The following is a 116,099-nucleotide window of genomic DNA, read 5'->3' on the forward strand; positions in this document are numbered from 1 at the left end:
CCGTCCACAGACATGCATGTTAGGTTAATTGGTCACTCTAAATTCTCCCTAGGACTGAGTGTGTCTCTCTGTGTTGGCCCTGCGATGGACTGGTGGCCTGTCCAGGGTGTATCCTGCCTCTGATCTGCTAATTCTGGGATTGCGTCCAGCTGTGATACAGTGATACAGATAAGGAATGAATTTTAACACTCACCGGGAAGTTTTTCATTGCTCAGCTATTTCGTTTGAAAATTAAACTTAGCTTACCGCAGGTCAGTGTCTGTATTTAAAGACTTTATGTAATTTGTAGAGCCCACTTTATGTCCCATTGCCACACTGTCTTGTTCTCAGTAGATTCAAACTCATAGTTGGAACAATCATTCATTAGGTGCACAAGAGAAGACTTTTAGTATTAGTTTTGGTGCAGCTAAATAAAGCTAAACAGTGTATTTCTATATCGTTTTTCAAATAAATAACACTTTATAAATAGAAAACAACATATAGAATGAATGAAAAATAAATTAAAAAAAAAGTTTTTCTGAATTTAAGCATTGGTCTAAAGCAGGGGTCAGCAGCTACATGGGGCATCGCTGTGCCTCTGCATCGGTCTGTCACGGTGAAGGAGCTATTTACCGGTCGACCTACTATGGGCTCAATATTAATTCATAAATATTTTCCAGTTGTAAATGAATGTTTGCAAATAGTTTTGCATCTGTAAATCAAGCTTGTGACCCTGTAAAAACAATCTACTTGAAAAATTCACATTTGCAAATGTGAAGAAAAGGGTTTGCATGATTGTTAAAAAAGATTTTTATTTGTGGAAAAAAAAGTTCTTTTGCAAAAATCCTATTCACAGATGCAAAGCACAAAACTGCGTGTGACTCTGAAGTTGCGGTTGTGATTTATGTCCATATCTTTACGCTTCTATCTGATTGTGTGACAAATCAAACTATCCAAACAGAGAGCAGACAGCGTCCCGTCCTTCCGCACCGCTGCAGACTAACTGAAATTTCAGCCATTTTTCAGATCCTTAAGAATTCAGTTTTCCCCCTATTTATGACCCCTGGCCTCTCTTACACAGCAGCGTTACTAAATCATTTTCAACTTGTGCATATTCATAGACTGAGTTTCTATCAAACTTGGTTAAATCTGTTGCATAAGAAACATAAACAGATGCAGCTCTATTTAAAGTTTCAATAGAAACAGTTTCAGTGGCCAGAGATAAAAAAAAAGAAGATAAAGATTCAATGAATCTCCAGCAAAGTGAAAGGAAATAGCTCCACATTACGTTAACCGTTAACCAGCATTCCTGCATATTCTCTCAGCTTCGAGACGTTAGATGAAAAAATTCCTTCCAATACCGATGATAAAGACAATGTTATTGCAGGACTCACAGCATTATGTTACTTGATGTTTGTCTCCCTGGAAAGGAGCCCATTAGAGAGGCAGCAGGTTTAGCCGCTGAGGCCAGATCAGAAACAGGTGAGGGCTCCCTGTAAGCTCTACTGTTTCGCTAACTTTTGTTCTTCAAAGTTCGACGAAAATTAAACTCCAACAGCAATTGTACTCAATATGGTGAAAACACTGAAACAGCATTTAGACCATCATTGGGCTCTAAGCACCACAGTGATCCAGATTAATCTAATTTACTAACTCTAAGCAGCTTTTAAGTCGAGATGACAGTGACAGAGTGCTGACTTCATGCGACTGTGGTAAGAAACTGAGTTTCACCCAAGAGCCATCGATCTCCATCTATGAGACTTAGTTTAAAAAGCTTACTTGAAAGCTGGTCTGGACTTGATTGGGAGTCGAGTGGAGAGGCAGCCAATTTGTCATCATTTAGGTGGCAACTTGTGTGACTGACACGCTCTCTCGCTGACCTCTTTTTGTGCTTTGAACTGATAACAAAACTGGATGTGTGTAACTGTGTGTGAGGAGGTGAAAAAAGAGAAAAAAATGACAACCAGGAGGGAACAGGAGACGTTAAAGAGAAAAGCAGGGGCTCTGGGTTCAATTGTACGATTCCAAACTTTTCCAGACCTTCACGTCATAAATTCTTTGGGGGATTTTGATATTTTAAAAGGTCTGTGTTGATTGCTGTGACTTGCTAGACTCACAAAAACAAAGAAAAATATTGATAAAATTTGGGTTGAGTCAGTATCTTCCAGCAAAACAATATTTTACAACAAAGTTTTTAGTTTTCAGTCTTTTTGTGCTGAACTTTTTAACCAATTTAGAAAGAGATTTTAGATCTGGAAAAAACATATGCCCTATTTCAGATCATTCTGTACATTAATCATATCCCTCTGTTGTAAAAATTTAAAAGCTAGTACATACATTATAATGTACAATACTGAGCAGACAGAAAGCATGAACACCAATATACATTTTATAGGGATAGACCAAACTAAAGGAAAGAGAAAAGCAAAGAAAAGCAAGCTTTATGTTCTCATGCAAATATATATATATATATATATATATATATATATATACTTTATAGAAAAAATCTTTCCGGGGCTGAAGACTTTCAATAACTCCAACTGTAATTTATCAACTAAAAAAACAAAACAAAACAACAAGAGATGAAGTCTAAACCTTTAACTTTATGGAGACTGCGAACCTTACCATACTTTTGTCTTTCATTAGACGGATGCAGATGCTGCAACAACAGAAGTCAAGCAATGACATTATTTAATATACAATACATGGTGTGGGGAACCAGAGGGATGACTCGTGCACAAGTGGAGAAGGAGATGATTATTGAGAGTTCCACTGAGAGACAAATCCAAGTAATGACTTTGAGTCTCTTACAGAATCCAGGTGGGTGTCCTAGCAGGTGAGGTAGCTGGCTGAGGTCCTGAGCATGCAATGGAGGGAGCTGGAAGGTAGGTACGACAGGAAGGTTTGTCATCTTCTATAGGAAACAGTTGGAGGACCAAAATGCTGAACTAACAGGCAGGAGAGAGGCAGGCGCACAAACACTGAGACTTTTAAAATAAACATAAACAAGAGCTTGCTGCCAAGGCAGGTAATTTCAGAAACTAACACAGAACAGACGGGTTGACCGAAACTGATAACCACAGTGACAAACAAACACTAAGCAAAGGAAAACCTGGAGCATAAATACTAAGGGACTAATGAAGAATGAAAACCAGGTATGAGAGGGGTGTAGGAAGATGAACCCACACATCTATACAGGAAAGGACTTTGGAGAAGACACATGAAGATCTGACCTTTGAAACATTTGAATTATTTATACATGCATGAGCCACTTTATTTTGTACTGTTTTCTAATAGTACGAGTAGGAGATGATTTAAACTTTGTGACATGGTGCATGATCCTGCTTGAAGTAACCATCAGAAAATGCTACACTGTGGTCATAAAGGGATGGACATGGTCAGCAACAATACTCAGGTAGGCTGTGGTGGTTAAATGATGCTCAATTGGTACTAAGGAGTCAAAGTGTGCCAAGAAAATTTCCCCCACACCATTACACCACCAGCAGCCTGAACTGTTGATCCAAACATGTTTTCATGGTGTTTCTAACAAATTCTGACCCTACCATATCAATATTGGAGCTGAAATGGAGACCCATCAGACCAGGCAACATTTTTCTATTGTCCAGTTTTGATAAGTCTGTGTGAATTGTTGCCTCAGTTTACTGTTCTCATGCTGCTACTCAGACCAGCCCGTTTGGCACCAACCATGCATTGTTCAAAGTCACTTAAATCTCCTTTCCTCCTCATTCTGATGCTCAATTTGAACTTCAGCAAGCCATCTTGACCATGTCTACATGACTAGATGCACTGAGTTCCTGCCATGTGCTTGGCTGATTAGCTATTTGTGTTAACAAGCAATTGCTTAGTTGAGTGAATGTTTAATTGTAATCAACAGCCATCAATACACCGACCAGTACTTAAACATGATGAAAGTTCAGTAGCTTTGGGTAAAGTTGGATTTTCTTTTCAGTGCAATCCTTTCTGATCACTCAGTGTGTGTGTGTGTGTGTGTATGTCGTAGGTGACAGTAACTGTGATCAGAGTATATAGAGACATTTACAGTACTTTCATGTCCAGTTACTCTCAATTTGTGCCCTTATAATAATGGTTGCTTTGACACGATTTCTTCTCTGCAACAGCATTTTACTGTCAGTAGTAAAACAAACACATTAGTCAACTTTGACACTACTCACACAATAATATTTCTGCAACGTCAACATCTAAATCAGAACTAAACGAAACCTGGTTTTCATAATGCTGAGAAAATTACAGCCTGCGATAAAAACAAATCTGAAGTTGATTATGCCTTTTTTCCTTTTTTTTTTTCTTTGTTTTTGAATTTTACAGGGAATTGGTAGCTGTGCAGGGAGACAGCCAGGTACGCAGGCGGGGAAAGAGGTCTGCATTGTGAAAACCCAAAAATTTCATGGGCAGAAATGTGTTTTTGGCTAAAAGCGTGGAATGGAAGATTAGCCTCCCCCCCCCAGAGGGAGGATTTAAAGGATCCAAATTCTCTCACAGTGCTGGCTTTAGGACAACTGCTGAGGCAGACAAGATGTGAGAAAAGTCTCCCTCTCCAGAGTTCAACATTTCTTTTGTTTTTTTTTTCTTTTCTTTTTTTTGTCTTTAAATTAATTAATAAATTAAAAAGAAAAGGCAAACAAGCATCGTGAGTGCAGCAACAGCTTAACGAATTTCTTCCCTTCAAGCAATATGATGTGATAAGAGCTGTGCTTGTTGTGGGATTAGGACACAGAATATGGGATAAAGGTGCATGCACCTGATGTTATTCAGATATGGATCGAGAAGTATCTGTTAAACTGTCAGGGGAGGGCCCTAGAATTACTGTAATTGGGGAATTCGGAGAGCTTAAGCTCATCCATGACCTGGTCCTGTACAGTGACCACTTCCAGGTGCATTTTAAATGAAATAAGGAATAATTCAACAACTTCTTGTGGAGAATCACACAGACTTCATTACAATGCAGATGATACTCCGATATATTCATCCATGAAGCCTTATGAAACTAATCAGTTTGTTAGATTACAAAGATATCTTGAGGACAAAAAGACCTGGATGACTCAGTTTCAAATAAGACTGAGGTTGATTTCTTTTGACATGAAAAACTCAGGACAAGACTGTCTAGCTATGTAATTAACCTGGATGGCATTAATTTGACTTCCAGTACTACAGCGAGAAACCTTGGAGTTATTTTTGACTAGGGTTTGTCCTTTGGCTTGCCTAAAACACAAGTTTCTAGAGCCGCCTTCTTCCTCCTTCTATATTTTCTCAACAGAGCACTTCACTCTCAGACTTGACAAAAGTTGAGTTGTCTGTTGGTCTCTCTTTCTTGTCCTCTCCAACCCTACAGGTCGAGGCAGACAGCCGTCCCTTCCTGAGCCAGGTTCTGCCAGAAATTTTTCATTCCTGTTAAAAGGTAGTTTTTTTCCTTTCAGCTCTCACCCTGTGCATGCTCAGGATGGGGATTGAATCAACGTCAAGATTCTAGGCTTGACTAGGCTTTTATTTATTATGAATTGGCTTGTTTGAATACTGATTGGCTTGTATTGATTTGTCTGTAAACTGCCCTTATATGACATTGTTGTGAACTGATGCTATGCAAATAAATTTGAATTGAACTGAAGTGAAATCACTGGACAGTCATTAACCGGTACAATGTCGGTGAATTTCTCTGAGGTGAGTCATTTGTTGAGATCTGCCAGATTTTGATTAGCTAGCTTGCTAGATTAGATTATGAAATCTTTTTACTCTAGCAAGCTAGCTAGGTAGGTAGGTAGGTAGGTAGACAGACAGGCAGACAGACAGACAGACAGACAGACAGATAAATGTAGAGTCAAAGTGTTTTGCTCTGGTTTTGACGGACTGGTGACCTGTCATGGAAAGTGATATATGGAAAATGATAGAGCTGAAAAAGAAGCATTAACCCCTTAACAACTGAATTAATTTACAATAATATAAACACAAAATAAATACAGGAAAAAAATCAGGAATAAATAACAAGAAAATAACTAGAACTAAAAAATAAAATACAATTGAATATTAAATAAACAAATTGCAATTAATAAATAAAGATAAATAAAAAAATTAATAATACAAAAATACATTTTGAATGAATGACACATATGAAATAAATTAGTGGTATAAAAAGAAAAAATAAATTAGGGTCAGAAGTGTTTTGCTGCAGGCATCAAGGGATTTGAATCACAACATTTAACAAAATGATCAAATGCAGCACATAGATGTGACTAGTGCTCCAGAATGTAATTCTAGTTTAACAACCCAAATGTGAACAATAATAAAAATATTAAATAAACCAAGAAAAATAAATTAATAAAGGTTTCCAGCCCAAGCCAAGATACAAGGGTCACATTAAGATAAAAATACAAGCAGTTAAAAGTCAGATGAAGAAGAAAATGCATGTTCTGCATCTGGACTCAAAAACAACAGCTTTCCTACACAGTTTGTTATGGTAGCATGTTGAACAGTGGTTCTTTGTTAGCAGACAGAAACATTCGCCTTGTGTGATCACAGCAGGATGCAAGTTTCATAGAAAACATACACACACATACAAGCTGAGGGAGCCTACACATCAGAGTAGTCGCCCTCCTATGAATGTTTAATAACCAAGAGAGGGGCCAGTCAAAATTCACACACATACAAACTTAATGAAGGGTGTCTCACACATAGTGCTGCCACTTATGCCAGAAGAGGTGGGAGGGGAATGTGAGAGTGTGTTTGTGTGGTAGTGGTGTTTAAAGGTGTGAATCAAACACTTAACTAAGCTGCTCCACTCATGCTTGCCAAAGATTTGCACAAACACATTAAGCTGCCTGTTGTATGTTGTATTGTAGCACAGTTGATCAAAACAAAGTTTTTACATGTGTTTGCTAACTACATTTGGAATTATACTCAACCAGTTCTGAGCTAACCCTTCTTCATGTCATTGGCAAGATAAAGCTGATTACATTGGTCCTCAAAATAGGGCCCTGGCTTGGCTTACGTATGACGGGAGACATAGATTACGTATAAGAAGTCAGTCTAACCACTGTGAGGTGACGTCGCCTCATTAAACTGATTTGTGGACTCTGGCTTTGAAGCACAGAGTGCAGTTGTTGTTTGGCGTCACCATCTTGTCTGTTTGCAGCCAAAGGAGAACATATTTGGACAACAGTTAAAGAGGGATACCTAAAACATTTCACCTAAATGTTTTTTTCTGAAGCCTATGCAGCTAACAATGTTAGCTAACAGAGGTATTACATTTTAGGACAATTTCGTACTCTCTTCTTGTCTTAGCCTGGAGGATAGGTCCATTATATATATTATATACTAACCAGCTGCTTTATTAGGTACATCTCTTTTTTACTGGGTTGGACCAACTTTTTCTCTTCAGAACTGCTTTAAATCTTCATGACATAGATTCAAGAAGGTGTTGGAAACTTTCCTCAGAGATTTTGCTCCATATTGACATGACAGCATCAAACAGTTGCTGCAGATTTGTTGGCTGCCCCTCCTTTAATGTTGTTTCCACCAAATTCTGGCCCTACCATCTGAATGTTGCTGCTGAAATTAAGGCTCATAAGACCAGACAACATTTTTCCAAACTTTCAGTTTGAGTCTGAGTGAATTGTAGTTTCCTGTTTTTAGCTAACAGGAGTGGGAACTAGTGCGGTCTTCTGCTACTTCAAGGTTAGATGTTTTGTGTGTTTAACACCATTCTGATCTGACATCAACTAGACATTTTGGTCCAGACAACTGCTGCTCACTGGATAATTTTCTCTTCTTCAGACCATTCTCTGTAAACCCTAGAGATGGTTGTGTTTAAAAAATCCCAGTTGATCTACAGTTTCTGAAATACTCTGACCAGTACTATTTGGCACCAACAACAATGCCATGTTCAAAGTCATTTAAGTCCCCACATAAGTTAAAGTTCAAAGTCCCCTGTCTTCCTCATTTGGATGTTCAGTTTGAACTTTACCAAGTACACTTGGCCATGTCTTCATGACTAATTGCACTGAGTTTCTTCCATGTGATTGGCTGATAAACTATTTGTGTTAACAATGAATTGAACAGGTGTACCTAATAACATGTAAAGTGAATGTTGTTGAACATAATAAAGTGGTCTATGAGTGTATTTAATGCCTATAGCATTAATGGCAACTTAAACTATACATAAAATTCTGGAGAAGTTTAATACTGGTCAATAAAAAATTAAAAACTCAATAGCAGATGGTGTCTTTGTCATAAATAATTAGAAAAATCCAAATTTTCTCCTTCAAATGGGTAAAACAGCTAGGCACATTTTCTTAGCAATGATAAACAAACCTGGTTTTCCGTCACAAAAACATCTGATAGAAGGAGACCAAATCTGCAAAGCTGATCTTAGCCATTTTATTGTGTTAGCCATTTTAGTTTAGTGTGCTAACATGCAACAGTTTCTTATTACCATCCATTAATGGCAGCCAACTAGGGGAGGCCACAGTGTTTACTGTTATGCCATGTTCCCACCACAGCTTTGATTTCCATTTCTTAAAAAATAAACCAAAGTACAGGATAAATTTAACATCTACCCTCATGAAATTAAAGAAAAGTTACAGTTGTACAGAACATCATTTCCTCTTGTAAATGTTAAAGCATTATTACTCCAAAACAAAATCAGATTGTCAAATTAGTGTGTGTTCTGTCAACAAATGTAAACTTTCCCATTTTCTAGAGACAGTTTCATTTTGTGGTGATGTCTAGGTTTTGCTAATTTTTGTCTTTTTGCTTTTTAACCTTACAATACCTGCTTGATTAGTGTTGGCCTGCTATATACACTGTAGTGAATAATGCCATTATTTTAAAGGCTGAACATCAGGACATCATTCTACCTTCATTAGAATATAAATGATGTAATAAATTTTACACAGAAGGCTTAAGGCTTACATTGCAATTTGCAAAGGGGACAGATTTCATGGGAACTCTGGTGTCAAAAAAAAAAAAAAGACACGTTCATGACGGTGAAGTTTAATTTTAATAATCTTTTTTTCATTCCATATCATTGTCACTGCATGTATGACGATAACCCTGCACGGTTTCATGTGACACTGCTTTGCTGTGATCAGTTTAATCCGTCTTGAGCCATTTACTCTTTTCATGTCAGTTACTGGAGTATTTGCTTCTCCCTCGGGCCTGAGCTGTCTCTGCAGCACTCAGGATGTGTTTGTTGTTTCTTGAGCTTGGCGTGCCAATTAAGGTTAATGTGATAGACATGATTTCAGCACATAAAAGCATCTGAGTTTCCCTGGCAAAATACTTTGGGGTAGAGTTACTCCAAATAAGTATGTGTGCACATGCATGATGGGACACATAGGGACTGAAGCAAGCCCCGAGGTTGTAAAATGTGAAAGGTATCTAAAGAAAACTACTTAATTGAAGTAAACCTATTGCACCTGGTATTTATATCATGTACAATGAAACCTGCCTGACTTACCCAGATTTATCTATCTCTATAAGTTTACTTTTCATCTTTTCGTGCCGTCCCATGAAGCAATCAGGTGCAGAAACATAAAAATCAGAACATTAAACATGTTAAAACAGCAGACGTAAAACCAGCTTTCCCTCTTTAGTAAGGTTTTTTGTATTTAAGGAAATCATTGCTGCAAGCAACTATCTGATTTAAATTCTCAAACATTGAAGAAATTTTACAGGAAACTGTCATTAGAAAGTATGCTAACTTTTGCTAACTTTACCCTTAATAAGCTACATAAGTCATTCTCATGAAATAATAGCAGAATGGGTCTGCTGGGGTCAGGACCCAGTAACGAGAGGCCATGGGGCCCTGTAGGCTGGAGGATATGAGCCAACTGTTATTATTTCTTGCTTGAAAGGCAATCCAGAATGCACAAAAACGACCATTACAGGTGCAAGCGAGTCCTGTGAACTCTGAAGAGATAGTGAACAAACCAATATAAAAAGAAGCAAAAATATACTCAAAATAAAATGTGCACATATACTTAGCAGAAAATTAAGGACATTTGTTTTTGGTTGATTAATTATACCCTTTAATAATAGCCCTGGTGCTGTATTATGCATCGTTGGAAAATTTGGTCATGTCTGCAGCGAAGTATGTCTTGTAACAATCATGCATTTGTGGAATGAGCAACACAGCTAAACATGTGGGTTGTGCCTTAAAAATGTGCTAAAGTCCCCTGCAATATTCTCCTGTTGGTATTCATGCTTGTTTTGAGTTGCTTGGATCCATTCAGGAAAATATCACAAAGGTTTTGGTACAATTTTGAGGGGGCTCAGCTCAATGTGTGGGTACTGCCCAGTGTTATTGGGTTTTCTAGTGATGGATAATAGAGCACTAGCTGTGTTAAAGAGGAGAAATACTTTATCAAACAGATTTCGTCACTTTTTGTAACTAAGTTATTTAGCAAAATGTATTTGTTGGGATTTTTGACACAATGGTTTCAATCAATTCATAATGGATTTTCTATCTAAATCTAATTGTTTAATAAAAGTGTCTTTCTCAGAGTAATATAAACTATATTTTAAACTATATCTCTATATTTTAGAGAAGTTGAACAAATAGGCAACACAAAAATGCAATAAAATAACATTTTTGACCTCTTAGATATATTTATTGAAGATTATATAAACCCCTCTTCTTAATAACTGTGATGAAATTGCTATCATGGATCTAATCTGACAGCAGCCCATATAAGTGCTCCTCCTCCATTCAATTGGCGCCTGGCATAAAGTGGTGCCTTGCGTCCATTATCAGAGCAGTAAAAGCCCATCCTGGCTCATAGTGAGTCACTCTCATTTCATGTGTTCATAAAATCTGTCTTAAGGTATTTTGTAGCTCAGTCTTGATTCTGTACCATGTGAATCTTATTCAGGGGTGAAATAAGACTCTTTGCATGGATTTCTGGGGTCATGCAGGTCATATATGCAGGTTATATATGCCAGAATATAAAATAATTTGCCCCAGACACCTTTAAGTCTTGTCCTTAAGTTTTCCTTAAAAAGCATTCAAGGTTTTCTCCTTACTTTGATGTTATATATTCAGAGATTTCCTAGAACTGGTTGCACAAAAGACGTCAAAAACCCACTTAAGTAAAGAAGTTATGTCTAATTTTGTCTCAATCACAATATACTGTAAGTTGTAGTTGTAGAATATGATGAAATCATGGCTTCTTGATAGTATGATAGCTGACTTTCTTTTTATTCTCAGCATGCTTTTTCTCACCTTCTTGACTATCCATCCATCCATCCATCCATCCATCCATCCATCCATCCATCCATCCATCCATCCATCCATCCATCCATCCATCCATCCACCCATCTTCTGCTGCTTATCCGGAGTCGGGTTGCGGGGGCAGCTGCCTAAGTAGGGAAACCCAGACTGTCCTCTCCCCGGCCACATTCACCAGCTCATCCAGGGGAATCCCGAAGCGTTCCCAGGACAGCCGCAAGATGTAGTCCATTCAGCATGTCCTGGGTCTTCCCCAGGGCCTCTTTCCGGTGGGACGTGCCTGGAACCCCTCACCAGGGAGGCATCAGGAGGCATCCTAAACAGATGCCAGAGCCACCTCATCTGGCTCCTCTTGATGCGGAGGAGCAGTGAATCTACCCTATCTCTAAGGGAGAGCCCGGCCACCCTGCAGAGAAAACTCAATTCGGGCGCTTGTATTCGCGATCTTGCTCTTTCGGTCACTACCCACAGCTCTTGACCATAGGTGAGGGTAGGAACGTAAATCGAGAGCTTTGCCTTTTGGCTCAGCTCCCTCTTCACCATGATAGACCGATGCAGAGTCTGCACACTGCAGATGCGCCACCGATGCGCCTGTCGATCTCCCTCTCCATCCTCATTGCCGACCCGGAGAAGTCACTCCACCCATTTTCGGCTCAGGACCATGGTCTCGGATTTGGAGGTGCTCGTACAAGGGGGTCCAGCACTCCATACTCCCGGAGTACCCCCCACAGGAGTCCCCCGGGGACACGGTCGAACGCCTTCTCCAAGTCCACAAAGCACATGTAGCAAACCAGTCTTTTTCTCACCTTCTTGACTATTTGTTCCTAATTGTCTAATTCACCTGTGGTTGCATTTATTGGTTTTGTTACTGCCTAAATAAAACTTTTGTTAACTTAGTTAAATCCAGTTTAATTTGTTTTGCCAAAGGTAACAAATCTGTGTAATATGGCAACTCCTTATCATAAAATTAATTATTTATGCTGCACCCATCATTACACAAATACATATCACCAAAGCTAATAAGCATTCAAGTTTAGATTGTTTAGAGGTTGATAATTAGACCTGCATTTACAGTGGGGGAAGCAAATAACCTTAAGGACATTAAAAACAGGTTCTCATTCATAAAATGTCTACTTATTTCCTAATTTTACAAGAAGGTTTGACATTTTGTGCTATTTAATCAGCATGAATATATTTTTGGCCACTAGGGGGCATTCTAATAAGAAGTACAATACTTATTACATTAAAGTGATGCATATGTAGTTATACTTGAAAGTTAATAGTGCAAGAGTTTCTCTGTTGACATCCTTGTTGTACATTCTGATCTTTAAAAAAAATGTAAGTCTACATTTATTTGCTTTGCTATGGTTATCTGTCATCAAACTCTGGTCCTCCTGTCTACATGACAGCTTGTGTAACTAATTGGTCTCTGAGCTGCCCCTGCTCCCAGTGTGATCTCATGTTGAGTAGACCCACCATGCATCCATGGCAGCGGTGGTCCTCTGCATGATGATCTGCAGCACCCTCTGGGAAAGTGTGCACTACAGTGTGTGGAGGAGATTCAAGACTAATCCAAGTTCTCACCCATTAAAACGAACCAGATCACCAACTTAAAGAGAGGGCAAAATCCCCACTAATAGCTATAAAGACCTGTCGCAGACCCGCACACACACTCTCTCATACACACAGAAAAGACAGACAGTGATGGATTGTACTGGGAAAATCCCTGCTGTATGGATCATTCAAAGGCAAAAACCTGCAAAGCTCTTCAAGGCAGATCCTCACAGCACTCAGACAGAGCTCTTTTTCCTCCAGTGAAGAGAATTAGGCCGAATGAAAGAACTGGAAAGTCATTCAAACACTTTATTAAGATCTCAAGTCATAAAGCCACTGAAAAGCCATCGGATCCACGGCCATTTGGGCACCATCTCCTGTGGACAGCAGTCAAAAAGCTTGATGCGTAACGTACATCTGGGATAGTACTTTGGAGCTGAATCTCCTAAACTGGGCTCCATTTGGTAAACACTTGCAGAGGTGAGTTGCAAGCAGCAGTGAACATCCCAAAAAAACACTACAACAGCATGGAAACTGCAAACCTTTCCATAGTGCGTAACTGAACACAAGGGAATAATGAACGCAAATGGTTTTAATTTAGAATTACACCAAAGAACTGCCTCTAATATCACCAGAAACAGTCATAAAGTATCAGCATACACCATCAAGTCCCAGTTTAAATACATCAGTCAACCAACAGAGGCCGTGCTGGTAAATTTGAAGCACTGGTCATTTAAAATTGCAGCTGTTTGACTTGAGATTACTGTGATTTCATTTATTTATTCTGGTTTTGAGGCTGCTTTTTTGCCAAACAATGCAACACTATGGTTTTCCTTAGAGAATTATCTTTTAAATATGACTCCAATAAGATATTGAGGGGTTCAACATAACTTGGGGGGTTCTTTGAGTGCATGAATCCACTTATATAAGTACAAACACTTATTTAAAATTACAGTAATTAGCATACATCAAATCTGTGACTTACCACCACTGACATTAAGCAGATTTTTATGGTTTCATTTAAGTGTGCTCTGCAGCCTGTTGATGTGTGGTATTTTGTGATTACATACTCAGGCAGGCCGCAACTGATGCTGGCTCTAACACAGGTGCATTCACACACACCTGGACAGAACCACACAGCTTTTACAGCTGTTTAACTCGATAGTCGCGTAGGAGCAGTGATATTTTTACAAGCTGCACACTGAGATCCTTCACTTTACTGGCAATTATCAGAGCTCTGAAAGCAATGTTTGATTTGTAGATTTTTTAAGGTACATATATGACATTTATCTTTCCAGTCAGTAAACAAGTCATGTTTTTTTTTGTTCTTCTTCTTCAAAATGCAGAACAAGGACAGAGAGAATGGCTGCTGTCAACATGCCTCAGTAGCATCCTTTAACACTTCCTTCTACTCTTTTGGGTTGCACAGCTGCCTCATAAAGCCATCCTCTTCCTATCTCTATATAATGTGTCTTTTCACCATGTGCTTTGCCTGTGTGTTTGGGCCAAATAAAGCTTTACTTTTACCAGATGCTTTCTGCCTTGTTAACTTCAGCCCATTTGTCCCGTTGTACCTCACCTCCTTTAATACGATTTGCATGGCTGAACACGAAGTCAACAAATCAAGGAGTTACCCATGGCTATGTGTGGTGAGTTCAACACCCTGGAAACTTTGACCCAGCACAACTCTTGCCTCTGCAGCTATATACAAAATGTCTCACTGCATGCTACATACTAACTCACTACGCACCATTTTGCACAGTGATTTCCAAAGTATTTGTCATGACACAAACACAGCCCATGATCATGACAGTACTGTGCATTGTTAAACAAATAAAATTAACTTGATCTGCTGAATGCTACAGGAAGCCAAGCTGGTGATACACTATGTCTCTTTAATCTAAATACAAACATGACACACAGATTACATCTAGCCTATGACTGGTACAGATGCATGCATGTTTTAAGGTGGAGTCATGTTTTTTTTTGTTTTTTTTTCCCAATATTGTGAATGCCGACAGTCAAGGTAAGGCTGGTCTGATGCTTAAACCAGTCCAATAACCAGGTAATTTGGCATATGGAAGGTTTAGAGGTTCTTTTAGCATACTATATATGAACCATACATTCAGCAACGACTTCTGATACTGTCTGTGTTTTTGAATGCTGTCCATTTTTAAATATGAGAGTGAGTTAATCACGATATTTACCTGTGGTATTTTCATAACTTGTGTGGATGTCAGAAAAATGACACTTTGCTGTTTTGACTTAGGTATATGCAGCATTTTGTTAAGTATAAATGCTACCTCCTGTCACTGAATGTGACAGCCTCATTTCCACCAACAGGTCCAGTTCCGTACAGTAAGGGTCGATAACATTTCTTTTCCATTTCCACAAGCAAAAACTGGGAAAGTTATCCAACCCAAACCATCCCACTTTTTTGGGGCTGCTTCCTTTGGGGGTCCCAGTCTTACCAATCTGACACAAAAGGGTGGAGCTTGATATGCTGCAGTCTGTTGATTGGTCAAAAGAGTCATCACTCAGTACTATACCATTGATCTTTCTGTTTCTTAAAACAATCTCAAGAAGAAAACATACAATCCGTCATTGTCATCCTTCATTTCTGTGTCACATTCACACCGCAGGCATCACACCGACATGACATCACACCGACATGACATCATGCTATCTCACACAGTAACTGACACATCTGTCACTATCTGGTTGATACACTATCTTGTCCTGTTGCATTTCCATTTCCAGTGGAAATGCTACAGAGAAAAATAAAGTGTGAATCAGGCTTCTCAGGCTTATACTGAGGTAAGTAATCTACTCCAAGAGGAAGCTAAACATGTTTGCTAGTTTTCAGTAAAGTGGATATTTTCAAAGAAAAACCAAAGTATCTAATTTAAGTTTTAAATCTCTGAGTGCCCCTACTACACGGAGCTAGTTTAAATAAGTAGGGAATATTCTGACAACATGATGGTAATCCTTATTTATTACATGAGTTAGCTGGTGCAGATAATGTAAAATTGTGTGGAGTGGGAAAATCAAGTTTAGGTTCAACAACAGGTTTGAGTTTCAGTTGATTAGCTTACATTAACAACTTGTATGTCCTGAAGTGTTACTGTGATTTGTTTTCTAACCACAAGAGCAACAGTGTTCGGAAATACTAATATTAGCTTGTTTAGGCTAATGCAGCACAACACTGCATTACAACCTTCGCTAACAAACTTGGTTTCCATTGGATTCCACTTTGATTTTTTTTTTTCAAACAAAATCCTAATTTAAATTATGAAAAGCTGCAAAACAAGGAATGTTTCTATGACCCGTTTGAAGCTAATAAATGGCAATCACAATTTTATTTATATAGCACATTTCATTACATGTAAACACAATGTGCTTTACATAAAAAGAACAAGAAATATAAATACACAAGTATGTACATATCCTTTAACGTACAATAAACTAGGTTTTGTTGTTTGTTTTTGCTGCCAGAGTAGAGGAAGTAGATCTCCTAGCTAGAGATAATCTTCCGTAATGAAAAGACAACAAAGTCTGTGGTAATAAATTAATGAGAAGTATTGGTATTTGTAAAACTTCTGTGGTGACATCCATGATCATGTACACATATTACAACAAAAGGAAAAAAAATAGAAAAAGCTTTGTTTTTCTATGATGTATTTTTTGTCTGTACAGAGTAGCATAAAGTTATGTACATAAACTGATCACTCTGCTCTCCTTTCAAATCTTCTTTCCCATCTTATTTCATATGAGCAAGCAAAGAGCAGCAGACCTCCTCTGGTGTTAGCCTGATATTTACCAGGCTATTTTCTTTCCCTTCATCTCAGACTTGGTTCAGACAGAGCTGCTACATGAGTATAAAGGCATCCTGTCTGCATAAAATGTGTCTCTGATACATAAAATATGTCAGTCGAGGATATGAAAGGTTTTCATGCATTTAGTGGAGCCTAACAGTATACAGGCGTCGTCTCACAGAACGAAATGCTCTAACTGCATCTCCAGTTACTGGTATGCATTCGATTTGTGCATTTCTTATGAGTCCTTTGTGCCTTAGAGAAGAACTTAGGAATTAATGGGAAAATAAAATTTGATATTGAAATACTAAACATATGTGAAAGATCACATCAACAATGTTTTATATCCATCTTTGTTTAGATCTGAAACTGCTTTTCCCTTCTTTTTTCTGCTTTTTGAAAATGACTCATCCTGTAAATGCAGCTGTTTTACTGCTTTAGATATTGGCTTACTTTATTAAATCTGCACTCCATTAATGCAAAGGGGGAACATTTTGTCTAATAGCATGTTACAATAAGGTGACTGGTTTTATAGTAGTAGACTTTATTAATCCCTTGGGATGACTCCCTAGTATCATTTTAATATATATATATACATATATATATATATGTATATATATATGGATTTCCTAATTCAGATCCTAATCCCATAATTTGATTTATTATCAGAGGACGCTGAAGCTAAGCCGTATAGGTTTTCTATTTCCATAAACAAAACAGTATTTAATGTTAGCATTAGCCATAGGGTCCAATACTTTCATGTTCGGAGTAGTTCAGAAGTCAAGAAGTTTGATAAACAAAGATATAACTGGTTTCTATTTCTATTTCTGTTATGTGTTGAATATATGACAGAGCCAGGCTGACAGCAATATAACAAATATTTTGACCATTGGTTGCTCAGCATGGTAATTATGTTTGAGAGATGTATGTATAAATGATTTAAAGATGACTGATCATGCAAATAAGAAAATTAACTGGAGAATTTAATGGCGCAAAGATTTAAGAATCAACAAAAAACTTAAATATTTTTCCCCAACATTTTTTCCCTTTGTGGAAATACAGACTTATTGCTTTACTGACATTACTTGAAATGAATGATCAAACATGTTGACAGACTAATTAAGGCAGTTAATTATTTGGAAAAGCAAAGTAGAAATAACCTCATATTTTGCAATTTAGCATGCAAAAAGGATTGCTCCAGGGTAAGAGTTTCCAGATATATGGATGGGTACGTTTAACAAAAATCCAATCACACCTTTGCGATGTGTACCTATCAATCTGATTTCATTAAGGGGAATTGAGGGAAAGGGGTGTTTGAACCCGTTACATTCCTTATTTCTTCATGGCCACTGTAGCTGTTGTCTCTGTCTTTCCTGACCCCTGGGGGCCGCCTGGCTGGCGAGAAGGAAAGGAGGTTGCTGTCCTTCTTGTTAGCATTTGGACCATTTAAAGCTGATTATAGGGAGCTGGCTGTGCCATAAAGCTTCCCTTCATGAGCGATCACCCAGACAAACTGCACGTCCGACTGTCAATATGACGGCTGTTGCCAGGCCGGCCAAGCACAGTTTGCTGGAATGCGGAGTGTTTAATCAGAAGACAAATGCCATATTTTGTGCAGTTTGTTTTTACGACCCAGCGGGGGGGAGGGATGTGAGTCTGTGTGAAATATATGTCCCTTTGAATTTGTGGTGAGGTTATATAAACACGCATGAAACACATTTTCTCTTGTTCTTATGTGCTTACTTTCTCCCAAAGCGGTGTGTGTGTGTGTGTGTGTTTGCTGAGGTGAGAAAAGGTTAATTGAAGTGTGTGCAAATATCAGCATGCAGTAGTTATTTGCACATACATTTGCTGCAGAATATGTGTTTAAGGGAAATGCTTAATTGTGTATTTACCACAGCAACTTTTACATATATGTGCATGTTTGTTTGCGCAGGGCTGAAGGGCCAGTGTGGCCACCCATGATGATTGTGGGGCCTCGTAGTAACACAGCTTGAATCAACAGAGAAACAAAAACATCTGAACCCCACTGAGTTTCTCTGTAAGTAACCAGTTGATGGTCCTGCCTAGAAAATACAAACAGCACACAAACGCGCCGTAGCAACACTGAGTAAGACTGACTTCATGCATCAACTCTGTTTTGACATGTCTGTGTTCAGTTTGGCAGAATGTTGTTAACAATAAGATTGTACTGAGATGGACCTTACAATAATTGTTCTCTGTTAGAAAGATTGATCTAACATTGAAGTCATGCATTCACCAGCCAGTTTTTTAGGTACAACTTGCCAGTACTAAGTTGGACCCCTTTCGCCTTCAGAACTGCTTTAATTCTTCATTGCATAGATTCAACAAGGTGTTAGAAACACTTCTCAGAGATTTTGCCTAATATTGACATGCAGCATCATACAGTTACTGCACATCCACCATGAGAATCTCCCGTTCCACCACATCCCAAAGCTGCTCTACTGGATTGAGATCTGGTGGCTGTGGAAGCCGCTGGAGTCCAGTAAACTCATTGGCATGTTCTAGAAAGTAGTTGGAGATGATTTGAGCTTTGTGACATGGTGCATTATCCTGCTGGAAGTAGCCATCAGAAGATGCTACACTGTGGTCATAAAGGGATGGACATGGTCAGCAACAATACTCAGGTAGATTTTATTGCTTAAATAATAATCAGTTGGTACAAAAGGGCCCCAAATGTGCTAAGAAAATATCCCCCACACCATTGCACTACCAGCCTGAACTATAGATAAAGATAGAATGAATCTTTGCTTTCATGTTGTTTCCATCATATCCTGAAGCTACTATCTGAATGTGGTCCTGAAAAGGAGACTTTTTTCAACATTTTTCCATCTTGTACTGTCCAGTGTTGGTGAGTGTGTGTGAACTGTAGCCTCAGTTTCCTCTTCTTAGCTGACAGGAGGCACCCGGTGTGGTCTTCTGCTGCTGTAGCCCGACTGCTTCAAGGCTGGATGTGTTGTGCGTTCAGAGATGCTATCCTGCATACCGTAGTTGGAACCAGTCGTTCAAGATTCTGTTGACTTTCTATCATCTTGTACCAGCTTGCTCATTCTTTTCTGACATGTGCCATGTGATTAGCTGTTTGGCCATTTGCTTTAACAAGTGACTGAACAGGAGTATCTAATAACATGGAAAGTAAGTGTATAATTACATGAATTTTAAAACTTATAGAAAACCAAATCCAGTATTAGGAGTAATATTTTCATTAGCCATTGCTTCTATAGCTAGTAATCCAACCAATTACATTTTTCAAACCAAATCATTACATTAAAATTGTAAAATTACATGGGAAATCATTTCCAAACAAGACTTATCACTTTGTATAAAGCTATATCATTTTACCAACGAAGGCCTTTTATTTACTAGAGGAAGAGATAAAACTTACTTTAGAGAGCTCTCTTTTACAAGAGATCTCTGTGTTTGTGCATCCTAAAGAGATTTCCTTACAGTTAAAGCACCAAAGAAGAGCTTGAAAGCAAGAAATAAGAGGATCACATTGACTATTAGAACCTGTCAGCATTAGTTATTCTTATGACAGGGAATTTCACTGCTTCCAAAATATTTGATGCCTCGTTTATATTTTTATCTATCTTATAAGATCAGATCAGATGAGACAAGACATATTTTATTAATCCCCATAGTAAAATTCAGTCATCCAGCACCTGACGTGTGAATCTTCCCAAAGGAAGTTCTGGGAAACCAGGAATGTGAAGTATAAACTTTAAATACAGTAGTAAGGCATTTCAAATCTAACCTGCCAGCTAACATGTGACCAAAGTCTGTTGTTATTAGTATTTTCTACTACCTACTGCATGTTAGCTCTTACTTTTTCCTCCATAGAAAGAGCATACTTGTACTGGTAAAACCTAACAGTAAACACTTAAGAGTTATAGGGAGGTCTAGAACTGTTTGATATATATATTTAAGTGCACTGTAATTAAATACACAATACAACACAACAAGCAAAAAGAGATCCCAAACCAAGCTTGTTTAAAGAAAATCAAAACAAGTTAATCAATCACAATCCAGCCAAAACACACTGCAACACCAAGTCCTAAGACTGCAAATGGCAAGCTGTGTGGCTGATCACAGCTGTCCTGAATGATTGTCAGCTCCAGTTGGCCATCAGGCGATTGGACCAATCACAGGCAGGAGTGGACCAGTCGCGGATGGGTGATGGCATAGCCAAGTATGTGCTAAGGATCCAGCCAAGCAATGACAGTGACAGCCTGGCAGTGGCTGGAAAAAAATGCAGACAGTCAGCCAATCACCTGGTTGCAAACAAATATAGAAATATACATACAAATTCAAGGCCAAGACCCGTAACAGCAACACACAAAAAATGTAATTTGATGCAAAAAACAAATTTTAAATCTTAACAATGTCTCTGTTCTGTAGCATCAACAAAGACAGGCGTTAAAAAAGCTCATAAATTTTTTTATTATGTATATTGTCTATTTCCACCACTTTTTTTTTCTTCTTCATATGACTTAAACCTTGGTATGTAGCATTTGCATGCAATGATAAAATAGAACTTTCACAACTCATGCTCCCACTTTATATTTAACATATGTTTGCATAACAGTCATTAGGGACTTGTCTCTGCATCTACTTTTAAGACATTAAGGAAAATTAAAACTTTCTGTCTGGAAGAGAGCGAAATACAAAGTCAGGATTTTATATGGGTACGATTACCTTTTAAACAAGGGACATCTGGCCATAACAAAATGTGGAGGAACATTCAGAGTGAAATCCTTACTAAACAAATAATGAATAATGCAGATTTGCAGTGGATTAAACTCATTCACCAGCTCTGCAAATACCAAACACGAGCAGGGCTTTTGGCAGACTGTTATGTTATTTTGTTCCAGTTCCTATGAATGATGCAGGATAAATAAATATATGACAGTGTCCAGGGCAGGTTTTCCTTACACACATTGCAAACCTGTGGTGGTTGTGTTGCCAGGTAGCTTTAATTAGCTTCTGTAGATTAGAAGCAGTTGTATCCTTTACACTCCTTATTTTAGCATATGGCTGCATGTTGCTCTGTAGCTGATTGACGATTAGTTCATCATAAAAACAAATGAAACTGAATGTAAACTAGAATTTCAACAGCTATATCTATCATTGTCAGGTTGTCCTCTGTTGCCCTTAAAACTCTGCAGTTGATCTTTTCCCTTCACTCTGCCTGAGGGAAGACTTTAACATCTTTGTTGGAAATGATCCAGGTCAGAGAGTCTTTGTATGGGAAGCGAGCCAATCATTCTCCCAAACTGCCTCAATTTTTCTGAGGTTCAGGGAAAATTGATAGAAATGTATGTTGTCCAAGTCATTAAGTTCATACCATTCACCAGGATGCTCTTATCCACATCCCAATGGACCTCAGGAATCTTTGCGTGTGAATGTGCATGAATCAAAAAACCATAAAAGTTCAGCCAAATACACAATACTAATCATAAATATTGAGAGGAAGACACACCCCACAACACTTGAAATGTGTTGTTCCTCTTGAATGTCTTGATAAATGTGTGCACGCAATTTTTTGTATTATTTCTCTAAATTTTCTGATAACATAGTTATGAGTTTGTGTCTTGTTTTGATTGTTCTCTGCTGTAGGATGTGTAAAAGCAAACTGTTTCTTCACTAGACTGAGCTGTGTTTTATTAACAGTTATGTGAGGCATTATGCTCCTTTTGCTGCCTTGATATCCACAGGAAGGAAAAGATGATCCCTCAAAAACTAGTTTATGGACTATGGCACATTATCCAAAATAAGCCTGCAAATGTTATCATGTCATTTTAACATCTTATACATTCAGATGTTGTGGAGAGATTTTACAACTGCAGGGTATTCACATTATAAAACTCTTTATTTATTTTACTTTCTAATTCTTATTCAGCATCTGTCTTGCATCCTGTCTCTTCTCTGAACTCTCTCCAGCCAGTAAAAGTCAACCCGATGTTGACTCTTGCTCTGTCACTTTTGTGTTAACATAATAAAACCTCAAAAATTCTGCTCAGTCATCAGAATATACTGTACCTTATTGTTTATATGTTGAAACCTGTAGGTCAAGATTACTCGATTTGGTTCTACGAGACCCACTCTTTTGCAGGTTTTCAATGTTTTCCTGCCCCAACAGACCTGACTCAAATTAAATGGATCCAACAGTTCGTGAAATTTTTCACAATGACTCATTTATTTTGGTCAGGTGTGTTAGAGCAGGGAGACATTGAAAACTAAATTGAGAAGCCCTGCCAAAGGTTATAATGGAGCCTGACAACTAAGCCATCTTCAGGAGCAAATCTTCAAGATGTTAATGTTTACCTCCGCATAGAAAATTCTGCCCATTTTGGTACTGGTTAAACTGGTGTGAACATGGGACAGTTCTCTGGAAAGCACCAAGATTGTGAGGCATGAGAACATAGACGGTGACAGAACCAGAACCGTGTATGTGTGAAAGCACCTACAGAGCGCTTTGACTAACAAATGACTATGTGTTCTGGCTCCAGTGTAGTTATCGGCACTGCCCCCTTTTGGACATTTTAGCTAGTGTTCTATTTCTTTAAATTTCAGTGCTTTTAGTTGAACCCGGGCCTGTCTGCAGTGAACATGGCTAAACAGTTCTCTCCTCTCATTCTAGCCTTAGATTTCTACATATGGAAATATTATTGAAATGATTGATAATTGATTTGTTTTGAGAAAGTAAACTGTTATTTTACCTCTCTCTGTATTTAGTGCTGCACAAGCTATTATTTAGTTGATTACCAGTTAAACCTGTTAACAGTAATAATTTGTTTTCCTTTGACCAGTGTGCACATAGCAGGGTAAATCTTGTATTGCTTATTTTAATTATTTGTAATATTGAGCTTCAGCTGTTTTCAATGCATTTAAATTGTAATTACAAAGAGAGAGAAAGCCAGTCACGTAAAATGTGTTTAATTTAATCTGTTATGTTGAATAGGTGAATATTTACATATTTATTTTTAGTACCAGCAATTTATCCCCTTTTAAACAGAATGTTGATGTCCTTTGTTGTATTTTTCAGTTTTACAGAAACAACCATCAGTAAAGCCAAATCTTGTCTAAGAACTCGGTTTGCTGTAGTTTTGTTAGCAATCTGTCTGGCCTTGCTCAGACAAGCAGTCATGAGGACAGAATAATGTCTTCATGCTTTGGCAATTTTTAAATAAATTTTTGAAAATAAGTAAAATAATAAAGAATACAAATTTAGAAAAATTTTTTTTTTATCTAATACAAAACAAGCCACTGATGTGTCTGCATGACCAATATTGACACTCTGTTGCAACTTTAGCATTTCTAGCTATTTAGTTTTTACAGAAAAATGAGGGATTTTTGTTGTAAAAGATTACCGGTTACAGATTACAGTTTTTTTAAAACTCTTAGTTAATGTGCTTTAGTCTTTGTTTATAATTCTGGTACTGAGCAGCTCTACTTTCATTCAGACTTAAATGCTAACATCTTGCAAACATGCACGCTTGTGTTAGCAATGCTAACCTAAATGGTAACAAAAGAAAACATGTGATCTTTAGTAACTTATCCATGAGAGGTTGGTTGACAAATGGACTGACAAAGAGATGCTAAGAATTATGATGACAGCATGGTTAAAAGGACATAAGAAGCTAGGTTTAATTATCATTATATACTCCATATTGGATTTATACCAGAGCAGTTACTGAATCAAAGGTTTGCCATATAAGTGAATGAAAAATGTGGATATTCAACACTAAATAAAGTAATCTAACTCAGATAACCATGGATAACTACCTAAGCAATACCCCTTGATTCATGTTTCATTTTATTACATAAAATAACTGAAAAATGACTTTTGACAACCTAAAAATCAAAAGATTTTCCTATTATAGCTGGAATTTTTACATGATTAATTTCATATGTAAAGACAATGCAGCCTATAGCCTTTGACCAGAGTACCACTAGGGGGTTTGAATGTTAGTCAAAAGAGATCATTCACTTAGGAAAAATGTTGTTGGAAATCACAAGAAAATCATTGGCCTCCTCTCATTTTTCTTTGGACAGGCAAAATTATGTTTGAGAGTTGTGATTTAATGAAATCATGGCAAAGGTACACATGCAGTCAAATGGAGGCTTGGGACCTAGAGGGGGCATGGATAGAATAACCATTGCCATGAGGAAGGATGACACATTTTACTCTGTGAAATGTTAGCCTTCACCAGCTGTCTCAGCTGTGTGTCCTGGGGCGTTTGTCTTTGGCACCGAAACACATACACATACTGAAGCTGGAGGAGCTACAACTCAGTCGTCAAATGTTGAGGATGGAATCTTAGCTAGTGATATAATGAAGTTATGGTTACACTGAGGTAATGACAGCTAGACGGGCCAATGTCACACACGTCCTAAAACACACCAGCACGTACCATGACCAACTATTCGCTTGTTCACTGACACACCACAAAAGTTAAAACTGTAATGACATATTGTACACACACCCTTACACACACTTAAGCTCACATCTACTAAATGCTGGTGAGGGTTTGGGAGAGCTCTGCGGTCTCCAACAGGACGCATGCTGATCCTCTCTCCACCACTGTCATTACTCTAAACTTGATTTGTGTTGTCACTGGAAGAATTTAAAGCTGACAGCTCTTAAGGTCATTTAATTTTAATTATTACTCAATAGAGTTTAGGTTGGTTTGGTGCAAAAACATTAGTAGAAGGAGGACCCGAATGCAGGCAAAATCATTAGAGTTTGAATATGACATCATTTTATTGATTCAGTGGATAACTTTATGTTTGCCAATATCACAAATTCAGCCACAAAATCATTTAATTTGATTTAGGAACCAGTGACTGATATGAAAAAATATCACATGATGAATCTCACTTTTTTCCTGAGCTCATTCAGATATATGCATGAAAAACAGTTGATTCTTCTAACAGAAATGGCGCCACATTCTGTATAATGATCTTTAAAATTGAAAGATTAAATTTCTATTAGTTTACATCTAAGCAGCATATGGGATGAGCACCTCCAAATCTAAGATCATGTTCCCAGCTAGAAAAGGGTGGAGTGTCCTCTTGCGGTCAGGAAAGAGCTCCTGCCTCAAGTCGAGCCCCAAGATCTTGATTTACTGGTTGATCTACGTTCCTACCCAAACCTGTGGTCACAAGCTGTGGGTAGCCAAAACGAGTTTCCTGTGCACGGGGTATGGGCTGTCCCTTACCTCAGAGTAGAGTCACTGCTTTAAATCACTACATACATGTAAAAAACATGCTGTACTATCTCATATGCAAGTGAGAAGCTGTTTAGATATTTTAGTGTATTAATTCTAAGAGACAGGTGCTTTGAAAAATCAAAACTTTACTACAGATTAAGGTTGATGCCCACAAAGCTGTAATGCTTGTAAAGCTTTATGTTAAGCATTTTGACTAGTCTTGTACATGAAATGTGCTATACAAAAAAAACTTGCCTTGCCATATCAGTCATCAATCCAAAACTGAGCAGAAAGGGCCACTGGATTTTGCAAACAATGTGGGCTGCCTCTTGTTTCCTGCTTTCCATGAATCACCAGTGTTAATGTAATTTACACTTTTCCTAAACAGCTGAAAGAACATCCTCCAGGAATGGTGATTCCATTTTCTGCAGGCTTCCTCTTCATGTGTTTATTTTCATCTGAAGTGAAGACATATTGGTTTACAGTCAGTGAAATAGACCTTCTTAAACCCTGATTTCATTGTTGGCTACACAATCAAAAGAGTGTACAAAATTGTTATGATGACATACATGCATACGTGATTGCACATGCACATATTTACATGCTGACTGCACAGGAATGCACAGCAATAAAACACAGATTTTAACAATCTGATGGTCTGTCTGTGCTGGTAATAGAGACTGATAGAGGTGGCATTTATCTTTAATGATGGGCACACACACATACATGCATAGAGCCCAAACTAAAAGGAAATAAAACAGATAATGATTAGAAGAAACCCAGTACAGAACAGGCAACATTTTTCCACTGTCCGTATAAAAATATGTGGTTAAGTCAGAGTTTGGAATTACTTTTACTTCTTTCCGGACATTATGTATCATGATCATGTGCAGTTAGCATAAATAATTATAGTATATCAGTCATGAATCCTGAAGGAACTGCATTTAATGACTTGGTTCATACGCCAATCTTAGAGATACTGGAAGGGTTGGGTGGAGGTAATGGGAGTGAAGAGGGTTATCTCAGTGACATAGTTGAAGCCCTGCACTGCCATCTTCTGGATATGCACAAACTCAGATAACAAAAAAGATCTCAAGACACATTATCACAAAAAAAAACAAAAAAAACATACAGATTAGGTCTGTATACTCTGTTAGATTCAAGATGGGAGGTGCTAGGTGAAGTCATGGTGACTAAAACCGTCATTTTCTTCAATGCATTATTTGACTTGCAGAGCAATATCAATTTACGAGCACATTTTAATGTTGAATCAACCAAGAAATAAGAATATTTATGTTTTTTTTAATCAAACATATAATGTAAATCAGCAGTTTTAAGAGTGCAATCAAACAGAATGGGACATTTTTGTTTTCCACAAAGTTCGTATTTGAATTTTAATACCACTCAAGCCTATTCAGTGTCTTAGTTTGTCTAGTTTGGTGCAGAGCAGTTTATTTTGAGAAATTAGCTGCCTACTGTTTCTGAAAATGGTGTAAAGAGATGCCTTTTATACAAGCTGCATCACCTTTTAACTCAATTTCACGAACAGTTAATCTGTTAATCTTTTTACGCCTTTTGTAACAGACAAACGTTAGGAGGACAATTATTTTCTATGTCTTCACTAACTGATAGAAGCAAAGTTTGAATTTGACACCAGACTAAAACCTAAGTTGGGACACAGGCACATTATCATTGTGTTTCATCACCCTCCCTTTAATTACACATTTTAATAGTCTGAGGAACTGAGGATACTAACTGTTAAAATTTTTCTAAGGAATTTGTGGCTATTCTTCTGAAATTAAAGCTTTTTGAAAAGCCTGTGGTTACTGTTGTCTGATTCTTCTCTTCATGATGCTCCATGAATTTTCATTAGGAGACAGATCAGGGCTGCAAGCAGGCTACTGTATCCCTAAAAAACATGACTGCACCTCTTGGCAATGATATGAAATATTGATTTGATGGTAGTTACTAATGCCATGGTCATTGATCCCCTATAGTATCATAGATGCTATCATAGATCCAAATTCTGCTAAAACATGGACTCATCTGACCACACATGTCCATTGTCTTTCTGTTCATCTGAGATGAGCTCATACTCAGAGAACTCTGGTGCATCTATGCAGATTTGAACGACGGCGTCCTCCTTGTGTGATGTAGTTTTAGGTTTAATTTCAGAATGCAACAGTGGACTGTTAGAGAAATGACCCAACTGACTATTTTGATCATGGTGGTTTCTTATGCAGTGCGGTCTGAGGGTACAAATTACATGATTATCCAAAATTTCCCCAGACTCACTGAATTCTTTTGCATTATTTATTAAAAGATCAAAGTTCTTTGGAATTTGCATTGAGAAATTAACTTTTTGCAAATTTGTCTGACCAAATTTGACATAAAATAGAAAGCCATGATTTTGTGCAAGAATGAAAAGACTAGTATTTTTTGGATGCCTCTTTTATACCCAATTATGACACCCTTACCTGTGACTAACTAAATGATTGTAGAAAAGTCCAGAATGGTGTTTTACTCTATGAAATTTCTGTCATTTTTTGGACACCTTCCAACCTTTTTTTTTAAAGTTTGTTCCAGGTATCAAGTAATATATGTATTTATATTTTTTTAATACACTGAAGTTGATCAGTTAAAACGGTAAAAACTATTTCCTTTGGACTTGTGTCTGTTAAATAAAGGTTCAAACAAATGAACAATTTACAGATTCAAGAACCTCCTCCAAGTACCTCCTTATCCAGAAAGCAAATTTTCTTCCATATAAACCTGATTTATGGTAAAACCATATTGTATTTGCTAAACTTCTCAAGTTTCAATTTCAAACCAACCACTGGCAGCCTTTTGTCTATGCATTTCCTAATTTTACTCCTTGATTATGATTTTATGTAAAATGTTCCACAATGTAATGTCAGCTCCATGTCAGGGGTGAGTTTAAATCCAAAATCAAGAATCTTAAATAACTCACAAGCCGAGAAGATTCTTTGTCACCTTCAACCGACCAAGAGTAAATACGAGGCAAAATAACAGGTGGAGACTATTTGACTTTGCAGTCGTCTTTCTACTGTTGCACGCACCCATCCCTCATTCAAACCCTCGTCCACCTTGCAACAATCAATGGCTCAAATTATCTGCATCCAGGAGTGATTGAAACAAGATGGGCAGGAGGACGATTTATAAAATACACGGCAACAAACTCGTTTTAGGGAATCCTTGCTAAAAAACAACATCTACAGGAGGAGAGGAGCCTGAGTTTTTACTGGGACAAAGAAGACTTTTATTGGATGTGATGGACAGATGAAGGGCTGGGATTTATGCGCAATGGCATGACCGGCTCATCCACAGGGAGGCATTAAGGAGGAGAAAGGGGGAGAAAGAAGAGGAGGAAGCGTAGTTGAGGGAAGAGGAGGAAGAGGGAAAGAATGTCCAAAAGGGAAATAAAGTTAAGGAAACAGAAGACAGGGAGAGAAAAAAAGCACTGTGGGGATTGTTGAATTCCTTTCATTCACTACCATTATCTTAAAGTCAAGCACAAAGAAAACCAAGGGCAGAGAGGAGAGGTCACAACAAATTCCTCTGCAAAGATCTAGGACTCAAACCAGAGGAGAAAAACTACCTATGTCTTAAAATACTCTTGAACGCTTGCCATTGACTTTAATAGAGCTGGCATTAAAACCCACATATTTATTTTATTTCCAAAGCCTAAAGTTGGCTTTTAATAACACTATAATCAAAATGAATCAAGATATCCATCTGTTTTAATAGGAACCTGGAAGCAAATTAGACTTTTTTATGCATGTTTGCTCTAAAAGCATGACTGAGCTTATTGGGGAGCAATTAATGGCTGAAACCAGAGAACTAAGCTGAAAGTTTTTCACTTATGTTTTACCACCAACTGAGAAAGAAATCCTGGAAGAATTACATGTCTGCTCACTCTTATTTCTCCATGTTGTCACTTCTATAAGTAATTATTTATTATACCGCACAATTAACAGAATTTTTAAAGTAAGACAGTAAAAGGAGAAGGTGATCTTACAGAACGAAAATGAGGATGTAAGAGGGTTTTGAAGATGTTGGGAATGTTGATGGTATTTCCTCTTTTCTGGCAGGGATTTTTTTATGCGAATTAAACAGTCCTGAAAATCAGCAAACACAATGAAATACCACTTGTTGTATTATTATTATTATTATTATTATTATTATTATTATTATTATTATTATTATTATTATTATTATTATTATTATATGTGGTTGGTTAATAACGAACCAGAAGATCCTGAATCAGTCATCAGTCTTTTAATCCTTGATATGTTCTTTAGGTGATAATAGGCTGACTTCACATCCGCCTTAATATAACTGCTAAAATTCAGGTTTGCGTCCAGGACAACTCCCAGATTTCTGGCTTGCTTGTTAGTTTTGAACTTAGCTGTTTGAAGCTGAGTACTGACTTTTAATCTTTCTTCCTTGGCTCCAAAAAACTAATGATTCAGTCTTCATTTGACTGAAGGAAGTTCTGGCACTGTTAACCAAAAGCAATACAGACACACACCATCTCATTGCTTGCAGCCAGGTGACATATTGTGTTGCTCATAACTGTCCCACATTACTGTGTGTACAACAATAGATCAGAGTAGAACAATTAATACTTGAAAAAAGAACTGAAACGTGATGTTTTAGATTGTAATCACCAAGTTCGACTCAGTGAAAACAGGACAAGAAAATGATACAGCTGTGTTTTAATATATATGTTATATAAATATGACAATAGATTATTTTATAGATATTTTTATAAAATTAATAAAAATAAATTAACTTAGAAAAAAAAATTAAATAAATGATAAATACCCCTGTACATGGCCCTGCACTGGACTATGACCTGTCCAGGGTGTACCCTGCTTCTCACCTGCTAAACGCTGGCTTAGGCTTTAACTTCCCCACGACCCTTAATGGAGGAAGCAGTATGGACAATGGACGGATGGGTCACTGGACAGGTCTGTAGAAGTAAAATATTGTATGTGAAAAAAAAAAATGTGGCACTTTTTTTTAATTATTCATGCATCTGAAGGGTATACATGCAGATATAACAACAGAACAATATAGAACAAGTAAAGATAAGTTAGATAAGTATTACCCAAATAAAAAAAAACAATGGGACCATATCACATTATAACTATATCAAAGTAGCCTGTTTTGGATATATTAGGGCAAAATACATTTTATGGAAAATATTTTCATCAAGCAGAAACATTTAAGTTTTTTTTGTCAATGATTAATTGTGCTGCTCTGTTATTGTTGTACACACAGAAATGTGGGACAGTTATGAGCCACACGGTACGTCACCTGCCTGTACGCAGTTAGACAGTTTGTGTGTGTGTGTCTGTGTTGCCGTAGAGTGTGTGTGCTGCTTTTGGTTATTATCATGTAATTGTGATTACGTATATGGCTGTCTTCTGAAAATATGCACCGCTGGGACTGGGAGGAATAAGTTGTCAACACAAAGATGTGGTCCTGTCTGCTTTAAGGGTGCAATGTCAACAATATCAGCGTGTCCTCCAAGCTTCACCAAATTTCTCCAATGAAGTACAACTTCATCCCATTTGGTAAATTGGCCAGAGAAATAACAGGCACAGTTTCCCCATAGAACGACAAATATGGTTTATAGTCCACATTTTCAGTTTTACGTTTTTACAATAAACTATCACGTTATAATGTGATAATGTGATAACATCCTAATTCTTTTTATGTGGGTGACAGCTCTACGCTTCCGTACAGATGGAATCAGACTATAGCCTAAACTAAACTTCACCTGGAGTCAGACAGGGTTCTGCAGGTTCTTCATAAACACAATATGAGAGCTTTCTGTCTGGTACGACTCTCAGATGAAACTTAACCATAACACTGATATGCATCATGCCATTAATATTAAGATAAATGTAAATAAAAATTTTTAGAATGGCTAACACTGGGCAAATTCAGCCCTTTTCACTAAATTATCAACATTTGAATAAAAATTTACTTATTTTCTATTTTTTCTATTTCTATTTTTTAATAAATCCAGCGAATAGTTTGATTCATGGCCTGTTAAAAGAGTACCCTGGCTCTTCCCTCATAGTCGCTGTGATCAGTGTATGAATATGAATGTACGATCCAAACATAACCTAGATTCATGTCACTTGCAATATTTAAATATTAACCCAGAGGAAATCATAACCTGTAGCCCATTTTTTATTCAGTTCCACCCAAAAAACAAATTCAGTCAGTAACAGTCATACAAAGGCCAAACTGAACAAAGTCATCCATAAGCCAGCAATGCTTGGATACTTGGATTGATAGTTGGAACAGAAATTGAAAAAAGCCCAAGAAAATGCTCAAATCATTTCAATCACCATAGGTGGTCTTCTCATCCTGAGTTCAAGCTGCTTGGACAAATGGATGCAATTTTTTAAAAATTTATTTTGACTACAAATGAAACCAGATTTTGAACAACATGGTGGAAAAGATTAAAGGGGATCTTTGATTTTAAGATTGAATGTGTGTGCAAACTAAATGCTCGACAACAGTGGTTCCCAACCTTTTTTCCTCTTCATGCAAATGAAAGGGCAAAAACCGGGCTGAAACTTTGCTGGTTTTGTGCTTTCAAAAGTAACATTCTCACTTTAAAAAAAAAGGGGTTCTAGCTGAGTCCTGTCCTTCAATAAAGCCAAAATTTAATAAACAACATTTTGCCTTACTTTTTTTCCTTAAAATAGGGACAATGTGTGGACATTAGTCACAATGGCTCTGAATGTTCAAAGCCTCAGGGACCCCCTGTGCTCTTTAAGGGACCCCGTTGGAGTGTGTTTATTATCTAGTCACTTAAGTTCCTTCTTCCCTGGGAAAGATTTTAAACTTACTAAAATCAAAACGTGGCTGATCAGGTCAGTCCCTCCAAACAAAAAATCTTTTCTTCGTTTGAAACCTCAAGCTGTGAGTGCTAATGAGGCCTAGGGGAGTTTTCTGAGGGAGGACACAGGACCTTTAGGGGGAAAGGGGCAGGCTGATTGAGCGTAGGGCTTGTAAAACTTGTCTGGGGGTAGAGCCGGTGTCGTTGTGTTTCATGGAGGCTGATGTTAACTGCTGCAGTGAGGTGGAGGGCCTGTTTATCCTGGACAGGAAGGTAGCTGAGGCCCTAACAGAAAGAGATGAGCCTGGATGACTCAGGCTCAGACTGCTGATGGGTGGGCTTTACACTACACATGAGAGTTTTCACTGCTTAGGTTTAACCACATTTGTTCAAGTGGTGAAGCTCATGCCACCCTGCTGAGAGGATAAATGTTAACTTCACTGTTTGCTACGTGAGGGTCTTTTACAGAAGACATAACTCCACTCATGCACAGTAAAATCATTTATAATGGCTTTCACTTCACTTATAAACACATTCATCTATTGCATCTGTCTCAGCTGGACACAAACCTGAGGCTGTGTTCTGTCCACAGTTTTCACATAAAGTCTGAATAAATAGAGAGTGCTGCACTGTGTAATAGTTTGTAAACTGCTTTGTCTGAATTCTCCCACTATGCAGTGAAAGTGTAGCTCATATAGCAAACTTTTTTCTGCTGTAAAACAACAGCCCTCACACTGATTCATTTTCCTGTCTCCTTTTTCTCATCCATGTGTATGTGCTGTACTACATCAGGATTCAAACCATAAAGCTGCAATGGACCGTGTGCCTTTCAACAGCACATTTGCTCTGTTAACACAGTGAGTTCGATCCCAAGCCGGTGCTGAGATATCTGACTTCCTGGGAAGACTCAACTCTCTCATCCCGTAGTTTTTCCAAGAGAGGACCAACTCTTGGAGGCTGTGTAAGGTTTGATGGTGCTGAAAAGTTCACAGACATAAATCACTTTTTTTTTTTGTTAGCGTAAATCAAAAAGTATAGGACATGTAGATAAAAATGGAGTTGTTTTCTGTGATTTTTAGGTGATAGTTTTCAAAAGTCACCCTGTTTCTAGCTGGTGTCTGTCAGTTTTTCATGTTGAAATTATAAATGTTGCTTAAAGATTTATAAGAACAGCCTACCAGTTGTCTCAGAGATATATGACACACCCACCTAACTCTAGTTACCCCTAAATTAATCGTATGTTAACTCAATTCTAGCAAAACCATTACTCAACCTGAACTTAAAAGAAAAAAATAGGATTTGGTCTTTTTATAAGATAGAAAACATCAAGCACACCAAAGTCTTAAAATCTTTGATTTAAGATGCCTAAATTGCATATGTAGGAAACAACATGTTCTGAAATGTTTTTAAACAACCAACCAGCCTCTACAAGCATGGGAAGAATGTGCCTTTATAAGCATTTCCACGTTTAAAAAGATATTGTCAAGTCTATTATTTAACAAAAAATGTCTACATGACAATGAAAGATGAGTAGTTGGGTGGGACAACTAAAAGTTGTCATTTCAACCATGAGAGAACGAAATCAACGTATGTTACATTAGTGGCACAAAAACAGTTTTTTCGCTTTCTGTTTGGCTTTAGACTTTTGGTAAAAAAAAAAAAGAACATTTGTTAAATAAGATAAATATGCATTTAGGCTAAAATCCATTTTAAAAACAGTACAGTTGCCATTATGCTAAATGACATTTTAGAGGTTGCTATGGTTACATGTAAACGCATTACATAACAATTAAATTTAGTCATTTCCTGGTTTGTATTAGGGTGTAAAATGACTTGGTTATAGTTATAAAGGAAAACTACTCGCGTTAGAAAATGTTCATGGTTTCGGCTAAAATACATTCTTTTTACAAGGCAACCAACACCGTTGTGGATGAAAATTTTATCCTTCAGATGCAGTTGCTCTCACTGCTACTAGAGGCTGCATTTCTTTGAATGTATTTATAGTGCATATCCGCCTATATACATGCATGTATACACAGATGCATGTTCTGGGGAGGAGGACAGTCTCCAGAACTAAGAATGAAAAAATGTTTGACAGCGTGGGAAAATGGAAGTGGTAAAGAATTAAAAAGGAAAAGCCCTGATGTCAGAAAATTTCTCTTTTTGAAGATATAAAAAATAACTTAATTAATAATATGTCACATTATTGTATACATTATAAAAGCTTCCTAGAAAACATTAATTGTCTGTAACAGAACTGTAACTTATTTACACTTAAAACCCTGCAAGATCGCTGGCTCCTCCCAAATCATATTTCTTATATTGTCCATAATTTTTTCAGTAACAGTAGTGTGATACTCTGTGGGGTAAATTCTGATCGATAGCTTACCCTATTGGTAATCTACGGATGTTTTCCAGGTTTTTACAAGCCATTCAGGAGGTTTACAATCCAGCCACAAAATGTAATGTTTATTCAGAGACTCTATATGGTAAATCCATAATGAGTGATCCATGATAATACCATTATTTATCACATTTTCATGATAAGATAAGGAATTATGATGAAACCATTACCTGTCAAACTTCTGACCAGTTAGATAGCGTATATTGATAATGATGTCCAATTAGTAGCAGGCAACAAGTTCAATGTCTGCCTGAAAATACCAGAAAGTATAGAAATTGAATCTTTTCAGGTGAATATTTTGATATGATAGCAATGGCAAATAGGTGGAATAGTGACATTTATTTGTATGAAGGTTAAATCATGTTATTACCTTTAAATTCCCATGTTAATTATCTGAAACTGTGGTAAATTCCTGTGTAGTTCAACTTTTTGGCTACACTAGGCCCCTTCGCCTTATGTAAGCCTCATTAAGGCATCTGGAAAAATGAGTTAATTTGTCACACAGTACCTCATCCTTCTGGTCTTATCATCACCGTAATGGGATTCAGGCAAATTAAAGTCCGATTACTCTTTTGTCCACGTCCTTTATACGCACACTATTCCTCCATCATTAAGTTCTCAACCAGAGTTTTGGCCTTGAATTGTCCAGAACATCAGGCTCTGGACTTACCTCTGCAGCTTCTTTCACTTTGGCAGTTTGATCTTTTTGCACAGATGGTTTTCTCCTGGATATTGGTGCTGAGTGAGAACTGAAAAGCCTGGTTTATTGCATCTGAAGAACCCAGGGATACTGACTGGGCAGGCTGTTCCTTCAAAAAACACCTTTGGCTAATAACTGAATGAACAAACCAAAAGGCTCTGTCTGAACACAGGAGTAATTGTAGGTATTTTGACGGAGAGGCTTGAGTTAAAATAGCATCTCAAGGGAATTTTGTACAATTCACAAGCCTATAATTGCAAGAATTGAAGAAAACTACACATAGAATTATACAGTGATCCTATATTGTGCCTGTTCCTCAGCCAAACAGCTTTTAAATTTCAAAGATAACAATCTTTGTCCCCCAACAGAGATTTGTCTGCCTGATTAACTGCAATTCTCCCAGATGTAAATGGGTGTAACCAAGTGTGAAATTGACTTTGCTGATAAAGAACTTAGCCACATATTACCACCACCTTTCCTAAGACAGTTGGGTATTGTCAATGTTTCTACAAGATTTATTGACTGAACAGAATATTTCTTTTCAAGATAACTAGAAAACTGTGACTCTGTAAAGTAACCTTTAAGGCTTTTTGCATTAATCAGATCTCTTATCAGTCTCTGAGTTGCATTTGAAAATGTTTGAAGACTGTATGTTTTTCCTCTTACTTTTGACGCATGATGTATTGGATTCCTGTCGTTAAAATGAATAAACCTCTCATCATCGTTTCCGCCTCATGGACGGCGACAACCACAGCTCCGGCTCCAGTGCTGCGGCCCTCTGGTTGGGTTGTTTTGCTTACTTGAAGCGATGGAGATATATGATGAGGATTTCCGTTGAAAGTGCTGTTAAATTTCTCCCTTGTGTTTTAGGCAGCCTCCCCCCTCGGGCAACCTCCTGCACTCAACTGTGTTGACACAATAGGAGCGAGTTGAGTAACTCTACTTATTCCTTTGATTCCCTCATTTCCCCCAAAAGCCTGTATGTGCACATATGAACACACACCCGTTTACTCCTTCACCATATATTCATCAGTTTGACATATTGAACTTTTATTCCCTTTTGAACGCTTCCTTTTCACTGACACGCTCTCAATTACCTTTTTGTCTCCTTTGTCTATTCGGCTCCCCCAGTAACGTGAAATTCTTTGGTCAACACTTCCATTAAAATGTGCAATTATCAGTGTCGTGATTTCTAAATATTGACCCATTTCAGTCAGGATATTATTACAATTAGGATATCCTTTTTCACTCGCCAGTAATAAGTCATCTGATGAGTTCCCACCCTCTCGTTTCAACCAGCGCTGGAGGGCTTTTTCCAAACCTAGAGTTTGTGTCAGTGAATTATTAGAACTGCAGCCATGGTGATGGATTTGAAGCTCATCTGAAAAACAACACAGCATACCTTTTAATCTCTGCAGTCCACTTCACACATTAACACATTCAGTTTAATCAGGGAGTAGTTGAACGAGGGGTGGCATTAAAGTCGGAGGTAAAACAGCCCAGTGCATGCAATCTCAGAATGTACTTCAGTCTCCAGATGGGGCCGTGCGTCACAGTGGCTGCAGTGGAAAATCTGAAATGTGCCCATTCCCTGGTAATGTAGCGACGTCTTTCAGGCCTGCCAAACTGCATTGCTGAGAGCATTTTTCTGGCTGGTGTTACTTTGGAGGGCATGGAGCTCCACCATGAGACAATTACGTATAAATTATTGTTACAATGTCAAAAATCAGCTACTGTGTTTTTTGTCATATGAGTCAAAATCTATTTGTTTACTAAAACAAAAGAGAACTTCAGACCAGACCATTGCTTTGATTTAAAAAATAAAAATACAACCCTAATTCCCAAAAAGCTGGTATGCTCATAAAACCAATCTCATAAAACCATATTTTATTCCCAAAATATGGGTAGGACATAAACATATTAGATGTTGAAATTGAGACATCTACTCTTTATGATTTAGCTTGTATGAATAATGAATGGATGACAATGAATTGGCTAGAATGGATTTGTCTGTAAAGTGCCCCAAGATAATGTTGTGAACTGCCGTTATACAAATAAAGCTGAATTGAATTAAATCTTATTTGTTGATCTGAAAAAAAACAAAAAAAAAAACAAACAGACCTGCACAATCTGAATCTTTGACAAAACAGACACACAAAGCAACAATGGAGGGAAATTTCCCAAAGAAACGAGCTGACAGTTGCTACGTTGAGATGAGTTTAGTTAGTCTATATTTTGACAGACATGTTCATCATAGCTCAGAAAGGAATGGAAGGATTTTGATTAAATTTTCAGGACAGAACTGATTAGATTTGGGGGTGATCCGGATCACCAACTGGATCCAGCAGTCTTTTAAAGGATTCTTTACTTCTGCAGGATAGAGATAACTTTGCCATTACAGCTTCCAACTTATTAGATAACTCCCAGAATCATAGTAAAAAAAACAATAAATAAAAATAATTACAAGATTACATTATGTGTTAAGCCCACACCAGACCCTTCCACGGACATGCCCACTCCTGCCACTCATCGCAATGATGGGAAAGGAAGTGATAATTACATTTTTATAGACACCAGCCTCTGTAGTATCCTTACCCACTAAATCTAGGCCTTTTAAATTGATGTGATCTCGGGGACACATATCACTCCAAGTTGAACTTATACAGATTAATACTATTCAGTTCTATTCTACAGTCATTTAGCTGACGCTTTCATCCGCTTTTATCTGCTTTTATCCAAAGCAACTTACATTTGAGAGTAAGAACAACACAAGCATGAATTCAAATAAGATGGGACATCATAAGTGATACAATAATACTGTACATAACAAAACAGGATGCAATAATCTTAAGAACAAGGGGAACCCCTGTTGTTTGAACATCAACACAAAAACCTGAACCTTGCAGACAGATGAAAATCACTATCCCAAAACGTAGCATCAGTGATACACAGCTCCACATTTTCTCCCTCTGAATAGTGGTTTGAACCTGCCTGTAGCATCAAAGGACTCCAAGAGTGAGTCTTGTCCTTGCAGCACCTATCGCGCTAATTTCCTCCACTTCCTCATCATAATTTATTTATATGCTGTGTTATGGTTGACTCTCAAATGTATAAGGTTTGTGGTGCTGCTAAAACACCTCTATGTCTTCCCACACACATGATACATCAGGCTGTTGCTGTTCAGCTCCCCTGGCATGGACTCTAGTCTACTTTCCACTGTGTTACGCCAAATCAGTAAAATATTGATATTCTAACATGAAAATTAATTCCAGAACATAAAAACCTGGTATCAGTAGTAACGATATTATAGTATCAATCACTACAAAACAGTGACTGCCTGCTGTTCTGTACAGTCAGCTGCATCAAGTCCCTCACATGAAGCTAATACTTCACAATATTAGTGAAACTTTGTTAAATATTGCAGTGAGATATCTGCATTATTGAGGACTGCATTCTACTTGGACTTTCTGGAGCGGTCCTTAACTGGTTCAGGTCCTATTTAGAAGGCCGGAGTTATTTTGTTTCGATCGGCAGCTATGAATCCGAGCGAGTGGCCATGACTTGTGGAGTCCCCCAGAGGTCAGTCCTTGGACCTCTTCTGTTCAACTTATGCTCCCTTTGGAAAAATATTACAGAACTATAGCATTAATTATCAAAGTTATGCAGATGATACACAACTTTATGTGTCTCTGTCACCAGATGACTGCAGTCCAATAGACTTAATGTGTCAGTGTCTGGAGCAAATAAACACCTGGACGAGGGAGAATTTCTTACAATTAAATGAAGACAAAACTGAGATTATTCTGTTTGGTAGCAAAGAGAAGAGGGTCAGCTTGGGCAAACACCTGGAGACTCAGGCTCTTAAAATCACAGACCAAGTTCGTAACCTGGGAGTGTTGATAGACTCAGACCTGACTTTCAGCAGCCACATCAAAGCTGTCACTAAGAAGCTTTTTACCAGCTCAGAAACATCAACAGAATTAAAAGTTTAGTTTCCCAGAAAGACCAAGAGAAACTCATCCATGCATTCATCTCCAGTAGACTGGACTGTAATGGTCTTTTAACAGGACTTCCTAAAAAGAGCATTAAACATCTGCAGATCATCCAGAACGCTGCTGCTAGAGTTTTAACCAGGACTAAGAGATCTGAACACATCACACCAGTTTTGAAATCTTTACACTGGCTTCCAGTCAGTCACAGAATAGATTTTAAAACCCTTCTGCTTGTTTACAAATCCCAGAATGGTTTAGGCCCAGAATACATCTGTGATATGTTCAGAGAATATAAACCTAGCAGAGCTCTTAGATCCAAAGACTCTGGTCAACTAGTCCAGACCAGAGTCCAGACTAAACATAGAGAAGCAGCATTTAGCTGTTATGCTGCAAACAAATGGAACAAACTGCCAGTGGAGATTAAACTTTTTCCAAATGTAGACATTTTTAAATCCAGTTAAAAACATTTATTTTCTCATGCGCCTATGCAGGAAATCTGCACGGTAACTTTTTTAACTTATCTTGCTTTTAATCATTTTAATGTAATTTATTATTTTATTGTGATTATGTGTTGATGCCTTTTACTATTCTAAATATCTGTAATGTCTTTGTTTTATGTAAAGCACTTTGAATTGTCCTGTACATGAAATGTGCTATACAAATAAACTGCCTTGCCTTGCCCTTACTTTTGCACCAGTGAAAGGGTAAGACTCTTGCTTAAACTACAGATGAATGAGCATGTTTATGTGACAGCCACACAGCTCTTTGTTGCTGAAAGCATCTGTGTTGAATACATTTTAAACTGTTTGAGCTTAACTTTTGGAAGTGGAAACAATCACAGCTTTTAAGCCAAATGTTGAAGAGAATCATCCACACCCTTATAATCATACCCATAATGTAACATGATCCATTGTCAGTTTGACTCTAAAGAAAATATCCATATCAAATATGTTGATTTTGTTGAGTGTGATTTTATTTTTAAGGTCAATTTTGAGCATATTCCTCAATTCATTGGAAGTCATTTTAACAAAAACCCATCTCTGCTGCATCCTTCGCTCATCATCACCTTCACTGACTTGAGCAGAAGCTGAATGGGTTGGGACTAAGCTGTCCATCTCTGTTTCTCTGCTCATGAATACATAGAAACCAGTACATGGGTGTGCGTGTCTGTTGGGGTGACTACACGCACACAGTCACACATACTTACATACATGCTCACACAGCCTCGTGCCGACTCCACTGGCATAATTAGAAACATTTGGGATCATTTGCAAAGGGAACACAAGTTCTGATGGGATCCAGATGCACCGCTGAGTTTCACCGAGAATACAGGAACCCTTATTTACGAGGGGCCATTGCTGGCTCCTCACCCAGGGAGGTGAGTGTATATATATGCATGTATGTGTGCGTGAGTGTGGGCACTGTGTAGTTTGTCCACACACTAAATGGCTCTGTGGGAACAGATCATCCATATTCAGGTCAGACTCAATTTAATGGCTCTGAGAAAATGAGAGCTTGTGTACATAATGTGAGCCTAGTTATAGGAAGTAGACAATGAAGTTACCAGAAAAGAGTTTTTATTTATATTACACTTTTTAATAATAATAATAAAAAAAGTCCTTTCAGAGTTTACTTCTTTCATCTTCTTCTCATGGTGTCAACTTCTTTGGATACTTCTTGTGGATTTCCTGTAGAAAGAGAAAAATAGTCACATAGTAAGATTATTTCTTCTTTAACACAGATAATGGCAGAACTACTGGACACTGATGGAGATGCAAAGACAGTGTTGCCTCATGTTGGGAAATGCTGCCACCTTGTGGACAATATAAGTATTGTTCTTTCTGTAAATAATTTCTATTGTGATTTGACCATTTCTGCTGTTGAAAACACAAAATCCATAAAGTTGTGAGCCTTTGTTTCTGAAATAATTCTATATAGAACTTGTTCCCAACTGTGCCATCAATTGAAAACTATAGTGTCCACAACTGTGACCAAATATAAACAATATGGAGTTACTCACCTATAATATGGTTTTCTCGCCCTAGTTCATCCCCATATTCTCTCCTCTGAATTCTCTTCTTTGTATTTTCAGTTTACTAAGAACACAGATAAGTCAGAGTTTCATTTATAGACTTGAAAGGTTGCAAATAAGAGGACTGAAGTAACAGCAACAGCATTGCTTTGCAGCCTAATTAACACTTGTTTGAAAATATTAATTAGCTGTGCACTGTTATGTCAAAGTGAATGATGTCTAACAGCATCTGCTATACACTGTGTCAAAGGTTTACCAGTCTGAACACTCTACAGTGTTATCAGTTATGACAGGATTCTTCAACACGTTTTCATTACCAGCCCATGAAAAACTTGCTTGGTCAAGAGCCACTCTTCAGTTTTCAAGACATAGATGACCCCTTTATTGAATCTTTTCATCGCTGCTCCAGCATCTGGGCCAAACGCCAGAACAGACAGGAAAAAGTTGTTCAGTAGTGCTAGACGGATATCTTAGATTACATTGGGAGGTCTGAGGGGAAGAATAAACAACAAATTCCCAAGTGTGGGACTCATGTTCAAGTCCAAACTGTGGACTACAACCTGTAGTTTACATATCTGTCCACATAATGATGCTGAGACACTAAACGCAAAAGTTTTATTGAGTTTTGGCCTCTTGTTTACACTGTAACAGACTTTTGGGTGGACAAAAGAGCAAAGCTTTGAAAACAGGCTCCAGAGTGAAACCTTCTTTAAAGGTCCCATATTATGCAAAATTCACTTTTTAATGGTTTTGGAACAGTCATACTGGTCCCCCCGCATGTGTAGGAGACCCGTAAGTGTGAAACTCTTTCAGGCGCTCTCTCTCCCCCCTGCTCCACCTCTAGGGAAGTAAGCGCTGAAATGAGCTTGTTTGAAAGCGTGTACGTTATGACGTCATAAGGGACAATAACCACTCCCCACAGAGCGATGGACCCGTCTACCGGCTCTCAAAGCCCGCCCTCTAAAAATCACCTAGCGCCCAGTGTTTTTCCCTCTTCGGCAACCCTCGTTAGCGGACATGGCTAAGCGACAGAAGCACTGTTCTGTTTGTGGCTGCATAAATGAACACGAAAACGTTTTTTTTACTTCCATCCACTGAACCCACGAGGACTGAGTGGATTAATTTTATTTTTGGAGGAAATGTACCCGGAAAACTTCCAAAGGTTTTGCATGTCTGTGGCCAGCATTTCAAAGAGGACTGTTTCCACAACATGGGGCCATGGAAAGCAGGCTTCGCCAACCGTTTGAAGCTGAAGCCAGGTTCAATACCAACTGTCCGTGACACAGCTGGAGAGGTAAGAGCTGGCAGTTATTTTATCGTTTCGGCCTTATTAGTCTGATAGCTTGAAAATATATTAACCTGTCAATCACCTCATGACGGGCTATGCGATGGGCGGAGCCAACAGCTGAGCTGTTCCACCAGGGTTCCGCCCACCATAAACGGCACATTTCTGAAGCTGCTAAAAAGAGGGAGGTGAAGAGAAGCCGCTGCACTCAAACTGAGGGTCGATTTGTCCATACCATGGCGGAAATATTTCATTTAGATATTAATGAATGGTCTCAGATTGGGAATAAAGTGTATAATATGGGACCTTTAAACGCAAGGTGAATCCTGTTCATGTAAATGTTAACTGGAATCTTTTGGCAATGTTCAATCTATCTTCTCATCCTATGTGCACACTCAGGCCCTGTTTCCACCCACAAACAGCATAAAAACAACAGCAATGGCAGATATTTGTGTTCTGTTTGCACTGTTTAACTAACAGTCGTTTGGTCTGTTGAACTAAACATGATGCTTGTGCAACATTTAAGCCCCCAGCATAGATGCATAGATTACATACGCCCAATAATCAAGACAGCTCTATATAAGCAGCGTGCTACCAAATGACACCTCTGGATAAGACCTGCATGAACAAGCATTGTAGCTTCTGATCTAATAAGGATATAGTGCACACATGGGGTGTGTCATTGTTACACACCACATCGTTTCCAGTCCTAGCTGTGTTTTCCATCTGCATGGAGGTAGTTTTTATTCCCCTGTTTTGTAGATGTTATTTTCTCAAAGACGCAAAAGGAAAAGTTTAGGGTTTTGACTGGAAACATCGTCGTGTAACCCTGCGATGGACTGACGACCTGTCCAAGTGTACCCTGCCTCGTGCCTGCTAATTGTTGGGATAGGTTCCGGCTTCCCTGCAACCCTGAATTGAAATAAGCAGTATAGAAAATGAATGGATGGATGGATGGATGGACATTGTTGTGTAAGCAGGGACCATGGTTAAAGCTAGACAATAAAATTACTTGGTTAAGCCCAGCTGTATAAGCTTTGAGGAACCCCTGTACTTTAAAATCCTGACCAAGCATCAGTGTGTTTATGAGTCAGAAGTGAGGACGAGTCAGCTTCTCATTAGCTGCTCATCAAGAGGTTGGAATATGCTCTGTCAAGTCACATTAGATGTTACGAAACACTACTGACCTTTCTGTTGTGTTGGGATCTGCTGATAAGCATCTGTTAATTGATTCAGAACAGCTTCATCAGCCTCGCTCCTATTAGTTCTAATCACCGCTGCCTGGGTCAGTAGAAAGCACACCACTGCTTCCGAACGTCCACTGATGCTGGTATAACACCAGGAGATCGCTCATGTGCCGGTAAACTGATCCATGGAAGGAAGAATCCCTGCAGAGTGAGTTAAGTCAGCACAAGCAACAATGTTTTCCTGTGTATTCGTCAGAATATGTGTGTTTGTGTGTCTGTGAACCTGGTGCTGGTCGACAGAGAGTCAGTCGTACTTCAGGTGGTGAAGTCTTGAATAGTTTTAGCACTTTCTACAGAAAGAGCAGATAACTTAGATCAGGAGTTTACACAGACAATCTTAAAGGATCTTAAATGTTGTAGGAGATATTTAATTTCTTTTTATAGCCTCATTAGGTTAGAGAAGACCACAAACAACAATTAGACTGTCACATGAGAGGAAAACAACCCCAAAAACTAATTATTTCTATAGAAAACCAATGCAGTCCTACTGTAATTACATGTAATCATGTAAAACGTAATAATAATAATCATTCAAGCGGTCTGCTAAGCTTATTACAAGATGCTAAATGACATTAGTAGACACAAATGAATAAATTTAATTTTGCACATACTGGATAGGACAGGTCCCTGAGTGACTCGCCGTTGATAGCTAACAGGACATCCCCCTCTTCGATTCTGCCGCTCTGCTCTGCGGGCTGGCCGGGAAAGAGCTGCTTAATCCGGACCAGGCTACTGAAGTCCCGAGTGGGCGGGTCCAACTCACACATCAGGAAGCTAAATCCCAAGCCATTGGCACTTTTGGTCAGAGTCACTTCCTGAGTGTTTTCTTAAAAATTTGGAGACAGGAGGGGAGAGGGAAATTAAAAAAGACAAAAAAAATGGGTGAAACGTGTTGCATATGCACGCAGGCCAGGTGTTAATTTAGGTTGGAAAGAGGTGAGAAGATATAGCTTATATCTTTCTGCTACACTTGAAGCTGTAACATAATGACTGACTTATGTAAATGGCTGAATTAAAGCAACAGTTAAATTATTTATCTTTCTGTCAGACAACATGTTTTCTTTAACTCTGCAGTGCAGAACATGCCTTCCCCTACTGGCTTTGAGAATAATTACAGATTCGCTGTCAGCCTACTTGCCCCCTTGAGGACTGTTGAGGCTTCAGCTGTAAATATAAAGTCAGAGGAGATAAAACACTGAATTGTAAAGTCTTCCAATTAGACTGCCAAACGTGCGACTGATGCCTCAATTCAATTTAAAACTAGTGTTTATAGCCTGACTTTTTAAAATGTGCAAAAACATTGATAAACTTTGTGTGAACACATCTAGCAAAAGGCATTATTGGGGTGCATAATTTTCAGATTTATGATTATTGAGGCTCTTCTGTTGAGGTATTGACTTATTTTGACTCATTCTGCAGAGTGACAAGGACATATGAACAAACATTTAAATCATACCATATTCATCTTTATGTAAGATTTAAAGCAAAACTGTTGACTTCATCCCACTAACTCTATTGTTTCTAGTCATGGCAATCTTTCAGATAATATCTCCCAAACTGCTTGAAATCTGAAAGTAATATTTCAGTCTAACCTTAGTTTCGATGCTCAGGTCAAGCATGTTTAGACTTGTTTTTCCCAGTTTAAGACAATCACTAAAATCAGGTCATTTCTATCAATCACTGATTTAGAAAAAGCCATGCATGTTTGTGTCACTTTAACTTCATTGTACACTCATCTTCAGTCAAGGCTTCCCCATCACCTCCAATTAATTCAGAACACTATGGCAAGACTCATTAATGGTAGAAAAAAGTATCCTTCTGCACATCACCTCTGTAATTGTGTCCCCTCACTTGCTTGCTTTTAGATTTCTATTGAATTATTTTCCCTCTATAGCGTTAAATGTTCCCTAACAGCCATTTTGGACTCCAACCGGGTATATCCTCCCAGATTAACAGACACTTCCCTCACAGCTTGTGACAAAGGAAGATCAAGATTTTTCCATCTGAACCTCCATCTTTTGGAAACCTTTACCTTCTGCCTTTAGACACATGGCATCTCTTAATGCCTTTAAATCACCCCTGAACCTTTTTCATAGGGCCTTTGGTCTGATGAAAGTATTACATAATCTATTCCAGCTCATCTGGCTGCCTTGTCTCCTTTTTTCTGGGTCAACAATTTAGTAACTTTGGTGGAAAAGGTGCTATTTACATAATACCTTATTATTGTTGTTAATGTTACCTTAATCAGAATGTCTTTGTAACTGTCTGATGTCATCATTAAAGTGAATTTGTGCCCTGGAGTTTCATTATGTTTTATTTTGTTGTCGTTTTCTCAAGTTTTTTCACATTTTTCTTTAAATTCTCTGCCATGTTAAATACTTAGTTTTGTTTATAAAAAAAATATAAATAAAGTTTATTTTTATTATTACTATTATTGTTGCTGACCAACTCGAATGATCACTTTTAAATAAGCCACGACCTGTACTAATCATCTTATCCACATGTCGCTAATATTTCGGATTAAACCCTCTACTGGCTGATATTGACGACATGCTGATATTGTGGATCTCTTTAAGTTTATATGGAAAAACTCCCCATTACAGCTTCAAATAAGAAAGGAAAAGATATTCAGAGGCTAATCTCAGATCTTGCCACTCCCCACAATGATGTGTTTGGATTAGTACAAATTGGATTGGGATTGGAGCCGGATCACTCCAACCCCCAAAATATCAGAGGGTCTACTCGATATACCACATGCTGAACTAAGATGTGTGCAGTAGAAACGGGTGGAGTTTTTGGTGGAGCTTTGTTCAAAAGTAAGATAAGCTGGTTGCTGGCACTTTAATTCCACCTGTGTGCTTTTAAGAAGAGTATTTCAAGGAAGACGTATATAGATTGAAAGGTCAAAGGATAAGGAAAGCTGGGAGGATAAGAATAGGAAAGTCAGCGTCAGTAAAGGCAGATCAAGATGAAGTGTGAGGAGAAGGTGTGTCAAAGTTCACCTTGAGGTAGCAGACTAGCCTCACCGCCTAGTCAACTAATGGAGCCCACAAAGCTTTGAGGTAGTGCTTTTAATTACACAGGTAGACGTATTTTTAGAGAAGCGGGCCTTTTGTGTTTTTGGGCATTTTAAGTTCAGTGGCCTAACCTGAGCTGAGGCGTCCTACCATCAGTAGCAAATCTGTAGTCTCTGGGTTGATCTGATATTGTGCTCGGAGAGGTACTGATGGACACGCTGCTGTTGAATCTTGGATGACTGGTAGTTGGGCTGAGGCTCTGATTGGATGTGCTGCTGCTGGTGTCAGCACTGACAGAAACCTTGGGTAGGTTGACCAGTTCCCGCTCTACAACCATGTAGACCACCTAGAAGAGGGGAAAAGAGTAGACCAGAATGAGAAAGACTAAAAGATGAGAGTTTAGTCTTCCACTTTTAGGAACAATTAGGCATAAAATACATTTTACAACATGATTTTTTATAGCGCTTTATGAAAGTATGGGGATAACCAAAGTTGTCACAGTTCACTTTGTGGGGAAAACAACAGTAAGCACGTGATTCTTTAGCCGTTCATTCCATAGCTGATGAGACGTTTAAGTCAAAGCTACCCTAATAGCTAATTCATGGTTTCTGCATCTGTGAAGTTGACCCAGACACATGCATATCCAATGTGCTTAAAACAGACACAGTTTGCACCAACTTTTGGGCTTTGGAGGTGAACTGTGGGTCATCAGAGACTAACCGCTAACCTGCCAAATGTGGGTTGCTGTCCATGAATGAAGCATCTCCTGGCAGTGCTATCACTACATTTCCTATAAACACTACCCTGTGACATCCATTGGTTGCCTGCTTACTTTAGCATAAATGGTTAACGTGCTATTGCCTGAACAGAATGCAGCTGAATGAGGAGCAATATTTAAACAAAATAAGTGACATGTATAAAAAAAAACAGAAATGTGGTGGTAAAGAAAAAAAAAAAAAAAAAAAGTCTGGTTACAAAAAAAGAAAGAAGGTAGGGAAGAAGATTGATAATGGAAAAGGAGGTGAAAGCTACTTTTCTTTTTCTTTTATTTTCTTTTTACTTTTATACATCTTTTACTTCTGTTAGATATTCTAACATACTGAAAAGCTAAAATACTTCTTATTTAAGGAATGATGTAAAACATCTACCAAGCTAAAGTTTAAAATAGATCATTTCAAATGTAACCGGTCCTTGCTGGAAAAGAAAATGTTGAGAAACTGCTGTTGTTGTTTGGTATTTTCATGAAAAAAGCAATAAAAACAATTAAAAGAAACATGTACATGTAACTAAGAATATAGCAACCACATTGGCTGCACATTGATCTTTTGCACAAGTGGACACAGAAACTATTAATCCACCTCATTGTTGACCATGAATTAAAAGCTAACATCACCAGGGTTTTTATAATTCAACATCATTAATGCTAGCATTACCATTAAAGCTTTACTTATGCTCTATACTAAATACATTACAATATGTACAGCTCGAGTCTTCTGTCCATCTTCTGCATCCTTTATGTGTGTACCTTGGTCCATTTTCAGAGAGCTTGCGACATAATTCCATATATGGCGAAACAAAGCAGTACCAGCAGAAACTATGGAGGCAGTCTTGCACAATAAAGCTGACACCAACCAGCAAAAAAAACATAGAAGAAAAAACAATGCATTTAATGGCCAAGCAGAACCAACTATCTACAGTGCTGCCTCATTTTATCTGTCTTTATGAGAATGTACATTATCATGATCTCCAACACCGTCACCATGTTTGCTGTTGCCTGAAACGGAGAACTCGGAGCTCTCTAAACTCTGCACTGCCCTCTAGTGGAAGTATAGCCTAATAACCATGACAACATAAAGAAAACGTAGTACAGTACACGGAGTATATGAGCAGTTCTGTTTGACAACGTTTGACACAGACAGATCTATTTACATACATAAAGGGAGCATAAATGAACCTTAAGTTCCTTAGTGCAGCTAACAGCTCATCATCATCTGCAAATAAAGGTTTTTCATTTGCATGTCATGCAGTACCTCCCCAGTTTTACTCAGACACTCCACAGCTTGCTCGTAAGTGAAGCCATGAAAGTTAACTCCATCCACCTCCAGAAGTCTATCGTCTGTAAATAAAGATTGAGACAAATTAAAAGTGATTTTTAAAATGACCAGAAGGCATGAATCTTAAATTGCGTTTTTTTTATTATTCGTAGTCTGTCTGTGTTGTTAAATATTCAAGATAAAGTTCTTTCTGGGTGCCTGTTATTTGCTATTTGCTTCCTTTGTCTTTTTTAGAGAAAAACTGAGCGTTTACATTACTTAGAGTATTCTCTGCATTTCTAAATTGTGGGTTAACAATAACGTTATAGGCTGTCCAACTGTTTTACAGGCAATTTTACAGAACACAAATGTTAACTACATGGCTTGGCACATCTGCTAAATTTCAGATTTCTTACTTAAGCATTAGCATCATGTGTGACACAGCTTTACTACCTGAATGTAAACGTCCATCTCTTTCAGCAGCCCCTCCTGGAACAAGGCTTTTTATGTAGATTCCTCCATTACGAAGGTTCGTATTAATGCCCCCCTAACCAATCAAACAGAGGTACAGCTCTGTTAAGGCTTTAATAACCTGTTGATTATACTTCAACTGTACTATTTTCAGATGCACTTTGTCATCTGACAGATAAAACATCTCAAGTTGCTGAAAATAGATGAAAACCATTTTTTAAAATAGGAAGTATTGCAAAGTGGTGTATAGTTTGTTACTAATGACTAACTAACCAACCAATCACTTATCATGCCTTCATGAAATCATCATATTATTAACATCTGTTGGGTTAAAAGAATAGGTTTTATTTGGTACAGAAATAAAGGGTTTTACTCATTTTTGTGAAATGATGTTTCTAAGCTTTAAAGTGGTGATCAGTGTGAGCGAGGTAACTCCTACGGTGTCTCTAATCCTGCCAGACCACAAATGTAAATCAGCTTGAGTCCAGCACTCATTGTGGCTTACTGCTGGACATGAGTCACTGAGCTAATTACACACTCTTTACTCTTAATGTGAAATCTTCAAATCAAATTCTTGCATTGTAAACATATTGTTTGGATGGATAAAGACTTTTTCATGATGATACCAAAACTTGTATTTAAGTTAAATGCTTTGTGTAATCTACCATTGCTACCCTTAAACACTGGGAAAAGATGCAATAAACTCACAGCGATGCTGATCCCCAGGTTTCCTGAAATCTTCCTGAGTTCCACAGTGATCTCCTCTGGTCTTGCACAGTTCAAAGGGGGAGACAGAGGGCAGCCATCCTAAGGACAATGACGACAAAAACAAACAGTGTGGAATTCCATGAATAAACTTTAATATCCACTACCACAGATACCTCACTAGTAACTGAGAGATACAAGGTTGTTTTATGATTTAATAGATGTTAAAGAGCTGCACTATAAAAAACTGTACCTGTGTACTGAGGACTCTTACTTCACGGGGAACATGCAACCTGTTGCCGGTCTTTGGTGTCATCATGACTGAAACAATCTCGTCAAGGCTGTCATCTCTTGTTTGTCCGTCTGTGATAAGCGTAGTTTGGGTCTCGTACTTTCCAAACACAGGAGAACGCACGCTCATTGGACTGATGGAAGCTGCAGGAAAGAAAGAAACAAAAAAGTGCCGTTATTCCTCTCAACAATAGATACACATTATATTGATACCATTCTCATATTTGTTGGTATGAAGCTCAAGATAGCAGTCAGACTTGTTTTAGCGCTAAAACTATATTAGGTTTATTGCCACTAGCATGCTGAGCCTACAGCAATTTTCTGTTTTAAGTGTTTGTATATATATATATATATATATATATATATATATATATATATATATATATATATATATAGGACAGGCGAGGTGTGGGAATGTTTATTCCTCCAATGGGGGGCACGATAGAAAAAGTTTGATCATCACTGGTATAAGCTAACCTGTTGCAAGCTTTTGCTTCATCTACAAATCATCCAACTGTTAGAATGCAGAAAGTACATCCTCCAAAGTTTTTATGTTATTTCTGAATCTGAAAGGGTTTTATACAGAGAATGTAATTTCTTTTCCAATGGACTGTTGGTCATCCATTGTTCTTAGGTGTGAGCAAACAAGCTAGCAAAGTTAGCGGAAGAAAAAAAAAAAAAAAAAAAAAAAAAAAACAAAAGTTAGCGGAAGAGTAACTTACCAATTCCTAAGCTATTATATTTGTCAGAAGTAAATTCACTAAATTTAACTAAATTAAAAATATTTATAGAGTAATGTTAAGGTTAATTATAATAGTCTTCATTGCTTAATGAAAAGTTTAAAAAATGCTATATTATATTAACACATTCCCATATAAACTATATAAAAAATATAACAAGCAAGGGAAGGCAAAATGTGCAGTCACAGTATCATCACACATGTTACCTCATTCATACACACAGATCACCTTTTGGCTGTGAGATAATGAGCTGCACCTCCTCAGGGCTGCTCTGCATGACCTCTGCTGCCTCATTGAAAGTGACACCCTCCAGGCTGATGTGGTTCAGAGAAATCAGGCGACCACCTGAAGACAAAGGTCACAGTGAAAGGGTGCTTTTGTCCAGTAAAATGTAGTTTAAGCTCCCTGTAGGCTTCAAAAGAATCTTTACTCTCATCTTTGTTCTCCTTTGCACCTCTGTGACACATATTTTGTAAATCTTTATTTATTTATTTATTCTTTTTTTTTTATTAGATTAAAGGAAATATATGGGTTTGCAGGAAAATTATTTGTAGTCACAAATTCTCTAGGGGAAAACAGAATTTAAAGTAGTGCATATAAACACAGAGTAAAACTGTTTATGTGATTTTCTACCTGCTCTGATGCGTCCATCTTTATCGGCAGGTCCACCAGGCACAATGGAAGCAATAAAGATGCCCAAGTCATACCGCCCTACTGTTTCTTCTCCAACTATCACTATGCCTGTATGGGAATATATGTCAAAAATATTTGCTTTGTATTGATTTGTTGGTGTTTTTTTTTTTTTTTTTTTGGATTCCTCATCCTCAAACTGATCACTATGCTGTAAAATACATTATCCACTGGGAAACCCTTTTGTTTTCCACCTGAAATGTTACTCTACATCTATTTGAACAGTATTATTGTCAAAATTAAGACAACTGCACACCTGGCAGTGGCTATATTCTTACTGCAGGAGGTTAAATTTATTCAGAAGCCAGCTACTGATCTGATCAACGACAAAACAGCACCAGTAACTGGGCAGCTCGCAGTGGCAAATTAGAGGTCTACTTATTCTATTTGGGTGGTAATTTCCCTACCAAATGCATCATATTGTTCTGGATGTGAGTTAGCATTGGAGAATCTAACAACAAGCTTCTATTGACTGGTCACCAACTGTATTGTATACTTTCTGTGCAATTTATTAGCAAGGAGATGTTGGCATTGGCCCTTCTGGCTTCACCATCACAGAGACCAGACATGGCTATACATTACCCAGTGGACGTTGGCTTTAATAAAGATCTAGTTACCATAAATGTAACTGCCCCGAAACACAGACACCAAATGTGGGCATTAGACCAAACACAGCAAATTTGTTTGGGACAAGATCCACAAAGTTTGTCATTTTGCTCCATTTGATAAACGTGCCATAAAGTTGTTAAAGGTGTGAAGGACAAGAAAGCTCTCAAGTTTATCAAGAAGAGGATTGGCACTCACATTCGGGCCAAGAGAAAGAGAGAGGAGCTGAGCAGCATGATGGCTGCCATGAGAAAGGCTGCAGCCATGAAGGACTAAATGGTCAAATGTTCTGTTTAACTACAAAAAAAACAACAAATAGTTGGCATTGGCATTGGAGAGGCTAACAACTAGCTTCTTTAGGCTGGTCACCCACTGGATTATGCATGTTTTCTACTATCCATTAGTAAGGAGATTCTAGCATCAGCACTGGAGAAGCTAACTAGACCAGATACTCCCTCTGCTATGCATTTGCAAGGAGATGCTGCCATTAGCGTTGGAGAGGCTAACAACTAGCATGCCTAGGTTGGTGATTCACTCTAATGGTTACTATCTTTACTCTCTTTAAGTTTGAACAAGACTGGTATTTACATTGACAGGCTAGTAACCACTATACCAAAGCTGACAGCTTACTGTTGGAATGGATATATCTTCCTTCAACAAGAATATAGCCATTGCTAAAAGTGCAATTGTCTTAATTTTGGCCCTCATACTGCACCATTGAAATCGTGATAGTATGGATAAACACTAAGCATGAAGCAGAACAGGCAATGCAATTGTGTTGGCATACAAAGTATATGGTTGTGGTAGGTTATTATATTTCTATACTTCATTTAAAAAAATGTATTGTGATCATCTTACCCAGGCCAAGTTTTGGATCTTTCTTTAAGGAAATGCAAAGGACTTCTCTCTCTGATGACGCCCCCAGTTTAGGTGGAGTTTCTGTTAGTAATACAGGGGAATCATATTATCAACTAATATAATAAACATGTGTATTGTAATGAATTTTATAATAGACAAAGATCTAAACTATATTTGAAAAATAAATTTCATTAGGGCAATAGCTGATTACAGTAGCAGCACTAGAGAAAATGGGATGGTTATGGTCATGTAGGTTATCAGCCATGGAACTTGAGTTATATTCACTGTGCTTTGTCATGTTGTACCTCTGGCTGCTGGGGATCCAGACTGGGTTTCAGATCCACTCCTCTGGGAACATGCAGGGGAGCGCGTCCCAATGCTGCTGCGCATACTACTGGAGCAGGTACTATAAAAGGAAACAGAAGTATTACACCAAAAGCATGCCTTTAAGATATAAGAAGTCATCTATCACATTTATTCCAGCACACCTCCATCTCTGGTTTGTGGTCTTCCCCTTATACTGTTATTATAAGTCTTTATATTGTAGAGATGACCCAATCCAGGCTACAAACCTGCCTGTTTCTGATCCATTCAACACACTGAAACCAACTTATGATCTTATATATTCCAGAACTGACATGCTTTGTCCTTATAAGACATTTAGTGGTCATAACAGTTTACTCATCTGTATTTTGAACACAGAGTTGTGCTCATGAAAACTGCCCAATAACTAAATACCTGTGATGTTTTACTCGGGCCTCGATTCTGGCTGCAACGTCGTCACACAGTTTGGTCAAGGACTCTTCCTGAGGTGTGGTCAGGCCGCTGTCATCTTGCGGCGTCTCAGAACAAGAAAGGGACTTGAGCTGGCTGCTTTGAGCACGGCATACCGCTGCATACTGCACAATGTTGTCCTCTGGACAAAGATAGAGAAGTTATCTTTAGTAGTAGAGCAAGAGGAGTTGTCAGTGAACAGCATGGGTGTATTTTAAACTAAATACCATGAGGTTGCTGGAGATTAGGGCTGGGCGATATGGCCTAAAAATAAAATCTCTTATTTTTTTTATAACCAAATCTGATTTTCGATTTTAATTGATTCTTTTTCTTTTCTTTAACAAAACATAAATAAACTTATTAAAAAAGTTTTTTTATTTATATAAATGAATGCCAGCAAAAATAAAGCATATAATGTCATAACTTTTCCACCATATAAATGACTTCATATCTTGCATAGAAATATGCAGCACAACTGCATCCGTGATCTCTTTCCATTTGGATCCTCATCATACAGGATCCACTGCAGAAATAATTCTCCTGATGAAGGTTGTGTTCTAACTAAAGTTTGTGGGCTAAAGTTGACTTCTGCATCTCGCAGAGAGCAGCATTTCTCACTGCAGTTATAAGCACAGCTAAATCCCAGGCATGAGTGAAGGGTCACTTCACTGAAAATGTCAGGCAAACATTGTTCTGGTGTGGAGGAAGGGCTAAGTCTGATGCTAACTAACTATGGAAAAAAATCCAGATTTTCATAAAAATAAATTGCCAGAAATGGAAAATTCGATTTATCGATTTTATCGATTAATCGCCCAGCCCTACTGGAGATGAAAACTACAAGAGGTTGCTAGCACTTTTACAGCCCAAAAACAGGCTAACAAAAGTAAAGCTGCAGTAGCTGACCTGAGACCAGACTGTGGCTCAGCTGGCGGGAGCTCATCTCATTGTTAAACTTGTGCTGGGATGAACAAAGGTTACACAGGTATTTGGCTATCTTGGACCTTTCTGTGATGAATATGTATTTCTTCTTGCTGCCACGGCACTCTATTACAAATTTGCGTCTCTATGGAAACATCAGAGAAAAGTTTCTAGGTTAAGGAATGAATCTCAGAAGAATATTTCTCTGTACAAACTACTTCACTCACATTAGAAGAGATGGTTGCTGTTTCTCTCCAATAGAAATTCTGGGAAGTGGATCTGCAGCCATCTTTAACCTCGTACACAGTCACACCTTTGGCACAAACCCCAAGAATGATCTCTCCATCTAAAGGCTTTTTTTCCCGTGTCACGCGGTGGAAAAAGACACCGTACTCAGGCAACTGCTGACACACCTATAAGGGTAAGAATAGCAGTGATAGTTATGTAAAGCAGATGCAGCAATCGGGACTTCAATAGTCAAAAAATCAAGACTGTTTTTCTACCTTCAGAAATTCAAGCTCTGATTCATCTGCGAGCATCTGAGCATTGTTGGCATGAAGTCGCAGCAGCTCCCCTTGAATATAAGGCAAAGCACGTTTCTCCATCACACTTTTGGAGACGTACTGATCAGGCCGGTAGTAGTTCCTACCATATACCTAAATGGAAAAAAATACAACTTTTTAGAAAACACAACACATCTAATTATAAAATTACTGTATAAAACTGTTTTATGTTAAGACACTAGATATTTTTAATAAAATATGGATATGTGGGAAATGTAATCTGTATTTAAAGGGCTCCATGAGCCTTAGCAATGGTATGGTGGTGACTAAAAGTGTCTATGAGAATGTGATCCTCTACTTTAGAGGAGCTCTGTTTCTGTATGTCAAATAAAAGGACTCTACACATTAAAAATCCTAATTGAGGGTATACTAGGGAAGGTGTATTCAATGCTTGAACTTTTTTTTCGCAATTCTTCTTTAAAATCCATCTCTTGAGTCACTCAACTTCAACAGCCTTCAACTATTAATTTAGCTTTTAATGCACAACCTCAGGCATGCAGTCTCCATACTCTGTCTGCAGGGCCAGACCTCCCAGGTACAGAGCAGTCTCCTCATGGCAGGACAGCCTGTCATCTAAAAGGTCCCTCCTGAGCTGGAGGTAATACTGATGACGAGTCTGTTTGTGCCTGTTGGAAAAAAGAATTGCTAACTTTTCAGAATTTGTTAACTGTCTCATATCTGCATAACATGTCTCGTCTTCTCTCAGCTAGAATTTAATTATTCTGTAATCAGGAGAAGAAAAATAACTGCATGCATGTGTGGCAACTTAACAGCTGTAACAACTGATCTGAGCTGAAAATGTCAGATGTCAAACAAAGGCCAGAGAGTTTATCTGAGCAGCTACTGGCTAAGGCAGAAAAATTAGACCTTTTATAGGAAGGTATTGTTTCCTCTGATAACTGCAGTTAAAAAGTCTAATAATTAGTAATGTAATGCCCTTCTCCTCTACAAGAACTAAGACTCTTGGGCTATAGAGCCACCCTCATCCCATCCAAAAAAGGTCAAAACAAACTTACAAAAGAAGAGAGATGTCATTGACAAAGAATTTGACCCTGAAGAAAAGGACAAAGTTGGTTGTAGACACTTTCTTCCAGCTATCTGGAGCAACTTTGGAAATCTTGGTATCATTCTCCACAAAGAAAAACTCATTATCTGAACAGGGAATAAAGAAAAGACCAAAAATGACTTGATCATAATAACACATACAGTGACATAGTCATTCTCAGTAATGTAATTATTTGACGTCTCTTTTACCATCAATGTAAGCAAGGCCAAAGTAGAAATGTTCCACGAGGTTTGAATGTGCCACAATCATGTCAAAAACATCCCCTCCTCTGGATTTCACTTCACACTTGATGAGGATGCTCTGTCCATTTGGCATCACCACACTAAGCTCTCTGTGGTTGGTTGGAGATTTCCCTTTTTTTGACTGAAGAGGGAAAACAGGTTGTGCAAAGTACACAAGTAATTTTATAACGAAATAGGCAAAGACTAAAGAGTAATTATATCTTCTTTTATTTATTTTTTTATTCATTTATTTATTTAGCCAGAACTCACCAGTATAGATCCAGGCAGTTCCAAGACAACCACAGGCTCATCTAATACTCTAATAAACTCAGGACCTGTGTCCTGCAACAGAAAGGACAACAAGGTAAATGACCAAACTTCCTCACCTTCCTCACATTATGGTATTTATACATATATTTAATCACAAAAAAAATCAAACCCACCTTTATTTTCTTGTCATTCAGACTCATGGTGGACGCAAATTGTGGCAGGGGTCTTGAGTTGGCACTTCGATTACCATCCATGTATGGACTACACGGGCTGCGGTTCAGGTGCTGCCAGGTAGTGAAACTATCCCTGAGTCGACCTCCAGAAGAAATCCTGGGCCAAATAAGTTTAATGGGAAGTGAGATCTGTCCCTCAGGAACAAATGTGGTGTCTGGCATGCAAATTAAACATGACTGAAGTAAGATTTATACCCAGTGGAATCAGCTGGATATGAAGCTCCTGAAAATGTTCTGGGGATCTTCTTCTTTAGTGTCCATGTTGAGCTACTAAAAGAGCCTCCTGAAAAACATATGGTGTGTAAATACTTTTCAAGCATTAAAACAGAACATTTGGCTTGGCAAACAACTAGGATATATTTTTTAATCATTTAGATAATCTTAGTGTTCTTGCAATCAGCTGAATAGAAAGATTGATATTATTTTCATTTGATGAACATAAGGCAACACCTGGCAGCTTATTAGCTTAGCCTAGCTTAGCATAAAGTCTGGAAGCAAAAATGTCTTGTTTGGCTCTGTTCAGGTAAAAAAAATGGTCTTAGCTTTCAGTTGTCATGCTAAACTAACAGTAGTTTAGCTAATAGCTTATGCCAGACAGTTGTATGGCAATCCACATGCTTTTATACTGTATTAGTTATATTACTATATATACTATATATTACTTGCATTGACTGGAGGACTTAATAATTTTATTGCACTTTTGGTTGCAATGACAGCATAGTTCTATACTATTCTACCGCACAAGGAAAATATGGTTTTAGCATATCATAAAACACATGTCAAATGGCAGCCAAATTAGCAGCAATCTGTTGTTTGTTTTTAGTTGCATGCTAAACACTGGCTTCTAAAAGATACAAGACAGCTAATCCTAATGCTAAACTTAGCTTGAAGACTTGATGAAGAAGTAAACAGCTAGATATGACACAAGATCTGACAATTTGAGGCACTTTTGACTCATCCTACTTATTTATTTCCCCCTTAACTGCATAAGAAGGATGTATATATCCACCATGAGGTCACCCAATGAAAAGTGGTTTTGAAATATTGGTTTCCTTTCCTCTGTATTTCTTTGTAGTTAGACAGGAAAGATTGATAAGGTTGAAAATTGTCACTGGGATCATTAACTCATTAGGAGAATGTGGACTGAGGTCAGAAATCAAACAAGAGGGGTCTTTTTATCCTCAAATATTTGGACTTTCATGCAAAGGCACTCTTTCTTGGAACCAGGGGATTTGTACTTGGAAAGCAGACATTAAATTGGTATTTATCCCCTGAACTCTTGGCAAGAAAGCCAATAAGCACATTTGTGAAAAAGTCAAACTTTAACTTAAACAAATAGGATCAGTTTCTTACTGTGTAATCTGTCCCTGACCATCTGACTGCGGTCTGTTAGCTGGGATCCGTTTTCAGCCATGGACACATGATCAACCTGCAATGACATCACCGTCCAGCTCAAAGAAACAAGCAGAGAGCTGGTGTTCAAAAACTAAACTAAAAGAAACACTGGCTCACTTAACCAACTGAAAAAAATTAAACAAATATTTACTGAGTTTCTGTAGACATCTTCTACCAGCTGCCTGATGAGCCGCTCAGGAGGAGGAAGCATGGAGGTTTTGTGGTGAAGCTCACAGGTTTCCAGCACTGTCAGCAGGTCGGTCCGCCTCATCACCATGTCCTCGCACATGCTCAGCAGCAAACCATCCAGCTCAGCACTCATCTGGACCGGCTTGGGAAAAAGAATGACAGCAAAATGGATGATGTGCAACTTTTGAGAATATAGAACAATGGGTATTAGTAAGAAGTAGAAAAGGAAGAGGAGTACCTGGCTTTGAGGGAGATGATAGTCAACACACCAATAAAGAGTCATCCCCAGGGAGTACACAACCATCTGAGGAGCAAATACATAACAGATGTGTCAGATATTCATTAGTGAAGCCAAATCTGACCTAGTCTGTTCATAAATGCACGTTGGTTTTAGAAATCTAACTTACTAACATGCTCTAGCTTTTAATAATCTCCATCACTGCCCCTGTATTAGATGTCCATTTCTCTTGTGTGGGATTTTAGTCATCAAGGTCAAGAAACAAAAAGGAATCCCAGTTGTTTTCTATTTCAACTCTTAGAAGCAACACAGAGGTTTTCCAGAATTTCTAACCTTTTCAGCTGCAGCCCTGGTGGAAGCAATGTGACCCTGCTGGACCTCAGGAGCTTTGAAGGAGGCCACGTCTTCATATCGCGCACAGCTCTTGAAGGCCAGACTCCCATTGGCTGACAGTAGCACCGAACCTGGGCCCAACACATTGCACATGTTACCTGAACCTAAAAAAGAGAGTAGACCACAAGCTGGTCACGAAGAGGTTTGGAAATTGTCTCCAGTCCATGGGTTCAACTCTTGTTTATCAGCAAGATGAAACCTGCATTTAAAGGAAGAGGTAAAAATGTGCACAAAGAGCAACATGTAAGCAGGCACCTTTTTTGGAGATGTCCAGTAAGGCGTCAGTGGTAGCAAGCAGCAGACACCAGACCTCATCTTCCTCCAGCGGTGAACCCCGGGCCTCCAAGACTTCTGCCAGGGTCACAAACGTACCCATCCTGCTGGAATACACATGAACACACACTCAAAGTCCCATGTAAGTAGACCACATGGCATTATGCTGCGTTATGCACAAAAATACATTTGCATTTCATAGTTTGTGGCAGTTTCACAGGTTGAGATGTTTAGGTGCACCTCAGTGTACGCATTTTTTTTCAAAGTTGCACCATTTAAAATAAATATTTCCCAGTATGCCACACAGTGAGTATATTTCTAGCTACTTTTAAGTTCTTTGTGTTATTTTTAAACAGCCTGACCTGATGGACTAGAAACATCTGACTTGGTGAACACTTGAAGATTCATAGTTTGAAACCAACAAACTTACAACAACAAACAACAACAACAACAAACTCCCAAATTTCCCTGAGGGCTCTCCGAAGGGATTAATAAAGTATTTCTATTCTAAGTATTTCTATTCAATTTTATTATGGTTTAGTAGCATTTAAGCAATGTAAGCAGAAACTAATCCATATCTATTGTATGTTTCAAGCAAATCATCATGATTCTCTATTCATTTAACGTGGATGATTACGGATGGCTTTAGTTTGCAAATTAATTTCACCAGATTAAAGACTCTTAGACAGCAGGAGATAACCTTACAGATTGAAAAAAAGATATGGCAGCATCATCATTATCTTCCACTTCTCTGAGTATAAAACACACAGATGTTGAACCATCCACCTAAAAAAAGAGCTTAAGTCAGTGATAGCTTCACCACTGTGAGGATAAACTGAACAAAAAATAAATAAAAAAAGCAAGACAGTCATGAGAATCCTGAAAGACAGTTAGTCTCCCCATCTTTAAACTTCCCATATTATGCAAATGTCATTTTCCAAAGGTTTTCTAACAGTCATATGTGTCCTCATAGCCTGTGTATGAGGTCCAAAAAAATTCTGTCACCTCTCTCACTTGCTTGCTCCACTTTTTAGCAAATGTGTTAAAATGGGAAAGTCTGAGATCTTTACCTTTGTGACCTCACAAAGGGAAATAACCACTGCCCTGGTTAGTGGATACTGCCATCGACCTGCCTACTGGCTAGCTGAGCCTGCCCTCAAAAATCATGGGCGCCAGCATAAGCCAGATCCTCTCCCCGAAAGGGGCGTGGAGTGGGCGTGGACAGGCACCATTTGTAATGAACATTTAAAGGCACAGAAACAAAAAGAGCCCATTCTTGGTAGAGCTCACTAGAGCCATTTTTGGAATGGCTGGAATTAAGGACCAAGGATGAATTTGGGGAAATACACTTTGAAAACAATGTTGTTGGATCTCTGACACCCTTATGAAATTGCTGAAAAAATGTATATTAGGGACCTTTAACTCTGGCTGTGTCACTTTCTGTGTAACAAATACAGGCAGATCCAGATCAAAGTGCTCCAACTTGGAGAGGTTTAAAGTTACAGTGTGTTTAAAAATAAAAAATAAAAGACAAAGGTCAGTGGCAGAAAAATTTAATATATCACTGAAAATTTTGTCTATTGATATCCAAACCCTTTTTTAAAATAACTGTTATGATTTCATTCTCTTAGAATGAGCCATTTATATACTTGTCATGGATCCACATATATGGCAGCTGCCATATTTGTGCCACCATTTTTACTATGGTGTCTCTGAATGGACAAACAGCTCTGTGTGTGAAGTGTAAACCCTCTAAGCTTTAAAACTGTAGTAACTTGCAGTAACTTGTTTGATAGAGGATAGAGCACCATTTAGAATAAGTAAAACCTTAGAAGACAGTACACATGTGTACAATTTTGATCAACTCACAAAGGAAAACGTGTTTATATCTTGAAGGATTTTGGCCACTGATGGCCAGTGTCCATTGGGATTTCTGAGCCCATCTTTACCACTAGATGTCAATGTTTCTTACACAACGCTTTGAAGGCATAAGAATGTTTTGCCCTCTGCAGTGGGGGGATCCAGTGGTGCCATGTTTAGAGAAAACGTGCTGAGAAGCTGGATTTCCAAATTTTTATTGAAATAAAGGAAAAATATGGTAGTAAACGGGCACATTAGTAAAGTTTAATTGCCATCTGTGTGTTCTTACACTACTCTGTCAACGAAGAGATGCAGAGCTGTGACAAGGTCAGTTTGCCATGGAGTTTTTCCTTAAAACAGATGTCCATGTAGTTCTTCTTCAGTTCTTCATCATCGCTTTCTGTTGTGTTTTGGTGCCACCTTTTGAACTAGAGGCTAGTCCACGTCTATGTCTTCAGTCACAAGGTTGATCAGGATAAAACATTTTATTGATTCAGTAGATGATGATGATGATGACGATTTTGATTCGATTTGATACAGTCCCAGCAATCAGCACGAGATAACATCACATCTGGATTTAACCCAATCACTTCCATTCATATCAAATCACAGAAAGCAACTAAAATATTAAACATCATTTTATTTCTGAGCTCAATCAGACATTTAGATAAAAACAATTTGTTATTTTAACTAAAGTAGACTGTACTGCATTCTGAATTAGTTATATTACCAAGTTAGTACAGTCTGATATTATCATAGTTTGGACACATTTTAAAATCAGCATTTTCCTCAAAAAGATAAAGCAAAGTTAATATAATTTAACATGTTCTTTCTTATGAATTGTCACTGAATCTATGTTTGATATCTTCAATATGAATAGATGCTTTTGATTGTTGATCACTGAATCAGCGTTTTGTTACCCCCCCAGTAATCAACAATGATTTGCATATTGCTCGCAGACTGGACAAAATTTAGTCATACAGGCCTTCTAAACAAGAGGAAACTATTAAACTTAAGAGGGTAGAGCAGATTTTAACAAGATGGTGGAGATCTAATGTCCCACTCACAGGCCATGACGGGTCACTGAATAATTTGTTGAGTATGAAGACGATGTATGAAGATGATGGGGCCTTCCCAATCAGCAGTTCTCAGTCTAGTTGAACATCTATGGGAAATTTTGATTAGACATCATCGCATCTCATAATCACCAAATCGCTAAATCGAGGAATAGATTATGGAAAAATGCTGTTTTATTGCACCGCACCTCCAGAATGAATGCAATATGTGGTGTTTCAGCACCTTACTGAGACACTTTAGGAACATATTTTTTAATTTGTGACTTGTCTGACTGTATATTTCAAAGAACAGATACTGAAGTCAGTAAAACGAACCTTAATACCTCATAACTGAACTGGAAAATGCTTCTGTTCAGTATGTTTGCCATCCAGCAGGAAAACACAGCTTTACTTGCATTTAATTCTGTGATCCCAGCAGCGAGACAGCTTGCCAAGTAACCCAAGCTCTTATAATCAGGTTATAGCCACTTCACTTTAAACAAGATAACCCAGAGTGTGTTCTCTGCATGGTGACAGGATGTTTTGACTCAGGCAGGAAAATGATCAACTCTTCTCATATTTTAAGCGGGAAAACACAAAATAAATATATGTTTTTTGTCTCTTTGAACAAAGAAATCCTCTAATAATTTTGTAGCAAAATCCAATTTAGTTGCATCTGAGAGAAAAGAAGATTTATACACCTCCTCTTGGCTGCTTTCCCAGGCTTACGAAGCACAGATCATTTTAGACCAGATCATGTGAGGCAACAAAGTCCTGACTGAGTGTAGGATACATTGGATGTTTGGAACAGAGCAACCCTCATCCAGGAGAGCAAAGTTCATGCCCTGTTAATGGTGATCTCTTCTTTAACAGTAACAAAGGACATATAAATGCCCGTGCTTGCCAAGTGGGAGGTTCTTAGGCCAAAAAAAGAAAGCCAAAAAAGCTGTATTATTATATTCTGCAGTTCTTAAATTTAAGGTTTTAAATATAACCTAAGCAGATGAATGAATCCAGCCATCATTACGTGTTATTATGTATAGCTGTCTGATATTTAAGGTCACATTAACCTATTTAATTGAGACTTATTCACAATATATGACCAAATGACTGAGAATGGAGCACAAACAATGATGCTAAAATGTGAGATGAGGGTCTTTCTCTATCAGAGAATGAAAAATCATTACTTTTCCCAAAGTTTTTATAAGAATCACAAAGTCGGCTGGATTTTCCTTCCAGTCACACACTGATATCAGCTGTGTCAGCCCACCAAAAACACATCTAGCTTGCTTTTCAGCCACAACCTACTTCTCAATCCAAGTTAACTTTAGCTGCTGGTTTTCTGCGCTGCTCAGTCCTTTAAACTCATTTCTGCTGTCAAAATGTGCTTTTAAACCATCTGCTTTGGAGGTAAAGTACAAAAAACATGCTTGATTGGTGACTGGAAATAAAGGTTGTTGTGGGAAGCATCATCCCTGCCATCAGTGTGTATAGAAACACACCTTTAATACTAACAGGCAGTCTGATGAGTAATACTCAGACAAAAAACTATATAACAAGGTTTCCACACATTATGCAGCCTACCTTATTTCATCCGGTGCCTGAGAAGATTTCTTCTTAAGTTCCTTCAAACATTCACCACTCTGAACTCTAATCCTTCCTCCTCTTATGCATCCCCCGCTGCCATTCCACCCACCTCTCCCTCGTCCCAGAGCTTGTGTCTGTCATGGCAGCTCATCACACACTGTCACCTCCGCATGATGATCAATTGCGTCCCCCAAGAATGAGCCAATCAGCACTGTAACATGATTTCTTCTGTGCTCACCTAATGACGTGTCGTGCTGGGGTTTCTGGCATTTTCAACTATTTTTAGCTGGGGAACTTACTGTAAGAACATAATTGGATTTGCAGAGCAGGCTAAAGGCAGATGGGGCAGCAAAGGGCCAATCCATTGTAGGCAGGACTGTGTTAATCTGATGTTTCAACTACCAGTGATGCATTAATTGTCCCGCTTTCTGTCAAGACTTTACATAGATGAACACAAAGGTTATTATTTGCCATTTGTGGCTGTTTGAATGGATAAAAAATTATTTTCCATCCCACTGGAAAACATGGGAAACTATTTAATTCATACAATATGAAAAAGATTTATATGTGATGAAGCAGTGGGTTAGCATATAAGCAGCATTAAGCCAACAGAGTTGGTACATCTGGCGTGCAAGGCTAAATTCATTGCTTTTTAATATGAATTCTTTAAATTTGGCCCTTAAATGTATTTATTTATTTATATTCCTTTGTATGCTTACCAATCTGTTGTTTTTCATCAGATTTGGTTAAAATTTGGATAAAATTGGTCACAAACACCATAAAACCCCACGTTTACAACTAGATATTTACAACTAAATATAACTGATGTAGCTTTAACATTTTCATGATCAAATTTTCAATATATTCAAGTCACCAATAAACCTAAGTTCCCAATTTGTTTGGTAAGTTCTGTGAGAAGATATACATTATATAAATAGCTAAATAGCTTAGATAAATAGCTTTCTACTAAGTTATTAATATGTAAAGTTTAATATATTTGTAATTTTATATTTTTTATTTATTTATATTTATTTTTCTATTCGTTAAAAATAATATTTTAAAAAAAAATGAGTGTGTAGACGCTATACCAGTCTTTTTTAACTTGTGCACACATAAATATCAGCACGTCGCCGTCCGTTGCGACGTCATTACAAAACGTTGCAAAAGCACGTCGTCTTCCGCTTTGCCGGAGCGGCCGCCGGGAACGCGCAGGCGGTCTTGAACGTCCCCCCGATTCTCATTGTGAAGCCGAGGAAACATCGGAAGCTTTCGACGACGTCGGTATGAAATGGCAGAAACTGGCCGTGTCGCGGAAGCACTGAGGCTAGGTTACGTAGAAGCTCCACATGTATTCGGCAGTGATCCTGACCTGCTAATTTAAAGGAAACTGGAGTTTGTCCGGAGAAAATACGAGGTTGAACACCAGCGCTTGCGTTAGAGAAATATATTTAAAAACACGTCCTGGTTGTGTCTTCGGCAGGCAGCGAGCGGCCACTGCGAGTCGAGACTGTTGGAATTAACCGGAGAGGGGTGAGCACTGCATAAGGATTTTTCTCCCTCTAAGACGTGTTTGACATGTTATTATCAACTGTAAGGGTGTGTAGTGTGCGTGTGTGTGTGCTAACGACCAAATGTGGGTCACACACATTATCGTGAAAAAGTGTCACGATAACATTTCGGGTGACCACCACAGCAGGCAGGACAGGTTTGGCCTAAAGGGTCCAAGGCAACCAGACTGTGTGGCTACGCTGGGAAGCACGTTACAGTTGCCTATCGATGTCGGTGCTACACACGTTAGCAGAGCTAAACACTGGGAACGGACACCGGGTGTTGCAGGCAGTCAAAGGCAGTTAAATGTTCAGCTAGAGCAGCGTGTCCCCAACTCTTTACTCACTACTGTAAACAGCCTCCATGTGAACAGGAAAAGAACAACAGTTGACGCCTATGAATGCACCCCATTTCTAGTTAGAATTAAGTTTGTTAGGGCGTTATCTCAGCTTTGGATGTGATATAAGTTCATTGCTGCCATGGAGACTGATCAAATGTAGGTTTATACGGGGCTTTGTAATGCAGCAACAACCCAAGGGTGGATGGGATGTTGGTATCTGGCTGTTTACAAGACTGCAGGCTTTGTGTTTGTGCATCATCTGCGCAATGTCTTAATATAAATATCTTGTGTTTGCATCTGAATAATGCTGCATGAAGCAGTGAGCTACCTCATCAGGTGAAGTGTGGTAACCCAGTCAGGTTGTTAGTGGTTTATTGTTAATATCGGAACATAGCTGGGATGTGGTGAGTGAGATTGTTACAGGTTTCAGCTTGTGTGTGTGCCTTTCCAGTAAATGCATCCTGGTTGCTCAATCGATCTTGTATGCATCTGGAGTCAAGTTTGGGTGCTGCAGCTTCCAGACTGCGCTGCACATTTTGCTGCTGAGGGGCCGGCAGCAGCTTGCCAAGAGAACAACGACGATCAGTCAAATGCACCAAGAAATCTGACTCCTGCACCAAAAAGTGCAAGGAGGTCTGCAGAGGTAGGATTAGAAATCATGGCTTGTACAGACCGATTTAAAGCCTCATAACTAGTTAATTTTGCACGTGATCATCATTATGATGGTTTCTGAGTCCAGACATGTGTAACCTAGCTTTACTAGTCCTTAGTGCCCCTCAACCCCCTTTCTCTATGACCCTGGACAGGATAAAGCAAGAACTGATTATAGATAGATGGTGGAGTCATTACTGAGTGGCATGCCGCTTGTCCTGTTCTAACCTGACAGCTGGGGCCATTGCTGACGCAAGCGAATCAAAGGAAAGAGTTTTAATTACAGGTTCAGATGCAACCTGTAAGGTGTGACTCTTGCATTCTTGTTATTCTTGCATACCTGTGCACATATGTTTTATGAATGTAACTTGTGTTTAAAATGATTTGCTCTTGCTTTTGCTCTCCGTGTTTCTGAGACATGGTAGTGCTTTATCATTTGCAGTCATGTGAAAGAGAATGTAAATTAAATTTAATTAAAACTATCAAGAATTTGTAGACTCTCAGCTCCTTCAGTCAGCATTCGCTCGTACATCTCTCAGGCATCAATGTTCTCGACTCTTTTTCATTTTGAATAGGCAGATGTGTTGCGTTGCCACATTGAATTATAGGTCTGTTGTTTCGCTTAGCTTGTGTAGCTTTTGGTGGAAAGTTTAGAAATAATTTGAAACTTTTCAAGCAGGCTATCAAATCTCGTGTCAGATTTTTAGCTTTAAGTTTCAAATAAATGTCAGGCCTCCCCACCGCTGAGTGTTAATGCTTTGTGTCTGTCTGAATCCTCCCTTAAGCTTCCCCTCACATCATCTGAACTTTGAAAAGATTTAATTCTTGTCCTTTCCAGACGTTCTATTGTAGGTTTGCTGCTGCGTTTGGGATCTTTGTCCTTTTGCATGACCCAAGATATAGCTGTCAGACAGATGGTATACAGGTCCTGTGGCTGCAAAAAGGCCCTCATCATTACCTTTCCACTACCATGCTTGAAAGGTGGTTTGAGGTATTTGTGCTAATATATTCTGTGTGTGGTTTTTCCACGGAGCTGTGCATTCATGGCCAAAACTCTTCACTTTGGTCTCAGGTGTCCAAAGGACATTTGGTCTCATTATCCTTCACCATATTCTTCTTAAATTTATTAATAGGTTACAACAACTTTCTTTCAAATGTTCGTAGACCAGAAAATTGTTTGGTATTCACCAATCTAGGAGGAAAGACACAATCCCATTGTAAGGTGAAAGGAGGTTCCAGCTGGCTGTACTTTCATAGGTAAACACCTGAAAATGCCCATAAAAGGTCATGAGACGACAAGCTGTGTGCAAACACACACGGAGGTGAGACAGAGGCAAAAAATAAATAAATAAATAAACATAATACCTAGGCCTGTCGCGATAAGCAATAAGTCAATTAATTGAACGATAAGAAAATAAGAGCACGATAAGTTTGCCGGCCGCGATAATTTTTTTTCGTCCCCCCTTTACCATAGACTGTGTATGACAATAGGTTTCACTATGGAGTATTTCGACTAAACGCTCTGGTTTCTTGCGGAGTGATCTCTCTAGTGTCACACTTTACTGCAGCATGTTGCAGCACGAGCCGGTAAGCCGCATTTGTTTTGCACGGCTGCCAACACGCAATGGCCGTGAGACTTGCGTATTTAAGTGGCTTCTCACGCTCTCGCGCTAAACCTCCGATTCTCATGCTGAAATATGTAAATAATAGATGCAAGCATCTCCTCTTTTATTGTTTCGCTGCTTCCCACATGTAAGCAGAACACACACATTCTAGCTTACGACGTCAGTACAAAGCCCCCACTTCCTGGTCTACCGTAATAACCCCTGTAATCCGCAGGCACATTACGCAAATAGAATCAGCCTATATACTACCGTATATGACAAAATACACATTAAGAGCAATGCCGGCTAATCGAGAGGTTTGGGAGGATTCCCAGTGGGCCGCATAACTTTTGGGCCGGTGTCCCGGCGTATGTGAATGTGGTATCCCAGCTAACTGCTGGGTTGTAGTTACTTATAAGGCCAACAGAGGGCAGAATGACTTTATTTCACAAGCAGTAGATTTTGAAGAGCAGAAGAAGAACACAGGTTTTTGTTCGATGTAAAGTGCTGAAGTTTGGTTCGTCATTAAAACCGGCATGCTTGTCTACTTGTCTGGAGTTTATTTGAAGATGCAACAGTGAAAAAGGCGCTTTTATTTATTTAGTTTATTGACCTTTGAAAATGTGTACTTGCATTATTACGGCATATGTCACTATATTAGTTCAGAATGGTCTCAAAATGACACATTAGCGCTCTGCGCAATATTATCGTTTATCGCGATAATTTCTGAGAAAATTTATCGTACAGCTAAATTTGTTATCGTGACAGGCCTAATAATACCAAAAGTACAAATGAAAATAAATAACGATAATAAAAAGTGTGCACTGGAACCTGTTTGTCCTCATTTTTTAAGTTAAAACTTGGTTATAAATAATCACACAGTGAGATTCAAATCATTTAAAGCCAGTTTTATGTACAAATGGGCAGCAGCCTGTAGTCTGGTCCCATGAATGAGTCAGGACGAACATCCTCTTAGTGTAGTAGCTAAAGAAGATAATAATACATCGTAGATAAATACGAAGATGCTGTGCCTTCTACAGTTTGTAAAGCAAATTACCTCCTGCTGTGTCATCTTTTTAAGATGAGGTGCTGCGATGGAGCGAGTGCTTGCATCTAATTAAATTCAATCTCCAGGTCAGTCTGATGGTTGATCAGTGGTTTTATTTAAGTCGACCAGGGCATTACCTCGTTTTCCTAATAAAGCTAATTACTGTAATAAAAAGACACCGTTGTAGTAAATTTTAATGATCAAAGTCCACATCCAGCCAATGGAGCTGGAAGTTACAGGTGACTTGAACATCCACGAGGTGACCAGATCTGGTGTTTCCAGTCTGTTGCAGTGATGGTTTTTAGAAAGACCAGCAATAGAATCACATCCATCTTGACTTCGACTTGTTCTCGAATGAATAAAAAACAGTTTAATTTTCCCTCGAGAGAAATAATAATAAGAAAAAGACAAAATATGATGAGGCATATGTTCCCCTGGGCTTGACCAGGTAATGGTCAAGTAATGGTAATGGTCATTGGTGGGCAATGAAAGGAAGCCACAGTGGGTTGTACGTCTCAAAGTATCATCATCTGACAGTATGAAGATAAAAGGGGGCCTTGCAGAAAAAGTTCGGGAACCACTGCTTTAGAGAGAAGATGCCCTCCTGCAAGTCCCACAAAAGTGGCTCAGATCTGACTATTTTGCCCCACGTGACCCATACCTGATCTTTTTACAACAGTCTGAACAGCACAAATCTGATTTTTTTTATTTATTTTTCTTCTTTTAAAATCCAGGCCATTTTCAGCTGTGGTACTAAATCTGACATATATCCAATATCTTTCAAAATGATGTCAGTCTGAGATGCTACGTTGCATTTCATCTGACTTTTCCGTCTCTGAAGTGAGACAGACATCATAATTCTGTGCCGGAGGAGACGAGACATGGTAATATCAAATGTAAACAATGGACGGAAAAATGTTATATCATTGTTTTCTCCGGCTTTGATGGCACAAAAGCTTTGAAACTGATAGACACATTTTCCTTTGCATTTGCCGTGTGTACAGTTCACACTGAATTGAGATGGTGGTTGCATTTAAAGTGTAATGTAAGCATTGAGACCTGCAGTGTGAACGTAATCAAATATATTGTCATGAATGCATTTATATCCTAACTGAGGCCTGGACAGTCTGAGATGTACCTTTAGGGTTTTCTTGCTGGAACACCCGCTCCTGGAAAGAGTGGCAGCTGTCTGTGTCCAGACTGTTTGGGAATTCTCCGATAGCCTTTTTTCGCAGACTGATTAGCAGTGTGTTTTTATTTAGTTATTTTTTTTAGTTGCACAGTTAAATAGATTTATCCGGCCTTCAGTCTTCATTGTTCTTAATATGGTGATAATTTATAGTTTGCTGGCTATATCTGTAAGTTTGTAGTGTGTTCAATCAAAACAGCATTAGATGTGATTCGGTTCAGATTAGGTGAGATGTTTGAGTGTAAAATTTCCTGATTTGTGTCTGCAGACAATCAGTAGAGAAACGTGGGCTCACGTCAGCAGCCACTTTGGCTGAAAGTGCTTTGCAGAGAGAAAAACATCCCAAACTGCTGGTGGACTCGATCACGGTAGCCCAGATAACGCAGAGCTGTTTGATATTTGCAAGAAACAGGCTGCATACTGATTGAGACAGAGCAGAGCTGCGGTGGCCAGTTGGAGATCATTTCCCAGGAGAGACGGCGTGATGGACAGCGGTGGGAGATCAGGAACTGGATCGGGCCGCCAGTTCAAAAGCCATATCTGGCTCTCTTTGACACAGTTATCAGTTCATTTCCGTCTGGCTGTCAGAGACACGATGTCCCTGCTGTCAGTTTCAGGCGGTAACTGCTCTGCCAGCTGTGGTTGATGAGATATCTGCGATTCCGATGCAGCTTTCATGTGCCGATGAGTCTTTTTGGAGGTTTATCAATGATCTGAAAGACCTCTCACCCCTGTGGGCGCTCTGTGGTCAGATAGATCAGCTGTTTCTACAGTCACATCAGTTATATCCTAAATGTCCTCGTATAAACACTCATATCTCACTTCAGAGCCAGTTCATCATTTATTTCCCATGCAGCCTGTTCCATGATGTGAATCTCAGCCTCTTTACAGCTGATATTAACAGCCTGACACACTCTGTTTTCACACACAGCCACAGATCCTGGAACGGGATGTATTAAGAGCACAGCGACACGGCTGTGATGCTCTGATCAGTTTGGACATATTTTAATTCTGGAGCTTTCAGATTCGATTCTATTTGAGCTGACATTTTCTAAAAGGCATGTCAGAAATGTTATTTTAGTTCCCTTTGCAGCCAGATACCTCTGGCAAATTAAGCTGGCAGTTTTGCTGCTTGTTTAATAAGGCTAAACATTACATGAAACGGATTTAAATCATGTCATAAAAGGATAGGAAAATTATTTAGGGGTGCCTGCATCACCACATGTTGAACCAGTCTAATACAGCCATTCCTGTTGTGTCTGCATTGTTCTTGTGTGTGGAATAAATGTGGAACTTGTCACTTCAAAGTGGAATCAGTTAATCATAGATCATAGTTTGACCTGGAGATGAAACTGGACCACAGTCCCTGCCCCAGTTTACATGCACAGGAGAGGAATCAAGTCATAGACTGTAAAAACATTACAAAATATTTAATGTAGTTTTCTGTGGGAGCGCCCTGTTCATCAAGTCTAGCTGGAATTTCTGCATAAACACTGCCAGTAAGGTATTTCAATGCTGCTTTTGTAATGTAGTAAAATCAGGACAAATTAAAGCAGTACGACAGGCTGGAAACAATTTAAACTGATGCAATTTACATTCGTTTTTAGTCACAATTAAAGTTTAGCCGTCTTTATGGAATCAACAGAAAGATTTGTAAATAAGAGCAGCTTTATTGGAAATACTGCTGCATTAATAAACATTTACACTTCACTGTTTTTACAAAGATGCAAAAAAAAAAAAAAAAAACATGGAACTTTGACGCATGTGCTGAGCATTTAGGCATATCTAGTTGAACATATTGTACAGTATATATGTAGGACTGATTCAACCTGGATGAGTAATTCAATTTCATATTTTTTTGGATTGGGTTGAAATAATTTTTTTTTAAATTAGTACTGCACAATTATGACCAAAATAATAATCACGATTATTTTGATCAACATTGTAATCTGGATTATTCATCGTGTTTGGAAAAACATGTATTTTTATTGCACTAATTATAAACACTAAAACTATATGGCAGCAATTTTTAATGAAAAATTAAATTTTAAATTAGAATAGATGATAATTAATGAAACAAATACATTTACCATTCATTTTGGTGAAGTTAATGTAAATTATGGGGCTACAAAAGATGCTAAATGAAGAGCCGTTCGGGACCCAAAAGAGCCGAACATCCATCACTAGGATATACAGTTGTAATGGATGCTACCGTGGAGAGGGATGTTGTGAGAAAGGCAAAAATGGAAGAAAAGACAACTTAAAAATGTTTAGAACAGCAAAAAAAAAAAAAAAAAAAAAAAAAAATTCTTCAGTCAATATTTTCTTTGTTTTTTTTAAGTTTAATTTTATTAAGTGTATTTTTTTTTAAATTAGGAGTCTGCAACATGTCACAACACTTTTAACTTTTTAAATGTTTATGTCCACACTCTTTATTAATAAACATTAATATCTGACAGTAAGCCAGCGCAGGATCATCCAGCAGCAGTTATGTACGTTTAATTTTCTGCCTGGTCATGAAACGGAGACGATCATCTCCTGCTCTGAATGCAGCTCCGCTGCGTAAAGAAGCCTCTTCTGAGGGCTTTGAACGGGGGAGGCGCAGCATCCAGTCCTCATTGAAGAGTAAACTGTACGCTCTTTCACGTCAGTCTCCAATATCGCTAGAAAAGTCGCTAGATTTGTCGCTAGTCTTTCTTTTTTAAAAAAACTCGCTAAATATAGCGACGAAGTCGCTACGTTGGCAACACTGAGTACAACTACCTGCCGACTGTAAAAGGGCGGCGCCACTGCGCCCTTGTTCTTTAGGCAGCTTAATGAAGCTTCGGCCTTGCGTTCGCCCCCTGGTGGTTGGCAGACTACAGGTTGAGACTGTGTGTGATCAGAGATGCATGCAGCAAAGTTCGTGTTTTGAATGTAAATATCGTTGATGATCAGGTTCATTTAATTGTGGCCACCAAAATCGTGATCACGATCAAAATCCGATTTAAAATGTCTGTTTTTGGTTGGATGCACACAGTAATTTAGCTTCCTTTAGCATAGTGTGAACAGCATGAAACGGGGATTATTGTGAAATTTGCTCATGTGTGGGTGTGATAGGCTTTCCCTACCAATTTAAGGGTTTTTCATGGTGTCTGATCCAAATGAACATGAAAAGCAAGCGGACAGTCAAACATACTCTGACCGCTGTAGCGCCGTTGTTGTGACGGGACCTGCAGTGACTGGGCTCGAGTCTTCCCAAGACGATCAGTGATGGCTGTGACGCCGACAGAAACATCTTAGTTTACCAAGAAATTAATAAATTTGATACTAACCGACTCCAGCAAATAAAATGAAAAGCTGCTTCTAGTTTTAGTGAAGCCTTACAAACAAGTCATCTGGAGGCTGTCCTGTATAAGATCCATGAAAAAAAAAAAATCTGTCTTCGTCAGTTACACTACTCGTATAAGAGACTGTAGTGTCTCTTATACGAGTAGTTTCACAGTGTAGTTCATTGTGTAGGTTTTATACAACACCAAATGATTAAGGATTTCTTGGGTCCCTGGTCATGTAAAAGAGCGGATCACGTAGGAACGTTTTGTGTTCATGTCTTTACTTTGATTGTTCTGAACTGGTGGTAAAATTCATTGCAGCATTAAACACTATGATTAATTAATTGTAAAGATATCTCAAAATGGTCACTTTATATAAAACATGTATGAATTATATCAGCGTAATTTCTGCACGGAGTGAAAACAAAGTTACACTAGTGTGTTTCCGGTTGAGTTGCTTTGTTTTGGTTCCGTGAGGGCTGCAGAAGAGGCTGCCTGAGTGGGACACTACGGCAGAGGAAGAGGTTTCCCCACCAAACAGATTTTTTTTTTTTTTTAGTTGAGTGTTTATGCTGTTTATGACTCGGGTTGGTCTTACAGCGCAACATGACCCGTTCAGCAGCGTTTACTGAACGTCACCTTATAGCCTACATATGAGATAAAAAACTAGTTTGGTTAAAAACTAGTTTGTTTACATGGCATTAATGTTTATCTAATGTAACATTAGAATTAAATTGTATCGTGTGATTTGCTGTTTTGTGATTAAGTACGACTCTGCTTGGTCGTGTCACCATCACCAGATGTTACGTTATACAGAAGAGGAAAAGAAACTAAATACGTAGTTTGTGACGGATAGTTTCGCTGTTCAAACATAAGCGACCTGGCATGAAGTCAGTAGCTTTCAGTCGTCAGTTTGCAATGGTCGCAGTCCGTAGAAAAAACAGCATTTAATTCCAGATATACGGTCTTATTTATTTTCACTGTTGTAGTTTTTTTTATTTATGTCCCAAACAATTCTGCTGAAGGACAGCTGGAAGCCAAAGCCAGCTGAGTTTTTCCTGTGTTTATAAATTTACTACTGCGGATGAAAAGAAATGTTCAAGCCCCACGTCCTGGTAGACTTTTCCATCTGAGAGAAATCCAGAGTTAATATGTAGGATTTATTTAGTTTTTACACAGGAGAAGAGATTTAGCTGGAGTGAGACTTCTTAGGTACTTTGTTGTTATATAAGCAACTTTTATTTATTTATTTATGGCATGAAAAGATATAAATAAATAAAGAGTGTTGAGGAGATTTTACACATTATAGTGCTTGGAAATTGATTTACATATAATAATCGTGATAACTGTAAAGAAAATCTGTAATCGTGACATTCCTAGTGGTGAATGAGTTTCTTTCTAAGGATGAATAAAGCTGTCTTGTAAATCACAAGTTAGATCACAATGTTATAAATCGATCTAGTGGATAACAAATATTTGTGTATTTGCTGATACTACAGATTTTGCCACTAAACAATTATGAATTGATCAAAAAAAGCATACAAAATCAAAACACATTAAAGATTAAATAATTAGAGCGTATCAGACATTTGACTAATGCTTGTGTGTTTAACCCTTAAAATTCCACTAGATCACTTTCATTGTAAACAATATCTCAGGAGCAGTAGTTTTACTTTGTGGAGTAAAGTGTGATGGATAGCTTACCCTTTAGGTCAGGGGTGTCAAACTCCAGGATACCGGCCCTCGAGGACCGGAGTTTGACACCTGTGCTTTAGGTAATCTACTGAAGTTTTCCAGGTCTATATATCCCATCCAGGCGGTTTACAGTTCAGCTGCAACATGCAGCATTCATTCACAGACTCTATATGGTTAATCTATAACGAGTGATCCATGATAACACCTTTTAATCTCCACAAGATGGCCACCAATAAATGCCAATTTTGTGGAAACATTTTTGCCTGCGGCGTGTGTCCAAAGTCTGTCCTCAATGGCCGCTGTTCTGCAGGTTTTGGATGTTTTTCCTGCTGCAGCACACCTGAGTCAGATTAATGGATCAACATGCTTGGTCAGAAATTGACAACAAGCTGGTGAGGAGAGACGTTTGATTTGAATCAGGTGAGCTGGATAAGGGAAGCATTTAAATCCTGCTGGACTGCGCTGCGGCCTTCGAGGGCTGGAGCTGGACACCCCTGGCCTACAGGGAGATCAGTAAGTGGATTCAGGGGCCTGAATCAAACATCAGGCAGTGTAAAGATGCCTTTCATGCTCAAACTGTAGGTTACAGATGAAAGAATTGGGAGCCACAACAATTCCCACTGCAGATGAAGTGGTGTGGTAGCGCTGTGGGGGCAACTTCCTCAGTGCATGAACATGATTCAGGAGGAAATAAGGTCGTTTTAGAGACGATTAACACACATTCAGTCCAAGAATCTCCACGTTTACAGCCTTGATGAAGTGGATTACCTTGGCTGTAATGATGAGCTCAGCTGAGGTATTCGCTCACCTCAATGCTCCAGTGTTCAGGACATCAAACACACTTTCAGGTTATCCAGTACTTCAGATCTACTTCCTGCATCTGTCAGAAATGGCATTCAGCACCTTTTGTAGAAATAACAACACAAATCTGTTACAGGCTGTCAAAACATTCACGTCTGTCATCTCATCTCTTAACACAGGTATGCACACTCAATCTAGAGTCAGATTTTTCCTGAAAGCGGTGCCAGGAAAAAAAAAAATGACTGGAATGAGAACGAGTGCATTAAAAAGAAATCCTTTTCTTCCTGAGAAGGCCTGTCCTGGTTCAGGTCTTTCAGGACCAGTTGGTCCTCGTAAGACTTCTATCAGAGAAATCTGAAACTTGAAGTCTGTTAATGTTGGAAACAACATCTTCGAGCCATTTTTGGTTTCATGTAAAACACATCTTCTTTAATGTCTGTTTTACTACTTTTCTGGTCGGTTCAAAGCTGCTCATGTCTGTTTCTTGGGATGAGCCTTAAATGATTATGATCAGCGAGTTGTTTCAGGTTTGACCACCAAATCTCTGATTCAAGCCCCCAGAAATGCTGCGTCACTGAAACCAAACGGCAGCATTTGCTGTGGCATTGTTCTGATAAGCTCCCGCAATGTGACACGATTTATTTCCATCAAGTGTTGCATTAATTTTTCACCAAGTTCTTGCATTGATGATGGGAGAGCCAACCACTGCACAAAGCCTTCCTTAGCACACCCCAAAGATCTTCAGTAGGGTTCAGGTCTGGACTCTGTGGTGGCCGCGCCATCATGGAAGATAAAGTCCATTGATGGAATAACCTGCTCATTCGGTATGTTCAGGTATCAGCTGACCTCATTCTTTGGACACATAATGTTGCTTAACGTAGACCTGACCAATCCTACATCAAACCTCTGCCCCCAAAGGCTTTTATATTCACTTCATCCTCTTTCTTCTTACCCTGATGCTCCCATCTCTCTGGAACAGGGTAAATCTGGACTCATCAGACCACATGACCTTCTTCTGTTACTCCAAAGTCCAATCTCTTTGCTCAGTAGCAAACTGAAGCCTTATTCTCCAATTAGCCTCCCTGATTAGTGGTTTTCCTATAGCTACACAGCTGTTAACTCCCAATCCCTAAATTCCCTTCACATTGTGCATGTGGGAATGCTTTTACTTTCTCTATTAAATAAAGCCCTAAGTTCTACTGTTGTTTTTCTTTCATTTAATTTCAATAGACATTTAAAAGCCCATTTATGCTCGACGCAGAAGACAGATGCGCAGACAGAAGACAGATTTGTTCGTCTCCTGCATCGGTTACGTTCAGAATTCGGTCCGTTTTCGCTGAACTTGGCTATCCATCGCTTGACGAAAAAGACGAAAACATGCCACCAGAAATCACGGGGGCAGTGCTGAGCAGAATAGCTGACATGCACCCACCAAAAGAAACAAACCAGAGAAGAAGAAGAGGATCAGGAAGGAAAAAATAAAGCAGAAGAAGAATGAAGACGACCACAATAACTGGTAGTCAGGACAGTGTTTCTTTTTTCATCTTCAGTCCTAATCAAAACTACCAAATATGTAATTATTTTAAATATTCTAACTTTTTAAATATCATTTTAATTACATGGTGTCACTGTTTTGTATGAAGAAAAAAACCTACAGAAAATGAGTTACTTTCTACTTTTACATGTTATAACATTTAGGTCGTCCTAAAGGAAAAAGGTTGGTAACTGCTGTTTTGCAGCATGTGCATATCATGTTTTATCATCACTAATCTATGGTGGAAATTCTTAGGAAAGGCTGGCTGGATATGCAGAGAGCGTTCACAACCACAACATGTTTTAAACTGTTTAGACAATAATTAATCTGGAAAAAATGAGTCATTTACTGTAATTTGTTGTTATTTCTGTGAAGATAAACCATCTTCCTGAGCTGTGGTCCTTTACAGAAATTCCAAATACCGTGGAGGGAGAGTCAAACATGTATTGGAAGAGAGGTTTAAAGGGATTAAACAATGTGGCTGTGGAAAACCATACCAGTTCTTAGCTCGAACCAGCTTGGAACTGAAACCAGTCCTGAACTAGTATGGAAGCTTTTTGGTTAAGATATAGTAATACAGAACCAGAAGACCCGTGCTGGCTCTCTCTGTGACTACAACTGTTTGTGCTTCCTCCAAACACTTGACAGAACGCTTCTTGCTGTAAAAAAATTGCTGTGTTGAGTCTCTTTTGTCATATGAACCCTGTCTTCATCCCTGTGCAACACCAGGTTCTGCACCGGGAGAGAGAAAACGTTCTTATCTGAGACAAAGCGAGTAAGACAGGAGAGAGAAAAAAATGGAGATGAAGGGATGAAACCAGTAAGAGGAAACAAGGAGGTGCAGGTGACCTGGTGTGGTTGCATTCTTCGAATGTAAACATCTGGTTCTGGTTACTGATGATCAAACCATGCATCTTGAACAAATGAATTTGAAGAATAGTGAAGAAGCTGATGCTGAAAGGGAAGAGGTGGGGCTGGGTAGTTATGGGAAAACTCGTGGTGGCATGAGGAACATAGAGCGATCACCTCCTCCTCAGCACAACGTTCCAAATCTCTCTAATGATTCCTTTTCTTCAAACTCGGCATGAAATCCGGCTTCCTGCCTTCTCTCTGCCTGGATACCCGCTCCATGAGCCTCACCCTTAGATTTTAGCTCCTCTGGGCTCGATGATGGATTTCACAGTCGTAGTAATCATTATAATTGATAAGCCTCCCTTTAGCATTAAATGCATGGCTGCTCTGATTTCTGACATTGATTAATATCCTGTGCTGGTGAATTGAGGGTTTAATTGGACTGAAGAGAGCATGATGAGATTCGATCTGTCAGCACATCTGCTTTGCAGCGACCATTGCTTATAACTAAACTAGCCTCTTTTAGGAATACTAGAATATCACTTAATCCAGATGATTAAGTGATATTCAACATTTATTACAAAGATCCCTTATAATACTCAGCTTGTTAGTGTTTTCTAAACCAATTGCAGTTAATAGGCTGTACCTACCTGTAGTGTGGGACAGGTCTACTTCATGAGTAGTTTCACCAGCTTAGTTTCCAATCAAATATTCCATTTTTCAAGATGAACAAGAGGTGGGGCTAATTTTCCACTTTGGTATCTGATCACCGTCTGACAAAAGGTGCCAAACATAAAACCTCTAATGGAAATAATTCGGCTCTATATTTTCATAGTCATGTTTTTTGTGCATTGTTGTACATTTCCACCCTTAAAAAAATGCCTAATGTTTTACAAAACCGGTTTACAGGAGTGTTGTGAAGTACTGCTTTCAGTGATAACTTTAATAGGGGAGAAAATGAAATTTCATGTATATTATTATAACAGGCGAATGGTAATTTTGCATCCTGTTCTAGTTGCTAGGAGAAGCTTTTTTTTCCTCTACTGTCACCCACCATCCTGTGCTTATTTGGGAATTAAATCATAGAAAAGATTTGATGCAATCAATTGTTTTTCTTTACTAAAGCAACACAATTATAATGAATTGAACTTGGATCATTCACTCACTGGCCTCTTTATTAGGTACATCTTGCTAGTGCTGGGTAGGACCCGTTTTTCCTTGAGAATTGGTTTAATTTGTGGTGTCATAGATTCAACAAGGTGCTGGAACGTGTCTCAGAGATTTCGCTCCATATTGACATGACAGCATCATACAGCTGCTGCACATCCATGATGAGAATCTCCTGTTCCACCACATCTCAAAGCTGCTCTACTGGACTGAGAGCTGGTGACTATGGAGGCCGTTGGAGGCCAGTGAACTCATTTTTATGTTTAAGAAAGCAGGTGGAGATGATCTGGGCTTTGTGACGTGGTGCATTATCCTGCTGGAAGTAGCTTTAGAAGATGCTACACTGTGGTCATACAGGAATGCTGTTCTGTGTATGTTGTTTGTAACCAGTGGTTATCTGAGTTATTGTTGCCTTTCTTTCATCTCCAACCAGTCTGCCCATTCTCCTCTGACCTCTGACATCAACAAGACATTGTGGTCCAGATAACTGCTGCTCACTGGATATTTTCTCTTCTTCAGACCATTCTCTGTAAACCCTAGAGATGGTTGTGTGAAAATCCCAGTAGATCAGCACTTTCTGAAATACTCAGACTAGCAACCATGCCATGTTCAAAGTCATTTAAATCCCCTTTTTTCCTCATTCTGAAACTCAGTTTGCTGTTCAGCAAGTTATCATCACCCGGTCTACATGACTAAATGCACTTAGTAGCTTTCACATGATTGGCTGATTAGCTTGTGTTAACAAGCAGTTGAACAGGTGTACCTAACAATTTGAACAGTGAGTATATAATTTTTTAATTGATTATAATTAGATTGGACTGTAGCTTTATAAGTGACTTAAGATGGCTTTGTCCTGAGTTGACGTAAAAATAAAGCTGACAGTAACTTTGTGGTTAGAGCTCCAGCATACTGGGAGGCATTATTAATGTTTACAGCTCTCAGGAGCAGTAAACAGCTACTGAAGTGCTTCTCTAGCTACTACAATGAGCCATCATTTGTCACTACTCAAGATCTGATAGTATTTTCTGCTCCCTTGTTTATTCCATGGCATTAAAAAAACAAGATGGAACCAGTGATTAAAAATATTTAATGCTGTTTAAAACAATTAATGATATAAAACATGAAGGTGACTTCAATACATTCACTTGTTCAGATGGGCCCGTTCTAGTCTTGCTCAGTGACTTTTTATCCACAGACCCTGAATTCTAACTTCAGGATGATGTTTCTACACATCAGCCTATAAAATCCCATCTGCACCCTTTTCTAAACAACACAGCTGGTTCTCAAATATCTCTGTCTCCCGTCCCAGCATGCAACGTGCTGTGATGTACCTGCATATTACCAGGATGAAGCCATCACTGAATTTCTGACCTTCTTTATAAGTGAGAATATGATGCTATGAGGCCAGAATACACATCAGATGATGCTGTTTTAATGATTGAATTTGATTTCTATATGGTGTCAATCAAATGTGATCTTTTCTTCTTGTCCCACAGGTTTTGACAGGCAATCCCTCTTGGATGCTCAGTCACAGTCTTGGTCCAAGGCTTCACCATGAACCGGAACAAGCGTGAAAAGGAGTACTACAGCATAGATGTGGGGGATTCAACTTTTACTGTTTTAAAGCGCTACCAGAACCTCAGACCCATCGGATCTGGAGCACAGGGAATTGTCTGGTGAGTTAAACTAACCTCTGAAGGGTAAAAATATATCAGGAATTATTTATTTGTGTTTGGGACTGACAAAACAGTTGTACAATGTTTGCTCTACCTCATCCAAATTCTAGATATAAGGAGAGGTTATATGGATGCAGGTAAATAAAAAATATTTCACCAATAATAATAATTATACCATGGTCTGGGTGAATACTCAATTCTGATTGGTTGAAGGGTGTCCATTAAAAAGTGATAATGGACCCCTATGAAAGAAGTTTCCGTCAAATAGACTACGTGAGTTTTTACTGAAATTTCTGGGTCAGTGCACTATGCACTTAACCCATACGAGCCCGACATGACATACATGTTACATACAGTTTCTAAGACATTTTGCTTCAATTTATGGTATAAACTTTGCTCAAAATCCTGTTGAACACAATCTGATATTTGTCTTCTCTCCCGTAATAGATACCCAGAAGCGGAAAACCACATTATAATATTTTTAATATATCACATGGTAATAAATGGTAGACACCCCCCCCCCCAAAAAAAAAATGTTAATATTTTTGTTACATTTGGTTAAAGGGCCTAATAAAGACCTCATATTAAAAAAATTGGACTTTTCTAACCATTTTTTCATGGGTTGGGCCTTAATGGGTTTAAATCTACAGTCAATACTATGTTTTAATTTTGCTTTGAAGCTAAATGAAACACAGACACACAGTTCTACCTTTCACCTCATCTTCCTCAGGATAGATTTTTAATATAGCACATGGTAATAAATGGTAGATATCCCTCCCCAAAAAATGTAAATTTTTTTGTTACATTTTGTTAAAGGGCCAAATAAAGACCTCATATTTAAAAAAAAAAAAAAAAAAAAAAAAACTTATAATTTTTTCACAGTTCAGGCCTTAATGAAGTTTAGAAGCGCGTGGATTGGGACACACCCAAAGACACGCCAGGCATTAGCATTACACTAGTATTAGCACAGCATTTGCTAAACTGTCCATTGCTTATTCACAATAAACACAAGAAAGCTCATATATTCCCATGGCAACAGATTCCACTGATCTCACTGTACCCATGGCAACAGTGGCCATCTTATGACCTTACCATTCCTATGGCATTACTGGCAGCTTTGTGGCCTCACTGTACCCATGGCAACAGTGGCCATCTTATGACCTTACCATTCCTATGGCATTGCTGGCGGCTTTGTGGCCTCACTGTACCCATGGCAACAGTGGCCATCTTATGACCCTACCATTCCTATGGCATCCATGGCGGCTTTGTGCCCTCACTGTTCCCATGGCAACAGTGGCCATCTTGTGACCTTACCATTTTTATGGCATCGCTGGCAGCTTTGTGGCCTCACTGTTCCCATGGCAACAGTGGCCATCTTATGACCCTACCATTCCTATGGCATCCATGGCGGCTTTGTGCCCTCACTGTTCCCATGGCAACAGTGGCCATCTTGTGACCTTACCATTTTTATGGCATCGCTGGCAGCTTTGTGGCCTCACTGTTCCCATGGCAACAGTGGCCATCTTGTGACCTTACCATTTTCATGGAATCTCGCTGGCAGCCTTGTGGCCTTGCAATTCCTATGGCAACAGTGGCCATCTTGTGACTATTATAATGATTTTATCTTATTATAATTGCTGATTAGGAAGGTTCTCAGATTTATTTCATTGTCTGCTCTGTGTAAATCTTACCTGTGCCAGATTTACACGTTCAGACCAAAAGACCCATTAAAATTTGGTTTTTATTTTATTTTTAGTTTATTTAGTTTTTTATTTTTATTTAGTTCCCTGTGGTGCACCAGAATTTGTTTTGATGACTAGTTTTATTGAATATGAAATGTCTATTGAAAAGGTCCCTGGACATTAATAACAACTAAATTAGCTCTTAACACTCCCTATCATCTCTAACTATATTTTACTGTGTAATATTTATGATATTTGTAGTTTTGATGAAGAACAAGAGTCAAGTCAGTTGTTCCATTAGAAAACTACATGTACCACAGAAAAGAAATACATTTGCCATCAAATACGATGTTGTTGTTTATGCATTAGTCTAAATAAGGTTTTACAACATTATAACATTTTTTACAGAAAAACAATGAAACTATAAGCTTATTTTTATTTTTATTTATTTATTTATTTATTCATTTATTTATTTATTTATTTATTTTGCATTGGCCATCCTGCCATCCAGCTGGATCCAGCCATTATGGCAGAAATCATTATCACCATTTTCTAGTTCTTGCATTTCTTCATTTTCCTGTTTTGGTGTACTAGCTGTGCTAGATAGTAGCCTTTTGTGTGTTGGGCTATTGTGTGTGCAGCAGGACGAGTCCTGGCTGTTTGAGTTCCCAGTGGGGGACAGTTTGATAGTCCTTTTAGATTGGGCTTACCTTTGTGTTCCCAGTGGGGAACATTCTGGGCACAGGTTAGGTGTTGAGCAGCACTTCCTTTTGTGTGTGTTCTGCCATTTTGTTATCCTTTGTGTTAAAGTTTTGGTGTGTTGTGTTGGGCTAGATTAGGCCATATGTGTTGACACTTAGTTTATTGGGACTGCCGCCCTTTTGCCAATTAGTTATCACGCCAAGTTAAGAGCACCTTTTTGTTTGTTGGATTTGAGATGGTATTACTTGGCGGGTTTGGTGTATAGTTTCTGATTTAACTTTTGTTTTCTTTCAGCAGTTCCGCTAACCCCAACACTTGGATTTACGTTAATTCCCTGTTTTACCCATTTTATTTTATTCTCACCACAATAAAATCTGCTTGATTTCAACTTTACAACTGTCTGCGACTGTCTTTTGTGTTACTTCCCAGTCATACCACTATAACGGGACGTAATGGAGGGATTTTTCTTCTTTTGAAGTCCACATCTGATGTTAAGTCTTCCTCTGGTTGAGAGACATCCTGTGGTTGAAGGTCCAGTTCTTTGGAGACTTGCATTTCTTCATTTTGACTGGAAGTCTATGGTGTCTGGGAGTGATTGCAGCCTTGAACGTTCTGTGTACTCTGCTGGTGTTTCATATTTTTCAAGATGTCTCTACTTTGTCCTGTTTTGGTGTACTAGCTGTGCTAGATAGTAGCCTTTTGTGTGTTGGGCTATTGTGTGTGCAGCAGGACGAGTCCTGGCTGTTTGAGTTCCCAGTGGGGGACAGTTTGATAGTCCTTTTAGATTGGGCTTACCTTTGTGTTCCCAGTGGGGAACATTCTGGGCACAGGTTAGGTGTTGAGCAGCACTTCCTTTTGTGTGTGTTCTGCCATTTTGTTATCCTTTGTGTTAAAGTTTTGGTGTGTTGTGTTGGGCTAGATTAGGCCATATGTGTTGACACTTAGTTTATTGGGACTGCTGCCCTTTTGCCAATTACCCTATCACGCCAAGTTAAGAGCACCTTTTTGTTTGTTGGATTTGAGATGTATTACTTGGCGGGTTTGGTGTATATTTTCTGATTTAACTTTTGTTTTCTTTCAGCAGTTCTGCTAACCCCAACACTTGGATTTATGTTAATTCCCTGTTTTACCCCTTTTATTTTATTCTCACCACAATAAAATCTGCTTGGTTTCAACTTTACAACTGTCCGCGACTGTCTTTTGTGTTACGCCCCAGTCACACCCCTATAACGGGACGTAACAGAGGGAGTCCACATCTGATGTTAAGTCTTTCTCTGGTCGAGAGACATCCTGTGGTTGAAGGTCAAGTTCTTCAGAGACCACCTGTGGTTTTGCTTCTGCTTGTGGCTCTGGAACTTCAGAGTCAGAGTCCACAGATGGTGTTGAGAAAAGTTCTGGTTTGGACTCTGCTTCAATTGAAGGACAACCTGGCTCAGATACCTGATCAGGGATCTGAGGGCCATTGCTGGCCATTGCCATGTTCAGTCGGACAGTAAATTCTGCCACCTTCCATTCCAGCTCTTGTATAATCTCCTCTTGAGACCTCAATTTGGATTTCATTTCTTGGTTGGATTTGATCTCCTTTTCCAAACATTGCTTTACCTTTCCCAGCTCATCGATGTTCCTTAACAGGGTTTCTTCCTGTCTGAGCTCACTCTCACCATTAGGGCTTGGTGCACTGGATGATTGATCCAGTTCCTCAACAATGTCCGTATTTGTCTTCAGCTTCTGTTCAAAATGCCTTCTGAGACGGCATTCTATTTCCCGTTGCTGGTCTGTTTCTACAAACATTGTCCACAAGTTTTCAGATCCTTTTTCTGCTTTTATTCGTTTCTCTTTTTCCAAAGTGAGAAATTCGTTTTTCTTCTGCAGTCTTGCTCTGAAATCCTCTACCTGATTTTGGTATGATTGAGAATCTTGTTCTGCTTTAAGCCGTTTCTCTTTTTCCAAAGTGAGAAATTCGTTTTTCTTTTGAAGTCTTGCTCTGAAATCCTCGACCTGATTTTGGTATGATTGAGAATCTTGTTCTGCTTTAAGCCGTTTCTCTTTTTCGAAAGTGAGAAATTCGTTTTTCTTTTGAAGTCTTGCTCTGAAATCCTCAACCTGATTTTGGTATGATTGCGAATCTTGTTCAGCTTTAATCCGTTTCTCTTTTTCCAAAGTGAGAAATTCGTTTTTCTTTTGAAGTCTTGCTCTGAAATCCTCGACCTGATTTTGGTATGATTGAGAATCTTGTTCTGCTTTAATCCGTTTCTCTTTTTCCAAAGTGAGAAATTCGTTTTTCTTCTGCAGTCTTGCTCTGAAATCCTCTACCTGATTTTGGTATGATTGAGAATCTTGTTCAGCTTTAAGCCGTTTCTCTTTTTCCAAAGTGAGAAATTCGTTTTTCTTCTGCAGTCTTGCTCTGAAATCCTCTACCTGATTTTGGTATGATTGCGAATCTTGTTCAGCTTTAAGCCGTTTCTCTTTTTCCAAAGTGAGAAATTCGTTTTTCTTTTGAAGTCTTGCTCTGAAATCCTCGACCTGATTTTGGTATGATTGAGAATCTTGTTCAGCTTTAAGCCGTTTCTCTTTTTCCAAAGTGAGAAATTCGTTTTTCTTTTGAAGTCTTGCTCTGAAATCCTCGACCTGATTTTGGTATGACTGAGAATTTTCTTCCGCATTAATCCGTTTCTCTTTTTCCAAAGTGAGAAACTCATTTTTTCTTTGCAGTCTTCTTCTGAGATCCTCCACTTGATTTCTCAGATAGTTCAGTTGTGTTTGGTGGGCCATTTCTGTTTTCTTGGAGAATACTTGATGTTTCCAGGTAAATCTATTCGGATGCTTCTTAGAAGTGTACTCCTTGCCAGACGAACTAACAATACAGGAAACTGGATATCTGATTTACATATGTAGTGTAATTAAGTCACATGTTGTGATGTCATTGCTTTGATCTATTCTATGTCATGTTGTCAAAGTAACACAAATAAGGAATGGAAGTCTCCTTGTTCCTAGGCAACATGGGGCAGGGGTAGAAGATACAGAATTTAGAGTTTAAATGTAAACAGATAAAATATACTTCTGGGAACAAAGACATGTCTGACCTACCATCATGTGTTTTAAAGCTACGTCAGAATCTTTTTTTCTTTTAGTTCTATATATCTTTAATTATACCATGGTCTGGGTGAATACTCGATTCTAATTGGCTGGAGGGTGTTTATTAAAAAGTGATAATGGACACCTATGAAAGAAGTTTCGGTCAAATAGACTTATTGATGTAAATTATTGCGCTAACTAAACAATAGTTGTAACCATGACAACAGAAACTCAGACACCGGTTTGCAGACACGCCAGATCATGTCTGTGACGCGCATTACTGTGAAAGCAGGGGCAGGCTTATTGGGCTCCTTCAGTCCAGGAGAAACGAGAATGACAATAATTTCTATACACAAAAGAAAAGGGTGACAACCCAGCTGGGGAGTTAAAATCCCCAGTAAACCTAAAAAGGGTAGGTTCAAATAAAATGCACCTTGGCAGATGGATGCCCATAAAAATTACATTTTATTTAAATAATTTCTTTTAAAAAAATTAATAATAAAACATAAAAACTGACAATTTCCCAAAACAACCTTATATGCCGGGGTTTAGATGAACTGGAGGAGCTGGCGGAAATCCAAGCGGAGACCAAACGGCAACCTCTCCTCACGCATAGTATAGGGTAGGGCATGCTGCTTCACGTGTCTAAAATAAGAGGAAAACACACCAATCGTATGATGCAGATTAATGTCCTGCTCCGTCTGACGAGCGAAAGCAGTCTTACCACTACATCCCAAAATAGGGAGGGAGAGAGAAGAGACCAGAAATACTGCGACAGGGCCCAATGAGCTGCCCCAGCACCAATCTCAGTCACAACCCAGCAGTGCACCGCAAAGGTGAAACTGCCCGTCATGCGGCTTTCCGCACAGCTGCGACAATCAGCACACACAGCGCTGCAAAGAAACATGCGGGTGTAAATACCCAAGGACCGCCACAGTGCTAGCAGAGAAGGAAAGAGATTATGGCACTTAATATTGCAGGGGAGGAAATGTTGACACTTTGGCACGCTAGCCACACAATTGTCAGCGTACAACGCAAAAGGACAAACACCTGCCTGGATAAAAGGCGCTCTACTCCGCCCTGCAATCACGGCCATATTCGCTACACCTTACGCCTTCAATGGGGGAGCGAGGAGATTGGAGTAAGAAAAACCTACTCCACCATACTTGATACAGAGTGAATGGTGGATGATATTATAAAAACAATTTAGGATAGACTTACTTGCTTGATACACTTTTTAATGATCAGAGTGGTGGATAATATTTCTTTCAATAAAAACAATTTAGGAAACTGTCTGTGGACTTTGAAAGTTTGAAACAGCATGCCGCCTCGTCCCCTGGACACACACATGCTGTAAGAGCTGCACCCGCCCTCTGAAATGATTATCATTTGGAACAGCAATAAAATGAAACCCGAGCATCAGTCAAGATTTTAGTTTGCCATGTGCTCACTTCTCCACCACTGGCTCTGTGCAGGAGCACATGTTCTACTTTTCATCATCAACTTTGTGGTAGTTTTAACAGGGACATCTGCTGAGTGGCCTTATATACACTCATTAGTCACTTTGTTAGGTACACCTGGTCTGTCATCACTGTTTGTAGTTCATTTCACTGTTGTATAACTTTATAAACACTGTATATCCCAGAAACAAAGAAACTTTGGAAAAGTACTGCAGTGATCATGGGAAGCTAAGGGGAGGTCGGCTTAAGACATTCAGCTGATACTGTGCGCTGTAAAAATAGTCCGCTGTCAGTTTACATTTAAATTTTCCATAAAGTTCCTGATGTTTCTTAATAAGAATATGATTTATTTGGCATCATTATGTATATTTATTCAATTAAATTTCCTAAAGACACGGGTGATGCTCTCCATGAATTTCATCAGGTAGAAATTTTAATCGTTCTGATTGTGTCAGCTGCAACAGGATGCCGTGCACTAATATATATGCACATGCATGTGACAGCTGAGGTGCACGCCTGAAAATAAGGCTCCCAGAAAGTGCCTGTGTAATTTGAGCCCTGATTAAAATTCTCACATGGCAACACATTATTGCATCCAAGTTGATGCAGTGAGCAGCTTCTCAGCACGTCAAACAGCCGTGTCAGAAGACACGTCCTGTTGTGGAAAGATGTTTCAGAAGGGTCAAATAGTTGGCCAAGCAACCAACAGAGCTAAGGAGACTGAAATTACTTAAATCATATTGAGAACTCTCCAATGCATTATTGAAACCAAGACGGTGGTCAAACATCATCTTTGAATAGAAAAACACTGAATGAATGTGACTGGAAGGCACGTAAGTGTCCTGGTCCCAGAGTGATGGGGTGTCAGGGTAAAAATCAGGGACCCATCATGGTTTGTTCTTGTTATACAATCCTGTAGGGACAGATATATGATCTGATGTTGCTTCAGTTTCCCAGGTTTACTTTCATTATTTACCCATAAAAACAGAGTCAGCTGACTACCTTGATATCAATCAATAGTTTTGTTTGTTTTGTTTTTTTTTTTACCCTGATGTCGGGCTGGGCAATATGGCCTAACAATAAAATCTCTGATTTTTTATAACCAAATCCGATTTCCGATTTTAATCATTTTTTTTTCTTTTCTTTTACAAAACATAAATAAACTTATTAAAAACATTTATTTGTTTATATAGATAAATGCCAGCAAAAATAATGTCATAACTTTTCCACCATATAAACGTCTTCATATCTTACATAGAAATATGCGACACAATGCATCCATGATCTCTTTCCATCTGGATCCTGTATGATAACACAGGATCCACTGCAGAAATAATTCCCCTGATGAAGGTTGTCTCTTAACTAGGGTTTGTGGGCTAAAATTGACTTCTGCATCTTGTAGAGAGCAGCATTTCTTACTGCAGTTATATGCACAGCTAAATCCCAGGCATGAGTGAAGGGTCACTTCACTGAAAATCTGTCAGACACTGTTCTGGTGTGGAGGGAGGGCTAAGTCTGCTGCTAACTAACTATGGAAAAAAAAATCCTGATTTTCATAAAATAAATCTCCAGAAATGGAAAATTTGATTTATCGATTTTATCGATTTTATCGATTAATCGCCCAGCCCTACCCCGAAGGCACAAGCGTTTTCCAAGATGACAATGCAAAGGCAGAATGAAGGTGGAAGCATGAGACATCATTTTCATTCATTGATTGGCCACCACACAGTCCAGACCTGAACCCCAGTGAGAATCTTTTCTACATTTCAGTACAGTGCTCGTACTGTCTCATCTTCACTACATGATTTGAGGGGAAATGTACATAAGCCTATTGAGAATATGCAAGTTGGTATGTGTGCTCTAATCAAAACTAGGAGACTTTTTTTCTCCTTCTGCTGCCTCTAATCTGCCTCGTACACCACTGTTAGGGTTACTCTGTCATATTATTATGTCTTTTCTAACAGAGCTGCCAAGGAAATCTGTTCATCCCTTCAAAAAGTGCAGCAACATAACTATAGCCCTCAGGGAACAGCAACAAAAACAAACAAAAGGAAGATGGATTTTTCTAACATGCATCACTGAATCTTTCTGTTCTTCGCTTCAGTTCTGCGTATGACCACAACTTGGAGAGAAACGTCGCCATCAAGAAGCTGAGCCGGCCTTTTCAGAATCAAACCCACGCAAAGCGGGCCTACAGAGAGCTGGTGCTCATGAAATGTGTCAACCACAAGAACGTAAGATCCAGAACTGAATCTCTTAGTGCTGGAAATGAAGGATTTGTCTCATAAGTGTACTACCCAGGCTGAAATGTTGCATGTGAGGAATGAGTATTATAAGTAGATATCAGCAGAAATAACAGATATGTGGATGGATTGAATCTTTCCTTGGGAAATTCTCTGGGAGAACATTATCCGTATTTAGTCTAAATCAGTTTGATCATCAGTCTTGTATCAGTATGTGCTTTTTCACTCAGCTGCATCCATCCAGCGGAGAGAAAAAGTTTTAAAAGACTACCATTCAGTTTCATAACTTTCCTTTATTTTTTCGGCAGATTATTGGCCTATTAAATGTATTCACACCACAGAAGACGCTGGAGGAATTCCAGGATGTGTGAGTATTACAAAGCAGGCAAATGGCTCTTCAAACACCACAGGACACAGCATGCTTGCAGTCTTAGATCATCCTTTTTGCCCTGTACAGCGTAGTTGTTTCTCTGGTTCAGTATTTCCTAAAAATAAGAGATCAGTCTGCGGGGTATCATATTGAATCACAAAATGAGCTGTCTGTGATCTGCCCTGGTATTCAGCTGCATTGAACAGGTAACCTGCACATCTGTAAAGCACTAATTAATGCTGCCATCCAGGTGAAATCCCTTTTCAGAGTAGGCTTTGCATATTTCAGCAAGACTATGCGCAGCCAGATTGTGCACTTATGACTCCAGCCATAATTTTGAAAATGGACCAAACAAGCCTGGTTTATCTCACGCTGGTGTTTTATTTCACTAATTATTACACAATCGGAGAATGTATGACGTTAACTCGATGGCAATGCTGTTGTTTTGGTGTATAAAAGGTGTGTCTGATATATCCATTGTACCATTTCTACATTTAGCTAAAAGAAGTGCACAAAATAAAGTAGATTGACCCAATAATGTTAAAATAAACTAAAAAATTAAAGAAATGTGTGTTTAGTGGATAATTTCTCTCCCTTAATAATCCCAATTGGTGTATAGATCCTTGGAAAGCCTGATTAGTCACCTTTACCTGTAACGATGCCAAATCACTTGCAATACTTGATGGCATTCACGCTTGCTTGGTGGATGGGGTTGTTGATCTCTCCCGTGAGGGGAAAAAAACAACATTGGATATTTGTAACTGCTGGGAAGCTCGGTGGTGTGTGGAAGATCCATATTCATCCACAGCAGCAACTCCTCATGCTGGTCACATTTTGCTATGCGATGGCATCCCAGTTGGTCACTGGCAAACATGACTACCATAAAATCAATTGAATCTCTTAAGAAAACTTTAAAGTACTTGTTTTATGTTTTTTTACTGTTTTATTTTCTTTTCTCTAATTTTATCCCACCTGTGTTGTGAATATTGTTTTTCTGGTTGGGATGGGAGCAGATCATCCCGTCCTCTCCTCTATACATTCTGGATGTACTCTGTACTCTCATGCTGGAGGATGGAGTTGGGTCCCAGAATCTGAGATATGGGATCACCACTGGCTCCAGAGTCTCTCTCTGATATGTCTATTAATTAGCTGCCTATCAGGTGCCAGCCATACATCTGTAACTGACACGTACCTGGCAGCAATTCAAGCTCAAAACAAGAGTGAATACCAACAGGGGAATATTATTATTATTATTATTAATAATAATAACTGTGTTGCTAATTCTTTAAACCTTGTTGTAAAAGTGGCTAATCAGGCTTTTGATTGATGTATAATACAACACAGTTGCTATTATTAAAGGGGAGAAATAATAATTAAACACAAATTTCCTTACTTTTGGGCAAAGTTTATTTAAACTCGTCACGTAGTAGTATGCATGATTTAGTACTGATTGCTTACAACCTCCTCTGAGAAGCTGTGCACAAGTCTGTGGTTGAGCCGTTAATTTGAGTCAGGTGTGTTGAAGCAGGGAAACATCAAAAGTCTGCAGGACAGTGGGCCTTGACTGGAGTTTGGGATCTCCATTTTACATCATGCAGCATCACAACCTTACGCTATCATGTCATGATGTTTAATGAAAGCACACAGGTTTGCAAATCATTACATATACATTTTATGTCTCAGCATTTATTGAAAACAGGGTCTTAAACCCCAAGTTTGATAAAACTTTCCATGTAAGTGGACTGTGCCTTTACAGAAAAACAAAGTCCATGATGTATTTAGAAGTTTACAAGATGTTTGTGTGAAAGGAAACTGACTGTTAAATCACAGAGCAGAATACTCAACCAAGATGAGGGGGAAGCAAAAGAGTATGACTATGACTTGAAAGTGATTAATGCCGTCGTCTGGAAGCATACACAGTGTATGCATGTGTGTGTGTTTGAAAGAGAGGGAGGATGGTTTGTGTCTTTCTGCACTCCTCTGTCTGCCTGATTGGAGCTAAAAAGGAAACTGGACAAATCATTGCCGGAGGATATCAGGGCCAACTCCGAGTTAGAGGACGAGCACTCCATTTTCCTGTGTGTTTGTACACTTGAATGCATCCCTTGCACAAACAGGATGGTCGATGGGGTATTGTTTAAATTTCTGAAAATATGGATGTCAGCTTACAACATGTGTGCACACACGGTACGTTGCCATAAAAAGATCAGTTTACAGTGCATTTGACCTATTTTTAAGTGTTCTACTCTGATATCCCACTTGTAACTTGCCAAGATAGTGAAGGAAAAACCAAATGTAGCTTTACTTTGTTCATGTTTACAAAGCTGCAGAGTATAGATCACTTTTAATTGAGTAACATCGCATAGACACAAAAACCCTGTTGCATCCAGTTGGGAGACGTTAATGGTTACCCTGTCCATTTCAACCTGGGGTTTCCCTGCAGGTATCTAGTGATGGAGCTGATGGACGCCAATCTCTGTCAGGTGATCCAGATGGAGCTGGACCATGAGAGGCTGTCCTACCTGCTCTATCAGATGTTGTGTGGAATCAAACATCTGCACGCTGCAGGCATCATACACAGGGTGAGTCGTGCAAATACACAAAACAAACCAGTGGCAAGTCATTGGCATTGATCATTATTATTTTGGTTGCCAGGTAACAAACAGTGTCTTAAGGTAGTTAGCTGTTCAGATTATAAAACAACTGCAGTTTTTAACCCTTAAGCCCGTCATCCAGCTGTCATCATGTTGTGTTTTTGGAGCTAAAAGTGACCGTATTTGGACTAAAATGGGAATTTCTCAGGATGATTATCTTTTGTACTTTAAAAATCCTTTTGGATTTGATCAATAATATTTTAAACATAAATAAACATCTGGCTTGATGCTGCTGTGAGGAAAGGATATGTTGGGGATCAGTCCACACTGGGAACCACCCCACCGATGACCACAGAGGCCGTCAAACACAGGAACGATCCAGATCTGGGCCGACCGGGACCCACACCAAGAGCTACAGTGCAGGACCCCCAGCCACCCAGACAAAGACACTCACCATGGCAACTACCCTGCAGACTGAGCAGGCATATCTCCCAGTGTGATGGATTAAAAATTATAACAATTAAAAAAAATGTTAAGTAAATTAAATAAATCTAAAAACAATAAGAGCGACAAGTATGAAAGTATACATAAAGGAGTTCATGAAAACAATGATCTTTGGTAAAACACAATAAAAAGAGAATAGAAAGCTATATAAATAAAACAAAGTAAAGAAAAAAATAAAATAACAATTTAGTTAAAAGCTAAGCTATGTAGGTCTTGAGTCTCTTTTTAAAGACATTAGCAGTCTCTGCAGCCCTGAGGTTCATCGGTAGGTTGTTCCACAGACGAGGGCTGTAATGGTAGAACGAGGCCTCGCTTTGGTTCTCACTTCAGGAACAATTACAGGGTCAGTACAAGGGGACCTCCCGGTCCGTGAGGGCTCATAATTTAAAAGCAGGCTAGATAAATAAAAAAGAGCAAAACCATTAAATCATTTATAAACTAAAAGCACTCAGAGATTCCAACAGTAAAGAGTCCTTGAAAAAATTTCATCTAACTCGTCCATAACTTTTGTTTAATGATGTTGTTGACAGACAGACAGACGCCGCCGAATACATGACCTCAGCCCTGGCAGAGGTAACTTCCAAAAGAACCTTAAAATGAATCCTGAGTCAGACGGGGAGCCAATGCAGCGATGTGTTCCCGCTCTCCGGTCCTCCTCGGCACACATGAAGTTGAATTCTGAAGTTGCTGTAGATTAGAAATGGTCTTTTCAGGAAGACCAGAGAGCAGGGTATTACAATAATCTGTTCTACTAGAAATAAAAGCATGCCTCAGCACCCTCTGTGCTGGCATAATAATCCCATAATAATCCCATAACCGCTCCACACATCAAAGTGCCCCTGGCTAAGACACTGAATCCTACATGTCCTTGAGATGCCCATCAGTGAACATGTGTAGAGACAAAATGTTGCTTTTGTAAAGCGTAACGTAGGGCTGGATGATCACAGATCACATCTTGATCATTTTAGGATAAATAATAATATACGCCGGCCGGCAAGCCTCCTTCACATCTGCACAAGGTTTTTAGCAGTTGTATAGAGCTCAGTGATGTGGTAGGCTACTGTTTGAGGATTATTGGATCATTTTTTTACTATTTCTTTCGTAAGGCAGCATGTATAATTGAGTTTTGTACATGGTGTATTTCGGGGCAGGAACAGCGCCACAGTCCAGGTTGCAGCCTGCAGATGAACTCTTCATGCTGTACTTTATGTAAACGGTGGAACAGATTAATCATGCTTGAATCTTTAAGGCCCATTTATGCTCCCTTACGTACATAAGGTTAAGTTAGTGCCTCCGCTAGCGGGCAGTGCTGAGTTCAGAGTTCACTCCCACGATCCGACGTCAGTTTCAGGCACCGGTTGGCATCAATATAAAGTTTTTTCCAACAGGTCAACATGCCCTAAACATGCATCGTCTTTCTTCTAAAGCTCTCGCAATTTCTACATTTATTGTCCTCATCTTTGTTCTTCTTCTCCTTTTCTTTACTTTTCTATTCCTCTTCTTTTGTGGTTTGTTTCTTTGGCTGGTCACATCTGCTCAGCACTGTCCCCACAGCTTTCGGTGGTATTGCTCCATCTTCTGCGTCAAGCAGTGGATGGCTAAGCTTTGAAAAAACGGACCAAATTATGTGCGTAACCAACGCAGGAGATGGACAAAACTGTCTGTCTATGTATCCGTCTTCTGCATTGAGCATAAATGGGCCTTTAGACATCATAAGTTTTTAATAACCTCTACACCAGACATTACAGGCAGCTCATCTGCAGCTTTGAATTCAAGCCACCTCCAAATATTTGAGCCACCACCTCCTCTTCAGTACTTGGTGCCTCCCATCGGTGTCCGTCTCCATGTTGCCATTACAGGAGTGAATCGTGGGAAGTGGTTTCACCTCTGTAACCAACTTAGGTAGAGAGGTGGAAGCACTTTATTGTGTTATTGTCATGTAAACAGGAACTGAGAAACTCAAGACCCTCTAGGTATAATTCTAACTCAACATAAACTCTGTAGCAAGATAAACAATACTGTCTTCTCTTATGTCTTGTGTAAAATTATACTGATATGATTTAAAAACTCCTGATATCACCTGGACCTACTTTAAATAATAAGTATTTTTTTGTGAAATTAAAGTGAAGGTAAATGAAATGACATTAAACTAAAACTGATGCTTTGGTTTTAACCTCCATCTCCCCCAAGCGTCATCTCTGACAACTGATTAGGAACAGTAGTGTGTAACTCTGTGGACTAAATTGTGATATATAGCTTACCCTTTAGGTTATCTATGGAAGATTTCTCTGCATTTATCTCCCACCCAGGTTAACAATCCAACTGCAAAATGTAGTTTTTTTTTCAGAGATTTTATGTAATAAATCCACAATGAGTAATCCATGATAACAGCGATTAATAGATCGCTATCACTATTATTTTGCTGCGAGACCTTTCATTTTCATCCAGATATTATGATCTATTTACTTCCGGTTAAACAATGGACCAATTAAGACAGTATAAATTATGTAATTGATAAGGTGATTACTGAGAGAAGGAATAAGGACCCGAAGAAGCCTCTGTCTGAAGACACCACTGAGGATTTAATAGAGTCTCTTTAACATGTAAACATCACCAGAAACACAACTTGTGCTGTTGAGATAATGTGCACATTTCAGTAACACAGACACACACATCAGTTTCAAAGTGTTCACACAGGATGACACACACTCAAGAGTTACTGGGATATACTTTGTGACAGAGTGGCAGCACTGTGTCAATCAGCCACAGTGAGATATCAGCAGTAGATTAGCAGAGCTCCTCGTGCTCCGTCAGCCAGAACTAACCGAGCTGCAGGCGGAACTGACCGGCCTCCTTTTGGTCGACACACGACTGCACGCAAAGCTCTCCTGAGGTGAACAGATGCAACATGAGTCATGGGTCGCCATAGCTTCTTTTCTCTTGTTTTTTTTCTGTGTGTTGTCTGAGTGGTCTTGGGTCTTATGAAGATGCAAAGCACTCTCTCTGGAAAGTTTTTTATGTCTATTAAAGCAGCGAAGCATAACACACTGCGGTCATTTGTTGATTGAAGCTGTAGGCAATGAGCCTTTTAGCAGGATGCCTTGTGGGTTGGACATCCAGAGAGCTAAATAGATAATGTCAGTGTGTTTTATGAGGATTAGCCTGAAAAGTCGAGGAGATGCTGTCTGCAAAGTAAAGCTAATTAAAGTTTTCATCCATTACCTCAAAACATTGTAAACGAATCTGCCGGTTTTCCCTGTTTTCTGAACAGGACCTGAAACCCAGTAACATCGTAGTGAAGTCCGACTGCACACTGAAGATCCTGGACTTTGGCCTTGCCAGGACGGCTGCCACAGGCCTCCTCATGACGCCCTACGTGGTAACCCGTTACTACCGCGCCCCGGAAGTCATTCTGGGCATGGGTTACCAGGCCAACGGTGAGTGGAGGCGGCGCCCGGTCATGACAGCGCCTGGCCAATGAGGAGCTGCTGCCTGGCCTGCTGCATGGCCCTCACCCCTCCCCCCCGAGATGTTTCAAAATCACCTCCCAAACACACACACACACACTCCCTGTTTCTGTAAAGGTTACACTCGGAGGGGGAAGATGGCATGTGGGGAATCATTGCTTTGTGGGGAACTTCCTGTCTGAGGACTCTGGTGCCCAGCAGTGCTTTGGCATGTGTTTGATGTTTTATTAAGAGGCTTTTAGTCCTGAGCTGCGCTCATTCTGGCTAAAAATGCCAGTATGTACACACACCTGTGCATGCTTAAGCAGTTTCACTTCGCACTCCTGCTTGGGACTTACCACAGTTTTTTAGAAGACAGCCTGGAAGGAATAGATCAACATTTTGGTGCCATGATGTTCTGCGTTTACTAGAAGGAAGGGCCATTAAGACTGGTATAAGTGAGGGTCCCAATAACTAGTTTTGGGTGGGCAACCCTACCTGCACCCTTTCAACTGGGTTTCATTAAAATATGCAGTACTAAGAATAAAACAGCCATTGTAAATTTTAAAAATAATATAAAAAAAAACAATTAAAAAAAATGTAATAGATAAGATTAATATTTTCATTTGATTTGACTGATCGTTATCTGAAGATGAACAACGTTTTAAAACATCAAGTAACCTATTTATTCCTTTTCCCTCAGTGTAGGCTGTTTTGAGAGTGATTTTCCAAACACATTCATGTGTTTCTTACAAAGTCGGGATCTTTGATACCTGCCTGAACTTGACTTGGCATCAGACCAGAAAGGAAATCAGTGGTATCGCACATCACTAATCGGCAGATTTTTCTGTGTTTGGACTGGGTCAGATCAGCTGATTCTTTTCTTAACAGCACTGAATAGATAAAAGTGATCTGCTTCCCTGATTTTTCAGCTGTTGTTAATAGAGGTGCAACTTATCCTACCATGACAGATTCAATAATATATATATATATACACTCTATAACTGTTTGCAGTATTATTTCTTCTGGGCTTCTTGAACTTTCTCTTTAGTACCGGCATCATGAGATCTAAATAAAGTTTAAGAATCTTATAAATACTAACGCTTTTACATCTTTCACCCTCTTCTAAAACATTAACCCTAATTTTTCTGCTGACTTGTTGCATTTGTTGCTTATTCTCTTCTCCCTCCTTTTATGCTGCACATATATAGTGGATATTTGGGCTGTGGGCTGCATTATGGCAGAAATGGTTCGCCACAAAATCCTTTTTCCAGGAAGGGATTGTATCCTTGAGCTGCTTGCAGCAGTGTCTGGCTTTTTTTTCTTTCTGAAAGAAACTTAACAAACACACACAACAAGAAGACTTTTTATTTCCACCCCCTCCATCTTATCAAACACAACTATAAAAATTCTTTTTCTTAGTTTTGTCTGACACCCTTGACTCGCAGACACCCACCTGCTTTTCCTGCAGATACACAAACACACATGGGACTCGCTCCACTCAGGCAGCAACACTGTTGCCAGCGGCAACATGACTGTCACAGGAAAGACCTGAAATAGAATGAAATAGTTTGCTGTTCCATCACCGAGAGCATGGCTGCCCTCATCTATCCTCTAACTGCTCGCCACACTGAGAAAACCACTCCAATTGATACAAAGCTAACTGTTTTAAATAAACAAAATTTTAGGAGAAATTATTTGCTTTAAGTGTCCGGCATGTATTGCAGTGAGGATATAGAGGGTTGTAAAATTTGCTTCCCTGCAAAAGACCTTGAGAGTCAGTGTCTCACTTGGAGAGATAATATTTAATATCTCCGGTTTGCATCATGTTATGGTAAAGGGAAAACCTGTGGGACCCTGACTTTGGTATGAGAATGCATTCAGCTGCATGCAATTAATTTTTTTTTTGTCATGTCACACACGTCACCTCACTCACATCATGGTTTTAATTATGATTTTTCCCTTTTTTGCATTTTTTTTTTCTCTCTTTGCTTTCTCAGTCCTGCATGCTAATTTAGTGGTTGTCATTTTCATTTTTCAGTTGATGTCTGGTCTGTTGGATGCATCATGGCTGAAATGGTCCGGGGTAGTGTGTTGTTTCCAGGCACTGATCGTATCCTTAAGTTGAACTCCATCCAGAAACCTCCCAAATACCGTGTTGTCTCATCGTTTGTCTGACATTTTGTTCATATCTTTGCACACACAGGGAGAAGCTGCTGCATCTTCCTAACAAGTGATGTGTGGTTGTATTCAGAACCTGCTTGTTTGTACAGCTTTCCAAATAGTTGCAGTGCGTATGTGTTTGTGTGAACATTGTTGGGAATGCACCAGTCTTCATGTTTAAATAATCTGGGTTATGTTGGAAGAGTGAATATGCAGCACAACCACTTTTAGAATAATGAGAAACATAGTGAGACATGTGAAACAAGGTAGATGCTGTTATATCCTCTTACCAAAACTATCACACATATGTTCTTTGTCTTTCTTATTTCTGTCTCTTTCTATATATATATATATATATATATATATATATATATATATTTATTATTTTGCTATAATGCATGCCATAAAAATGCTGGTATGTAAACATTTTATTATTTCAAGGCTGGTTTTTGAGCAGTTACAATTGATTTTTAAAACTTTTTAACATTTTCCCCTCTATTTGTTATGACGAGAACATATATGTTCACTTGCACAGGACAGTTCCCTTATTTCTTTTTTATTTTATTTTTTGTAATCTTTTTTTTTTATCTTTTTTTTTTTCATTTATATGATTTTCTTTCTTTTCTTTTTTTTCTGTCTTCATTGTCCAGCTGCTGCAAACACTTAGAGCAGAAAATTGGAAATTTTCAGGATGGTGCTGATGTTATCATGTTACACTACTTTTCAGGTAACTGCTCTTTGAAGCAGAAATTGTTGGCCGAAAAATAACTGAAAAATGGGAGAGATGTGGATCTGGACCTTTCTATCTGTCCCTAGTGTGGAAAAAGTCCAACTGTTGGAGCAGATGGCCTGGTCGCAAAATGTTAGCAAGTTTAGCAAAAACCAGCGCAGAAAACAAACAAACAACAACAACAACAAAAAAAGAAAAACCCTGTAAACATAGAATAGCTAAAACGCATTTTTATTTTCATGTTTTTGCTCTAAAACTTAGTTAAATACATCGTATATTTATATTATATCTAATAATTGTGTAATGCTAACATGAGCTAACTTTTCATAATTGATAGCTTTGGTTAGCAGATGTTAAAAAAATTGGTTTGATAAGACTTTGTACTGGGTACTACTTCTTATTTTTCTGTTAAAAGGACAGCTAATTAAAAAAAAGGTTAAATATTGGAACACGTGATGAAACACTTATTTCAAAACTCATTATTTTGGAGTAGAAACTAGCTTTTTTCCTTTTTAGTGTTTAGCTAGCTCTAGCTCGGTCAGATGTGATCTGAACAAGAAGCCAAGAACACGTCCTTGACAGGGTACCAGGTAACTAATATTTCCTTCTTCAGAAGAGTTCTACGAGTGTTTTAGAAAACCTGCCAAAATCAGATTGGTTGTGACAAATGACCAACCCTATCACATGTTTTGTCCATATTCAGTCCACTGCTTTTCTTAATGCTGTAACCACAAGATATCGACCAGTGGAATAAGGTAATCGAGCAACTGGGAACGCCGTCCCAGGAGTTCCTGATGAAGCTCAACCAGTCGGTGAGGACCTACGTGGAGAACCGGCCGCGGTACGCCGGCTACAGCTTCGAGAAGCTCTTCCCTGATGTCCTGTTTCCTGCTGACTCTGAACACAACAAGCTGAAAGGTAAGGACAGGGCACTGCCAAAGCTTTAGAAAATCCAAATAGTCTCTTCCTCCACATGTAGAATGCAAGGAGTGACAACTATAATCCAGAGTGCTTCAGTGAATCATTCATACACTTTGTGTTGTACCAGGTGTTTGCTACTGAACAAGCATCTGCTGATGGCTAAACCTAAGTGACAAATCAGTATGCAGCTACTGCCTTACATCAGGTATTCCTTCCAGAAGCTGACAGTTCAGGACCGGGCTGTTAACTGTGGGAAAGAATTTTCCTCAAGTGTGTCTGTATGTGAAGATAACAGAAAGGAGCTGGAGGTGGTTCTTTTAAAATAAGAAAAGAAGCTCATGTTTTCTGTCCCTATTAATTCAGAGGTAGAAATATGTGACAACACACTGATCCCCGTGAGTGTTTGGGTTGAACTGAGTCTGCGAGGTCTGGTGGCTCATGCTGGCAGAGGTTGCGTAGGGAATGTGTAGTCAAGGTGTATACACGTCTGCAAACAGGACACAGGAGCAGAATTTTCTCATTTTGTCCTTATTTAAGTTTCATTGTTTGCACAAATCTAGTCAAGGAATTGCTGATAAATGCTAAATAAATAAATGCTTCCTGTTCCACCAGGAAATGCACAACACTACCAAGCCAGACTTCTAACAAGAACAAACTTGCTTTTAATGCATGTGTCTGTTTTCTCTTCCTCTGCCTTTCAGCTAGCCAAGCTCGAGACCTACTATCCAAGATGCTGGTAATAGACGCTTCAAAGCGGATCTCGGTGGACGAGGCTCTCCAGCACTCCTATATCAACGTGTGGTACGACCCAACTGAAGTGGAGGCAGTAAGTAACTGGTTTAAAACCCATTCTGCCTGAGTTACTGTGTTTATAAAAAATGGTAATCAAGCTTTAAATGTTTGGTTACAAAGTGTAAAACTCTCGTAGTGCTGTTTGCAGAGTGTGAGCTTCTGCAGCAGAAATGTCTAAAACCCCGTAAAGTTCTGACTTTGTGTCTAAAAACACAATGACTGAGTCAGTGCAGAAAGATTTTTTTCTTTGTATTCGGACCGATTAGTAAAGAGACAAACTGCTGCTTTCTCCCATCTTCTTTGGGGCATGAAAAGATTCCTCAGAGCTGACAGTCCAGCTTTGACAAGTGCACATCTGTATTCAGATTGTGTTCTGACACTTCACTAATTCATCAAATCTCAGCCTGTTTCTGAGGAAGAGGAGTCGCTCCAAGTCATTGCTGCCTTTCAGGTCGTTCATCTCAGCTCCTTTCAGCAACATAAAATGAAAATTTAGCAGTTTGTGGTATTTTCCTGGGAAGATTTCTGCTCTCCAAAGCAGAAATAAAGATTTAATTTAAGGTTTAAAGCAGCAGTTTTCTTTAGGAGTCAGTGGCTGAGTCTGCAGTTTAAATATCATTAGTTTAAGTCTGCTGACTTGCTGGAATGAAAATTGCAGATTTAAGTTCAGGTTTGTGTCTCAACCTAACAGAAGATGCTACACTGTGGCTTTTATGGGATGGGCATAGTCAGCAACAATACTCAGGTAGCCTGTGGTGTTAAAACCATGCCAAACCAGGCCAAAGTGTGCCAAGAAAAAAAAAAACACCATCACACCCCCAGCAACCTGAACCATTGATCCAAGGCAGCATGGATCCATGCTTTCATGTTGTTCCCATTAAATTCTGAGCCTGGCATCTGAACATGGAGCTGGAATGGAGACTCATCAGACCAGACAAAGTTTTTCCATCTTCTATTGTCCAGTTTTGGTGAGTCCGTGTGAATTTGAAGTCTTAAGTTTCCTGTTCTTAGCTGACAGGAGGCACAGCTGTGGTCTTCTGCTGCTGCAGCCCATCTGCTTCAAGGCTGGACATGTGTGTTCAGGGATGTTATACTGTGCCTTTCTATCATCTCAACCAGTCGGCCCATTCTCCTCTGACCTCTGACATCAACAAGACATTATGGTCCAGACAACTGCTGCTCACTGGATATTTCTCTTTCTCAGACCACTCTCTGTAAACCCCAGAGATGGTTTTGTGTAAAAATCTCATTAGATCAGCAGTTTCTGAAATGCTCAGATGAACCACCATGCCACATTCAAAGCCACCTAAAAACCCTTTCTGTACCCTTTTTACCTTTGATTTGAACTTCAGTAAATCATAGTGACAATGTTTACATGACTAAATACACAAGTTTCTGCTATGTGGTTAACTGATTCAATATTCATGTTAACAAGGAATTAAAAAGGTGTACCTAATAAAGTGACCAGTGAGTAACTAGTCTGTGCCCACCACCCACAGTAATGGCCTGTGAAATGTCCCTGGATTACTTAAGCAGAAGATTATTTGTCAGTGAATTTTATGTTGGGATTGAATATCATTTATCTGATTTTAATTACTCCTCCATGTTGAGAGGCTGAAACATATCAAACGTATGTCTGTGTTCCTTTTTTCAAGCCACCACCTGTGATCACAGACAAGCAGCTGGATGAGAGGGAGCACACGGTGGAGGAATGGAAAGGTAGGAGGAATCCTCTCTTCTTTCCAATAAGTTGTCACAATTGTTCAGCATTTTGCAGTGTGTTGCATAAGGTTGGTCTAGCTTTGTGCTTCACAGCCTGTGGACATTCAATCTTTGTTCTCAAAAGGGAGTCGCAATTTTTCCCCCCAATGTACAGTCTGTCAGATTTCATAAAACCCCAGTGTGGAATGAGTGGTCCTGATAATGCTGCAGAATTACCTGGTAAATATGCACAGGCAAACATAAGGTTAGATACTGTGTTCCGAATTGAAATCCAGGTAAAAAATGTAAACAACAACAAAAACTGTTTTATAATTAAATAAAACAAAACAATGTAGCTATGTTACATAGTTAATATATTAGATTAGATTAGCCACACCAAGTTTATGCACTGAAAATCAGCAGTAGGTAGACATTCAAATTCTTTAAAACTATCCATATATATATCTATATATACAGGTATATATAGGTGTGTGTGTGTGTGTATTCCACTTTTATATCTGATATTTTACATTTATCATCTGTTGTGTGGCTTCACACAAGAATTTATCACTGTTATATCTTTAAAAGCTAATTGTATAACCAGATTTTTTTCTTCTTTTCAGCTTCTTAACTGAGCTTTCAACAAATATTTATTTATTTTTTTATCTTTCAGAGCTGATTTATAAAGAAGTGCTGGACTGGGAGGAAAGAACAAAGAATGGTGTAATCAGGGGGCAGCCGGCTTCCATAGGTTAGTGGAGTTTGTTTCTGCCTGAACACGTGATAAAAACATGTTTATCAGTGATTGCAGGGATGTCACCATTATTTCATTTCACAACTAACTGCAGCATTAAATGCCACAATGAATTAATCATAAAGATCCTTCAATATTTTCACTTTCTAAGACAGAATATGTCAGAGTTCACATCAGTAGATCAGTGTAATGACCAAAAACAAAGTCACATCCATGTGTTATGTAGTGCAAGTTGCAGAGGAGTCATGCCAGAGTGGGAACGTGAGGCAGAGGAAGTGTTATTCTCTCCGAACAAATGGATTAAGTCATCCTAATTGGGTTTCTTTGGTTCTAGAAAAAAAATGACCAAGGTGTCATTATGGAGGACGGCTCTTCTGCATGTCATAAAATCGTTGCAGTGAAAGGATAAAATACATCCAAAATGTTTCACCACCTGCAGGATAAACACCAGCTTTGTGTGGCAAAGTACATTTTTTTGCAGAAAATTAAATAAATACATTTGTTGGAATGGGATTTTTTAGGTTACTTTACTTTGTTTCTATAATTTTTTTATGTTTGCCTCAAAATAAATAGACTTAATGACCTATAGAGTGTTTATATAATTTTACACATTTATGTAGAATAACTGCGATAATCAGAATCTCATGCTTCTTTTTCTGATAATAATCGTAACAAGAACGTTTGTTATCGTGACATCTAGTTGTAACGTCCCTTTGAGAGGAGCATGTATGTAGCAGTGTCTGAACTAAAACTGCTTGAAATACCATGTGTATGTGCAAGTTTATTCACGTAAAACTGGACCTGAGCATGTCATCTCTTTACTGACTGGGTACAACCGTCCTTTTGTGTCTCAGTCATTGAAGATCACCTGTAGATGTGCTGCTGCAGAGATCACCTGAACAGGTGTCATGTCTCCACACGAGGAAACAAGCCGCACTCGATTGAAAACTCGATTGAAAGTTTTAAAAAAATTCTGAATAGCTTTCGTCCAGGCTAAACACAGCATCACCATGTCACTAATCCAGTGTCACTTTATCTCACTCTGCTTATATCATATGGGAAATTTTAAAAGAAAATCTTGAATTAACCGAATATTTACACAAATTTGCAGTCTTTTTTATTTCTCTTCAACATCATTTCCTCCCTCACATTATAGAAGATCTAAGATTATAATCCCGCTTTTTGTTTCTTTCAGCAAGGAAACACCTGATGGCTGAAATTCACTCTGACATTGTTCCCTCTGAGTTTAGAAGAAAGCAGCTTCACACAGATATTAGATTAACTCAGATGACTTCTTATTTTTTAAGTAATTAATCCTGATTAAAAACCAGACTTAAAATTCTAAACTAAAAACACTTTCATGTGTGTCCTTAAGTTTTTGGATTTAGATTAGATTTTCTAGAATTAGGTTTCAGGTTAATATATCACAAATATGGGTTGTGCATCTAAATAATTTTTGGTGCAAATGTTTTTTTTTTTTGTTTTTTTTTTTGTGCATGTGCACTTTTACTCAGAAATGTATTTTGAGTCCTGAACTGTTGATCTACATAAATCAGGATTATCAGGAAGATCAAGATGTTCTTTGCTGCATGTTTATACATCTTTGCCTCCACTGACCACAGGTCTCTTCCTGCTTCTCATAGCACAGGTGCAACAGTGAGCAGCAGCCCCTCGCAGCACCACCAGCACCACCCCTCCACATCCGCCTCCGCCAACGACGGCTCCTCCATGTCCACCGACCAGACCCTGACCGACACCGACAGCAGCCTGGAGACGGCTAGCACCGCCTCCGTGGCTGTTACAGCTAACGGCCCTGTGGGCTGCTGCAGATGACTATCAACTTCGCCTCCTCCAGGTCCCGGCTCCAGTCCCGGTTATAACCCTGGACTGGGCCACACCCCTCTGGTAATACCCAAGACCACTAGCCTGACACTGGCTCCTGGTTCCTACCCTCGTATTCGCCTCCTCTCTGTGCTTGTGTAGCATTTTAGCCAGATAGCTGTTTGAGAAACATTTCTGAAAGGACAGATCTGTATTTTTTATTTTTTGACAGTAGTTTTATTTTCTTTTTATTAGCTTTTCATTTCTTGCTGTAATTTATTGTGGCGTTTCCTATTTCTTTTCAGAAAACTAAGATGATTACTGAATTTTTATTTCACTATGTTTCGGTTTGTAGTGACCGGCAGTGAGAATTTAAAAGAAATATTATGTAAAATGTCATAATGTGATCTATTTTTCTGTTGAAAGTCATTTGTTTCACTTGTAAGCTACTGCTTTTACAACTTGCCATATAAATGTAGATGGAGTTTGTACAGATTTTATGGTAGATGTAGTTTTATCTTCGATGCAAGTTTGCGGTGAGCCATTGAACCCTAATTTAATTGACAAATGTCAGAACTTTCCTCTTCTGTTTTTATCTGACATAATATGGATCTTGCTTTTAATGCATATGACATATCCATTATTTGACATGAGATCATATAGATTTATTTGTAAAAAGACATCACTACTTCTTCCTACATTGTAAAATTTCACTTTTATGAAAGCTTTATAATTTCCTGATTCCTCTCTTCCTTTTCACTCATACTGTCAAAGTGCTGACATTAGATTTTTTTTTACTTTGTGCATTTAGGCTATAAGACAGCACACTTAAATCCCACAAAGATTACTTCTCAATGACTTTCTTCTGTATTTTTTAGTTCTTTGAAGCACCTCTTTAGTCCAATAAGTGGTGCAGCGTTACAGAGCTGCTTAGGTGGGATAGTTTTCGTAAAGGTTCAGGACTTTAGAATGTTGTTTGTCTTTTTTAGAGGGTTTTGGGAGATGTAGAGGTGTGTGTCAATTTGTCAAGTCGGTGATGGTGAAAATGAAATGTGTTTCAGTCATGTAGGGAATCGTGATATTGAGAGAGCATGTGAACGTGTTCTGTATTTGGTGTCTTGGAAGGGATAGCGATCCTGCTGTTTGGACGGGTGTGACTGAGGCCTCTGCCTCCCCATCCCAGATCTTTTATCTGGTCTTTATGAATTTAAAAATCTGATAGTGACTTCTTTTGTTTTATTTTTTTTTATATATATATATATATATTGGCCAAACACTGCTTTTACCAGACTTGCCTGCAATTATGAATCAAACTATAAGAATCAAAAGCCGCAAAGCACCAACAACCAGGCTCAAAAGAAAGAAATTAATTCTTACTGTATGCAATAATTTTACCCTCTTTGAATTTATTTTTATTTTTTTGTTTTGGTTTTCGAAAGGAAAAGTGCCTGTTGTTAGTCATTCATTCCTGAAGATGTGGGACGAAGTCTTTTGATTATGTGTAGGCTTTTGTGGCGTCTTGATAACAACAGTAGTTTCCATGTCAAAACAATAATGTATGATGAGGTTGTAGTTCTCACAAATGTATTGTATATTTTTCTACTCGTTTGGATTTCGGACCCCTTCAGCAGGAGACTGTTTTGTCATGCAGGGTAAGAAACCGATGGTATGTGGAGGTTCAGGTGCTTAAACTCGTGTTTGAGTTGCTTCAGGAGAAATGACTCAAACACAAGCAGTTTTATCAAGGTCTTTCATCAAAGAAGTCTTTCTTTGCAGTGACAGCAACCAGATTATGGGTTGATCTTTTTTTTTTCTTTCTGTTTTTTAAAATATTTTATTTGCGTATTGAGAAATATTTAAAAGATTTTTTGCTTCTGGGGTAAGAATTTACAAACTGCTATGGATAAAATATGTTGTTGGGAAGGCAGATTGATAGTTTAGTTTATAAAGATCTCTGAAAGACAGAGCCAAAATACCACAGTGTTTCTGTAGTATATAAACCTTGAAACCGTGTGGTACTAACTAATGGAAAATACATTAACTGTCAATACTCAACATATTTCCTGCAGTACATAAGGCTACTACAAAATGTTTGCATAAAAAACAGATCTTCGAGAGTTAAGAGATCTCTTTTGTAGATATCAAGCAGATGTTGCGGATGCTTACAGCAGGGAAATACAGGTTGCTGTGCTAGCAATGTAAACTTACACAAACTATAAAGAGGCACAGTTGTGCTTAGGCACAGTCCCAATTTCCTCACTTGGACCTACCACTCAGTCCTAATCCTTCATTTTGAAGCAGTAAGGTGGCTCTTTGAGGGATCAAAGAGTAGTCTAGGTTTGGCTCTTAAGCTGTGGCATTGGGGCTTGATGACTACTACCCCCTGATCTTTAAAAAACAGGGTCACCCTTTTAATCCAAAACAAAAGGACAAGGTCAAGTAGAAGCGCTAATTGGGATGAAGGGGACTGTGCCTTAGTGTGTTGCATACACTGTAGCTCTTTGCTGGGATGTCCTTGGGCAACTTGTATGCTAAAAATGTCATACTAAAAACAGATATAACCATCTTGCAGCATATTTCCCAAATATTGCTTTACTCTGACTTAAAGTTTTTGACAGGCACCAGCTATTCTTTAATCCATTCATTAGGTAGTTTGTTAGCAACAACTAGAGCTTAAAACAAGATGTACTGAATCGGGTTGCATCATTAAACTTAAGAAATGTCTTTCATAGTGAAAATCTAAGCAACTGCTGCATTAGGCACCTGCTTATAGTTGGTAGTAATTGGCTGTGTGAAGATGTGATCAGTGTAAAACACATTATGATCTAATTCTGTTTTGTTTTAAAATGGTAGCATATCTTTGTTTTAAAATGAGAGATATGTTGCCATGAGTATGATTTATTTTATTTGTTATGAATTTTTTTGTAAACATTTAGTATTACATAGTAGTTTACATTCTAATGAGTGTCTTGACTAAGTATAGCCCAAATCATAATACTTCCTTTTTTACTTTTTACTCTGCGGTCTAAATATTCAGTTTTACTCGTTTACAGAACTGTTCAATAGTTAATAGCAGAAAATAATTGTAGCATGTCATTTAGTTAATATATTGGAGGGGATATTTCACACCAGTTTTATTACAAAGATGCTGAAAATCGGTAATAGGTAAACCTTTAACATGAATCTCTGAAAGGGAAATTATACAGTTACTTTAAATAAAATGACTGTTAGCTTGTCAGTTCACTCCTCAACATTTGTATTTAACAATAATCAAACATTAGCTTGTCAAGAACGAGCTACTTAACCATTTCTTTCCCCCCTTGATAACTAGCAAATGCTAGCTCATCTAATTTGCTCCACACATCTCAACATTAGCTTTACAATTAGCTGCACAGACATATCAGCACAGAAATATTAGCTTGCCAGTTAGCAACATAACCAGAAATGCATATAATAAGCTGCATAGGATAGAAAGGTTAGCTTGTCCTTTACCAACACAATTTGTGATACATATAGTTAGCTGCACAGACATATTAGCATAAAAAGTTAGTTTGTAGGTTAGCTACACAGCTGTAAATATATACATTTTAACAAGCAAACATGAGCTTCGGTGAGCTAGTTATAAATCTGATATATATACATCAATACAATTTTCAAATCTAAATGTTGGCTTTAGCCCAGAGTTGCAATGTCATTTATTAACTAGCTAAGTTTAGTTGGTCAGTTAGTTGTACAACATTAGTTTAAAAAGCTATACAGCTGTCAATTTAGCCTGTCAAAAAAACAAAAATTAGCTTTCCAGTTTATTATACAATTGTTAATGACATTTACAACGAGCGACTGAAGCAAATGTTAGCTTGTCAGGAAGCTATACAGGTGCTAATATTTGAGTATACATTTTTATGTTAAAAAGCTCTGCATCTGAGAATTTTTAGCAAGCTAATTTGTCCAGATAGCCTCAAACAATGTAGACATTAAGTATGAAAGTATTTATACTTGCAAGTTTATTTGGTGCAACCCATTTTAATTTTTGTGATGCATAATTGTAGATTTTATACTTTGATTTACACCTGTAACAAACAGCTGGTGCCAATACTCACCACAGTGTTGTAGGAATGCTTTTAACCCTTATTAAGCAAATACTATTGATACTTAGCAGCTGTGGAACCAAATTATTACAATAAAGAAAGAAGTAAACTGCAGTGGTTATTGTGGTTTCCAATGGCAAAAATTTCAAGTAATAATTCAGCTTTTTTTAAGTGTAATGAACCCCACTATGTAAGCAGTGTCATATCTGCAAAAAAGCAGGGGTAATGGGAAAAGAAAATGGCATGTATCCAAATGTGGTATTATCTAAAAGAGATAAATAAGTCAATCAGAAAAAAAACATTCGTTCTTGAAAGTGCTCTTAATTTTCTTTGCCCAGCGTTAGGAACATTAATTTCAGTTTCATTAAATTCCATTTCTCTTTAGGTTGCCGTTGCTTCATTAATATTACAATAACATCTCTCCAGTTTTCTTCTAATTTAAGTCGACTTTGATGAACTACCTCACGCGGAATTTCTGCCAGTTCGTGCAAATATTTTAGTCGCCTGCAGAATTAGTTATCGAAGATGTGTGAATAACAGATTCCATTATTTATTTATTTGAAAGTGTACTATTTGTCAGTTTCAACAGACTTCTAGTTTTGTACATTATGTATACTTCACCCAGAAGTAAGAGAATTGTTATATGATTTTTTTCCTCTTATTTTTTTTTAACTAAATGTGCAATACCTTCAGTAAACTGTGCTAGTAGTATGTGATGGGCTTAGCCTTTGTTAGCTGTCTCCTGAAGGTAAAGAAATTGTTTGGTACTGTCAATCCACATTTTCTTTCTTTCCTTCTTTCTTTCTTTCTTTCTTTCTTTTTTTTTTTTTAATTAATAATTTCAGTTTTTATTTCTGAGAGTTGTTTTTCAGTCATAATGTTGCGTAATTGGTCTTTCCCAACAAAAAAATCTGTTGGCAGGAATTTGATGAAGCTTCTGAAAAATTCTTTGATTCAAACTTGGCTGACAGATTTTTGATTTTGGGATGTATTAGTATGTTAAACACAGAAAAAAAAGGTAAATTCTCACAAGAAACCGTTATATGTCTGGTGCTGGTTTGTAATATTTGCTAGTGAATCCAGCAATGCAACTAGTTTTAAGAATTCCTGGATCTGCGTGTCCCAGCCGCAACCAATGAAAAGTGCACTACTAGAATACATGGGCTGGGATCTGATGATGCCACCTCCTAGAAAATGGAAATAAAAAAATAATATGTATTGCAAATAAAAGAAATACACTTTGGTTCATTGTTGTATGTCTTCTTTCTGTAATATTTTTTTTTCTTTTTGGTCCAGGTTTCAATATAATCTAGAAATTTTGGGCATTACTATAAGATTCCATTTCAGATGCAGTCAGACTTCATTTCTTTTGTGGAATGGGATGTTTCAAAAAGTTGAGGTTTGATCTGTTCATTGGGGAGGAGGAGCAGGGGTACCTTCTTTAAGTTTATAAACAAACTATGTCACAGTTCATCTCGCTGCATTTGTTTTGATATTGTGAAACAAAATGAAAAAAATCAACTTGCTGTGGCAAAAACTTACTGTTCCCAATGCAATGTGTCTTTCTACTCAACAGCCTGGCGTAAGGCAGACTTTCTAGAGCCTGACCTGTCTTTTTGGGTGATGAACATGAGCTTGACAAGTTATTCTGAATCTGATTCAACAGCCCTGCACTAAATGTCTCTTTGTAATATTTATGAAAGTAAAATTCTTGATTTAGAGACATTTTTTTAAAGTTATGATGCCTACATTTTAAATTACATTAACTTGATGCAATCATGTCAAATTTAATTTTCTCTTTAATGCACTCACTGGCCACTTTATGAGGTACAATTGCTTGTTAACACAAAGTTAATCAGTCAGTCACACAGCAGCAATTAAATATGTTTTGTCTCATACGTAGACAAGGTCTAAGTCTGAATATTTCAGAAACTGCTGATCTCCTGGGATTTTCCCACATGACTAGGGTTTACAGAGGATGGTCTGAAAAAGAGAAAATATCCAATGAGCACCAGTTGTCTGGACCAGAATCTCTTGTTGGTGTCAAAAGGTCAGAGGAGAATGGGCAGACTGGTTGGAGATAATAGAAAGGCAACGGTAAGTCAAATAGCCACTGGTTCAAGCCGAGGTTAGCAGAATATCTTCTCTGAACACAACATATCCAACCTTAAAGCCGCTGGGTTACAGCAGCAGAAGACCGCACCGGGTGCCAGCTAAGACTACAATTCACACAGACTCACCAACACTGGACAATAGAAGATGGAAAAGTGTTGCCTGGTCTGATGAGTCTCCATTTCAGCTCCATTTTCAGATGGTAGGCTCAGAATATGGTGGAAACATCATGAAAGGGTGGATCCATCCTGTATTTGATCAAATGAGAATGGTTTAACCTCCACAGTCTACCTGAGTATTGTTGCTGACCATGTCCATCCCTTTATGACCACAGTGCTGCATCTTCTGATGCTACTTCCACCAGGATAATGCACCATGTCACAAAGCTCATCTCCACCTGCTTTCTAGAACATGACAATGAGTTCATTGGTAGAGCAGCTTTGGGATGTGGATGAACAGGAGGTTCTTATGGATCTGCAGCATCTGTGTGACGCTGTCATGTCAATATGGAGCAAAATTTCTGAGGAACATTTCCAACAGCTTGTTGACTCTAAAAATGTAGACAGTTCGAATAAGTCAGTGAGTGTATGCTAAAATTATAAACACATCCTCCAAAAGTCAAGGTTCACTGCTCTCATATGATGGTTGTTATTTTTATTCCAAGATATATTGCCATTTATTACAACAGTGGAAATCCATAATAAGCACCATGAATGATCAACAGAGTAATAAGACATATTTATCTTTACCCATGAGACATACATGAGAAGGAGGAAAATTTCTGTTTGAATTAAAGTAGCTTCTACTGGTTTAGACCACTATTATCCGGACTGGGAAGAGTAATAAATTCACAAAGGACAGAAACCTTGTAAAGCTGTAAAAGAGTGTAACAACATTGTAATTCAGTTCTTTATAAAACATTCACATTTTCCTACCTAAAACACACTTTCATGTGCCCTTAAATAAATAACTTGCCGATGACAATCCTGGACATTCTTTTTCTGATTGGTGGTAAGACGCCGACATTTTTAATGACCAGATTAAAGATGTTCATTTCGAAAAACTGTAATGGATCAGATTAATTTTGAAACAGATTTAATAACATGACCAGCAGAACACTGTGTTTAAAACCAGTTATGTAGATTTAATAAGAGCAGAAGCTTTTTTTTTTTTAATTAACTACTTAATTTTTTTCTTATAGGGGCTGTTTTTTTTTTTTTTTGTTTTGTTTGTTTGTTTTTTAATCAATAACACATTACATTCACAACAAGGGTACATTCTTAATGCAAAACCTCTTTTCAATTCACAAGTGACTTCCACAGGAATTGGCACCTTCGAGGGTTACATCACCATCAGCACTTTGTTCCATATCAAAACAAAATAAAATTACCTTGCAGCCACTGTGTGTAGTTTAGGTCATTATATGCACAACATCCCCAGACAAGCAAGCAACACTACGAAAACACTTCCCTGAAGGCACAACCAGGAAACTCCATTGTTTCTCTGAGGGCAGTGTTCAGCTTCATGTGCCAAAATCAACATGGCTTCCAGACAGGCAGTTCTGATCTATTGTGAGCAAGCAACTGAGGCAGTCCAGCTTTGGTACGTACTGTGTTTTGTTAAATGAGACACTTGTTCTGTATGTTAGGCTGAAAATGCTTAAAGTTTTGTTTTCATCATCCCTGGTATATTATTTGTACATTAAAGGCATGTGTACATCAGTGAAGATCAGTGTGAACTGAGGATTTTCCATCAAATGGACTCGGAAACCATGTAGATGGTGACAAGAGGCACTGGACGGCCCTGAGGACAAAGAAGGGTTTTGAGGCAGCTATGGCAGGCGTCCCATCTGTTAATCCTTCGCTTACAAAGAAACTGTTTGGGAAAGGTCTTGTTTTCTGAAGCCTTCTTCTGTTACTACATTATACAAATTCTACAATAAACCAAAGCTAGAGATTGCTTGCAGTGCAAATGTGTATGTTAAAAACAGAAAATAGAGGAACTTCTGCTAAAGCTAACACTGTGGTTACAGAGCCCGTTTGCCCAACTTACGCCTATAGCAAATGGTTGTTTTATTTACCCATTTTTCGAGATATATTGTACATTAAAGGGAGTTTAACCACCACCATCCTAGTCTTAATGCAAACCTTTACATTATCATATTAATACAACCATGCAAGCTTTATAAATATACATTTTTAAGAACTTTTCTTTCCTGATACTTTAATATTTCCAAAGCCTGGATGAACAGAAGGTCTTTCAGTAGTTTTCACCTCCTGCTGAACTACAGAATGAGAAGTTACGTTTATTTGTGATTTTATTGAGTGCTTGCTAATAAAGTACATACTCCACAAGAAAATGAAAGTATGTTTTTTTTTCTCAACTTGGCCACAACAAGAACAAAGTTTGTTCTAGTCACCACATTTTATACTTCACAAGAAATCTAATCCATGGTGGGAATTTGCTTCCATGTGTTGTGTAGATTTTTCTTACTTTCTCAACCAGCTGTTCCTTAAAATTAACTATTTACCAGTTGAATAATTTGCAGCAGCAGAAAAGCCAAAATGACAACTTTCTGCTTCCCACTATTCTGCATTAACCTGTTCTGCACTTCATTTCTAGCCAATCACAAAATAGCCATCAGACACCAGGTGAGAAAAAATGTTATGCTCAGATGATGAATGAAAAACAC

General features: G+C 38.5%; 2 protein-coding genes and 1 pseudogene across 6 annotated transcripts; 2 read left to right on the plus strand and 1 right to left on the minus strand.

The window, feature by feature from the left end:
- Positions 1–41,441: 41,441 nt before the first annotated feature.
- frmpd2 (FERM and PDZ domain containing 2) lies at positions 41,442–60,434 on the minus strand. The gene is made up of 29 exons (XM_041974160.1): positions 60,314–60,434; positions 59,999–60,162; positions 59,666–59,731; positions 59,390–59,569; positions 59,197–59,272; positions 58,039–58,126; positions 57,784–57,940; positions 57,611–57,682; positions 57,308–57,482; positions 57,070–57,205; positions 56,541–56,679; positions 55,994–56,146; positions 55,718–55,903; positions 55,476–55,635; positions 54,522–54,714; positions 54,104–54,204; positions 53,799–53,879; positions 52,278–52,385; positions 51,873–51,989; positions 50,867–51,048; positions 50,617–50,715; positions 49,891–49,984; positions 49,435–49,520; positions 47,555–47,750; positions 44,999–45,213; positions 44,611–44,677; positions 44,328–44,528; positions 41,844–41,919; positions 41,442–41,511 (listed from the first exon to the last, which is right to left on the minus strand). The coding sequence occupies exons 1-27, from the start codon at positions 60,432–60,434 to the stop codon at positions 44,491–44,493; spliced, it is 3,450 nt and encodes a 1,149-aa protein (XP_041830094.1). The 3' UTR covers positions 41,442–41,511; positions 41,844–41,919; positions 44,328–44,490.
- LOC121632560 lies at positions 52,902–53,220 on the plus strand (annotated as a pseudogene).
- A 5,615-nt stretch (positions 60,435–66,049) lies between the features above and the next one.
- mapk8b (mitogen-activated protein kinase 8b) lies at positions 66,050–112,766 on the plus strand. Of its 5 annotated transcripts, XM_041973413.1 has the most exons (13): positions 66,050–66,363; positions 67,173–67,364; positions 82,070–82,249; positions 91,273–91,402; positions 91,720–91,778; positions 94,225–94,363; positions 98,151–98,316; positions 100,367–100,438; positions 101,954–102,136; positions 102,841–102,965; positions 104,587–104,650; positions 105,306–105,383; positions 107,035–112,766. In XM_041973413.1, the coding sequence occupies exons 3-13, from the start codon at positions 82,128–82,130 to the stop codon at positions 107,217–107,219; spliced, it is 1,323 nt and encodes a 440-aa protein (XP_041829347.1). In that variant the 5' UTR covers positions 66,050–66,363; positions 67,173–67,364; positions 82,070–82,127; the 3' UTR covers positions 107,220–112,766. The 5 variants fall into 5 exon arrangements, with proteins under 5 accessions (XP_041829347.1, XP_041829346.1, XP_041829345.1 ...); XM_041973412.1 differs by lacking the exons at positions 67,173–67,364; positions 100,367–100,438 and adding an exon at positions 99,537–99,608; XM_041973411.1 differs by lacking the exon at positions 67,173–67,364.
- The last annotated feature ends 3,333 nt before the right edge of the window (positions 112,767–116,099 follow it).

Source organism: Melanotaenia boesemani, chromosome 21 (genome assembly GCF_017639745.1).
Source record: "Melanotaenia boesemani isolate fMelBoe1 chromosome 21, fMelBoe1.pri, whole genome shotgun sequence".
Lineage (NCBI taxonomy): Eukaryota > Metazoa > Chordata > Actinopteri > Atheriniformes > Melanotaeniidae > Melanotaenia > Melanotaenia boesemani.

Bases quoted from the DNA above. Each gene is read 5' to 3' on its own strand.
- frmpd2 (XM_041974160.1), bottom strand. From the start codon at position 60,434: ATGGGTACGTTTGTGACCCTGGCAGAAGTCTTGGAGGCCCGGGGTTCA. The intron at 57,941-58,038 runs GTATAAATCTTA...TATTTGGCCCAG, and splicing joins TATCCAGCTGATTCCACTGG to GATTTCTTCTGGAGGTCGAC. The intron at 57,483-57,610 runs GTGAGTTCTGGC...TTCCCTCTTCAG, and splicing joins AACTGCCTGGATCTATACTG to TCAAAAAAAGGGAAATCTCC.
- mapk8b (XM_041973413.1), top strand. From the start codon at position 82,128: ATGAACCGGAACAAGCGTGAAAAGGAGTACTACAGCATAGATGTGGGG. The intron at 102,966-104,586 runs GTAAGTAACTGG...CCTTTTTTCAAG, and splicing joins ACCCAACTGAAGTGGAGGCA to CCACCACCTGTGATCACAGA. The intron at 105,384-107,034 runs GTTAGTGGAGTT...CTCATAGCACAG, and splicing joins GGGGCAGCCGGCTTCCATAG to GTGCAACAGTGAGCAGCAGC.